We start from the raw sequence: 123,892 nt of genomic DNA, 5'->3' as shown, positions 1-123,892 counted from the left end.
GAACAACAATTTTGTTTAGACTCAAAATTTTGTAATGATATTGTAGCAAAACGACATATACATGAATATTTGTTTATAATCATTTTACAAAACTGTTTGATATACTTATAATATACTGTCGTAAGTTAGTACAAGAGTTGCAATGGCAAACATATGCGATATAAACAAAATCAATTAGAGGAGAGCAGTTACATGTAACTTGCTTATTTGGTCTTATGATTTTAATTCCAAAGAATAAGGACAATATAAATAGTTTGTTGCATCACTTCAAGAAAATATGGTCTTCGCCGAATTATTTGAATTTCAATAATGTTTTAACGTTCGACTTTCTTCTTTTTCTAACTTGTGGTTAAAAGAATATATGTTATTTACTATTTATGCGGATATTTTGAATATAAGAAACAACACTGAATATCTTGGCCGTTAAATAAGATTTACAAATGCATCTTTAGTCGATACAATTCCATTTTTACGGCAAATCATTTAAATAATTAGGATATTGTCAAATATGATTCCTGTTTCCTGTATTTAATTTGTGCGAAACGAATTAATTCAACTCTTCTTTTAAATAAATTGGAAACTAAGCAGTGTTTTATTCATTTAGAAGCTTCACTCTTCTATTTTTTTGGAGACTTTAACATGTGATTATCAAAAAAGAGGATTTTTTTTTACTTTTAGGTCCATTAGATTAATAGATTAATGTAGATTAATAAAAAATATGATATTAATTTTCATAATCTTAGAAAACCTTACACCTATTTATAACATAGAGATGATCTTTGCTGATAAAATCTATAATATTGGCAAAAGAATAACTGATTTTCATTAGATTTGGACATTTTCATATCGAAGTGTGCTTGCTAGCATGTAAATTCCGCCGTCCGTAGGTTCATTTTTATCACAAAGTATGGTACATATATATTGCTTTGTGGGTCCTTAATTCGTGGAAATAGTGTGTTTTGTTACCAAAGATCCAACATAGTGGGTGTTTTCTCTTAGATGTCTCGTGTAAAACATTCTGTTTGTTATTGTAATAATAAAGAAAGCTGCAATCCCCATCACAACTCGAAATCCGACAGAAGAACCAATAATCATAGCAAAATCTGAATCCGAACTCGTTTCCTTTTTGTTTTCTAGAAAAAAGAAGTTGTTTTATCAATTTTAGAATTCAAAGATGATGAGAAATGTATAATACTTGTACTGTTGTTTTCGGATATATATACAAGTTTTAAAAATTTTTGTTGGGGGAGGATTATGGAATCTTGCTTTCCTTGTTCGACCGAAAAACGCGATCAAAGCCATTGGTTTGATGCAATCTCTAGACAAAGGTTTCATTTTCACTGCTACGTTCTCATCATCACAATTCGCAGCGCGATTGAAATTGCAATTGTAGAAAAAAAATCTTTTTAGAAATAAATTTGTTTTAGAAATAGTACAATTAAAGAAGACTTCAAAATTGGGTATTATCATTAAATATATACAATAACTAACAGAAATTATTTGATATGAGCAAATCAGGTGACAATTGGAAAGAAAATTACAAAATGTTTTTAATTCTTCGAACTCCGCCTTATATATTGACGCAGCAGCTGCTTTTTATATTATCTTTATTTGTTCATAGAACTTTTTAGCTATTGAATATGTATGCTTGACTTACCTTTTGCAGTCTAAAGATGCACACAATGAGATGCAGCAAAGGATGAGAACTGCTAGAGAGGGATGATGTTTTATTCCACTAATTTTGCTCTGCCTCTTCCCGTTTTAAGTTTCCTCATTTTATATTTAATTATTATTACGTGTCCTATTCTAAAAGTTATTTTCCTCACAAGTCAAAGTAAATAAATATTGTTTTAAGAGGATTAACTTCACAAAGGAAGAAAATAGATGTGTCTCACATCCTTTTATAATTTCTTATAAAATTGAGAATATCCATTCTTACCTGGAGTAGACATAGTGTTACACATAGTGTTAAATTATGACGACTTGCCGCAAAATAATGTCATTGATATAACATTCCTTCACAAAACTCTTTAACGTAATAAGTTGTGCAAATCAAATTGTTACCTTACACACGTATCAGATGCCTTGCTTTAAGCTTATCTACGTGTAACTTATCTATCGACTAGAAAAAGCATTTATGTGGTTTTTGAAATAAATTTTAAAGCATCTTTACTTTGCGCACATAATCATTTTCATATCCGAAATTTCCCTCAATGCTAACTATAGATCAAATGGTATAAGTACCACTTCGTTCACGACCCAGTCTTTCAGTGTTTAAATTTATCAAAACTATGTTCAATATTATGTTTGGTGTTATTTAAATTTGTGTATCTTTTGCCATATGTTAACAATAACTAACCTATTGAAGATCTGTCCATCTGTCCCACGTGAAATAAAAAGTATGTATATGTAAAGGTGGTTCAAACACCCGATCGCCGATGAAATGAATTGCCGAAAGTACAATAGGACTACGGATGTAGCCGATGACAAAGATATTTTAGACATTCTACCAAAATGTGTAAGGACTACAACTGTACGTGTTATATTACAGACATCAACGAGATACGTCACAGTATTGATACCGAAAAGATATCACCAATCCAACATCTTTATTACAGAATTCATGGAATTTAGAGGACCTCAAACAAAAACTGCGTCCCGATAAACATTTAAAAGATCTTTTTTTTTTATTAAAAATGAATTCTTTCATAATCACATATGATATAGCCTACGTAACATTAAATATTAATATTGTTACAACAATATTCTCTTCCATTATATCGAGTCAAGAAACCAAAGGAAACCAGATGCTGCAATACAACCTGCCGTGCCTTGCCTTAGTAAATGACCTTTAAATGTCAAACTTGTGCAACTTTTAAGCTCAGAAAATATCAGATCAGGAACAATCTTGGAAAGAATATAAAAAATAGTTTAAAATTACGAAATAATTTGTTAGCTTAATTTGAATATTTTGTCTATTCTCCAGCTCAATCTAAATGCTTATATGTATGGGATATGAATTGTAACTACATGAATACTGATTGGATGTAAATCGTTAAGTGAATGAACAAAAAAAATTCCAAGTGTTTTGAAAGAAACATTCAGTTCTATACTACCGGATTCTCCACTCCATGTTGCCTTTGTTTTCTACTCTGTGCATTCGCACATAATATACATGTACTTTGTATAACATACAGTCTTACTATCAATCATACTTCATGTAATGTTCTGTTTTCATCAATTTATATCTTTTTTACATACATGTAAACTAATGTAAATATGGCATATAAAAGTGCATTTATTTGTATGAATCATCAAAAAGTGGAGTAAAGCTTATTAGTTGAAAATTGTGTAATATCAAGTATCTTCCTCGTTTCCATTCACATGCGTGCATTGCAAAACTCATGGTTATGGGGAAACTAATTTTCTCATGGAAGCAATGCAGTATCAATACGTTTGGTTTATTTTTGCAACAAAACAATCCGTAAAAGTTACAACTGCAGAGGATAAGAAAAACAGATTTTATCAAAATGATATTGATATTTAGAATAATATAGTAAAACTAGAGCAAAGCTCGTGGCAAAGCCACGAGTAGGTCTTCCGTTGTTGCTGCGAGATGAAAATTTATCGTGTCATCGTGTCGTGTCATCGTGTCAAACGATTATAATGACTAATGACTAAAATTTCACTTCTGCTTTTGTTATAAAAACGTGCTGTGATTGAAAGCCTGTATAAAGACAGGAAGAAAATGCTTTAGGAAAACTATTTGTCGAACACAGTTTGTGTTATTGTTTTGAAAACTCTTTAAGGCCCTGTCACAGAAAGTTGCGTTCCCAGGGCGTGTTCACAGCGTTGTAAAATTCATGGAATCGCCGTAGGATCGCAAGGAAAATTCAGAAAGGCGTTCTTACAGAGCTCCCAACTACGTTTCCACAAAGTTCTACTTGGCGATTAACTGCCCTTTCGCTGGGTATCCGCCGAGCGCTTATGACGTGCTAGGAGTTTTTACCGCGCATCCACAGCGTGCTCTGCGCGCTGACTGCGTGCACATGCGCTGTTGGAGACTTTACGGCGCTGTCATGGCGACCTTACTCCACTTCTACGGCGTGTTTATCGGAACACAGAGCCACGGCGCGTTCTTTGTGCATGTTCAAAGTGCGCGCCGTCGCATGGCGTTCTAAAATGTTCTAGGCTAGGATATCCCACCGCGGCGAACGAAGATGCCGTTGAGTTGTTACGGCGCTGTAGAAGACTCTAGTTCGTTTACCATGGCGTTTTACATTATTCAATTACGCAGCAGGATCGCTGTGAGGACGCAGCTCCAGTGTGACAGGGGTTTAAACAATGAGAAGTTTAATGGCAAGTTAAATTTTTCAGGGTAGCATGGATTGTTATATATTACATGTACTCATGATTCATGTAAGGAAATGTACGTAAAAACGTGCATAAAAAACACGTAACTTCTGTAAATAAATCTTTCTAATTTTTTTAAGACTATGTGCAAGTTTGAATTTGTTTCGTGCTGTCAAAATTTGGTAAATAGCCAAAATTGATGGCATCTCTGAAAATTTATTCAGGGCTGATATTATTTGATAATACGAGTAGACTTGAACATTTAAAATAATAATCAGCTATCAAAGATCATCGGGAGAATTTATGCATAAGTGAGCGTCTAAGTTTTACTCCTGATATACAGACACCGCTATGTAACGTAAAATTTAATAACATTATTTACAGAAATCAATATTACTTCTCTCTACGATGCAATAATAATTATTCAAAATCCCTATTTTTAAGTCAGTTTTTTCTCCTTTATCGGATCAACAGTTATTTTCTCGGAGAAAGTTTACGTATGTATTTTTTAAAAAAAAGGGAGAAACTTTAATAAAAATAAGCGAAAAATAATGGTGTTACGGTTTTTATTTTCAGTTAATTTAATTAAATGTGACAAAGGCGCATATTCAGTCGGATTTTTGGTAACATGTACATGAAGTAAATTTGATGCAAGTTCCATGTTTGTTTTTTGTGGGCAATATTTGCCTTCTCTATTTATCTTGTATTTTAATAGATTGGGTAATCATTGTTGACCTAAAATTAGTATTCCACTGGCTGTAGCTAACCTTGTAAGTAAATTAGGTTGTATGACATCCTCATACCACACAACTTCAATAAAACTTTTTTTTTTAATCAATTTTCATATAATTAGCAATAAAGAAAATCCCCAAGAACACATGTCCATCTAACTGAAGTGTAACTTTGAGAAGCGCATATATTTTTGGAGGTCGCTATATTATAGTCTGTAAGTTAAGTAACTAATCTGTCCTAACTTGCAATACTTTGATGATTTCTATGGCGACCACCTGCATAGCATAATGTAGTCGTATTTCATAAATTCTTATCTAAAAAAAAATTACATTTGACTTAAAACTTTTAATCATAATATATATTATTCTGTTTATAACTATATATAATAGAAGTTTAGCATGTTCGACATGTTAATTTATTATAGCCACGTTCTCAGATTACGATCTCGCACCTTTAATGTGAAAATGAAAGTCTTGTTGTTTGATAATTGACCACTTTGAAGAAAGCACCCTTCGAACTGCTGATCAGTTACATAACAATTGATGATCTGCAGCCATAAATAAGCTGGGGCTATATATGTTTTCTGAGCTGTTTGCGCTGTTCAAAGTGACATAAGAGTTTCGGTATCACGTGGCGATTGAATTTACGCAATAAAGAAAGTTGAAATTTACAAAGACAGACCGAATAAAAAAAACGGGTGGGAAAGAGAAACACGCCCAGGAGAAAATATTACACATAAGAAGAAGTCACTATCAAATGATTATCGACAGATCTGGAATTTAAAAAAAAAGAGCACATGGCAGCGGGGCGGTGGGAGGGCAACACAGAAATAAGTTCGTTTTCACAATGAAACTAACGACCATGTAGAAACACTACAGAAGTTATTAATATGTGACCGATAGAATCTAAACAAAACTTGTTTCAAAACTCATGTGAATATTCTTTAAAATAATCACCGAATGCCTTAATTCAGGGCATTCTTTTATCGTGTCAGCACCGAACGCAAACATGGCACTTTGATCATAATTTGATTTGATTTTTTAAATTACCTTGTACGCTGTCGTATAAATCAATGATAAATCAACTGTTCGAGTAAAATAAATTTATCTGTTCATCTGAAACCAATAAAATAGTTTAAAACATAATAAAAATAGTTGCGTTCGTACAAAATACCAAACATGCACGCGTGATAAGGTACATGTAGAGGTCACTTGCGCGGGATCTCCTCGGCCATGTGCGAGTGATGATCATTATTTAAAAGTTTTAATATTTGTGTTGTTGTTTTTTTGTTGTTGATTGAAAACATTATTTGTACAGTTTTTGAAACATTTAAGACTTACAAACCAACCATTCAAATATGTCTCACGAGTATTTCCGATTTGGAGTAATATCGCTTTTATCAATTTTCAGAACGACTTTTTAATTTACTCTCCAATGTTTAATTTAACTAAATACAAAATGAACAAACTTTTATAACATAAAATTAAAACAGTGTTCAGTGTATTAACGGCTATATAAACTCAAACACGTTCATATTCATGTAAGTGTGCGGGTGCGAATCTTGTGTATTAGATAACCGTTTACCGCTAGGTAGTGCAGCCGTGGATGATTTCCTCGGCCGCGGGCGAAGGATAGATTACATAAAGGTTTAACGCATACACACGCACAGCTCAGAACCTAGGAAGATTTGAAATGTTTGCAATTTAATGACTAAATTCTATCAAATAGAAATTCTTTTTTTACTTAAAACCCACAATTGATATATGTGTCTGATATTGCATTAGATTGAGAATGGCATTGCTTTTATTAATTAACTGAACGATTTCTGAATTGACACCCTATCGTTTAATCCAATTGAAGAATAAACCTTTATGTGTAATCAACACTGGTCATTCAGAAGTTGGAGTTCTATTCGCTTTTCGCTATTCACTATTCGAATAGTGAATAGAATTCTGTGGTCAGTTCGCTATTCAAATTACCGTAAACATGCTAATAAACGTAAATTCAATATTTAATATAAACTTCCCTTTTTAATTGAAAAAAATAGTTTTATAGTAAATATTATTACTTGCTCACCCAACCTGAACATTGACATAATGAACCCGGCCATTAACAGGCCTAGCTAGCCTGGCGAAAATTGGAAATTTCGTATAATACAATTATAATGGGATATCTTTCGAGGGGCTGGCTAACACCCTGTATCCCATATTTGGGCCTTCATATTTGGTGGGGATGGGGCCCCGGGGAAGCCCAGTCGACCCTCAAAAGGAATTGGGTTTACACGGCCATTAACAGGCCTAGCTAGCCTGGCAAAAATTGGAAATTTCGTATAATACAATTAGAATGGGATATCTTTCGAGGGGCTGGCTAACACCCTGTATCCCATATTTGGGCCTTCATATTTGGTGGGGATGGGGCCCCGGGGAAGCACAGTCGACCCTCAAAAGGAATTGGATTTACACGGCCATTAACAGGCCTAGCTAGCCTGGCGAAAATTGGAAATTTCGTATAATACAATTAGAATGGGATATCTTTCGAGGGGCTGGCTAACACCCTGTATCCCATATTTGGGCCTTCATATTTGGTGGGGATGGGGCCCCGTGGAAGCCCAGTCGACCCTCAAAAGGAATTGGGTTTACACGGCCATTAACAGGCCTAGCTAGCCTGGCGAAAATTGGAAATTTCGTATAATACAATTAGAATGGGATATCTTTCGAGGGGCTGGCTAACACCCTGTATCCCATATTTGGGCCTTCATATTTGGTGGGGATGGGGCCCCGGGGAAACCCTGTCTCTTGTGTTTGTGGGGATTGATAATGAATCGAAAATAAATCATATACACCTTATTTTACTCGTTGCTTTGTATTTTATTTATATGTTTTTTTGTTTCTTTTTTTCTTTGCTGAAATTCGAAATGTTCATTCATATTAAACTTTTAGGTTGAAAAAGAAGAGTTTTTTTTCTCTGTGGAAAAAATGTTAAGCAGATACTGGTCGTATTTCTGTTTTATTTTTCAGCGGATTTTTAAATTTGTTTAAACTGGTTTAAATGTAGGAGAGACAAGGTTTGAAGGTCAGGACTCATTTCAGATATTGCAGAATAAATAATGTACAACTTTTATAAAACATTTACTTAAATAGCCAGGGTCGATCTCAAAAGTTTTTGAAGATTTGTCCCTTATTCGCTGTTTTTGATATACCTATACTCTCCAATCCCCGGCAATTACCATAAACTACGACAGGATTTGCAGCTATAGCCATGTAAATATTCAACAATTGATTTGAAATCATACACGTTCCCTCCCAGTGAGATTTCATGTTCTGACACCCCCCCCCCCCTTTCCATTATAAAATCGAAAGTGAAAATTAAAGTCACAGTTTCGCATCTTAAGTGTCGCATGTCAATAAGATAGACATAAGCTCTTCTATCCACAGAAAAAATGAAATAGATATTCTAGGAATTGATACCCCTCAAATACCAAACCAAACCTCACATTTACCCTTTTGTCTAAAATTTGACAGGGTCTTTCCTGCGAAACCGTCCCATGCCACCTAATATGCTATCCTAATAAACAAAATATCCATTTGTTGACAGGACAGTCGAGCTCGGTTTCAATATTTATAAAAAAAACCGCACAAGACACAGAATTGCTTAATCTTGTTTATTTCTTAATCTCACTATGCATCAGATCCAAAAAGTTTATAAGCGGCAATGCCCCCCATCCCCCACCCCTCCCCAACACCTTAAATATGCATTTTATGTAAAGGAGGCGGTGTGTATATGACATTTAGTCAATTAACATCATATATAATTTTTTATAAGTACCAGAGAAAAACTAACTGTACCTAGAATGGGCAACTATATGCGTATATCTAGAGTGAGGGAGTCGGAGTCCCCCCCCCCCCCCCCCCCGACAAACAAAATTAAAAAAAATTCCAGCCCCTTTCTTTTGGGTTAAGTTTTCTTGATCTAGAAGGCATCCTCTCTCTCTCTCTCTCTCTCCCTCTCTCTCTCTCTCTCTCTCTCTCTCTCTCTCTCTCTCTCATCTTTCTTTAACTAATTAATAAACTGATTATGAAAAGTTAGTCAAATTCACTAAATGACTGTTAATGTACAAAAGTACGTTAGCTAAAAGAAACAGCCAAATCGTCTCCTGTGAGACTTTGAGTCTGGCATCGTCATGATTATTTCGTGCAGTCCGGGATTTTACTAAGGTCGCTGTAGGTTCAGACCAATCGATAAACAGGACGTGTCAATTTCAGTCCTGTCACTTTCAGCCGCTGTAGATTTCGACCAATCGATAAATAGGGCGTGTAGATTTCAGTCTGGCTGTTTCTGTAGAGCTATGAATTAACTATAAGTTTCCGTAAGAAATAGAGGAAATTATGCATGGTAGATGTAAATATATAGAAATGACGCGAATTCTACGGCGAACCGTTCGCGCATTATATTCGTTGTGTTACGCGTTGTCAAGTGTGTTGCAAACGCTGAGGGTATTAGAACGGATTACCAACTGCGTCCAAACCAATCAGATTTCGGTATTTAACATGAACGTATAATAATATGTATTACTACGTGGCGCAGCCAATACCGTTTTTCGGTTGTGCTGTAAGACACGCCCATTTTGTGTCACTCATGTTTTATGAGGTTATTGGGTTTTAGGGTTCAAAATTGATTCGTTATGTTATCACAGACAGACAGTTGAAAATGTAAATATGTTAAAATACATACAAAATTGAAAAAATTCATCAAGTGTTGAAAAATGTATCATTGTCTCTGAAATACAAACTGATCATGAGGCAATGTCCATCAAATACATTCTATGTGAAGGGAAAGCTTTCGTCTCGACAACTACCAGGTTTAATTTCACACTCGTTTTAAGCCTTACTTATTTGGTTGGTAGGTAGTAAGTTCGATTTGGAAAGAAATATATTAGTTACAGATTAATGATATTTAAAACAAAAGAAAGTTTCCCGCGATTCAGCGGTATGAGAGCACAAACGAAGCATTTAATGTTCTGTAAAGAGGGGAACAAGCTTGTTGGAAGTATTTGAATTATTGATATTATTTCCATTCTTTCTCCTACCAATGAGGGTGACCGTCGTTATTTTATTCCTGGTTATCGTTGTGCTTATCAAATGAAAATCATAGACTCCCTTTGGATGGGACACCAGTCCATCGTAGATCAACTTCCAGCCTGAACCGGGACCTAATTTTATCTTTGTGCACTAATACAAATGTAGATAAACTGTCTTGTCCAAGGACACAACAAACAGCAAGTGGCCACACCGGGGCTTGAACCGTCGACCTTTTTATATTTTCATATAATACTCACTTAATATATAATAAATCATATGGCACATGAATCGTTATGAAATAACACACTGTGTGAACTCCAGTATATGTATTGAGAGATAGACCAAGTTAAACAAAGACTCGTATTGATTTAAATATTCGTTGACCTTTGTTTACGGGATTAAAGAACATATTACATAAAATTTTGATTCGTTATTGATTTTATACACTATAAAAATCAAAAACCTGCTACATGCATGCAAATGTTATTACATGTAATACCAATAATTATTAACGTCTGATCCTTTAAGAGAGATAGAGCTGACTATCTAATTTTAAAACCTGTTAAGATGACTGTTGTAATAATTGTATGGTATGAATGTCCTTACACATGTATACATTCATAACAATAACTCCTTCTTAAATGTCCATTGATTTCACCAAGTACTATATTGTGACAAATGAAGATATGGATATGTAGGTCACTTCCTATAATAGTATTTATCATATAGCTATTTACATGATATTTGGGACATCAAGTAACTATCAACAAATATGTCTGTAAGTCATGTAAACCAAATTCTAGTTGATGGGAGACTGGACAGCCGATATTCCAGTTATAACTGTATCATATTTATATCTATTGCCGCCAAGATAGCTAGACCTGTTAATGGACGTGTAAACCCAATTCCTTTTGAGGGTCGACTGAGCTGTCCCGGAGCCCCAATCTCACCAAATATGAAGGTCCAAATATGGGATACAGGGTGTTAGCCAGCCCCTTGAAAGAAATCGTATTTTAACTGTATTATACGAAATATCGCATTTTCGCCAGGCTAGCTAAGCCACTTACTGGCCGTGTAAACCAAATTCCTTTTTACGGTCGACTGGGCTGTCCTGGGGCCCCCGGCGTCCCATCCCCACCAAATATGAAGGTCCACATATGGGATACAGGGTGTTAGCCAGCCCCTTGAAAGAAATCCGATTATAACTGTATTATACGAAATGTCGCATTTTCGCCAGGCTAGCTTAACCTCTTACTGGCCGTGTAAACCAAATTCCTTTTGAAGGTCGACTGGGCTGTCCCGGGGCCCCATCCTCACTGAACATTAAGGTTTACATATGGGATACAGGGTGTTAGCCAGCCCATGGAAAGAAATATACGAAATGTCGTATTTTCGCCAGGCTAGCTTAACCTCTTACTGGCCGTGTAAACCCAATTCCTTTTGACGGTCGACTGGGCTGTCCCGGGGCCCCATCCTCACTAAACATTAAGGTTTACATATGGGATACAGGGTGTTAGCCAGCCCATGGAAAGAAATCGTATTTTATCTGTATTATACGAAATGTCGCATTTTCGCCAGGCTAGCTTAGCCTCTTACTGGCTGTGTGAACCCAATTCTTTTTGAGGGTCGACTGGGCTTTCCTGGGGTCCTATCCTCACCAAATATGAAGGTCCAAATATGGGATACAGGGTGTTAGCTAGCCCATGGAAAGAAATCTGATTATAACGTTAACTGTATTATACGAAATGTCGCATTTTCGCCAGGCTAGCTAAGCCTCTTACTGGCTGTGTAAACCCAATTTCTTTTGCGGGTCGACTAGCCGGTCCCGGGGCCCCATTTTCACTATATATGAAGATCCAAATAGCGGATACAGAGTGTAAGCCGGCTCCTTGAAAAAAATCGTAATTTAACTGTATTATACGAAATGTCGCATTTTCGCCAGGCTAGCTAAGCCTCTTACAAGCTGTGTAAACCCAACTCCTTTTGAGGGTCTACACAGCTGTCCCGGGGCCCCATCTTTATAAAATATGAAAGTCCAAATATTGGATACAGGGTGTTAGCTAGTCCCTTGAAAGAAAGCCCATTATAACTGTATTATACGAAATGTCGAATTTTCGCCAGGCTAGCTAGGCCTGTTAATGGTCGTGTAAACCCAATTCCTTTCGAGGGTCGACTGGACTGTCCCGGGGCCCCATCCTCATAAAATATGAAGGTCCAAATAATGGATACACGGTGTAAGCCAGCCCCTTGAAAGAAATCGTATTTTAACTGTATTATACGAAATGTCGCATTTTCGCCAGGCTAGCTAAGCCTCTTACAAGCTGTGTAAACCCAATTCCTTTTGAAGGTCGACAAACTGTCCCGGGACCCCATCCTCACTAAACATGAAGGTCCAAATATGGGATACAGGGTGTTATCCAGCCCCTTGAAAGAAATCGTATTTTAACTGTATTATACAAAATGTCGCATTTTCGCCAGGCTAGCTTAGCCTCTTAATGGCTGTGTAGACCCAATTCCTTTTGAGGGTCGACTGGGCTGTCCTAAGGTCCCATCCTCACAAAATATGAAGGACCAAATATAGGATGCAGGGTGTTAGCTTGGCCTTAGAAAGAAATCCGATTATAACTGTATTATACGAAATGTCGCATTTTCGCCAGGCTAGATAAGCCTCTTACTCGCTGTGTAAACCCAATTCCCTTTGAGAGTCGACTTGGCTAACCCGCAGCCCCATCCTCACCAAATATGAAGGTCCACATATGGGATACAGGGTGTAAGCCAACCCCTTGAAAGAAATCGTATTTTAACTGTATTATACAAAATGTCGCATTTTCGCCAGGCTACGTAAGCCTCTTACTGGCCGTGTAAACCCAACTCCTTTTGAGGGTCTACTGGGCTGTCCCAGGGTCCCATCCTTGTTAAATATTATGGTCCAGATATTGGATACAGGCTGTGAGCCAGCCTCTTGAAAGAAATCGTATTTTATCTGTATTATACGAAATGTCGCATTTTCGCCAGGCTAGCTAAGCCTCTTACTGGCCGTGTAAACCAAATTCCTTTTGACGGTCGACTGGGCTGTTCCGGGGCCCCCGGTGCCCCATCCACACCAAATATGAAGGTCCACATATGGGATACAGGGTGTGAGCCAGCCCCTTGAAATAAATCCGATTATAACTGTATTATACGAAATGTCGCATTTTTGCCAGGCTAGCTAAGCCTCTTACTCGCTGTGTAAACCCAATTCCTTTTGAGAGTCGACTTGGCTAACCTGCAGCCCCATCCTCACCAAATATGAAGGTCAAAATATGGGATACAGGGTATTAGGTAGCCCCTTGAAAGAAATCCGATTATAGCTGTATTATACGAAATGTCGCATTTCGCCAGGCTAGCTAAGCCTCTTACTGGCTGTGTAAACCCAATTTCTTTTGCGGGTCGGCTAGCTGGTCCCGGGGCCCCAATCTTCTATATATGAAGATCCAAATAGCGGATACAGAGTGTAAGCCGGCGCCTTGAAAAAAAATCGTATTTTAACTGTATTATACGAAATGTCGCATTTTCGCCAGGCTAGCTAAGCCTCTTATAAGCTGTGTAAACCCAATTCCTTTTGAGGGTCTACACAGCTGTCCCGGGGCCCCATCTTCATAAAATATGAAGGTCCAAATATGGTATACAGGGTGTTAGCTAGCCCCTTGAAAGAAAGCCCATTATAACTGTATTATACGGAATGTCGCATTTTCGCCAGGCTATTTAGGCCTGTTAATGGCCGTGTAAACCCAATTCCTTTTGAGGGTCGACTGGGCTGTCCTGGGGCCCCATCCTCATAAAATATGAAGGTCCAAATAATGGATACAGGGTGTAAGCCAGCCCATAGAAAGAAAACGTATTTTAACTGTATTATACGAAATGTCGCATTTTCGCAAGGCTAGCTTAGCCTCTTACTGGCTGTGTAGACCCAATTCCTTTTGAGGGTCAACTGGGCTGCCCTAAGGTCCCATCCTCACCAAATATGAAGGACCAAATATAGGATGCAGGGTGTTAGCTAGCCCCTTGAAAGAAATCCGATTATAACTGTATTATACGAAATGTCGCATTTTTGCCAGGCTAGCTAAGCCTCTTACTCGCTGTGTAAACCCAATTCCTTTTGAGAGTCGACTGGGCTAACCCGCAGCCCCATCCTCACCAAATATGAAGGACCAAATATAGGATGCAGGGTGTAAGCCAGCCCATAGAAAGAAAACGTATTTTAACTGGTATTATACTAAATGTCGCATTTTCGCAAGGTTAGCTTAGCCTCTTACTGGCTGTGTAGACCCAATTCCTTTTGAGGGTCAACTGGGCTGTCCTAAGGTCCCATCCTCACCAAATATGAAGGACCAAATATAGGATGCAGGGTGTTAGCTAGCCCCTTGAAAGAAATCCGATTATAACTGTATTATACGAAATGTCGCATTTTTGCCAGGCTAGCTAAGCCTCTTACTCGCTGTGTAAACCCAATTCCTTTTGAGAGTCGACTGGGCTAACCCGCAGCCCCATCCTCACCAAATATGAAGGACCAAATATAGGATGCAGGGTGTTAGCTAGCCCCTTGAAAGAAATCCGATTATAACTGTATTATACGAAATGTCGCATTTTTGCCAGGCTAGCTAAGCCTCTTACTCGCTGTGTAAACCTAATTCCTTTTGAGAGTCGACTGGGCTAACCCGCAGCCCCATCCTCACCAAATATGAAGGTCAACATATGGGATACAGGGTGTTAGCCAGCCCATGGAAAGAAATCTCTTTGTAACTGTATTATAAGAAATGTAGCCTTTTCGCCAGGCTAGCTAGGGCTGTTTATGGCCGTGTAAACCAAATTGGGGCCCCATTCTCTCTATATATGAAGGCCCAAATATGGGATACAGGGTGTTAGCCAGCCCCTCGAAAGATATCCCATTATAACTGTATTATACGAAATGTCGCATTCTCGCCAGGCTAGCTAACCCTTTTATAAGCTGTGTAAACCCAATTCCTTTTTAGTGTCGACTGGGCTGTCCCGAGGCCCCATCTTCATAAAATATGAAGGCCCAAATATGGGATACAGGGTGTTAGTCAGCCCCTTGAAAGAAATCGTATTTTAACTGTATTATACGAAATGTAGCTTTTTCGCCAGGCTAGCTAGGCCTGTTAATGGCCGTGTAAACCCAATTCCTTTTGAGAGTCGACTGGACTGTCCTGGTACCCCATCCTCACCAAATATGATGGTCCAAAAATTGGATACAGGTGTTAGCCAGCCCATGGAAAGAAATCGTATTTTAGCTGTATTATACGAAATGCTGTATATTCGCCAGGCTAGCTAGGCCTGTTAATGGCCGTGTAAACCCAACTCCTTCTGAGGGTCGACTGGGCTTCCCCGGGGCCCCATCCCCATCAAATATGAAGGCCCAAATATGGGATACAGGGTGTTAGCCAGCCCCTCGAAAGATATCCCATTATAACTGTATTATACGAAATGTCGCATTTTCGCAAGGCTAGCTAAGCCTCTTACTGGCCTTGTTCATTATGTCAATGTTCAGGCTAGGTGAGCAAGTAATAATTTTTACTATAAAACTATTTTTTTCAATTAAAAAGGGAAGTTTATATGAAATTTTGAATTTACGTTTATTAGCATGTTTACGGTAATTTGAATAGCGAACCGACCACAGAATTCTATTCGCTATTCGAATAGTGAATAGCGAAAAGCGATTAGAACTCCAACTTCTGAATGCCTCAAAACTGATAATTCTTCAGTTCGCAGCTAAATTAACTCATATATGAGAGACGCAACTCTCGTGTATTAGATAACCGCTGACCGCTAGGTAGTCCAGCCGCGACCATGGTGACCGATTTTCTCGGCCGTGGGCGAGGGATAGCTTACGTAATAATACACATCTCTGATTCAAGGTGGATTTTAAATGCATGCAGTATGATAACTAAAATGTAATGCATAGAATTTTTTTTCAATAATTATTTTGTGTTTTACTTGAAAGGAAAAAGAATGTTTTGTTTTTCGATTCTCGTCTTTAAGGATTGTGCACTATAAGAACTAAACAACAATGACTTTAACTTCTAAAAAAAAAAAGCATGTGTTCTAATTTTTTTCTCATGAATTAAAGCCTCCTGTATAAATCATCATACTTTCTGTGGTAACTTTTTGCCAGTTTTACGCGCAAAGACTTTCGTTAACTTGCCAAATGAAAGCAGGTACATGTTAACATGTAAAGCTTTTTACACTCATACTACACAAATCACTTACAAAATAACATTGGAACGACCTTTATGAGATCCCAACAAACAACTTTTCCAGCGACAGCAATATCGAAATCCTAACCGTTTTTGAGTTATAAAACAAAATCTTTTGAGGGCTACTGGCCCTTAATTTAAGGGGCCAGCCCTTTTTTATTGGTGTCAAATGAAAGCCCTTAACATTATGCACAACTTTTGTTCTTTATGTATTTAGGAAATATTTCAAACTAAAAAGTTACGAAGCTAAAACATTAGAAACATTTTGCTATTTTTAAAACATAGATTTCGACTGATTAATTCGAATGGAATAATTGGAAGAAACTAAAATCCAAAAATCAGAGGACAATATTCAAAGTGTCAATAATAAAGATTTTTTACTATAAATTATTTGCTACGGACGATTTCTGAGCCTTTGTCTGGAAACTAACGCCCCTAAAATTTTAGAAAAAAGGGAATAACTCAAAACCGGAAGTTGCAATTTCAATTTTTTTTTGTGCTCTAGAAACCTAATTTAATTTACAATATACCGTGAAAATTTGAATGAAATCAAATGACAAACAAAAAAGTTATTGAGGATTTAAAAACGTCTAGAAGAAGAAAAATTATAATGAAGAAGAACCATCAGAATCAGTATAAGGTCTTCCGTTGGAAACGGAAGACCTTAATTAATATAAGGGAAGTGAAATAAGAATGTTGATGTAAAAAAAACATTCAGATCTATTATGGGCACCAAAAACAATTTCATTGGGAGAAGAAAGCGTGCAATTTTATCTTTGGTTGCCCGACAACTGGTACAATAACCGTTATGGCAAACCAGATTGGCGATGAATAATATCCTGAAATATGATGCCTTGGGAGCTTAAAGAATTTGATTAATTTAAATAATGATAAACAAAACATATTTATGATGTAAGTTTTAAAAATTAATTTTAGAAATTAAAGAATTAAAATTTGAAAATAAACTAAAAATGTCTAAAGTAAGTCATCAGTCTGCAGAGAAACCGGTGTATCTCGATGGATCACCGTGGAAATATGACTGTTTGTTTGTATATAGTATAGTATAGCGGTTAACTAATTTTGTGAACCTATGGCGAACGTATTATCTTCCATCTCGATACGACCCGGCGTCCATACCTACTCCACCTCTCAAATGCACTGACACAGTGAAATTAAGATGTGATGAGGTACACTTACATGCTCCGTACAGGACGTATGGGTTGTCCTGCAGTTTAGAAATAGATAAATATAAATGAATAACTAGATTTTGACCCGTGCGTGCACGGGTTGACATAGCATATGATATCGGACATTTACGAAATAGATACATCGACACACCGTATATTGTTGACATTTGCATTACCAAGCTTTAAGCCTACAATAATGCTATTAATTTCATTACATTCTGCTGAGTTGGAATAATTTAATCTGTGACTGCCTCCCATATACCCGTAATGTAGCAGAAAATCGCATAATCGCTCCAAAACGATTTTGGAGAAAATTAATAAAGTTGCATTGAAAATAACAGTCAAATTGTTCATAACAAACCATGTTGAAGCTGTAAATACCTTTCTTCGAAAAGTTTAATTTTATAATTGCAGAATTCAACATTTCTTCAACAACGTTTTTTACACACCATGTTGACAATCAAAACTCCCGGTTTTTTTTTTTTATAGTAAATGCACTGTGTTAGAGTTGTCACCCGTATTTTCTTTGATGAACAGAAAAAAAAATTCTAATGAAAATTTATACGTATTTGTTTTATCGTGTCTGAGTTTATCCATGCAAATGTGATATTGTGGAAACATAAAATAAAGAGCCTCCCGTGATTTACCGTGAATGTAATGCGCATGCACAAAATTGTAAAATTCAAAAAATTCAGATGATTTCCGGAATTTTTTGAGGAATTTTCGTTGATTATTAATTAGCGAAGCTTGATTGAGAAAAAATAAAAACAAATTGGTAATCTTCAAGAACCAATGATGTTTAGAATATATAAAACAAAAGACAGTACTCTTCCGATTAATTGGTATTAAAGCTAAAAAATTCGAGTCTATTATTTTAATTTAGTAGTATAGATGGACCACCAATGTACCAAGTCTAGTGACAGTGGTACTATTTTTTCAGTGGCCGGAAGCATATAATCGAGGTCATGTCAAAAATCAAAATTAAAATCAGAATAAATCATAGTAAAAAATGATGATGAGAATATAAATTAAGAGTTTAACTATAAAATAGGTGATTTACTAAATTGTCTAAAACCTGTATACAACCTGGTATAATTCAAAAAAATTTGCTAAAACCTGTAATCAACCAGCTATGGTTAATTGAATAGGATTTATGATTTTATATTTACATGTATATGATTTTACAATTATATATATAATATAAAAATTATATGAAATAGATTAATGCAAAAAATCGTCATTTTTTTAATGTAGTTACTACCTTTTTCTATTGATTTATCGGGAATCAAACAGCCAAATCTTGCATCTCACATTTCCTTCGAGCAATTCGAACATTCAAATTGACAACCTTTTCCATAACTTGGATATCTGCACGGACTCGAGCAGTTACTTCCGATATATCCGATTTTACATTCTATCAACACAGAGCAGGATAAATCACACGTTTAAAAAAGATACATGTCTGTAATGAATAATTTAATCTACTTTTTATAATAACATTTCCTTAAATCTTTACCATTCTGCATCATTCTTTATTAATCACGATGCTGTTAAGTTTGACTACAATATTACACGTTCAAAAAGGAAATTGTCTACAATATGGAAAGAATTACCATTAGACAAAACTGTGCTTTTCTGCCTTCTTAAATGCTAGTGAAATAACATGTCATTGTTTTGTTCATAGAAGAGGAAGTGTATGAAACTTATAAGGCTTACCCTTTGCAAATGATGTGATGTTGCAGAGCAAATGAAAACAAACAAAGAGCTGGAATATCATTGCAACAAAATGTTATTTGCAGAAAATAGTAATTGGAACCTATCTCAAAATACATGAGTTTCCTTTTTCCGTTTACTGTTAGCACGCCACTAAAATGATTTGATGCTTTAAATACGTATAAGGAAAGACAAAGCTAGTGAGCCATAATAATTTAATATATCTGTTAAGTGTGTGCCTATGACTTTATTTTACAGAAATCGCAAAAATCACAACGGATTATGCCTAATTGTTTACAAATTCCATGTTGAAACATTAGACCATTTCGATTTGTTAAATCGTGAACAGCTATAAATAAAAAAGCAGTATCATTTTTTCAGATTGTTTGTTATACCAACTATTAGTAATTGTATATACGTCGTTTAGAAAAATAATAACCTAGGTGGTACAAATAGCTTATGTTATTAGATTTCATCACATATGTACATTATAGAATACACAGCAAATTACGATTTTTGTATTTAATCTGTGTATGTGTATTTAATCGTAAACTGTATATTTATAGTGTTCGTTATAGCGTTACCTTTACCCAGGTCGTTCAAATACAACGCTCAAACTGCTAATACTCACCATTACAGATGTCAACTACTTGAGCAATACAGTTGAACATAAACGCGGATAATTTAAACAATATATTCCTAGGTTCCTGAAATTAATTGGTAAATTTAGATTTAGTATCAGTGAACGTAAGAGGTCTTAATTCGTCAGAAAAAAGAGATAAAATTTTTTCATGGCTAGAAAATAATAAAACTAATATTACACTTTTACAAGAAACACATTTTATAGAGAAACGTGCTGAATTGTATGATAGAAAATGGAACGGAAAAGCAATACATGCTTTCTCCGACTCCCCCTTTAGCAGAGGCGTTTCCGTTTTGTTCAATAAAGAATGTAATATAGATATATTAAATGTACATAAGTCAAATGATGGAAGAAAACTTCTGGTAAATGCTAAAATAGATGAAACTTTACTTACAATTGTTAACTTATATGCTCCCAATAAAGAAAGTGATAGAATAACATTTTTTAACTCGCTAAATACATTTATTTCGTCCCATACTCCACAAGATAGTAAACTAATCATCGGCGGTGACTTCAATTGCAATCTAAATAAAGAAAATGACAAATCCTGTAAAAAGTTAAGTAAACTAACAAATAAGCTGGACCTAGTCGATGTGTGGCTGAAAAAAAATCCAACGAAAAATGGGTATACATGGTGTGATGCAGAAAATTCCCCGAAGAGTAGAATAGATTACATTTTTGTGCGCAATGATACAATTGATTATGTAAAAAATATTGTTGTTCGAAAATTACCAGGTACTCATAAAAAAAACACGCGGTTAAGTGACCACAGGTTAATAAAATGTAATTTAAATTTTAGTAATTTGGAGAGAGGTAAAGGATACTGGAAATTAAATATCTCGCATCTAGAAAACGAAGACTACAAACGCGGAATCTTAGAATTATTCAAAAACATAGATGACTCATTAGATCCAATATCAAAATGGGAATCCTTTAAAATAAAGGTTCGTGATTATTCCATTAATTACGCAAGACAGTCCAGAAACAATGTAAAATATAGAATAAAATTGATTGAGAAAAGGATAGATGATATAGAAAATTTACCTAGCGGAGATATTGATATGAATGAAAAAAGAAAACTTGAAAAGGAATTAGATTACATGTACGATGAAATAGCTAAAGGGGCGCAGATTAGATCTAAAGCAAAATGGATTAACGAAGGTGAACGAAATACAAAATTCTTTTTAGGTTTGGAAAAGAAACATCAAGCTAACAATACAATATTAGAAATAAAAACCGATAACAAAACTGTAGCAAGTAATGGCGAAATTATAGAGGAAATGTGTCACTTTTATGAAAACTTATATACAAGTAAATCTATTAAAAATGATGATATAAATGCTTATTTAAATGACGTGGAATGTCCAAAACTTAGCAATAGTGAAAAAGAATTTTGCGACTCATTACCTACAATTGATGAATGCGCAGATGCAGTCAATAATTTGAAAAATAACAAATCTCCGGGTTTAGACGGTATACCGGCTGAATTTTATAAATGTTTTTGGAAAACAATTGGACCACTCTTTTATGAAGTTTTACTAAGTATTTTCGATAAACAGGAACTACCCTTTTCGCAGCGGTTAGCTCTTATTACTCTTTTATTTAAGAAAGGGGACAAAAATAGCCTTAAAAATTACAGACCATTAAGTTTAACAAATACCGACTATAAAATTTTAGCTTTTGTCCTTGCCAAAAAATTACAAACAGTTATTGATAAACTGATAAGCAAGGAACAATCAGCATATATAAAAGGCCGCTTTATAGGCATAAATGCAAGATTAATCTTAGACATCTATGAATACTGCATGGAAAACAATAATGAGGGTTTATTGCTATTTTTAGATTTTGAAAAAGCATTCGATTCAATCGAGTGGAATTTCCTTTTTCGAGTTTTAAAACAATTTAATTTTGGGGAAAATTTTATTTCATGGGTCAAAATTCTTTACACAAATCCAATTTTTAGAGTTAAGAACAATGGATGGATTTCTAAAACTTGCAAAATGAAAAGAGGCATAAGACAAGGGTGTCCTATCTCAGCACTTCTATATCTGTTTGTCGCGGAAATATTGGCTTATAAATTAAAACACAATTCAGAAATTCAAGGAATAAATATATCAAACATGGTAGACGATTTAAAAACTATACAACATGCGGATGATGTCACTTTAGCCTTGAAAAATATTTCTTCTTTAAATGTTGCAATAAGGACTGTAGAAGAATTCTGTAAACACGCTGGATCAAAAGTTAATATAAACAAAACGCAGTGTATACTACTTGGTAGTTTAAAAGACAAATATAATAATATTAGCGGCATTGATGTAACCAACGATGCTGTTAGATGTTTGGGTATTTACATTGGACATAACAAAAATCAATGCTATGAACTTAATTGGTTACACTCTTTTCAAAATATGGAAAAACTGTTCGAGTCCTGGAAAAAAAGAAAATTAACTATATTTGGAAAAGCATGCATTGTTAATTCACTAGCTATATCTAAAATAATTTATGTGGGTTCTATTTTACCTATGCCTGACCCTGAGTATATTAAACAACTGAAAAAGAGTATATTTAATTTCATTTGGAATAAAAGAGATAGAATAAAAAGAGATACTGTAATTGGAAGGCAAGAAGATGGCGGTATAGGAGTTGTTGATATTGAGTCGAAGTTTAAGGCCTTGAAAGCTGCATGGTGTAGAATATTGATTGACAAAACATGCATAATTAACAAAATAGTTGATAGTTATCTAAGAATTTTAAATGTAGATATCAATTATGTATTAAACGTATCGGAGACTAATAACTCTAATTTTGAAATAATTGTTAAACTTCCTATTTTTTATAGAGAAGTATTTTGTAGTTTCAATGATTGTAAAAAAACCATTGACATTAATAAATTATCTGATATAAATTTTGCTAAACAACCAATTTGGAACAATATTTTATTTCAATTTGATAATAAAACAATCTGTCATAAAGGATGGATTCAAAGCGGCATATTGTATGTAAAGGATCTTTTTAATGCTAATGGCCAATTCAAAACGCCTCAAGAATTGTCATGTATTCTAAAACAAAAAGCTAACTGGATGTGTGAATATAGAATAGTTAGAAATGCAATATATAAAAAATCACTAACATTTGATATGAAATGTTGTCAATATATACAAAAAGTATCCAATTGTGATTTTCTTTTTATTAATGGTTTACATTGTATTGAAGACAAGAAATGTAAATTTTTTTACGAAAATTTATTGTTCAAAAAATTCAAACCTCCCTGTCACCAGGCATTGTTTAAAAGACTGTTTTCAGTGGGAAAAGAATATTGGAATGACATATACAAAAACAAAGTAAAAGATATATATGACAAACGAATATGTGAATTTAACTACAAAATGCTGAACAATACAGTGTGCTGTAACAGCTTTCTTTTTAAATGCAAGTATAGGTCTTCTGCTTCTTGTAATATGTGTAGCGAAAATGAAGATGTAAAACATTTGATTTTTGAGTGTGAACATGTTAAGATGATATGGTCAACTTTAAGCTTAATTATAGGATTTGATATACAGTGGAAACATGTTATTTTGGGTTTTTATTTTGAGAGAAATACAAAAATACGCTATTTTAATACTATTGTGTCATTCATAGCTTACAAGATATTTAAATATAAAATGTGTTGTAGATCTCAAAAGAAAACAGAGACATATAATGAATTAGTTTTATATTTGAAAAACAATATCAGATACAATATCGATGTACTTGTAAATATGTCAAAAATACAAATGTTTAAAATTAATATTGTGAAATTTGCAGATATGCTGTAATTGTTATAATACATGTAATCATACTCTATGACTAACTATCTTTGCCCGAGATAGTTGGATTATGTTAATGGGCTGATTTGCAATGTGAAATAAAAAAAAAAAAAATTACAGATAAAAAAAAAAAAAAAAAAAAAAAAAAAAAAAAAGTTTGACTACAATATTACACGTTCAAAAAGGAAATTGTCTACAATATGGAAAGAATTACCATTAGACAAAACTGTGCTTTTCTGCCTTCTTAAATGCTAGTGAAATAACATGTCATTGTTTTGTTCATAGAAGAGGAAGTGTATGAAACTTATAAGGCTTACCTTTTGCAAATGATGTGATGTTGCAGAGCAAATGAAAACAAACAAAGAGCTGGAATATCATTGCAACAAAATGTTATTTGCAGAAAATAGTAATTGGAACCTATCTCAAAATACATGAGTTTCCTTTTTCCGTTTACTGTTAGCACGCCACTAAAATGATTTGATGCTTTAAATACGTATAAGGAAAGACAAAGCTAGTGAGCCATAATAATTTAATATATCTGTTAAGTGTGTGCCTATGACTTTATTTTACAGAAATCGCAAAAATCACAACGGATTATGCCTAATTGTTTACAAATTCCATGTTGAAACATTAGACCATTTCGATTTGTTAAATCGTGAACAGCTATAAATAAAAAAGCAGTATCATTTTTTCAGATTGTTTGTTATACCAACTATTAGTAATTGTATATACGTCGTTTAGAAAAATAATAACCTAGGTGGTACAAATAGCTTATGTTATTAGATTTCATCACATATGTACATTATAGAATACACAGCAAATTACGATTTTTGTATTTAATCTGTGTATGTGTATTTAATCGTAAACTGTATATTTATAGTGTTCGTTATAGCGTTACCTTTACCCAGGTCGTTCAAATACAACGCTCAAACTGCTAATACTCACCATTACAGATGTCAACTACTTGAGCAATACAGTTGAACATAAACGCGGATAATTTAAACAATATATTCCTAGGTTCCTGCTATTAATTGCTCATTACTGGTTTTCGAATCTGGTGTTTTGCTTAACGTATTAATAAAATATACCCCTAGATATGAATTTAAAGATAACTGACAAAAAATACCCGCATCTTTTGCAAACTCTTTTTAGTCTTGTTTGACTTAAGGACTTTGAAGGACGGCCCTTGATATGATGGCAAATGATAATCGACAAAACTTATCTCCACCGTCAAAACAACACTTTGAACGACCGAATCATTTTAAAGCAGTTGTCGGTTTCAATAAATATCTGTTATACGAAATCTATCTAGACAATTTTAAAGGTAACATATTTGAACAAAAAAAAAATCTTTTGCTTGGAGATTGATTGGGGATATGAAGTTGGGACATTGCAGCAAAAATATATAATCTGCATAAGCGGGTTAGGTTAATTTGTCCTGCAAAGATCGCTACCTTTATAACCCTCATGAATCACAAAAGAAAGCATTTTTTCATTTTTTTATATTTCCATCTTTTTTAACAAATTAATTAACTGAGTGTTAACTGATTGTTAAAAATAAATTAAATTCACTAAATTATTGTTAATGTACATCAGTCTATTAGGTAAAAGAAACAGTCAAGATCTCTCCTACGGAATTTCGAGGTTTACATCAGTATTAGGCCCTGCAGTCCGCGATATTTCCTAGATCGCTATAGGTTTAGACTAATCATTTTACAGGGTGTGCATATACCAGTCCTGTCCGTTTCAATAGAGCTATGAATTAACCATAAGTTATCTAAGAAATAGGGGGAATCATACTCGGTAGATGTAATTATAATGTGATCAACACACAATACATTCGGGGATGTGTCCGGTCCATTTGATGATGTAAGTAACGTTTGCCATTCATACTAATTGCGCCATAAATACACAATATATCATTTAAACTTTACTGTAAGCCCTGTTTATGATAAATGCAACACATTTCACCAGCAAAAAGACCTTAGAATCAAGAGTTGATGAACATAATTTTTGTTTACAAACATAAATATATTATTGACTTCAAGAAAGAGAAAATATATGTGACTACAGTAGAGCTAAGTACGTTAAAATTAAGATTACATGTATATGCAGTAATACGTTGATACTGCAATACTGCTTACAGCTAAGTTGGTTTTATTTCTATTATCGTAATATTGAATTGTATTGTATTATCTATCTATTAAATGTATATCTATCTCAGTTGAATATATTAGCAAGACAAAAATCACTGTTTATTCCATTTAATGATTATTTACAAACATACAATCATGTACATCTAATAATATGTACAACATTACATTCATAAGTAATACAATGCTTTTGAACAACTCATTACATAATTATCAATACCAGTTTGCTTAAACCAACAATCAATTAAGTAATTTTATATCAACACATCGATTTGACATCATCCTCCACTTTCCGCACTTGTCCTTCAATTTCAACCAACCAATGAGTAAAACATAAAAGCAATTTTCTTTTCTTTTTGTGAGATTTCGAATCAAAGTCATTCTCAGAGGTAAATAAGTCTGTCGACAAAAGATGATCTTCTGATATTTAGGACCCATTGTTGTTTTCTTCTAAACAAATAGGTAATGGCTATAAAAGTAACTAAAAACCCCAATGCCATTACTCCGATGATGACGTAATCAAGTTGAACTGAACCAAAAGATATTTTCTTTGTTGCTTTTGAACCTAAATTTTTCATTAAAAGATGAAACAAATAAAAATATCAAAATGTTATGGTAGTTTAAAAAAGAATTTCTTAGATAAGGCGACATACCATTTGCTTAATTTAAGCACATAATATATGAGTTAACACTGTGACTTTCATAATGGGGATAATTTAGGTTACAATTCTGTGGCATCATTATAATTCGTGGTGGCTTAATTTTCGTGGTATTTGTGGGTAGCCCTCTCCCACAATTAACATCCTCAACAAAACTAATTATTAAAGATTTAGTTTACATACTGAAACTGAAATCCGACGCATTTACGAAATCACATCCCCACGAATCAGCAAAAAAAAACCACAATCAACAAAAATTGCCCCCCATGAAATTAAATGATTCCACAGTATATTGTCCCTAATGAAATTAATTATATCTTTTCTACATATTATCTTTAAGTTGTGTACCCCTTTGAGTTGTTCCATAATTTTTCGGACAACCTAATGTAGAATCGCACAATTCTTGGCTGCAGTACGAACAATCTTGTCCACAATCTCTTCCATAATTCGGATACCTGCATAGACTGGAACAGTTTTTCCCATATGATCCAACGTTACAATCTGTCATGTGACAGAAACATTAAACAACGATACAAAAGGCAAGTTTAGGTGAACATTAAGTTATATTGACTTTGAAAAAATATACTGTCGCAATACAAAAAGCATATGGTTTTATTTCATAAATAAAAACTGACCAACGCATTTGTTTAAAATCTCGTTCCATTGGCAATCTTCAAGACAATTTTCATCCGAGTTCCTTTCAAGAATATTAATTTTTAAATTAAAATCACTTGTGATCGAATATATCAGAAGGTATTTAAAATTTACAACAAATCTACAAGAATTTCATCAAATAACTAATGAAATATAAAGTCAGTTTAAATATTTCTTTTTAAAATCGCTAGCTGTTGTAAACGGAAACAAAATAATTTACTCACTCAGCGTGTGAAACTTACCTTTCGCAGTTCAAAGATGCGCAAAATGTAGTACTGCAATACAAACAGAGGACAACATAAAGCTGATACTTCATTGCGCCGATTTATTCTAATAATACCAATATATATAATATTGTTTAAAGATTTGTTTTGCTTATCTGAGAATGGGTTGGCGGAAAATGTTACAAGGAAAGTTAATACAAGCGGAAGTTAAAAGAGGACATGAAATATAGATGAGGCGGTTGATACTGACTAATTACGTACAAGCTGAATATTTATCTGTGTGAAACCATCAGATACACCATCTCCATCTTCACTGCTCGGTTACATTTGTTTCCTGTTTGTAATATAACGTAATTATATATATATATATATATATGTTATTTGATTCCGTAAATACAAAGTAAGCAAGCACGATAAACTAAAAAGTAGCATCTAATTATGAAATCGAATGCTCAGCTGTATAATATTGGAAGAACTGTACGACAGATACATGTATGTAACTGAAGAACAAATAAAGACGTCAACTGAATTGGCAAGAAATAAATGCATGAATTATTTACATTTAGATGTCACATTTAATGTCCAAATTGTTTCCCATAGTTTTCACCTGTGCATATATTTTAATCCATATCAGGTGTCTATAAATCTTATTTCTGAATCAGTACCTTTACACTCACCCAACTAGAAATGTTTTTAAATACCCGTGATGGTTTTGTAGGTTTGGGCGTAGCAGGCACCTAATAAGGACATGCTTTCTTGTGCTAGAGTTTGTTCATCTTAAAGTAACAGGCGTAGCATCGTTTTTGAAAGTCTGGGGCAAGACTCATATATTCTACTTTATCAAGATAGTAGACTCGAATTTTGGGCTTTAATACCGAGAAATCGGAAAGAGTACTGTCTTTTGTTTTCTATATTTTAAACATTATTGGTACTTGAAGATTACCAATTTGTTTTGTTTTTTCTCATTCAAGCTTTGCTAATCAATAATCAATAAGAATTCCTTTAAAAATCTGGAAATCATGTGGATTTTTCGGATTTTACAATAGCTCGGTGCATTTAATATAAAAAAAAATCCCGAAAATAAATTCGAAGCGAGTAAAAAAAAAGTTTGTGAAAAAGTGTTGAATTCTTAAAAAATATGAATTAAAGTTTTAAATGAAAGGTATTCACAGCCTCAAATCGGTTTGTTATGAATAATTTGACTGTTATTTTCAATGCAGCTTTATTATTTTTTTCCAAAATCGTTTCAGAGCGATTTTTCAATTTTCAGCTACATTACGGGTACAGGTATATGGGAGATATTTTAAATGTGGCGAAGGCCTGTCCCGAGGAACTGTAAAATTATTCTAACTAGGCAGAGTGTAGTGTAACTAAAAACGTTTTCGTTGGCTTAAACCTTGGTTATGTAAATGTCAGCAATACGGTGTATCGATGTATCTATTTCTTAAATGTCCAATATCATACGCAATGTCAACCCGTACACGCACGGGTCAAAGTCTTACAAAAAAATCTTGACAAGCAAACAAAAAAGCAACAACAAAAACCCTCCAAATTCTTCAAAATCCTAATCTGTGGCGTCGTCTATCTATAATTTTAATTTCACACTTCATTTCCTTATTTTCATTCCAATTTTTTACATGCTCCCAAAAAAGTAGAGGGGGGGGGGGGAACTCCAATTTTTTATATGTAAATTTAAGAAAATTTGTTGCTGCAAGAAAAGTGGGGAGGGGGGAGGCCCCCTTGCCCCCCCCCCATGCCACGTGCCTGAGTTAAGTATTTGATATGAGCAAAACCTAACAGGTTCTTCTCCCTTCTGAGGTAAGATAGATTATTGTTAATTTTCAATTGCAATGACAGTCAAGTTCTCTTTTGTGTTTTGTTGACTTGTTTCCTAAAGATGTCGTAAAATTAACATATTTTTTGGAAACATGAAAATTGGCAATGCTCATAGTGTAGACAAGGTAATCGTAGAGTAAAAAAGCTATGAAAGCATTGTAAAAAGTGTGTCAGTAATAATGTGAATTTGGTGTATATGTAATTAGCTTTTTGGGTAATATGTATAGTATGTGTAAAAGGATAAGTACTGTATACATGCAAAACTAAAACTATATAAGTAAAAAAAAAACGAGTAAAAATATGCATGTATAATTTAGTAAATACATGTAAAGTACATGTAAAGTAATGCATTGCAATCCCAATGTTTGATATATACCGTTATGATATGTATACTATTTAAGAGATCCCAGTTTGCAGTATCCCAGTATTACCTAAACAAAGAACTAGTATTCTGGGAATCCATTTTTTCAAGAACAATTGAAACATCCTAATCTTAAATATTCATTCAACTATCCAACAGTACACCAACTTTGGCCTGTCATACTTGGACGGATGGTTGGGGAGCCCAACGAGGCCACCGTTTCGGACAAGCCAATTAGTGACCATTAACATTTTCTTTTATTGTAAAACTGAAAAAAAAAAACTAAACGAATCTACTGTATTAAAATGTAGTTAACATTTAGAGAGGAAATTTGAGTTCCCTTTGAAGAATTGTTCTCTCCAGAGAATAGAAACAGCATTTTAAATAATAACACCTAACAGAAACAAAATATTTATTGCAATTAATAGTGCATGTTGAAATTAAAATAAAAAAAAAACCACAGAAAATAAAGAGCAATTTTAAATAGTTTTAGCTTGACTTGTTTTTCGTGTGGACACATATTACAAGTAACAGTTTTAAACTTTTTAACCAAAATACACCCGTAGGCACGCGTCGGAGAAAAAATTGTATGATCGATGGTTTCAAATTTTTTGCAATTGATTTGGTCATTAAATGTTTCAGGACGTAAACGATAAACTCGAACTAAACAAAGAATTACTAGCCAACATGTGATTTGTTCAATGGTGCTTTAATTGTGACTTCTCATTTATAAAGACTTAATGTAATTATCGACCAGTCATTGATGTTACAGTTGTTCTTCAGGAAACAAAGCAGAAAGTGGTCTGTACAGTGGAATCTTGCAACATAAAAAACGTTATTGAAAATATTTTTAATCAGAAATACAGGCATACCACATGGTTTACAGTAGCGATCTATGTATATGTAATATTGTATAGAACAGAAGGATTGAAAGTGCTGGTAAACACTGTATCACAACACTTTTTGTTTTAGACATATTATGTTGGTGTTACACATTTTGGACAAGTAGATTCTACTTTTTTTTTTTAATTTTGCCTACTTGTGGGGATAACAAGCAAGAGCAATCAGAACATCTATAAATAGATTAACGATAACTTGTTTAACAATCTAAATTTACATTGTGTAAATCACAATATTACATCAAGCTAATAAATATACGAAACCTTGAGCGGATCTAGAAGGCATTACAAAATTATCTGAAATACGCCTTGCACCCATCTGGCAAACATAGATAACCCTCAACGCCTCTCCTAGGAAAAATGTTATGGATCCGCACATGAATATCCTATTATTCTTTGCGAATGCGCAGTCGGATGGACTGATCTCATTTTGATTGTAAATAGATAGTTCCAAAAAATCGGATCTGGTAGTGATAACCGCGATCTAGCAAGCTTCCTTTGCAGGAAAGCACCGTATAGATCCAATTTTGCTTATCTGGAAATGATATGATTAGGCGTGGCGATGGGGTATGTATGTTTCTTTATAGGAAGGTATTGATCAAAAATAATATATTCACACAAGGTACGTGTAGTAAGGTAAGGTAATGTAAGTTTGGTCTTTTATAGTTGACAAATTTTAGTTTGATGCAATTTCTTAAAATAAAAAAAAAATGCAAGTCAGAATTCTTAGCCTAATTATATTGTAATACCAGTTAACTGAGTCAATAAATCGATTTAAAATTTAATACGTGTCTATTGCATTATTTTTTTTCCTATCTAACATACTTTGATATCTCTACCAAAGCACTTGTTCAATACAAATTATAACAGCAAAACGTGAAATATCAATTTGAAATCATATGCAAGAAGTTTACTACAAAGTCTTTTTATATTACATTGTATTGGAGAGTTGATCATGAGAAAAAGTATTAAACTATAAGCTAAATGAAAAAAAGTAGAGATACCTAATAAAACACAAGTAATATCTATAAAATTTGGCATTTAACAAAAGATATACATATTCCTTGGAGTATGCAAATACAATTACAAAATCATAAATCGAACGAAACGTGAATTATCAATTGAAATCATATGCAAAAATGTTACTAAAACTTTTTTTTTTATATTATACTGAACTCGAGAGCTGATCATGAGGAAAAGCATTGAACTAAATGAAAAATAAGAAATAGTGCAGATACAAAATATAACACCTGTTATATCTTATAGAAAAACATACATTAGATAGTCTACAATGTATTTCACATTGGTTTCGAAACACGATCATCATTTTTTACTCATTCAAAAAGTAAAAATTTGGCATTTAAAAAAAGATATACATATTCCTTGGAGTTACATGTTTTCATATCGACGTGAGTCTGCTAGCATGTAGATACTGTTGTCAGTAGATATATCTACATCGCAAATATCAATGCGTTGTTCAGTTGGTCTCCAAAGAGTGCTAGTGATGTGTTCTGAGATGACAGATCCAACGTAATGGGCGTTTAGTTTTATTTGTCTTGAGTGGAATCGTCTGTTTACTAATTCAATGATAAGAAGAGTTGCAATGACCAGTACAGCTGAAACCCCGACGACAATTCCGATAACCATTGGGAGATTTGAATCACCTGGCAATTTCTGATATTCTAAGAAGAGACAAAGAGATTAAGATATGCAAAGGGTAAAAAAATATTATCTTCATTCCCTAGTCTACTAAGCAACACCATCTCATTTTCTTTGGGGAGAGCATTTCATATTTGAAATATATATTGACAGTGTTCGAAGTGATATTTTGGATATGAAGGATGGGAATGTTAGGTCAAATTTTAATATAATCACAAGATCATTTCATGAAATGCTTAAGCCAACAAAACAAAAAATACATCAACCGGCTTTGATGCAGAAATTGTTTTAAAAGTGTAAAGGAGGTTGTTGGTCAAGTTTTACTATGAGAAAATGAGCTTTTCTCATCATTATTGACTTCATCTTAGAATTATGAGATAATGTCGTAATTAATATTCTCTTTTGAAAACATAATAAAAATGCATAACATGGTTCCTCATACACGCCGTTGTTCAAGATGGTATTTATATAATGAAAGAATTAAGTGTACCTTTTTCTTTGTCTAAGTTTACGTTCTGATCATATCTGAATGGATTTGGGGTAACAAGTTATTAATGTGATAAAGTGGATTAGTTTTGATTCGTGATTCCGAAAAATGGAGTAGATATACATGTATATCAGTCTGGATACTATTCACAGTCAAGTTTTAAATATTTTTTCCTGTATCATGCTAGTGCCTCTCTAATTCCCAAGGTGTTAAACATTGAATATGTTTGTTTATGTGCAAAGGTGATGCTGATTTTCTTGTTTTCATTTTACTTGTAGCCGTCCAATAAGTAAGCAGTTTTTACCTGTCTCTGTCCTTTATCTTTAAGAATGGATATTTTTTAATCCATTGTTTTGAAGAATAGAAGGCTACAGTTAACCTTTTGGATTGTTTTTAATTCTAAGAGTATTTTATCTTGAATAAAGGCCAAACACAAAATCCGTTGACAGCATATATTTGTTTACAAACATTTTAGATAAGAATAACTGCATATCTGCAAGGCATACTTAATTATATCGGGTTGTAATAAAAAAAACAAATATTTGTATTGCTTGGTTTATTAAAATTATGTGGTTTTTATTCCAACTTTAGATCACATATTTGTCAATTTTTTACACTGTAGCAAAAGTGAAACAATTATCTAAAAACGTCTTTGTTATTTAAAAGCAACGCAGCTTCGTGATGAAAAACGTTGAAGGCAAGTAAAAAAGACTGTATTGTAGATGTCTTGTTTGTTTTCTTTTTTATTCTAACACAGGGCAAAATACAATCTTTAAGCAAGTCCGTAAAGATGACTTAAAGGTGGCGTAAAGGTGGCTTAAAGAATATACAATCTATAAGCCACCTTTAAGTCACCTTCAAGATGAGCTTTTAGATCCTTTATGTCCAAACTTTCACCTTTAAGTCATCTTTCAGTGGCATTTATACTCCCATTAAACTGTCTTTACACCTTCTTTAAGTTCCCTTTAACTCAAGTTGATCAAACAGAACATATTCATCTTAAATATATAAATTGAATGCAAAAGCTCTTTTATAGGGACGGGAAGGGGTATTCCGAGTGATGACATAATTTTCAAGGAAGGGGGGGGGGGCTGGTGTTCCAGGCGGTTTTAATTGTCGCTCAGTTGAACATCGCATGAAGATTGCTATCATCAACACCGCTCAAATGGACACAGATTGCAATTATAGAATTCTTTATTTTTTTTTTTTTCAAAATTATTGTAGGGGTGAGCGCAGTCTCTGTATCTAAATCTGCGCATGAAATTATATATTAGGTATGTTTGTTTCCTATTATTAATTAACCGGTGAAAGCTCTTATTCTAGATCTGCTAGATCCATGTTAAAGATGAAAAGACTCTCAACTGCCTTTGTTATATCGGGCAGTATATTACTGTTTTGTTTGTCTAGACACAGTTTTCTTCGTTTTTGTAAATCTAATTAGAATCTATTGTTTGTCCACTTAGGAAAACATCTGAAACTAACACAGAATTTACACGATATACACAACAGGTTTGTCGTGTGCCGAGGTGCACGTCAAGGTTTCTATAGGCGTTGAAATCTTAGTATGTACTTGTATACGATAAGTCCAGTAAATGAAAGTTTATTTACAATTGTAATTCATTCTCAAAGTATTATTTCCTAATTCTGGGTTTTAAAAATGTTACGTCTAAAAATTAAAGATACAAGTAAGTAAGAGTGAAATCTAGAGGCTAATTAATTACTGTATTGGTGATCATAAATTGGGGTTAATTATTTAAAAATATGTATAAGGGTACATATGTCACATATATACCCGGCCGGGTACATCATACACTTGCATGTACATGTAAATGTATACATCATTTGCAAATTATTAGTAATTCAGTAATTCACATTCAGTAAATACGCCACCGGTTATTGGTAATATTGTTTGTTATAGAATTTATAGTTTAAAAATCATGTATACAATTAAATATTTAAACATATATCATTTAATCTGTTATTCTAGATCTGTTGTAAATGTATAACAATCAATATTATTAAAATTGCACATGCTGGAACGGCGCCGTGATCATGAAAACTGGGAATTTGCGTAGAACTAATACTATAAGAGGTTCAATGCATTTAAAAAAAATAGTTTCATTTGGTGAACGTATATCAACTTGGTAAAAATTTATTAACTAAGTACTAGTAAGCCTAACAGTTTCCATTCAGGTATAATCTATTTTTTTCACTAAAGACCAAGTACTGTATTTCATTCTACATGCATGCATGTAATTTATAAAGGAATTTTAAGTTTACTTAAAATGCTTTATATATATATTGATTTTACAATTTTTCGCACTACGAGTTATCGCATTTTTAAATGTGTATTATCAAGAAGAAGAGAATGCTCTTTTTGGTCACGTAATGTTGGTGTCATCATTTGACCAATGAAATTAAACGCGGGAATTCTAGCGACTCTCTTTGTTTAAAAAGACGCGCTAATTCACTTTCTTTCAGGACGCCGCACGGGTAATACCTTTGAATAGGGATTCTGTTCCTTCGGACCACTTCATAAAAAAACCACCACCCCCCCCTCCACCTTTCCAGTGTTAAATATTTTATATTATTTTTTTTTATTTTTCATTTTTTTTTTCACCTTTTCTTTTTTCATGCATGTATTTTTTTTTTTAAAGATAATGATGTACCCGGCCGGGTATGTGACATATGAAACCTTATTCATATTTGTATATTATTATTAATCACTATTCGGAAATTAATTATAGTTACATCATATTAAGATCAAATGCATGACTGTGACATAATTCAATTAAAATTCAATTGTACATCTGTTGTAGTGTTACGTAATATAATTTTATATAATTTTACGCAATGTGTTACAATGTTATGTAACAATTAAAGTCATGCAGGTGGCAAAGAGCAACGTATACCAGGTCTTGTTTTGTTTATATACATTGTATTATGTATCGAAAGATGGAGGTGATGGCCATACGTAAAGTAAACTACATAAGTTAAAGCCCTTTCATACGGAAATCAATTATTGATAAATTAGATATAATTGATTGTTACAAACTGAATGGAAGTCAAAATATTTTCAAGTAAAAAATACACACTCATTACATTGATCCAATAGCCACCAATTTATAGGATATAAAAACCACCTATTATATATTAGTTGCCATGGCGCAGAGGGAGTGAGGTGATGCCAGTAAACGAAGGGTCCCGGATGTAATCCTCATCTTTGGCGTTTTTAATTTTTTTTTCATTCTTTTTTCTAGAGCAAAAACCGTTTTGAATACCTTTTCTGTCATAAAGTTAATACATTTTGCTGGTAAATTAAGCACAATATTCAATTAAAAGACTTTTAATGACTTGGCGTAGGATGGCATAAAGGTGGCTTAAAGGTGGCTTTAAAAAGTTTGGACATTAAGGACCTATAAGTTGTCCTTAAAGATGGCTTAAAGGTGCCTTAAAGATAGTCTTTAAGCTGCCTTTAAGCACATTTAAACCATCTTTACGCTTTCTTTAAGCTCCCTTTAAGCCACCTTTAAACACCACATAAAGCTTAAAGGTGGCTTAAAAATCGTCTTTAAGCTTCCATCAAGCACCTTTGAGCCATCTTTAAGGAGAATTTAAAGATAGTCATTCATCCTGTGTAATATAAAATTGCTCATTGTTTGCCTTGTGGAGATATAAAGTATATTTTTGTGTCTTAATAAATAATAATTTCCCAAATGTTTTATTTATAGTCTGCCTCAAGATAATTATGTCGCATATCTATAATAAGACGATTAAAAAAAAATACCTGTGAGAAAAAAGCAATTGAAAACGGACTTTTATCTTCATTAACACTTTATAGTTTTTTACTCACTAAATATCACAGGAACGAAAACTGATTATCTACAGTACCGATCAGACTCAACCTAACAGAAAGTAAACACCAACTTAACCCTGGGATTACTTTCTGGGTTTAGTAGAGTGGACCCAGTGTAAACCACAAGTAAACCCAGAGTGGACACAAAGAGTACACCCCGATCAGAAGTATACCCTGAAAGCAGACGCTACATGTGTATTCGGAATATACAAGGTGCAGGAATCATAGGCAGTAGGATGATAAGATAAAGACGGGTCTGCTTCACACTTCAGTGCATATAGTTGACTCCAAAAGCAATTCTCGAGAAAACCCGAAGTAAACCCCGAGTGGACCCAAATTTACAAATAGTAAACCCAGAGTAAACCACAAAGAAAGAAAGTAAACCCGGGGTTTAGTTGGGGTATACTCTTATGTTAGGTTGGGTCTGATCGGTACTGTATATTATGAAGGGGAATGCATATACATGTATCTCTTCTCTATTTGGAAGTCACTAGGAATACCGTGCTTTATTTTTTAAACGTTTTCGTCCGGATACTTGTATCTCTTTTGGAATGGAAAATCCCCGTGGATTTTTTTTATATTTGCATCCGTATATTGAATCATGACAAGCTAGAGGAAGCGTTTCAAAAGGGAAATATGTACTTAAAATAAACAAAATGTTGAACAATTTAAGAAAATGTGCGGAATAAATACCTTGGAACATACTATAGTACGCTATAGCTCATATGTACCTCTTTCAATTGTCCCGTCCTGCGTCAGACACCCAAAGGTTGAATTACATATTTCCCGGTTACAATGTGAACAATCCTGTTGACAATCTTTCCCATAGTTTGGATACCTGCATTGTCTTGAACAGTTTATTCCATAGAAGCCATCCGGACAATCTATAAAATATTTAAAAAGGACAAACTGATGATCAGTTTTAAAAATACTTTATAATAAGTCAACAACTTAAAGGTTCCGCTAAATATAAAGGATAAAGAACGAGATGAATTTGTTTTGAGAGAACCACTTTATCCTTTACAAATGAGTTGGTGTTAAGGATAAATATAGAAGAGACCTTTTATTTTGATCCATGTCCGAAAACAATTTTTAGGTTTAGAATGAATGACTAAGGGGAGACGACATGCGATCCTTAACCGAGGTCTTTTAAAATCTGCAATAATCATTACATCCAATTTATCAGCTTCTTTCCGTGTTTCTGTGCATCATTTACAAAAAGAGCACTATTTGAATGAAGCAAAAACCAGCGACGGACAAGGGACAAGGGGGTAAAATATGTTTTACGCAAGAATATTCGAGACTGGTTTATTAGTGTAAAACGTGTTTTAAAGTCATCAAACGATCTCACCAAAGAATGAAACGTAGAAATTACAAACAGTGTTCTAAATCAAAAGTCCAAAGGAAAAATAAAGATCAGGAGCAGAGTATAAGCAGAATATAACTAACGTTAAAAATTGTAGAAATAAATTAAGCGATAGCAAAAAAAAATGATATCAGACAGGTAGATTTTGAGTTACAGATTTATTTATGGTAACGTCTTCAGTGTAAAATAAGAAAACTATACTTTAAGAAATGGATTCGCACAAAGATTTGCATTATAGTTTACATTGAACCGATGAAAGATAAAAACAGAAAACTTTCTAGAAAAGTTACAGTTCAAGACAAGCGGACGGATAAAACAAAATAGCAAACCGGAAAACAGATTTTTAAAAAACAATACACATATTGATATTGCTAACTAAAATAAATATAACAATTCTCTCATTTGATACAAGCCCTTCTATTCATTTCAGAAAATTGCCACATTAATACATAAGGACCAAACAATGTGATAATCTCTAATTGAAAAAATATATTATTAATTTTTTTTTAAAGTGTATACATCAACTTTTAAAAGTTCAAATTTTGAGGCAGTCGACAATATTTTTGTGTCGTACTATGATAAGTAACACAAAATAGTTTTAACATTACCATATATTTTTGTTAATGTATCTCTGTATAACGAACATTTAAAACGTAACAATACGATAACAAAGCATTACAAAGAATATACATTTACTGACCAATGCACTTGTCCACCTTGCTCCATTGGCAATCCTCAAGACAGTTTTCTTTTGATTTCCTTTTTGACAATAAAATTAATTGTTTTATATAAATAAAAAAGAACAATCATTGTTTTAAGAAATAAACAGTGTTAACAGTGTATGTAAAATTGATAATACTAGTACTAGCAATAAATTCTAAGAGGGAATAGTTTATTAAAGAAAAGAAGTGCAAAAGCATCTTCTTCGAACCAATCATTGGACACAAAACTTATATATGTGTCATAAATGAATATACAAAGATTAGTTTTTTCCATACGTTTAGGTTTTTCATTTCTAAGAATTTTACCTTTCACAGTTTAAAGACGCACATAACATGGTGCAGCAAAATGTAGTGACTGCGACATACGTCTGGTATTTTGTCCCCTTGTACTGCATGGTTAATACCTTCTGATGTTTCAGAATGTGATTCACATTTCCTTTTTTTTTTGGATTAACTAGGGCATGTTTCAATTTTAGTTTGAAACAAGGAAAAAGAGTTTAACAGTAAAATGATAGAATTACCACAGCTCTCCATTATTAAATGACAGGAACATCGTTCTTGGATGTTATCAGAATATTCTAATGCTAATTTCATCGACTAGAAAAGAACAAGTTGTCATTTAACAATTTTACCGTTTTACTCGGTTAAAAAATACAGTCGGATTTGGTTATATATCTTTCTAGCTTAGCTTCTCAAAGTGACAGACCTAAATAAGCGCAATGGATCTGAGAGTGGCATAGACCATCTGTACTGTGTTGTGACTTTATTGTTGCGCTTTTTTAGAGTTCATCGTATCTCGGGGAACCTTGAATTTAAAGCCTTTATATCAAATTATGATTCTGGTAATAAGCGTTTTAACATTCTTATTGTTCGGATTACAGTCATTATGATTCTCAGATACATAATTAAATGCGTGATGGAAATCAAGCACGTGATATCTACTGAACAACTTTATACATTTATTGTGTAATGATGAGGCTATTATGAAGATTTATTCCCCCAAGAAAAATCATATTTCCCGAGGGCTCTGCCCGAGGGAAATATGATTTTTCTGGGAGTAAAAACTTTCATATTTCCCAAACATTCATGCAATAAAAGTTTTATTATACCTTACAACAAATGATTATACAAAAGAGTCAATCTGTATTAATAGAGAGGTTTAGCAAACAAACGTGTACGCGTACATGTACGTGTAGAAAGTAAAATATGTGCATTACGTCATCAGTTTGTGAAATGACGAATTTCTACACGTATGTATCCGAATGAACATACGTGTAAATTGCAAACTACCAATAAAGTCAAGCTTATGGCCTCTGTTTCCCTGTTGGCTATTTTTTTTTAACAAATATGTTTATTAGTCTTAAGCCTTAATATTTAATGCGAATACTGATATCACCAAACATAATTTTTTTTATTGTCATTGGAGTTTTAATACACGTATCTCTTTCTCCAAAACATGCAATGACTCTGTTATTTTATTCATCTGTAAGTACGTGTAGTTCTAACTTGTAACCTACACGTGCAAGTAAGCGTACCCGTTGGTCTCCTAAACCTCTCAAATTTTTCGACTTGCCGAAATTAATAACGTCGTGATTTTTGGGTTTTTTTTCAGATTGTTTCTCTTTGTGTTCATAAATTTGAATCAAATATAGTAAAATTGATTTTTGCAGCATAAAGAGAACATTTTTGATTTTATCATTTTTGTCAACATGGTATGCTCAAATTGGCTTTTTCATACCTTTTAGATAAGAAAATCCCGAGAAGAAGTGAGACACGACGTTTTTTTCGCCCAGTCACATGACTTTCTAGACCAATCAGATGACGCGTTTTATAGAATAATCATATTGAGGTGTAAGAATATTGAATGTCCTCTTTTATTTCCATGATTTACTTGTAGTCTGATAAATTCCTGAATATGTAACATAACCAATGATAGTGTTTAGTAAATTGAAAAATATACGATTAATTGGAATTTACAAAGTTTGTTGTTATAATCGTATAGTAACATACCAGGTCAACGACGTCACCTAATCACTTAAGAAATATAATCGCACAGTTCACATGTACATACGTTCGGCAAACACTGATGCTTAAGTCATCAGTGGAGTTTCATCTTCTCCAGTCACAGTTTGAAGTCTAATTAGCTTTCCCTCATTTGCTTTAAAAAAGAAGAATATTTTGATGGACTGAATTTTTTAAAAATGCTGTAGTCGTTCTCACTAAATACTATTCAATACGAACCGTTATAACTATAAAGGATACCTCAATGTTTGTCTAGACATTTTAAGAGGTGAAATAAATTGTGATCAGTTAACAGGACATTTTACAACCTTACATTTTGTATTTCAAATACATATAATCTTGTATTGAACAGAAAGATTTTAATAAAAGTGCTGGTTAATACTGCATCAAATCGGACTTGTGGGGCAAAGGCAAAGGCATTTCAGGACTTATATGTACTACAGTAACAATCACTTTTTTACATGTTCCAGTCTAACGTCACATAATTTTTATTCAATAATAACAATAACATATACGGATCTGAAGGAAGGGGTCCGGAACCCCAACAACCCTCCCCTACTGCAAAATTCAAATTGCTTGAATTCACATAATATAACAAACTCAGGCATCACGGATAATCCTTAACCCCCGTCCTTCCCCCCTCCCAAAAAATCTAGATCCAAGCATTGTTCCCCCATTACTCTTTCTGATTGAACTACTTTTTCTTTGACTTAAAACAAATATCCCTAATTTAACAAAACAAAACAATGTATCAAAAGTGCCCTTAGGTAATATTTTATCGCTTGTGTATGTAGCAATAGTTGATTTTTAAAGGATATTCAAAATACCAATGCATCTTCAAATTGTTTAACAGTGTTCTTATGATACACATGATTCCCTTTTTTAGCTGTTATTTTGAAGACGCTTTTGATGCAGCCTTGTAAAGATGATTGATTTATTCTTAACTTGGTTAAGTTTTAGAACGTTCGATGTCACCTTAAAAAAAACAATTTCGCTAATGAACGTTTCAAGTCAAAAGAAATATTTATTTTAATTAAAGAATAGTCTAAGTTTGTTTAAGTTAACATTGATGTCTTTCAACAGGCAAAAATAAACATTTTCTTTTCAGTCAGTTACTATAAAGTTTGTTGACAAGGGTTTTCCACATTTAACAATGTTGCAGGAACTGAAATATATTTACTCGTTTAACAAAGAACATGAAATTCAGGAGAGACATAGTACTCTTTAGAAAAGTCGGAATAAGTGTCTTATTTAAGAATGTTATCTAATTCTAATGTTTGTTGTAGATTTACCTATTCAATATTTAACTTCATAAAATAATTTGTATATTTCAAATTCTGCAATAGCAAAACCGAATCATTACACTGATGGATAGAGTACACATAGGTGTACTAACATCACATTAAAATTTTGTAAATTAAAACGTATACATATAAAGAATAGTAAACAAGCAACTTTATCACATTTTTATTACTTTTTACAATTAAAGTTAAGTTTTCAAAATGAATGTTTTCCCAATTATACATGTATTTAACCTTCTTGATACAACTTATTTCAATCAAACTCTTATTTGAAAAAGAACATGTAAGATAAACACTCGATTACTTTTTTAACCTTCTTCCAAGGAATATGAAAGTCATGGAAACAAATGTGACAAAAAACCCAGACGTTATTAATCCAATAATGACAAAATCAAGGCCGAAGGAGCCTGAAAAGAAACAAAAAATCGGTCAGTTAATGTAGCTCACTACTCTAAGGCTTTTACTTTCAATGAACCTACGTCATAAAATAGCGATTTAGATGTTTTGTTAATCTGCCTGAATGTATCGATTTGGTTAATTATTGCTTAAGTATCGGACTTGTGAACTGCAGATCACGATTTCCACTCAGTATTTGTTTATATTTACTTTTATTCATATTTCATTTTTTAACTCTTGTAAATCTAACGTACATATTTTTAGCCTCTTTGACCTGTTTACTCCTTCTACATCGGGTACTTTATAATTGAGTGATTTTCTGTTTGTTGGGAAACTATTTCAAGGTAAGGACGACCATCATTAAGGAATCATGAATAAGTCATATATCAATACATTGTTTTCGATATAGATTAAATGTACCCTGATGAAATGGTGCATCAGTACTAGTTGTCAAACAGCCGAATGTTGCACTGCACTGAAGACGTTCACAGTGTGAACAATCCTGTTGACAGTTTGTTCCATAATTTGGATACCTGCATGGTCTTGAACAATTAGTTCCATAAAAACCAGTCAGACAGTCTATCATTAAATAAAAAGGTATGTAATCATTAGGATCAATAAGAACGACATATGTAAATAAAAAATATATTGAGATGCAAAACAAGATATTTTATATATATTGTTGATTTTCCTTTAGAATATGTACCCTTATTGCTTTTTATTTTTGGTTGTAATTGATCAAATAAACAACTGTTTTATTCGAGGAATAGGGAATCATTTAGTATTATGAGGGATCAAGCATGGTCGGGAGCGATCGAAGGGCTTAATGATAGATTTGAACATGCTCAACCGTAGTTGATCAATTAATAATATTTTTTAAATGATTCCTTATTACTTATATCGATATACTTTTCAACAAATAATCCAATAAAATATGAAATTGTTGATATTTGTACGTTATTGGGAGTTGATTTTATTCAACTCTTCTATGCAGTTACTCTGGCAAACCGAAAGTGAAACAGTGTTTGGACCTCAGCACAAATCATTGCTGCTGACAAAACTAAGTTCTTGAAAATAAACGATCAATTCGATGTAATGTATGCTAAAGCATTGTTTTTCAAGAAAACTTATTTATAAATACCTTGAAAATAGTCAGATTTTAAATGGTACAAACAATTTAAATATTTTTTGTAGTCGTATGTATTCCTACGCCAGAGTTCAAGATAGTCTCGTTCAACTCGACGCTCGGCTGTCTCCGTAAATCCTTGTCGGACATTTACGGTGTCAGCCGAGCGTTTGGTTGAACGAGATAAGAGTTCAATATTGCTTGCATCCATACATTTTTCGAGAAATATTTCTATTACTGATACATAGCTTGATTGAATTCATCTTATCTTTAAATGTTAATTAACATGATTCATATGGGGGGTTTTCGACATTCTTGTCGAAAAAGTCCAAAAATTCATATTATAAAAATGTGCGTAATTCAAATTAGAAACGTGTCATGCAAAATAACATATCATTGATTTTAAAACAAGTAAACATTGACAAAATCAACTCCCGTCAGTTCTTCAGTACTTTGATTTTTTATTTGTATAGCTATACAAACCCTGCCATCATCATTTTCGATATTGATGAAAGGTATTGAACTATGTGTCAGAAACCTTATTCGTATTGTTATCACAGAAAAAGATCTATACACTGGAATATGTTAATAAACTACCTATTGATAGGCTATATATTATGTTAAACTGACCATGACATTGGTTAAGTTCCTTACTCCATTGGCAATCTTCTCGGCAATGAAATTCAGAAAACCTAGTCAAGAATAAAAACAGATACTGTGGAATCATTTTTATTCGTTGGGATCAATGTTCATGAGTAGCCAAAATTTTCCTGGTTTGAGGGGATGTAATTTCCTTGGTAGTGTAATCGAGACAGGCGATTATGTATAAGTTTGGGAGAATGTAAATTCGTGGGTATTGGTTTCCCACGAACGCCTTGAACATTTGTCCCTCACGAACAATGATGATTTCACTGTAATTAACTTGATACTTTGCAGAGAAATGTATATTCATTTGATGATTATTTATATATATATATATATATATATATATATATATATATATATATATATATATATATATATATATATATATATATATATATATATATATATATATCTCCAAGAAATTGACTATGTTTATTGATCGTGCCTCATTTACATGTCCAGATGCAGATACTATTTCTTTTTCTACATATACATTTTTTCCTAAATATATCATTACAAACTTGTTATTCTTACCTTTCGCAATTTGAAGATGCGTGCAAAGTTGAAATACACAACAGCAAGACTACAACATAATTCTGGAGTCTCATTCTGCTAAATTATATATTTGATCGTTTATGGTCTTGAAACAGCTTTTTTCCGGTTTCTAATTATGAAAACTGGTTTTTTCTCATAGACTTTATCGTTCTCTGATTATATTTAAAGCTGGAAGATTTATACGAAACGGAAATTAAAATCAACTGTGTTCTAAATGCAGCTGATATATCGAACAAATCGATGTAATTCGTTAGTGAATTATATACATGCGGACGGAAAAAGTGGCAAACAGTGTCATGTTTTAATTTTTCATTGAACATCACTGCTAGATGTACAATCGCAGTTAAAACACTATACACGGTATTTTCAATGCATCAACAGTCATGTTTAATCATGAGTTTTTTTTAAAAATCATGCACTTATCAATTTCGTTAAAATGGGACTCAATAACGTATATTACATATAGCTTTTTAAAAAAGACACCAAATAACGCGTCAAAGAATAAAATCATTTTTTCACGAAATCGTAATATTAGGAGAAGTTTGATTGTCTGGGGTTTTTTTTATCTTACATAGTTGGAGTCCAAGATGTTGACTTGTGTCCACTTTTAGTCTACTAAAGAATTATTCCTTAGAGATAAATGAAAACTAATCACAAGACAAACGGTGACGTCATGGTTGCAAATCTATATAACCCTCAAACTATATATTTTATAAATATTTTGACGAAATTGTTAATGTCTTCATCAAAATGGTAGTTTGAAATCATGAAATTTGACTTCTAATAGTTAATTTTGATCGGGCACAGCAATTTTATCCAAACAAATTTTCATACCTAAAAGACATGGCCAATTGTGGCCTGAAACAAGGATACTTATACAGGGTATATATACTATTGGCAAAACATGGCAACTTGAAGGTGATAAATCGTGCAATGATAATAAAACGTTGCAAGATTATATGAGACACGTAAAGCAACTTCTTAGGTTAAAAACACATGCAAAGACATCTGCAATTCATCTTACGACCCTTACAGATCATGCATCATTTTTGTGACTACAAAAACATTTAAAGACGTTTGTACCAATGTCTGTGCGTTGTATTGTGATAATTTGGATTGCATTCGGTTGCGACTGAATAGTGTGCATGTCCACTATTTTAAGGAGACCTGATGCTACCACTAAAGCGCATGCAACGAATGGGAAACATCGTGCAACGTATGCAAGAGCTCGTGCGAAGCTAAAATAATTCACTAGCAAAGTTTTGTTAAGTGTCCGTGTGCCAATTTGAAAGTACCTCAAGTTTATTTTTTAGTATGGTGAACAAATAATGCGCAAGTTTGGTGAAATTCTAAAGGTGAATAAAACAGCGCAAGTCGCAAACCTTACATAAAATATGCTGTGGTAATAGTGAAATAAGTCATTAAATAAATTTTAAAATTTCCTAATACTCGTCTTTATGCCTTTTATTTTCCTCTCAAACTTATACCTTAATAGCGTATTAAAATTGACGTGATGTAATCAAAATAAAATCATAAAAGCAAAACTTGAAATATTTAATAAAATGTAAAATCTAATATACACATGTACAACCTTTAGACAAATATACTTTATACGAGAGCTTGGAAAATTGTTGAACTTAATGAATAATTTTTTTCAAAATGTAAAATTAAAAAAATCTGTAATATTTAGCAAGAAAAAAAGCCTTTACATAATCGAAGATTTATTTCATATTGCTTTCGACATCATTTTTGTACTCATGTAATAATTAGAAATTATATATAACTAGACTCTTGTTGCTATAGCAACAAAAAAGTCTTCCGTTTTGATATACATGTGTCAATTTATCTGTAAGACATTGCTTCTCTCACATAGAAAAAAAGTGGATATGATAATTATTGTGAATGATATATCCAGACGTTACTTATATGTAAAACAACGAGAATGAAACAGAAATCAATTTTTGAATTACTTTCTGTGACGACCGGAAGTTACACCGAACAAAACAAAATAGTGTAAACACATGTACATACATAGGTCTATCACCCCACAAAGTTTGATTGTTCAAGTCGTCACCGTTTTTGTGATCTCTAGGAATCAAGATTTTTTGGTCTCGGGACAGGAAACGGACAAACGGAAGTGTTCGATGAAAATGAAAGTTAGTATTTCTTAACCATTACACAACAGGACTTTACTGGCTATCAATTTGTCTTACATTGTCAAACAAAACCAGTTAAACTCTTAAACAACTTGAATTGTTTCAACTCTTCCGGTGTAGACCGGAAGTGACGGTTGACAAAATAAAAACGATTAAACACATTTTCTATCAAATGTCTATCATCCATGTAAGTTTCGTGTCTTGGTCACTTACATTTTATGAGATCTCGCTGTCATAATATTTGTTTTGAAAAGACTACCTGAGATATTTGAGATATCTCACCGGAAATAATTTTTTTTGTTTATTAATCATCGGATAAATGACATATTAAAGCGTTTATACTTATATTTCAATTCTGTGTTAAACAAATAAAATGCGTAAAAAAATAGTGCCGATAACGACCGGAAGTTACACATTTACAACTATAGGTCTATCATCCCTCAAAGTTTGGAGGTTCAAGTCTTTATGGTTTCTGAGATCTCATTGTCCATAGCTTTTTGTCGCGGGACAGGAAACGGACGACAGGAAGTGAATTTTGACAAAATGAAAAAAACGCCTAGAGATATTACCATTTTCTATCAGTCCTAAAAATTTCAAGAAAATCTAACCATCCATCTCTGAGAAATCTTGTGGACAAAAAAGGGGGGAAAAATAATAATAATAACTAGAGCAAAGCTCGTTGCAAAGCAACGAGTGGGTTTTCCGCTAATGTCGAAAGCAACGCTAGAAGTACGTCTAAGAAGCAGAGTTCTTAATCTAGTAACAAAGAAACCTAAGTACAAAAAAATCGAATGATTCTTGGTACAACTTAACATGATCCGAATGTTTTTAAGTACGACTTAACCAAAAACCCTTAACCATTTCAAGAACGACTTAACAAAAAAAAACCAATGTGTTTAAGTACGACTTAACAAATTTGACTTCATTTTAGGTACAAGTTTACTTTACCTTGAACTAACATCTTTTTTCTTAACCCAGAATGCAAAATTAAAATTTATGTAAAAAATCAATTTTGTTTAAAACATAATTCTGAGCAACTTTTCCTCTTCACTGCTTTTCAAAAGGTTGACCTTTCGTACTGTGTGCTCGTTGCGTCATTAATTGTCAGAAACTTATCGATGTTAAGTTTACTTTACTGTACTTCTGTGAATATTTTCTATGTAAAATTACTATGAACCAGACAACATTGAAATGGTGAACATTTCAAAGGGCCCGCTTATGTTATTTCAGAGAATTCTGCTTTGACCTTGACCTATAACTTGAAATTTTTCCAGCTGGCATAGAACTTTTAATTCAATTTCATTCCCCCTAACATACATTCATTTTTGTTCAATCTGACCAAGATTAAGCATATTTGGAAAATAATCTACTATTTAAAACTAATTTTAAAAAGATCTGCTATGACCTTCACATTGACAGACTTGGTTCAAGGTCACTGCACGCCATTAACCAATAAACTCTGTAAAGGTAAAATATTAGCCAAATAGGGGCTAAAAGGAGAGTATATCTATGCTCTTAAAATATGGATTTTTGTGTGATCTGATATGACCTTGACTCTTCATCTACAAATATCATTCGAGGTCATTGCATATATTTTGAACAAAGGCATCATGTGGGTAAAGTATGAGGCTGAATGGAGCAAAGGGAGAGAAGATATACTCCGGACAAGGATTTTTAAAAATATAATTCTGATATGACCTTCACAGTTTCTTTTCACTGAAAATAGGTTCAAGGTCACTACACACCCTTTCACCCTTTACTCAAAAGCTCTGCTTATGTGAAGTCTGAGCCAAATAGGGGTTAGTAGAAATTATATATGCTCTCAAAAAAGGATTTTTGCATGATCCGATATGATCTTAACCCGTTACCAAGAAATTTCATGCAAGGTCACTGCACATCGTTTAACCATAGAGACACTCTGTGAGTATTAGCCAGATTGGACCAAAGGGAAAAAAGATATGCCCCAGACAAGGATTTTATATATATAATTCTGCTATGACCTTAACCTTATACCTAAAAACATGGTTCAAGGTCACTGCACATCCTTCAACCAAAGGAACCCTGTGGATGAGGTATGAGCCAGATTGGGCCAAATGGAGAGAAGCTATGCTCCTGTCAAGCCATCTCGGATGGACAGACCGACAAATTGATCACTAGAAGGCGCCCGCATAAACATGCCTTTTTATCTAAAATAGTATCCATGCTATCTGCCCATGGTGAATAGTCATCAAAACCATTCATTAGCAGAATTCGATTTCCCTCCTTTTTAAGGTGGTATGGGACATCTGTCGATATTAATGTGGATTAAAGTACTATATAATTGAAAACTTTTCACCGGTTTAGAATTTTCAAATTTTACAATATTTAACCAAAAAATAGCTTTTAAAAATATTTGAAAAGGTAAAAATTGTAAAAACCCCAGCGGGATTCGAACTCATGACTTACAGGTTCCTAGTAAACTCTCTAACCCACTGTGCTAAGGAGTTAGGTGACCATTTTTGAGAAGAAACTACATGTACTTATATAATTACACTTTATTTTATTGTTTATTTCGATAAACAATACGTCACAACATGGAAGTGTCCCATATCACCTTAAACTCGGAACACCTCTGACCTAATAAGATCGCCGCATTAAATACAAAGTTTGATTTAACTCTAATTTGTTTATCATCAAGAAATTCTGCATCGCTGACAAATAAAGTTTTCTTCTGTATAATGAAATACCAATTAACTGACTATTCGGACAATAGCAAGTTTATTGTCCCATTCAACAGCTAGTATTTCCCTTGGCTTTGCCTCATTAAATATTTGCTGTCTTGGGGGACAATAAACTTGCTATTGTCCTCATACCCAGTAAATACTAAATAGGCATATAATATCCCATCCACCTACATTTCATGTTATATAACCTCCCGTTTGTAACCTTCAATTTCACTGTAAAGTCAACATATCTGTCATAGCCGCAAGTTTCACAATTTATTTCTGCTTCTCATGTACTTAAAATTAGGGGCCTTAATATTGCTTACCAATTCCAACAAGAGACATCCCTCTAACTATTGGTAATCATTAAAATTCATTTCATGAATCTACGCAACAATGATAAACCTTCAAGTACAGTCACTCTCAATTTTACAAAAATATTGACGGTACTTTATCCGAAACTGTTCCTTGTATCTTTAATTTAGTACACTAACATTTTTATGAAAAGACGGTTTGTCTTAGAATAAGAAAGCTAATGCAATTCTGAGAAAAAGAATACCACATATTGCCAATTCCATTGAGGTTTAATAAAAATATGGCCATTTAAGTGAACCCACCATTTCCAATTTCCTTTAGTAAACACAGATTTACAGGGTTCTCCATAGTAAAACATCTTTATCTGACCTTTTAGAGGTCAACTTTTGTTCAACCACCTTTAAAAAGAAACCTTATTCAATACAACATATGCCTACATTATATAATCATGATAAAAGCTTCACATCACTTAGAAATACCCTTACATGTATACCCCCCACCCCCTAATCTTTTGATTTTCATAAAAAGTCATGGTTTGAAATGTTTTACCTAATTCTATGAAACATGTGGCAATTTCCTTGAGTCATTTCTCACACATATTTGAAAACAATCATCAATGATTCTAAAATGTGATCTTTATTTGTTTATTGTATGATTTGTACCATTTTAATTAACAAATAGACAGCTGTCCTGCTTGTGATTTCTTGTTTTCATGAAAAAAGAAAGCTAACAATCATATTTAGTGAATATCTAATCTATTCTGATTTCTAGTCTTCTTCTAACCATGCTAAAACAGTAAGTTACAACCTACAAGTTAGACATCTGCCTTAAATTAGAATTAAATTCAAACACACCCAGGTAGCTGGAGACAGAGTTGATTTCAATGAAAAATGTTCAAATTTGACATGTTTTTCTACTTTTTTATGCATATATACCTTAGAAAGGTAGAAATAGGTTGTTTCTTGTTCATTTCAAAAGTAATTATCATAGCAGATGTTATTTCAAAGTCAAATGTACATTTACATATCCTACATGTAATCTTAATGCAGACAATTAAATAGAGGGGGGGGGGGTTCAATTATGTAAACACATCTAAATATCTTTATGAAATAAAAAATAAAGGAAACATAATTGTATACTTTTATTGAAAAACAAATTTTCACAGCAATTATGAATTTCTTTAAACAGCCTTAATTTTGTTTTCATAATTTCTTATCAAACACAAACCACAACATGGCATGATGCTTTCTTCAAATTCCATTATTGTTCATGCATTATCGGATTTAATTTGAATTACCAGTAAATAGTCTGTAGAACACAAGGAATATGCATGTGGATAGAGGTGACAGGTTAATCTCAGGAGCTGACCCACAAGAATCAACAGGTACCGGTAAAAGCCATGTGGTAACAAGAGTCTGTTTTGAGCTGAAATAAATAAAAAAAATAATTAGCTGTGTTTACATACATGTACTAGTAATAGCTGTGTTTACATTAACATATGCATAGTATTTCTGTAAAAAATACACTGACCATGCAGTGTAATAAGTATGACATATCCCAATACATGACATAACATTTAGGCAGTACAAGATCAAAAATTTGCATATCAAGTCATAATATAATATTAAAAAATTTTCATAGGTATAAACACTTATCAAATTGAGAAAGAGAGAGAGTTTGAGAGAGAGAGAGTTTATTACCATACTTGTAGTGCAACAGTCAATATTTCAATTCGTAAATTACAAACGAATATTACCCACCGAGCAGCGTCAAAGTACATGTACTGGTATTAGCTTCTGGTATACCATTTTTTATCAATTCTACTGTGTATTTTTTGTTTGCAAAAAAATTTAGCGAGGGTTTTTGTTTATTTTCTTATAAATTACATGTTTTAAAAACAATACTACGTGTAATAAGCATAAAACATGTATGAGTAAACTTAATGAAGAATTTTTAATAGATTATTTTTCAAAGAATGTGGTACATTACATGTATGTCAATCTTTATAAAACTAGCGTATATTTCGTGCGCCATAAATTGCAAGTTTTTTGTAAATATCATTTACTTGCATGATAGGTATATATGGTCTAACCAAAATTTTCTTCATAAAGCTACAGCTGTATGTACCACATATATGTTTTGTCACAAGTATACATTTTTAAAAAAAATACCCAAATTCCAACAGTTTAAATAAACTCAACTCATTCTCTGATAAGTTCATTGTGTTTTGTGCGTGCATATCTTATTTGTCTGCTGCAACAGGAGCCAATCAGCGGTAAGCTGAATCCACAAAAAGAAAGTTTGTGTTTTAGGAGCGGGTAAATTGTTTATGCGACACTGTCAAGAAAACCACACCAAATAATAACAAGAAACATAAATATTCACTTAAATGTATTCTGTTGTAAAGTAAAGGTTTTTAACACTTATTGCATCTTGCAAAACATGTGATGACCTTAATCATCTGTCATATATCTGATATACATGTATATGTAAAAGATGGGAGAAATAACGACAGAACAAAGTGGGATTCAAACCTGGCCCTCTGAATCTCTAGTCAAGTGCTCTACCAACTGAGCTACATGTATCTGGCACCGGTATTCAAACCAGTCTGACCGTCACATTTCTCCCCCTTAAATGATCTTCACCCTCGAAGATCATCCCTGGCAGGATCGAGTTAACCTGTTAGTTCCAGGGGTTGGTCACAACACCAATATTGTAACAGGATGGGAGAAATAATGAAGGGATTTGAACCTGCATGGGCCCCCTGAATCTCTAGTCAGGTGCTCTACCAACTGAGCTATCTGGCACTGGTATTCAAACCGGTCTGATCGTCACATATATAAAGAATTATTTTAAACAATGTTGTTCAATTAAAAATAACACTCGCAACCTTCAGTTTTTGTCTGTAATTAATCAATATTAGCGTGCGATCAGTTCTCGCCGAGTACCATTTCTCACCAGTGCATTGTTACGTCATTTTATCAACACATAAAATTATATACGAAAATATGATGTAACAGTGCACCAGCGAGAAATGGTCCTCGGCGAGAACTGCTCGCACGCCAGTACTGCCAGTAGTCAGATTAAAAAAAGAGAATAAAAAATTACATTTAAAACATTAACAAGGACAATTTAAGTACACATCATAACTGCTAAATAAGAAAAATTATGTGAACTGGTAGAATGGTAGGCATAGTTCTAACTTGTAACCTACATGTACAAGTACATGTACCGGGTACCCGTTGGTCTGCTATACCTCTTTAATGATACAATGATTGGCATCATAAAGATATTTAAGTCATGTTTTAACTCTGAAGTCTGAAGTATACAATTTTATTTACTTGAAGTTATGTCTACAGGGTATTCATGACTACATTTGGAGTCCTCTGCACAAGAATATATGATATGTTTCTAATTAGACCCTGCTTTGAATTTTGAGTTGAAAATTCACAATCCGTTATTTTTTTAAATAGATAAATTCAGTTACCCTTTCCAGTCCCCCATGAACCTCGCGCGAGTCTAAACACCCATGAAACATGTAAAAATTACACGTTAGTAAACAAACACCCACACCATAACCAGATAACAAAAACATTTAACAGTGTGCACGTACTTACATGTACATCTATACTATATACTAAATTTTAACCAGTTAACAAGAAACTTTAAAAGGAGTAAAAGCCTCACCTTCTTCAGTAACATCCACATAAATCACACACTTTAATGTCCATCTTTTCTCCTTTATTACTCGTAGCTTATCAACGGCTGATCGTCGACAGAAGTGTGGCTGTCAGAATTTCCTCGTAAACGATTCACACGAGAAAAATATCCTCCTTAAACAAATATGTAATATTGTTCCCTGTGCATGTTCATATGTTTCACAGCAAATTGAAAATGCATGTGTACACCGAAAGAATACACAACTACAGCTCTCTCTTTTCTACAATGCCGTTCGTTTACTGTTTACATTCGGCGCGCGCGCGCGGGGGTCACAAACAGGGGCGCCCCGACAAATAGTTGCACATAGAACGTTTAAATAATGTGCACGTGTGTTCATTGAATTCATAAATGATATAGATGAAAAAAATGAAATTGAATCACAACAATTTATCTAAGACGCAACACAACGTAATGCAGTAAATGCCTGGGCCTTAATGTGGCATTTGTTCGCTTGTGTGTCTATGTAGACATATTAACTCGTTCATGTACGATTCTCACATATTTGTTTTATGAAATTTGAAAAAAATATAGGACAGAACTTGTTTAATTTGATACCAAATGACATTATTTAATATAATAACAATAACTAAATTAATTTTTTTTCATAAAATGATAACGATTTTTGCTATCAGAAAAATACGTGTATGAGCTGCTGACCCCTAATTATAGGGGCCAGCCCTTTTTTCTTAATTTTAAATGAAAGCTCTCGTTATTCTAAACAACTTTTGTTCTATATGTATTAACAAAATATTTTTTAGTTTAAAGGTTATAATACAAAAAGCAACAAAATTTCAGCCCCGAAAAAATCTTAAACTTTGGCGACAAATAGCTCTAAAACTAACAAAGAAATTACCAAAATTTTCATGCCAGCAAAATTATAAAATGTTACCGACAATTTCGCCAAATTTCATGCATCTATCATCTGTAGTTCCCGAGATCAACTCTGGACAAAAGACCCCCCAATTTTCAATTAAAGGGCAATAACTCATAACCGGAAGTGAATTTTAAAAATTTGAAAAAAACGTCTAGAGATATTAATATCATCTACATACACTGAAAGTTTCATAGCAATCAGACAAAAAATGTTCGAGAAATCTCGTGCACAAAATTTGCGGGAAAAAAAAAAAAATAATAATAAGAAACAGTAGAATAACAGAAGGGTTTTCCGTTGAAAAACGGAAAACCCTAATAATAAACATTACAATCACTATAAGGTCTTCCGTTGTAACGGAAGACCTTAATAAGGGTTTAACAAAAAAATGCATATTTACAAGTACTAAAATTACATGTTCTCGTATCGCAATGAGCTCGCTAGCATGTATGTGTTGTTGTCAGTAGGTATATTTTCATCGCAAATATCGCTGCGTTGTTCAGGTACTCTACACAGTGTGGTAGTGACGTGTTCTGACACGACAGATCCAACATAAAAGGAATTTTCTCTTATTTGTTTCGAGTAGAATCTTCTGTTTGTAAAAGATATGACAAAGAGGACTGCAATAGCAACTACAACTGAAACCCCGACGAAAACTCCGATAACCATTGGGAGAGTCAAACCTTGTATCATATTCTGTGATTCTGAATAAAAACAGATGGCATATGGATATAAATATTTTGACTTATGTTTAATTTTAGTGCAGTTGCTCATCTTTAGACTGTAGTAACATTTTCTGAAAGATATTAAAGACAAATAGTAATAGGGTATATAAAAAAAACTATAACTGTTTCTTGGTTTATTTGAATTATTTAATTTTTTTATTCAAGCTTGTAAATATGTTAGAAAATTGAAACATTCACAATGATAAAAAAAATCAAAGTCTACGGTAACGGACTACGAGCTTGTGGATATTTTGATATTAGCAAGCAACGTATCGCTTTATTATAAACGTTTAAACAAGTGAAGAAAGAATATATGTTGTTTATCTTTTTTTTCAATTTGAAAAAAAGTTGCTCAATTTTCGCCTTGTGGATGATAAAGTATACCATTTGGTGCTTTTATACTTTTATACATGTTTCATTTGGTATGCTATAACTCATGTGTATATATACCTCTGTCGGTTGTTCCATCCTGTGTCAGACAACCAACAGTAATTGCACATCACCCGGTTACAATGTGAACAGTTCTGTTGACAATTTTTCCCATAGTTTGGATACCTGCATTGTCGTGAACAGTTTATTCCAAAGAAGCCATCTGGACAATCTGTCGAAATAATAAAAATGGCCAATCCTAGGGTCGAGCTAAATATTATATTATGATAAAGTAACATCACACGGGGTTCGCTTTAAAAAAAGGGTAAATAAGACTTCTGTTTTTAGAAAACCTTATAATTCTTTTGAAATGTGTAAGTATTTCGAAGACAAATAGTGCATGGATACTTTTACTGTGGAATCATTTTTATTCGGGCCAATGCTTGCCAAAATTTTTCTAGTTCGTGAGGACGTAATTTCATAGGTAGCAGGTGCAATTTTGCAAACAAATACTAAACAAATGCTTGCACATACATGTACATTCGTTGGGATGTTGATTCGTGTGCAATGGTAACTCACGAATGCTACGAACATTGGTCCCTTATGAACATTGATAATTCCACAGTTTTTGAGTTTTTGACAAAGTATGATCCAGATTTGAGCAGGAGTAGACGACTTAATTATGGTCTAAACAAGAATTCTATTAAAATCTGCTATGGTCATTATATCAGACCTATCCCTTTGCAAAAGATCACTCTGTGAGTGAAGTGAATACCAGGTATGGTTAGAAAAATGGTTTATGCATAAGTATTTGACATTGATTAATGTCACCGAATGTCCTTGAATATCAGTAAAGTTTAGAATTGTAGAAATAATTTATGCAATTTCATTAAAACGAAAAAACACAATACTTCTGGAAATGGTTTTACACTGAGATTTGCTGTGGTCTTTATATATGAAACATATTTTTTTTAAATTGTATTATATACAAGTAATGAATGAGTTGTATTTGATGCATATTGGACCAGTGAGAGATAAAATCAGAACATTTTCAAGACAAGTGACATTTCTTAGACGGTGGAAGGATAAAACAGTATAGGGAATCGGAAGAACAAATCTTTCCAAAACAATACATACGTAAATGGTACTGACTAAGATTTATAAATAAATTCACTCATTAAATCATGCTACCCTTTTGATTATTGTCAATTGACATATCATTTATTTAGAATAAGATTATTACTTATTAGGTTAGTTATTGTCTCACTACGGAAATATATTGGGTTGATCAATCTCATAGATGGCGAGACGAAGCCGGGCCGTCTATGTGATTGATCAACCCAATATATTTCCGTAGTGAGTCAGTAACTAACCTTATAAGTGTTTTGTTTTCCCGAGGACTATCAAGCGACATATTCATTCACATATAGCGGTGATCTACGCAAAGCCATGTACAAGAGGCCTTACATCTCGTCCAATGAAACTCATTTAAACTCTTCAAAATTATCAATACCACCTTTCAAATACGCTTAAAAATCTATGCTTCACCCATTTTACTTACAACGTTTTGTTGCTATTCAATTTTAAACCTCTGTAAAGATTTGAGCAAATTTAAACGCTGCCATTTTGTTCTGCTCCAGACACAACAATGTGACGTCAATATTCAAAGGGCAACTACTCTAATTTAAAAATAATTCCAAAGGGCCACTACTCTAAATATTTTAATGACTTACTGAACACGATTTCTGTGTTAAAAAATATGAAATATCGAGATGAGTAGGTGAGGCGGCGGCCAATGACGGCCATATTGCCTAATATTAATCCTCACAGAACCTACATAGAGATATATGAGGCAATCACGTGCCATGTTTAATCCAATGAAAATGTGACATTTCAGTCTGAGGGAAAACAAAACATGATGATAATCAATGAAAAAGGTATGCAATTGTTTTGTTTTTGTTGATGCAAACAAATAAAAAATAAATGAATGGAAACTTTTGTGCATTTCAAGTTGATACATTATAGAATATGTTGATATTTTAATTTGTATCAATGCCAGAATTGTTCTCTTTAACGATAGGGAAGATTAAATTGGCAGTCAGTGAATTCGTGAAATCTTAATTGTACCACCCTGAGTTTGTTTCCCACTTGCCATACAACCAAATATCACACTGCAAGCTTCCTGACCACACTCTGAACAATCCTGTTGGCAATTTATCCCATAGCTTGGATATCTGCATGATCTCGAACAGTGTCTTCCATAGTAACCAACTGGACAATCTGCCAAGACAAAGAAAATTTATAACAAATTGAATGTCCAAATATAAAACAAACAATATTCAATGTTCATGTACACATTGTAATAAGGAAAACAAACTTATTTAACGTCACTATACAGTTTTGTAATTGTTTCTTTCCATTGTGTACATTGAAAACGTAACAGTGAACAAAAATGAAAAACAACTATATGTCTACTGACCAATGCACTTGTTGTACATCTTTCTCCATTTGCAATCTTCAATACAGTTTTCTTCCGATTTCCTTTTTTGACATTAAGAGCAATTATATGGATTATTTATGAAAATACATATACGTGTAATTCTTTTTTCCTACATCATATTATTTAATATCTAAAAGTTTTACCTTTCGCAGTTTAAAGACGTACATAATGTGGTGCTGCAAATCACAGTGAATGTGAAAGAACTCTGGAACTTCATTTCTCTGTAGTGAATTTCTGATACTTTCTGATGCTTGAGCATGTGATTCACATTTCCTCATGTGTTGAATTATAGCATGTGCAAATTAAAATTTCAAAAGAGTATTTCCTACATGTACCAGTCAAATACCTTCAATCGCTTGACTCGGTCGTTTAATATGAGTGATATAAAGTTAACTTAGATTAAATTATATATTGTTACTAGCACTACATTTTTCGATATTTGAAAGTAAAACTAAAAAAAAAATATTACAGCTTTTATCACATGTTTATCTCAATATACGGTGGATATCACTCATGGTTTATATGTTTATATGTGTTCATACGCCACGTGACGTCATAATTAAACATTACGTAGGTTTCGGCAGTTGGTTTACGTAGAATGAAAAAGTAAATAATTACTTCAGCTGAAAAAAGTTGAGTTGTAAATGTGAATCATTAACTGTTGTTTCATTTATTTTTCATGAAGTCATAAAAAGTGTTCGAAAATGAAATGTTAGATTGTTAAACTTCAAAAAACTTTTTTTTCGAGCGTTAAATTGTTGACGTCTTGCAGTGAATGTGTTGTGTGGCTCACAATTACAATGTTTACAGAAAGAATTGAGATTAACAAAATATGTGTCAAATCATGTGATAAAAAGAATCTCTCATTATTTGTGATGTAATAAGATTTTTATCCAACTCGTTTTGTCCTGTCTATCACACAACTCGTTGGATAAAAATCATATACCATCGCAAATCATTAAAGATCCTATACTTATTACATGGTAATGAATACGATATTAGTTAGTTTAAGCAAATACAAAAATTGAATATAAGCAAGTCTGTTCAAACTTTCATCTGCAACAATGGCATTTGTGAATTCTTCTTCTCATAATATGTAATATTTCATCCATATTTTGGTGTTAATGAGGATATGTGAATGCTTGAAATAATATTATTTGTAGTATCTATAGGCAAGTTAATTTGGTATATGATTATTAGTTTGAAACAGTGAAAATCATTCGATAGTAAAATAATGAAAACATTAATATCGCAGTTCCTCTTCATTAAATGGCGTGTACATTGTTCTTGAGGGTTATCAGACAAATATGATGTTTGATTCGGCATATGCAAATCAGCTAATTAGAGAAGAAAATGTAGACATCAAAAAAAATTATCTGTTATGTTTTGTTAAAAAAAAAAGATTTATGTGTTATTAAATTATCTAAACGAAAAGTTACCTTACCTTCTAATCAAAACCCTTCTGGTTAATAGTCTAATAATAATGAGGCACAATGTCTTGAATACGTCGAATACTTTAAATGTTTTGGAATTTTTTTTTTAATTTTTTTAATTTTGCGCTTGTTTACAGTAAAAACCTTGTAATTTAAAGCATTTATATGAAATGAAAATTATGTTCCGATAATAATTACTTCAACATTTATATTTCTACGATTCAAGACAAGTCATATTAAAACATGTACTCAGTTACATAATGAGAAACGTGATGCAAATATAAGGATATGTCATCTATAGAACAACTCTATATAAGCCCCCTCCCATTTCCGATCAATTGTTTATAGTTTTAATCGTTCAATGACATATCCAAGTAAACTTTGGCACCTCCCCAATAAATTTATAATTTTTCGCGCTGTAACCAGACTACACATACGGACTTTGTGTTTTAACACATTTCCGGTTAACAATGGTATAGGAAACAATGGGTGTTTACGGTTGGCAATTTAATTAGCCATCCCCTATTAACGGCTGCTTCAATGAAAGACTAAAATTGTATGCGTCATATAATGCAATTCTCTTGGGTCACACAAGAATACTGTTGTTGGGTTTTTTATTTAGTTAATGAGTCATGACAAAATTAAGCTTGAATTCTAATATAGGACGTAATTTAAAAGGTTTATGTTTCAAAAAGAGACATGAGCATTACATAACATGTACAAGCATTCTCAAATGTTCTATATTAAATTGAATTTATGATAGTTTATGATGTATGACATTTCATAAAGGCCCTTTCACAACTGGAGCAAAACCAGAAGCTATAAAATATTCATGCAACCGAAAAATTTAGATTTAGATTAACTATACAGTCAGCAAATACAATCTTCCATTGGGTCGCACCTGACTGGCGTTTTTCATACTTATTGTTAGACCATAATTAATCACCTATAATGTAGTTGTCTACTGATTTCTCCGTTTTACCCCATTATAACAAAAAGCACACGGCGGTTGTGACCGGTCTGCAGAGATTGCTCACTCCTCCATAACACCTGATTCTCCTCCTATTTTTAGAGGTCCGTGTTTGCTCTACTCCTGTTATAAAATTTTCGTTTAGACTTTAAATTATTGTACACGTTTCGATATCACTTCTTGTCATGGTCAATTTTTGCCAAAAAATAGCATAAGAAGAAGCTTCGAATGAAATTCACACGATCTAAAACGACTATTATGTGATACAAATGATTAAATCTTGCGATAAATCTCAGGTCTACATGCGATTGTTTTATAATGAATGCGACTGTTAAATAATAATGCGATAGGGTAGCACGAGTGATCAAATGATCGGACGATAGAGTATGCACCGATTGATATGGGCGCTGATATATAAAAGGTATATACATGTATAAACACAGCAGACGGCAAGTAGCTGGGTATTTGATGCAGCAGCATCCATGGTTAACTGTTGTCTGCAACTGAGATGATTAATCATGGTATATATACTTTGGGATAAAAGTATGGCATATTGAAGCTGCATTATAAATCGTGCAATAATAATAAAACGTTGCAATTTACATGACACACGTTAAGCAGCAGTCGCATGGTTGCAAAAAAACCCACACGCATAGACAGTTGCGATTCATCTTACAATCTTAAGAAATCGTGAATCTCTTTTGCAAGTACAAGAAAACGTTGTAAGATGTTCGTATTTATGATCGTGCAGTGCATTCCGATAGGTTGGATCGCATTCAGTCGTAGCTGAAAAGTCTTTATGTCAACTATTATTATTATAGAAGATTCGATGTGATCACTAAAACGCATGCAAAAAATGAAAATCAAATTATCACTCCTTTTCTTTATGTGTGGGATTACACAGTACCGATTTTCAAAGATAATTTTGAAACAATACCAACCGTAATATTTTCTCATAAATGTTAATGCTAATTAATTGAAACACAGCATTTACCATATTGTCTGGACGACAATGGATTACCATTTCAATATATGTCGCTATTTCTTCTATACCAAATATTACGCGCTAAAATTTGGTAATTTAAGTTCGATAATACATGTAGTTGTGTTATCAAAATACTTAAAAAAAATATTTTAAAAGAATTAAATTAAACAGGGAAGGGGTTATTTAACAGTAACAATCTGGATTCTTAAAATTGCTGTACATTGCTGCACTTGACTAAAATTAGTTGAAAGTATACTTGTGGCATTTTTTTAAACGTTCATAACCGACAAGCTTTTTTTAAGAGCCACCTGTTACAACCAGGAAAATATTTGTTTGGTTTCAGGTATATTTATACTATTAAGTTTCTATCAATAAGTCCCAAATGCAATTTCAAGTAGAATTTTGTTACAAAATTCATAAAGAGTTTACAACATTGTTAAATGGATCATTATATCAATTCATTACGACGTAGGACAAGAAGTAATTGCCTGCATGAAAACTTATCAAAGGGTATGATGCAGTCATAAAAATGAATTATATATGTGTATCAATAAATAAGGGATCTTTCATAAATTTTATATAATTAATATATGATGTACTAATAACACATAGAGGAAACGTGATAACTATTATATTAAAGACAATTAATCTTAAAAAAATTTTGTCACTTACTCTCAAGTCTTTTTGTAGCCAATAAGTTGTAAGTTATAACAAATGAATAGAACATAAGAACATACGTGCACTGGAAGATTAAATTTCTCCTCTGTGACAAAATAAAGTCAAATTATTTAGCATCATTATGAAAAATTAAATTTTAGACACATATTTGTTTTGAAACTTTTATTATATGAAATGATTTTAAAAATAGCAAATTGTTTTAGTTTTGCAAAAGCAAAGTTAATAATAACGAAGTCTATGCACAAATGAGGACCAATTCCTTTCATTTTCAAAAGACCGTCTTTTCATTTTGTACACATAAGCAATAATAATGAAAGTAGCAAAAAATCCAAATGCTATTAATCCAATGATGATGTATTTCAGTTTAATGGATTTTTCCTTTGATGTATTATAATCTGAAGAACAAATATTTCTAAGTTAAATAAATCTTGCATATGAAACGTGCTTAAAAATAATATTAGCAATTACCAATATCTTAATTGACTATACCTTGACTAGTTGGAATATCGGATGACATACAACCAAGTTTTGAATTGCACTCGTCTAGGTTACAGTGTGAGCAATCTTGTTGACAATATTTTCCATAATTCGGATATCTGCATGGACTTGAACAGTTTTCTCCATAAAAACCAGTTTCACAGTCTTTTAAGTGAGAGGAAGGATAAACATTAGCCATGAGCATGCATTTTACCAACGATCAAAAAATACGAATATGAACAAAGCAAAATCAAATATCATTTTATATTGTTATAAGTACGTCCTGTTAATCGGTGAAATGAACACATAAGGCTACGAAAATGAATTTTGAAAATTTAACTGACCAATACACTTGTTGAATGCTTCGTTCCACTGGCAGTCTTTATAACATTTCTGTTCTGAAAATCTATTTGAAAAATTAACTTTAACAATGAATTTACGTCACACTTTTAATAAGGTTACTTTATTTATTTCATTAGCAAAACTTATTACGTTTTGTTTTATTATGATTTCACAATCTTTGCAAAAACATTTTTATAAATAGATTTCATATATGGTATAAACACGTATTTGCAAAGACATTGCGATTTTCCAGATATACATTTACACATGTATAATAAGTAGGTAAATAGGTTTGTTCTGAGGTTGTCCTTTCCTGTAAAATTAACAAAAAATGTTATAAAACAATGTAAATCGTTTGGTTTTGAACTTCATATATATGTTATCGGTCAATGGCTTTTATTCTGAATCTTTCAATATTTCGTTTTTCTCGGGAAAATTTGACTAAACTATTTATGACGACATTCCTGTTCTTAAGATTTAAGTCCCAATATCTTCGAATTGTTTTTACATTTTTGTATTTATTTGGCTTACGTTAGCTAGAATGATAGTTATGTGATATGTGATAGGGGAGATCAAGCTCAAATTGACCCAAGATTTAACCAAAAATTAAAAATTAAATTAATTTTGTAAAAACGTAAAAGTTGTTTTCTTTTTAAACGTCGGGGCTTGATTAATTACATACGTCTCATCTCATAAAGATCTTTTAATGTCGAAAAGAAATTTATGTCAATGGTTTTTTAAGACGGGAGAAATATATTTTGTTAAAATATAATTATTTGAACACAATAGAGAACCTGGCAGTATAGAGCAACCAGAGAACTTCACCCCACAAACATTTAAATTACAATCTTTTTATGAATATTTTTGTACAAGCAGCGTACTTATATAAAAAATGTCAATGATATTACAATGGATTCCTGATAGGACCATCTACTTGCCCTATCAACATAGGCGTCGGAACCTGGGGGGCTAGGGGGGTTGCAAAGTTGGACCTAACCGTTAGGCACATAGCAGCATAGAGGGTTTAGCCCCCCCCCCCCCCCCCCCCACTTTTTCTCGTCGGAAATGTAATTGTTCACCTTAAAGGATTGAGACGTTGGAGTAAAAGGCATACTAGCCCCCCCCCCCCCCCTTTCAATTTGCTTCCGACGCCAGTAATCAGGATTATATGTAACACAACTAAAGACGATAACGTGTCAAATTCTTTTAAATAAATTTTATTTTTTTAAAATTAGAATATTATTTTAAATGTAATAACATAGAAATTTTAAATCACATAATGTGAACAAAAAGGAATGAAAAGTAAAACTCCTTTTAATTTTACAAAATTCATAAACAGTTTACAAGTTTCACATCTAATCGTGTTTGAATTTAGAATGTGACCTTTATAAAATCAATGTACTTTCATTTTAATTTGTTGTTTCAGTATATTATGTGATGCATGTACAAATAGTACTTCAATTAAAATACAAGGAAATTAGAACAAAATATCAGAATTATCTCTTTGAATCATCATTACTTCAATTGCCGCCATTTCGTTTCAATTAATTTCCATATCTTTACCAAACATATCACAAAAATATAAATATTTGACACAGTGTAAGAAAGCATTACCTTTCGCAATTAAAAGATGCACAGAATATGGTACAGCAAAACAGAGAAATGGCAAGAGAAAGCTGGTATACCATGACGCTGTTAAACATTTCTGATATTTCTTGTATTTATAACATTTGATAAACATTTCCTCCCTATAATCATAATGACATTCGTCATTTCCACAAATGGTTACATCCAACTGACACCAAATATATGGCGTAAAATATATTATCAAAAGAGGAAGTCAGACATGACTCTCTAGCTGGATCTTTATCTTCAAAAATGTTTAATTCTATCAAATATATACATGTATACCAACATTATTACTCTCTTATCTTGTAAAAGTACATGAAGTAAGAATATCAATTCTTATTACATATGCATATTGATTCAGCAACCATTGGGTTAATCATAAATAACCTGTTCCTTCGTTTAACGTTACTAATGTTGTCTACTTGCTGTGGTCTTGGTCTATACGAGCAATTCATAGCATACATGTATTTTATGTTGACTAAAATTGAATAACCAAAGGACTCATCACAGGTCAATCTTCTTCTACGCGGCCGAATGAAAAAGATCGTGGTATGTGACACCATATGCCGGAAGAGGAGTACAACACGTACAGAATGTATGATACAAAATAATGTAATTTTTTTGGTTTCCTGTGGTAAAGAAAAGAAGTCTCATTAAGAACTGATTATCTAATATTTAATTGCTAGTGCAATAGATCTTCTAGAAATGAACATATCTTATTCTTTTAGCAAATTATTTTTTTCAAAGTCATTTTTTTACTGAATGTACATCGTAGACATCAATTAATAAACTGATTTAAAACACCACTTCTCCTTTACAATTCTCATTTACGTGTATCTATGTTCTTATCTATGTTCTTATATTTTGTTCTCTTTATTATCTTAACTATATGCAAAAATCATGTTCCTACTTTCCATATATCAGTAGTAAGTATACAGTATACAGAATCAAATTTACTCAAGATACATTGTAACTGTAGAATACATGGCCTAACAATAAAAACAGTTCTTTGTACATAAATTAGCCAGTGTTTGTAAATATTTATTTATATTCTAGTACAGAGAACTTTTCATTGACACACACCAAAATTGTAATTATATTTTAACAAAAGTATTGTTGAGTCTATGATATTTGCTTAAATTTTCTGTTATATATCTGTATCATATATCTATATTGTATTGTCTAAGGTATGTTTATGGCGTACAATGACAAACATAGGAGATCTAAACAAAGGCAATTACAGGACAGCGGTTAACTTGCTCATGACTTGGTCTTACTATTCTTATTCCAGAAGAATGAGGACAACATACATACTTTGTGGCTTAGATAATCAAGGCTGTTTCCAATATTTAGGTTTTAGTTTATACCAAATGGATGGACAATTTGGAGACAAGGGAGAGGGTATCTAGTAATCTATTAAACAACGTTGTAATTACATCATGATTTATTTGAATATCATTAGAAATCAATCAGAAAATATTTTTTAGTATTATATTATTAAAAAAATACTCCAAGGCAACTTACAAGAAAATCTGGTTTATTTAATTTTCATAATGTTTACCTTTTTTTTTTTTTTACTTTTTTCCTACCTTGTGATATAGAGAATATGCGTTGTTTATCATTTTTGTGGATATTATGAAAATTCAAAACCGTTTACAATATTAAATATCTAAGACTTCAAAATTGTTTTTACAAGCATCTTTGCTTCGATAAAAATGCATTTGTACAGCAGATCATATAACAAATAAGGAAATTGTCAATGTTTCCTGTTTCCTGTATTTAATCTGTGCAAAAAGCCTCAACCCTCAAAATAGAATAGTTGTTCTAAATTACGAAGCATTTGGAAACTAAGTGTTGTTAGATACATTTAGAAACTTTACTATTTTAAAAGGAAAACATGATTTTTATCTATGGCGAAAGTTTTTGACGTTACTAATGTTATATTTCTTTAGTTACGGGTCCATTTTAACAAGACCTTGGACTTTTGGTAGGACGTAAATGTTTATTTCTTGCATCAAAACAAGGTAAAATAGGCGCTGGTCTAATGATCTATTCATGGAATGCGTAAGTCTTAGCTTAAAAACCAGAAAAAAATTATTGATTTTTACGAGCCATGGCTGAGTGGCCAACAATGAAATAGACAGGCCTACGTTAAATTGCTGTTTCATACAATTACCCACAGTCCAAGCACTTGTTAAAATGATTCTATATATTTTTTTTCATTCTTTATATTTTCATTTTAGTCCAAAGTCCCTCTGAGGAGTTTCGTGGTCATAAACTGTTGACATACTGTATCCTATGTAACACAAAACGTCATTCTTTAAAATTGAAAAATGTTACGAGGGCAATTTTTAGGTTCTGTTCACTATAATTTCAACAGTATTTTGATCAAAGACCCTTTGACAAACAGTACCTCAAACTCCAATTGCATGCTCAATAATAATTTTTGGAGGAAACAAAATAATTTATATCAGCAGGTTTTGCCAAGCAGCGCAATGTGTGACGTAGAAAAAACGTCAGCCGTCGTTGTTAAACCCATCACATCGTTTACGGGAACATTCACGTTCTTTTTCCGAAAATATATTAGAAAATAATATTTTTTGAACATGTACTCAGAGTCTACATTCACTATGCATTTCTAGCTTTGTTTTTAAAAAATTTCCTAAGAAAAAACGATCTTTCGACTTCCAACTTGCCCTGTATTACTTGTTGTATAACATCTTTCTTCCTGAAATGTATCGCTCAGCATTTTGTCATCCTTTTTTATCGGTCGGGGTTTCAATATCATTTGATGTCATTATACTATTATATTATAATTTTATTTACTTTCAAGATAAAGATACTTTCTTAAGATTTTATTCAAGGTCTTTTCAAACTTTTAGTATTTATGGGTGCGCTGCCTCAAACGCTGATGTCGTCATTTTAATACGAGTTCACACTTTAACTTGTCACTAAACGCGATATAAAATCTTTAAACATTTCGTTATAAGCAAAATCCTTTATACATATCCTAATACATGTGATAGAATAATTAACAAATCAAAATCCCTTTTTATTTGAATTTTTATTCGAAAAGTATTCGTCATCGCGATTTTCATTTCTATATGCTGATTTTAACTTTTCATTTTAATATGACATTGCGCCGCGTGTCAAAATTAAGAACAAACATGCTTTCATTTTAGTAATTTAATTTCATACAATATTTGATATCAAAGCATATAACGCAAATTACGTGAACCCTTTGTGGCAGAAGTTTCATCTTTCTGTGTCTTCGTTAAACTGAATAACGCCACTTGTATACGCTATTTTCGGACACACCTCGAATTTCTCTATGAACAAAAACATCATTCATTTGAAAGAGCATCAATATTCTTTTTATTTTAAAAATACTTAATATAATAGTACAAAATAGCAGATATATACCTGGTATAATTACACTGAAGCTCTATTTATAAAACATATACGGAATGAAATCAAATGTAATGCTATATTTAGATATACATTGTAATTCAGTAATATCAGACTGGATAGTTCCATGAACTGAGTAGTTTTAAGACTATGAAGAAAATTATTAAAATGTAAGACTCAAATCTGTATTATTGTTCAGCTTTAAGGTATTTAAAAACCACATAAAAATCGAGCTATTTTCGTTTAGGTAGTATAATGATAATAGGAAATGTTACATTAGTTTTCATTATCTTAGAAAACCTTACTCTTATTTAAAGCATCAAATTGCTCTTTGAATACTTTATCGATAGTATCATCAAAGGAATACATTAAATTTTTTTCAGGCTTGAAGTGTACTTCCTAGCATGTAAATTCCGCCGTCCGTAGGGTCGTTATTATCACAAATTATAGTATATTGCTCTGGGGGTCTATGATTAGTGGAAATAGTGTGTTCTGTTACCACAGACCCAACACAGTGTGCGTTTTCTCTTAAAAATCTCGTGAAAAACCTTCTGTTTGTTATTGTTATAATTAAGAAAGCTTCAATCACCATCACAACTCCAAATCCGACAGAACAACCAATAACCAAAGCAAGATTTGAATCCAAACCTCCTTCTTGCTTTCTAAAAAAAATCCTTGTTTTATCAATTTTAGAATTCAAAGGTGATGAGAAATGTATTATACTTGTACTGTAAATTTCAGATACATGTAATAGTTTTAAAAAGTTCCTTCGGGGGAAGGATTATGGATCCTTGCCTTTCTTGTTCGACCGAAAAACGCGACCAAAGCCATTTGTTTGAAGCAATCCCTAGACGAAGGTTTTATTTGTCACTGATACGTACCCATCATCACCATTCGCAGCGCGACTGAAATTGTGGTTTTTAAATTGCTAATTATTCGTAATTGATTAAATCTCACTGGCTCTTAAAGTGTGTCGTGCAATCGTGGTAATCGTAGAAAATAATTGACCGTCAAAACATTTTCCACTATCAACACGATCATTTTCAACGGTAAATTTTCATTATCATTGTATCCGATTGCATTGTATCGTTTCTGAGCGCTGCATGTCGTATTTAATAATGCTCTCCTAATTGTGATGATCTGAAGCAATCTTAAAAGAGTCAAACAACACACTGCGCTACGATCAGATACGATCTGTTAACATAGCCAGTCGTACGAAAAAGATATATCTGTCGGGGTCAAATCGTAGTTCATCTTCCATCTTGATCGTGTAAAATCATAATCATGATCACGTCCCATCGCAACAGAGCACATTGGCCCATGATTAACGTATTGTAACGTTTACTAACGTATCTGCATGTATTCAAAAGCGGAGAATCATGTCGTGATGTTCGGATCAGATCGAGATTCAATCAGAAATTCTATCTAAAAAAAATTATCAGAACCAATTTTGTCGTATCTAACGGGCAATGAAATTGTGACATATTGCGTCACCTGGAATACGCTTATCTTGACCTTAACTTTTCGACGCTCAACAAAACGCATAAGGTCGTATCGCCTCGCATCACCTCGTACGTAGGTCAATCATTTAAGTGAAGTTCCACGATCAGCTACGAGTTGTCAATCGTAGTGTCAGACGACAAATCGCATGACAGTGAATACCTAGCATCAGGCTTTATTTTCTGTCAAATTGATTTAATTCAATACATTTAATTTATTGTATATCTGCTATTCAGACATAATATCAATTAAGAGTACCTTTGTATATTGTTACATTACTTAAACAGCCAAACGATGCATTGCACACTTCCTGCTCACAGTGGGAGCATTCCTGTTGGCAATCTTTTCCAAAATTTGGATATCTGCATGGACTTGCACAGGATGAATCTCTGCCATTCAGTCAATTGAAAGGTGACTGAAAGGTAACTGAAAAGTTACTGAATGGCATAGCTATGCCATTCAGCCACTTTCCAGACCATTCAGTTATCATTCAGTTGACTGAATGGCAAAGCTTCATCCTGTGTTGAAGAGTTTATTCCGAAAAAGCCAAGCGGACAGTTTGTAAAATTATATTAACAAGAAACGTATTCTTAACAAACTATACAATTGAGGTTCATAATGGGTTGGTTTTTTTAAACTAACTTAACTGTATAGGGTATAGTACTACGTATATGCTCGCACACATGAAAAATGCATTATTTACTACAAACCAATATATCTATTGTCTATCTCACTCCAATGACAATCTTCTTGTCAATTTTCCTTGTCTTTCCTTTTCAGAAATAATATTATTTAAGAAAAAGTATAATTAAAGAAGTTTTCAAAATAGGGTAAATCATTGATATATACATTAGCTAACAGAAATAAGTTAAAATGAGCAAATCAGGTGACATTGGGAAAGACAATCTCAAATTGTATTTAATTCATCGAACTCAGCCTTATATATTGACGCAGCAGCTGCTTTTCTCTAAATACATTATCTTTAATTGTTCATAGAACTATTTAGCTATTGAAAATTTATGCTTGACACATTATGCAGTCTATAGATGAACAAAATAAGATGCAGCAAAGGACGCGAACTGTTAGAGAGGGCTAATGTTTTATTCCACTAATTTTGCACTGCCTCTTCCCGTTTTAAATTTCCTCATTTTATATTCAATTATTATCACTTTTACTTTTACTTACTAGTCGAAGTTAATTAATGTTTTCACAAAGGAAGAAAATAGATGTGTCTCACATCTTTATATAATTTCTTATAAAAGTTTTAATATCCATTCTAACCTGAGGTAGACATAGTGTTACACATAGTGTTACATTATGACGACTTGCCGCAAAAAAAATTCATTGATATAACATTCGTTCACAAAATTCTTTAACGTAATAGGTTTTGCAAATCAAATATTTACTTGTGCACACGTATCAGATGCCTTGTTTTAAGCTTATCTTCGTGTAACTTATCTATCGACTAGCAATGCATTTATGTAGTTTTTGTAATAAGTCACAATATTTAAAGCATCGTTACTTTGCACACGTAATCATTTTCATATCCGAAGTTTTCCTCAATGCTAGCTATAGATGAAATGGCATAAGAAAGAGTTCGTTGACGACCCAGTCTTTTAGTGTTTAAAATCAAAACTAGGTTCAATATTGTAATGGTATGTTTTGTGTTATTTAGATTTGTGTATCTTTTGCAACTAACATATTGAAGCTCCGTCCATCTGTCCCACGTGAAATAAAATGTATGTATATGTAAAGGCGGTTCAAAGCACGCGATCGCCGATGAAATAAGTTGCCGAGAGTACAGTGGCACTACGGATGAAGCCGAAAACAAAGATATTTTAGACATTCTACCAAAATGTGTTAGGGCTACAACTGTACATGTTATATAACAGACATCAACGAGATACGTCACAGTATTGATACCGAAAAGACATCACCAATCTAACATCTTCATTACAGAATCCATGGCATTTAAAGGACCTCAAACAAGAATTGCGTCCCGATAAACATTTAAAAGATCTTATTTTGGAAAATGAACTCTTCCATAATCACATATGATATAGCCTATATAACATTGAATATTAATATTGTTACAACAATATTCTCTTACAGAATATCGAGTCTAGAAACCAAAGGAAACAAAATGCCGCGATACAACCTGCCGTGCCTTGCCTTAGCAAATGACCTTTAATTGTCAAACGTGTGCAACTTTTAAACTCAGAAAATATCAGATCATGAACAATCTTGGAAAGAATTTTAAAAAATAGTTTAAAATTACGAAATAATTTGTTTGCTTAATTTGAGTATTTTGTCTATTCTCCTGCTCAATTTTAATGCTTATATGTATTGAATATGAATTGTATCTATATGAATACTGATTGGAGGTCAATCTTAAAGTGAATAAAGAATGAACAAAAAAAATCAATTTTTTTAAAGAAACATTTAGTTCTATACTACTGGATTCTCCAATACATCGCGGTTTATAAAACGTAAACTCCCCCGAAACCATTTTATGTCGTATAATACAAATAAATATTTTGAATTCATTGCTTATAATCTAATTTTTTTACTCTTCATTGTAGATAAAAACGGGCATTTGATCTTTAAAATGACGTAAAATTGTACAAAATTCAAACATAACGTCACGCGTATTGATACGTTTTTGACGTTAGTCTTACTATGACGTAGGCAACATTCTTTATACGATATAAAATAATGTTTTAGCCAATCAGAAATCGCGTTACAACCGAAATTAAATTATTAAAGAATGAACTAAAAAGAATTCAAATTTTTGAAAGAAACATTTAGTTCTATACTACCAGATTATCCAATACATGTTGCCTTTGTTTACTACTCTGTGCAGTTGGATCGCCGCATTCGCACATTATATACTTGGTATAGCATACAGTCTTACAACCAATCATGTATTGTTCTGTTATCATCAATTTATATCTTTTGTACATACATATAAACTAATGCAAATTAAATGGCATAAAAAAGTGCATTTATCTGTATGAATCATCAAAAAGTGGAGTAAAACTTATTAGTTGAAAATTGTGTAAAATACCAAGTTTCTTCCTCGTTTTCGATACACATGCGTGCATTGCAGAAACACATGGCTATGGGGAAGCTAATTTTCTCATGGATGCAATGCAGTATCAATGCGTTCGGTTTATTCTTCCTTTTTGCTACATAACAATCTGTTAAAGTTACAACTGCAGAGGGTGAGAAAAATGGAGACTTTATAAAAATAATATTGATATTCAAATAATATAGTGAAAATAAAATAAGGGAAGTGAAATAAGAATGTAGATTTAAATAAACACTTAGATCTATTAAAGGCATAATAATTTTTATTAATTGCATTAAGAGCCAACGAAATGGCGATTTCATAGGTTAGTAAATATTTTCTTGGACTAACGCATGGGCTAAAGTTTTTAAATTTTATCAATTTAAAATTATCTCATTTTAAATATTTAATGTAAGTATATTATATGATTTTCTTTAAGAAATATTCTATGTAATAACTTTTAAGAGTTGACGATCTTCTTCTCCCTTTAATCATCCTACACGCAAAGTATTAATTGTCAGTAAATATGATTATTGTTTATTAATAGGTTGTCCGATTGGTTACTATGAAATAAATGGTAAAGTCAATGCAGATACCCAAATGATGGAAGAGATTGCCAACAATATTGCTCTCATTGGGCGAAGAAAGCGTGCAATTTTATCTTTGGTTTCCCGACAACTGGTACAATAACCGCTGTGGCAAACCGAATTGGCGATGAATAATATTCTGAAATATGATGCCTTGGCAGCTAAAAGAAAAACGTTTTCAGACAGCACTTACTGCAAAAAAAAAGAAAATACCGATTGTTGCATAAATTTAATAAAAAAAAAATATAAGGAATTTTGCGGCTAAAAAAATAATACACAAATTATTAGATTTCAAAAAATCATAATTTATTTAAATCTTAATATATTTATAAAGATATGCGTTAGTTATTAAACTCCCCAAAAAATCGCACACACTGGCACTTCAACTTACATGAATATAGCAGTCCGGCCATCCAGGTTTTAATAATCCGATACGAAATACCAAATTTCTATTGTAATTACAAAATCATTATCTTTAACCATTGAATGTTCGACTTAAAATTAGTATATGACAAATGAGCGTCATAATTTTGCATAAATTTATTTATTAAAAAACTTTATTCATCTGTAATTTCTTTTAAAGATATAATACAAGTAGTGCGTCTAACAGAGGTATTTAGTCGAAATGATTTCAGATTTTTGTGTAAAAGGTTCTTTATAAGGGGCATATAAAAAACGTCGCTATTGAACGCAGCATTAACAACAAAAACGCGACGATATCTGTACATATCAAAACATTGGTAAACGAACTTATAAAACCCAGAGAAAAAATAAATGTCACGAGTATCATTATAATGCAACACATCGTTACATGCATGGAGTAATATATAAATCATTCAGTTCTCCAGGATCCAATTGGTTTTCGCATTGATCTTTTTTATTTGTGTTTATCCAATTCAGCAACGTTTTTGCCCTCGGTTCATTCTCAGAGCTACATGACACGGCTTCCATATATTCTGGACTATTTTCGTGATTTAAGGTATTGCTACTTTGACCAATAGCGTCGCCTGCAGTTGTTTGATATCGTTGGGGTTCCTCGTACTCTGTGGTTTGAAATCTGTTGTAGGAGTTCTCGGTTTGGTTTATCTCACCGAGAGCTATAGCTGGTGATGTGTTGCTGATGCTAACTTGCAGAGCTCTGGATATCCAATGACGATGAACACATTTTCCCAAATATGTAGATGTGAGCACTGTAAGTAATGCTAATATTATTATCATCAATTGCCAGTTTATTTTTATCCGATTACCAAGACCTTTATTCAAGTTTTCCCCAACGTTTGTTTTATGATTTTTTTGATTTGTTGAGGTACCTTCGTCTTTAGCTTTACTTGAATGATTTAACTGTTGTTTGGTACTTAGAAAAGTTACACCGGTAACGGTAGTTTCTTTGTCTTCGCCAGTCATTATTCGTGATTCTTAAAAAAAATAAATTCACAAATTTATAAAGACTTGAATTTATTTCTAAGAGACAATTAGCATAAGTAAAATTATGTTCATGTTTTCTGTATAAAAAAACTAAGTTTATTGTGTGTTCTAGTAAGTGTTTCACAAGATACTGTTAGTAAAATGCATGAATCCATAGACTTTAGTGGTAACATGAGTTTTATTTAAAATTCCTTTGAAAAAATTAAAAACAAATTAAATTGATAATAACGTCGTAAATAACACAAACTTAAGTTTGATGATAATCAAGAATCCGTTTTCATGAAAGACACAGCTATTTCTTCACTGTTTCATTCTTTTAAAATATTCTTCAATGTTTTGCACATTTTCTTACAAAGTTCTTCCTTTGAAAACTAACACAAAACTTGAATGCTTACATTCTGGGTTTTTCCTTATCATTTTCCTTGTAAATCTTGCACAGTTAATTTTGACCAATCACAATATTCGATTAATTCCAACTTGTTTTCATAGATTGTCAGATATGACTTGCATTTTAATTGATTTTAAACAATTTTTGATTTTATAAAATCCTTTTTGTGTAAAAAAAAATTTGAACTTATTTATGATATATAAACAGTAGTTCAGGATAGATGAACGATATATAGATTTGAACTTTTTGGTATTTTAGAAAAGCGGCGAAAAGAAACGATCCGCGCAAAAAAGATAACACATTTTGATTCATTTAATTCTTCTTTATAATTCTTTCGTAGTTGTAATAAATACAAATGTTACAAAGAACTATATATGATATTAGTCAAATTTGGCCCCCATAAATCGCTATTTTTAAAGTGATTCATGTACATTAATTTGTTGTGTTATTCTATAAAAGAGTTAACATAAAAAAAAGATTTCACCTTTATATTTGATTTATATGCACTCACTGACAGTATATGACGTCAGAAGTGAAAATATTTTTTTAATTCAATCAAAATCAGTCAAAAATGGACATTTTTTCTATCTTTTTTCGAATAAAAAATATAGAGCGACTTATAAGTATTGGAGAGATACAGCTTTGGTGAAAATGTTTTGTTTATTCAAGCAGTCGCTCAATGTTTTCTTAAAGAAAAACTGCTTAAAACAAGCTGTTTTATGCTAAAAATGCGAAAATGGCGGGAAACAGTAAGTTTAATGACAATAAAATCAAAATGAAAATTCTGAAGAAAAAATTTCAAATTATATTTGTACAAATAAAACAAAGAACTACAGTGAAATGACAATATTTATTTAATTGGGCCATTTTAGGCTCAAACCATATATAGTCCTTTAGAAAACTTTCAAATATAATCGCATAGTTTAGCTTAATAAGGTCTCCGTTATAGCAATGTATGTGATTGTTCTGTTTATTATTATTATTCAGTTCTTCTTGTTATTGCTTTGTTTCTCTTTACCTACTCTTCTATTTTATTATTTTTCTTACAATTTATGTGCAGGCGAGCTCTCGTACACTACTTGACCGATTTTCAAATAAAGGTATACGTTTACTCAGAATGAAAAAAAAGTCCACTGATGATAATGAAAAACCATCTATTGTGTGTTAAAGACCTATCATGGTAGTGCTATTTTTCACTTTCAAAAAAGTAGGTCAATGAGTCTCCTGACACTGAACATTATTTTACAACGATTGATAAACAAGTTCTAAAACTTATATCATCATCTTTTGTTGGCACGTATGTTAGCGCGAGGGGGTCATTATTGTGGGAGGAAGCCGGAGTCCCAAGAGAAAACCCAAAAATATATGAAAATATTTAATCAAGACAATCTGAAAACTGTTTCGTCACTTGCTCGTCAGTCTTCTTGTAGCTAATAAGTTTTACACGTAACATCTTGAAGGGGAATAAAAGGATAAAAGTTCCGTGTGTGAGGGTGTGTTCAAAAAATTAATTTAGCATCATTATGAAAACATTTCTCCCAGAATATGAATTCTTTTTAATTAATAAACCATTTGTTTTGAAACATTCATTTTACGCATGTTTTTGCGGGGTTTTTTAAATATTAAATTGTATTTGTTTTGTGTTTCTGGGGTAAAACTACCAATGCATAGATAATAATAACAAACTCTCTGCACAAATAAGGACCGATTCCTTTAATTGTCAAAAGACCGTCTTCTCATTCTAAACACATAGGCATAATAATAATGAAAGTAGAAAAAACTCAAAATGTTATTAGTCCTATGATGATGTATATTTGTCAAAAGGCTCTTTCCTTTTATGTTCTAGTATTATAATCTAAAAATAAGTTTTTAAAGCAAAACTGTTATAAAATTAAATAAATCTATATATGAAAAGTGCTTAACAATAACATTAGCAATTATCTTTCGTGTACCTCGACTAATGAGTACATCGGATGACAAACAACCCAGTGTTGAATTGCACTTTTCCTGACCACATTCTGAACACTCTTGTTGGCAGTCTTTTCCATAATTGGGATATCTGCATGGAGTTGAACAGTTTATTCCATAAAAGCCAGCTCCACATTCTGTCAAGTGATAGGAGAGAACAACCATTATAGCCATGACCATACATTTTACTGACGATAAATAAATACAGTTATGAACAAAGCTAAATTAAATAGCATTTCATATTTTTTATAAATAAGCCATGTTATCAGGTGAAATGAAAACATACTCCAATGACACGCCATGAAATTATAACAATAAATTTCAACTGACCAATGCACTTCTTGATAATTTTGCTCCACTGGCAGTCCTCATAACACCTCTGTTCTGCAAATCTTTTTAAAAATAAAACTTTGACAATAAATACATGCCGCAGTTTTATTTAGGCTTCCTTACTTATTTCACAGTTTTCAAAAGCTAAACTAATCACAGTTTGCATTCATTATGACTTCATGATTTGTCCAAAACCAAATATCTAAATAGATTTCATTGATATTATAAACACGCTTTTGCAAAGACATTTCAATGTTCAGGATATGCATTTCTAAAAGCTGGGTCAAAAGGCGTGTCCTTTCTTCAAGTAACAATAACAAAAAATGTTACAAAACAATGTTAATCGTTTGCTTTTGAACTTCATATGTATGATATCGGTCAATGTTTTAAATCTGAAACTCTCAATACTTTGTTGGGTTTTTTTCGTTACTGTGGTATGCTACTTGATATATGTACATGCAATGCTTGCAATGAAAAATACTGGGAATTTGAATTAAAATATCAGAATTATCTCTTGCGGTTATTTCGTTTTTGCTTACTTTTTTATATCTTTACCAAGCATATCACAAAATAGTAATATTTGATACAATAAAAAACCATTACCTTTCGCAATTTAAAGATGCACAGAGTAAGATGCAGCAATACAGAAAAATGGAAACAGAAAGCTGGTATACCATGACGCTTCGAAATATTTCTGATATTTTTTGTCCTTGGAACATTTGTCGATCATTTCCTCTTTATAATCGCTACATGTATGTCATTTGTCATTTCCACTAATCTCACTGATATAAGATATATGGTTAGAAATGTAATACCGAAACCGGAAGTCATGTGATTATCGAAATAGATCTTTACTTTGAAAAATGATAAATTCTACAAAATATATGAACCCCACATTTTCACTTCTTATCTTTAGAAAGGTACATGTAGTAAGAATCTCAATTTTTGTTGCATACGCAGATTGAATCAGCAACATTTAAGTCAATTATGAATAACCCGTTCCTTCGTTTTACGTTACTTATTTTATACATACCGTGGCGTTTCTATACGAGCAATTCACAACATTTTTTATGTTGATGAAATTCAATAACCGAAGGACTAATGAACAATATTCTACTATTCGGCCGAGTGAAAGAGGTCGTGGTATGTAACTTTGTATACTCAGAAGAGACGAACAGTATGTATGATACAAAATAAAGTCATTTACAGCTTTCATCTAGCAAAGAAAAGAAATCACCTGAAGACCTAATTAAATAATGGGCTTTATTTTCTTTCCCAAAATAAAACAAGCATCATATTTTGTTCTTTTAACAAAACATTATACCAAAGTCTTTTTTTCTGAATGTACATCTTAGGCCTAGACATCAATTTATAAACTGACTGAAAACACCACTTGTTAATTACAATTAACTTTTACGTATATTTATGTTCTTATGTATAATTTACATTGTTCTGTTTATTATCTTAACTAAAAGAAAAAAAATGTTCCTACTTTTCATCTAACAGTTGTTAGCATACAAGGTTCAGAATAAAATTTACTCAAGGACTGAATGAGTGGAACAATGGCCTTACATAAAAACATAAAATTTTTGTAGAAAAGAAATACTCATTATTTGCAGATATTTATTCATATCGTAAAACAGAGGATATTTGAACAACAAAATCATTTACACATAAAAAGTTTATTCTATTGTTACAATTAGATATTGTTTGATTATATCTATAATATGTTGTTTAAAGTTAGTACAATAGTTGCATGGCAAATGTATAAGATATAAACAAAGGCATTTACTGGGCAGGGGTTAAATTGCTCATTGACTTGGTCTTATGATTTTAATTCCAGCAGAATAAGGACATTATAAATCGTTTGTGGTTTAGATATATGCATATTCAAAAATCCCAGTTATTAGGTCTTAGTTAATCAAAAGTGAGTGGAAATTTTGGAAACAAGAGACATTTAAATTTCCTCGTGATTTTTTGGATATCCATACCGGTATTAAAATTGATTACTATATTCAGTTAAAATTAATAAAAAGATAAATTCAAACTTTGTTGAAAAGCTTTGTAAATGTTAGATTAGTAAATAAACATAATTTTTTTCGGAATAATTTTGATCTTTTCTTTAGATAAAAAAAATGCAAGATGTTTCGAATAGTTGTGTATTAGTTCATCAATATTATGCATCTTTATGCAGACAATCAGTCTGTTTTGCTATGATTTTCAGGGAATCAGCAAAATATATCGAAATAATCTTATATAGTCAAAAATAAGATGTATAATATTAAATATAATTCAGTAGTAGAGTAGATAGTCACATGTATTAAGTAGTAACAAGCCCATTAAGGTGGTATGGGACACTTTCAGATTGTGACGTATTTCCGATCGAAAAAATCAATAAAATCAAGTATAATTCTATTAACATTTTCTTCTCAAAATTAATATCTAACAACATAGTGCAATGGGTTAGAGCGCGAACCATGGATTTCACGTTAAACTGATATGGTGTGCGAACTTGAATCCGTGTTAAAATAGCTTTAAATGCGTGTTCATTCTCTTGCACTGTGATCTTATAAAATTTTCAAAGTAACCTAATAACTAACTCCTATTTTGGGGGGAGTTAAACATCATTTTGCAAATAATATCGTAATATAAGAAAAGTATGAAATCTGGAACATTCAAATAACTGAATGTAAAAACAATATCTAGACGTATATTTCCAATTTTCCAGAAATTAGAAAATGAATGATATAATAGCATTCGAATTGTTAAAAGAAGACAATTCTTGATACAATTTAAAAGTGTAGCTGTCTCTTAAACATAAAAAATCATTTTTAAAAAGGAACGGCTTTGTTAAACACAACATCTTTCAAGTAAGCCTACTCACAAAGAACGTTAAAATAGAGGTGTCTTTAGTTTAGTTTTGTTTTATTTACTTTTAAGTAGACTGATGAAAGAGTATATGGCATTAATTTTCATAATCTTAAAAAACCTAACACCGATTTACAACATAGAAATGGTCTTTGGTGATAGAATCTATAGTATTGTTAGTAAAATTCTCATTAGACTCGTACATTTTCGTATCGAAGTGTACTTGCTAGCATGTAAATTCCGCCGTCTGTAGGTTCATTATTATCGCAAAGTATAGTATATTGCTCTAGGGGTCTATGATTCGTGGAAATAGTGTGTTCTGTTACCACAGATCCAACATAGTGTGCGTTTTCTCTTATATGTCTCGTGTAAAATCTTCTGTTTGTTATTGTAATAATAAAGAAAGCTGCAATCACCATCACAACTCCAAATCCGACAGAAAAACCAATAACCAAAGCAAGATCTGAATCCGGACTCGTTTCCTCCTTGTCCTCTACAAAAAAAGAAAGCTAGTGTATAAGACTTTTTTAAATATAATTAAAAATGTATTGTACTTGCTCTATTGATTTCGGATAGATATACACGTTTTGAAATTTCCTTCAGAGGCGGTGGGGGGGGTTATGAAATCTTGCCTTCTTTGCTAGACTTGAAAACACGGCCGAACCTTTAATTTGACGCAGTCTCTAGACAAAGGTTAATTTGGCCATTTCCATGCTGCGTTCCCACCATAGTGATTCGCAGCGCGATTGAATTTGCGGTCCTCATCGTAGAGTTATTAAATCTCACTGGCTCTTAAGGTACCTCACTACATTCAGACTTATACTTTTTAAGACACTACGTCACAAGATGGCAATTCAAATGCTTTGTTAAACTGATTATGTCGTTCGTTTGGGTTGTATATCGTCGTAGCTCAGAGGTTAAAGTATTGGGCTTCAGAACCGCAGATAATGAGTTCGAATCCAGCTGGAGATTTTGTTCATGTTAACTGAATTAAATTTTTGAGAAAGTTATTTTTCATAAAAAATTGGACATTGTTTTGCTTATTATACTTAACTACTTCTTATTCATTATGATATCTATCATAATCAAGTAATTTTCTGCTGATTTGAGAAAATATTTCACGGTGTAGTGAGCAACCTTAAGGTCTGTCTTGGCAATCATGGTAATCGTAGAAAAAATTTGAATGACAATTCTTTTTTTACTATCAACACGATTATTTTCAATCGTAATTACTTATCATCCTTTCCGATCGCATTGTATCATTACTAAGCGCAACATGTCACATTAAATCGTGCTCTCCTAATCGTGACGAACTGGATCAATGTTGAAAGAGACAAACAACACATTGCGCTGCGTTCGGATAAGATGTGTCAATATGGCCAGTCGCACTAGATAGATACATCTTTCGGGGTCGAATCGTAGCTCAAATCGTGATCATCTTCCATCTGATCGTGAAAAAAATCGCAATAATTTTCACGCCCTATTGCAACAGAGAACGTTGCTTGAGATTAATGTAATGTAACCTATACGAACGCGTCGTGGTCCATTTTGTGATGTTCGATAAGATCAAGATCCAAACAGAACTTTTATCTGTAAAACCTAATCAGAACGTATTTTGTCGTATCTAAACGGGCAATGAGATCGTAACAGATCGCGTCACCTGAAATACGTCTATCGTTGCCTTACCGCATCAACACTTAACAAAGCGCATAAGGACGTATCAAATCGCATCACCTCGTTCCTATGCCAATCAGTTGAGTTAAGTTTCACGATCAGTTACGATTTGTCAGTAGAAGTGTTTGTAAAAACAGATCGCACAACAGTGGAAACCTTGCATCAGTCTTTATTTTCTGTCAAATTGATTCAAATTGCTTACATTATTTATTGCATAAATGCAAATCAGTCAAAATATCAATTTATCGTACCTTTGTAAGTTGTTACATTACTTGTCAAACAGCCAAATGATGCATTGCACACTTCCTTCTCACAATGAGAGCAATCCTGTTGGCAATGTTTCCCAAAATTTGGATATCTGCATGGACTTGAACAGTTTATTCCATAAAAGCCAAGCGGGCAGTCTGTAAAATTATATTAACTAGAAACGTAAACTTACAAAACTATATAGTCTTGAATATTGATGTTCATACTAGTTTTTGTTTTTTTTTACATATAACTTCACTATTTCGATTGTATTACTACGTAAATGCTGGCACACATGAAGAATGTACGATTTACTACAAACCAATGCATGTGTTGTTAATCTCAATCCAATGACAATCTTCTTGGCACCCTTCTTTGGCATTCCTTTTCAGAAATATCAACGGTAAATTGATAAATTATATAAATAAGGAAGATTCAAAATTGACAAAACTTACTGAAAATATACATTACTTACAGAAATGGGAGGAAATCACGGAGGAAATCACCAGAAAATACATTCAACTCTGCTGGTTTATGAAATTCATATTGACACAATAGTTGTATTTTTCTAAATATATTATTTCTATTTGTACAGAGAAATAAAACATTACGAAAATGTATGCTTGACTTACCTCGTGCAGTCTAAAGATGAACATAATGAGACGCAACAAAGGACGAGAACTGCAAGATATAGCTGATAATTCATTCCACTGATTTTGTACTGTCTCTTCCCGTTGAAATGTGCGTTTTAGATTTCCTCATTTTATGATTAACAATAATATATCATCACACGTGTCCTATTCTAAAAGTTATTTCCCCATTAGTCGAAGTAATGTTGTTTTAAGAGGATAAACTTCACAAAGGAAATACATTAATGCATCTCACATCCTTAAATGATATCCTTAATTTCTTTAAAAAATATATAATATCCTGGAAAAGACACACAGTGTTACATTATGACGACTTGGCGCAAAACAATTTCATTGATATAACATTCGTTCACAAGTTTTCTAATGTACAATATAGGCTTTGCAAATCCAATATTCTCCTGAGCACACGTGTCAGATGCTTTGTTTTAGGCTTATTTCCATGTAACGTATCTATCGACTAGCAATGCACATATGCAGTTTTTGAAATAAATCACAATATTTAAGGCATCTTTGCTTTGTATACAAATAATCATTTTCAAATCCGAAGTGTTCCTCAGTGCACACAACAAATCAAGTAAAATCAGTCACTCTTTCAATATTTAAATTGATCAAAGCTATGTTTACATGTAATAGTGTAATTGTATGTTAATATAATACAATTATTTCATGCTTGAGCAGTCGATAGACCCGAATATTTTTCCCGATGTGCAGGGAACAGCTCAGTATGATCTATTAGATCATACTGAGCTGTTCCCTGCACCAAGGGAAAAAAAATTCGGGTCTATTGACTATTCAGGCATTAAATAATTGTTTTATTACCTAATTCCGTTTTTAGTATTTTGTGTTTACAATTATAAATTACAGAAGGTTTTCATACCATGAAGATAAATTTTAAGAACAATAGTAAAATTAACATAATAAAGTTATCTTTTAATCTTGTAGCAATTTCACGTTTTCTAAGATACGTTGCCGGTCAATAGATCGCAGTCTATTGACCGGCGGTCCAATAGATCACAGTCTATTGACCGGCGGTCTAATAGATCGCAGTCTATTGACCGGCGGTCTAATAGATCGCAGTCTATTGACTGGCAGTTTAATAGATCACTTTCAAATCTGAATACACATACAAAATAGACGAAAATATTTAGTTTGTAATAAAACAACAAAATCCCTTTGATTAGGTAATAATACGCTTTATTGCCTAATCAAGGGGATTTTGTTGTTTTATTACAAATTAAATATTTGCGTCTATTTTGAACTGCCGGTCAATAGACTGCGATCTATTGGTTTTAAAGCCTCATAAAAGGTAAAAGACTATTTAAAATCTAATGGGTTGAAGACTCCTCCTTCTTTGTTTAAACTAATATTAAATTGAGATGTTGTAATGCATGCAACAAGTTTGGTGCATGTAAAAGATGAAATAAAAATCTTAGTAATTGCATAATGGCACGAAAACCATCTGCAATACGCCAATTGTAAACCCGGAAATCTAAAAAAGGAATTAGGTTATAAAACAATTATTTAATGCTTGAACAGTCAATAGACCAGAATTTGTTCCCTTGGTGCAGGGAACAGCTCAGTATGACCTATTGCTAGAGGCCAACGGCCGAGGGCAATAGATCATAACGGTCGAGGGCAATAGATCATACTGAGCTGTTCCCTGCACCAAGGGAAAAAATTATGGTCTCTTGACTGCTCAAGCATTAAATAATTGTATAATGTTATGACGATCGTCGACTAAACTTTTCAATTCGTTATACAGAGAAAATTGATTTCAAAACATTCTATTTATTTTTTCTTAAGGCAGTTTTTATAGGCTATGAATGAAAATAACAGTGTTCTTTTCTTGGCAGTTATTCCATTGTTCCTGGTGTTTTTTCAGCGGCTAATAGTTGATATTTGATTTTGTAGATCAATTGATTGTTTTGAATAGCAGTATTTAGGAAGACATGTACTTGAGGAGAACAATATGTGTTACTTCTAATAAATTATTTATTGGATTAGATGATTGAATAATAAAAAAAATCAATAACATTAATGATCATATCAGAGCACTTGTGTTTATAATCATTAATATCATAATATAGAACAGGTCATATTTGATTGTCTTAGATAATATGGAGCTCAATTATAGGTGTAAACTTCGCAGAAAAAAGGAGAGGCTTACTTAAAGACAATTGCTGACAGATATAATGATAAAATACTTTTTCAATTTCATTTAAATCAAATATATTTAGTACATATTATCATAAGTTTTGAAATAGTTTTGAGTTTAAGATACGTTGTATGTGACTAGCATTATTTGATTTGATTTCTCGACTTAATCCCCTGATTTATCGACTAAGCCATCCGAATAAAATTGACATCCTTAGTTAACATTTGCGTTAAATATTTTGTTTTTGTGGTGGTGGTAAATACGGGATAGTATGGTGGTGACATTGCAGAAAAAATACATAACCCGCAGAAATGCAAAGAAAGCATTTTATTGTTTATATATACATCTTTCTTAGCAATGAATAAATTGATCGTAAAAAGTAATAAAATTAACTAAATCACTGATAATGTACATCAGTACGTTAAATAAAAGAAAATTATAACATGTATATAGGTGGTTCAAATCACGGAAATGCCGATTGAATGGGTTGCCGAGAATACAATGACACTACGGATGAATTCGAGGGCGAAAATATTTTGGACATTCTACCAAAATGTGGCACCACAACGGTAAATATGTTGCAAAACAGACATCAAAGAGATACGTGACAGCACTGTATGGTACCGAAAAGACATCAACTATCTAACACCTGCACTACAGAATTCATGGAATTTGAAGGACCTTAAACGAAAACTTCGTCCCGATAAACATCTGAAAGATTTTTTTTATTGGAAATGAACTTCCATAATTAAATATGATATGGCAAATGTAATGTCAAAATTGATACTGTTACATAAAGCCTAACGTTTATTAAATATATTGTTACAACAATATTCTCTTCCATAATGTCGAGTCAAGAAACCAAAGGAAACAAGATGCGCGATACAACCTGCCGTGTCGCAGAAGACGGCCTTCAATGGTCAAATCTATGCGACTATTAAGCTCAGTTAACGCAGGAATTCTTAACAATCTTGAAAAATATACAAATTAATATACATGTATTAATTTACAGCTTAATAAGTTCAACTATCTGATGATTCATTCAGACACATGCACTATTAAATGCCATTTGCAATTTGCATTAGTTTACATGTACAATATTCAGCTAATTAGCTGTACATTGTGTAATATCAAGTTTCTTCCTTGTTTCAATACACATGCATGCATTTTGTTACCATCCTGTGGTGATATTTATAGTTCGTGCATTGCAAATCACATGGCTTACGGAAATTAATTTTATCATGGATGCAATGAAGTATCAATGCGTTCGGTTTATTTTTCTTCTTTGCAACATAACGTTCTGCAAAACGTACAACTGCACAAGGTAAGAAAAGTACAGACTTCAACATGATAATATTAATATATGCTTTTAAAAAAATAGAGAATAATTAAACATTTAAAGAATGAAATAAAATTCGGGAAGTTATCTTATAAGACTTTTAATCTATTATATTATAGGCATCAAAAACAAGAATGTCAGGAAGATTGCATTTGGAGCGAACAGAACAGGAAATGCATGGGTCAGTAAATACGTGCATTTAAACGAAAGGATTAAAGGGGCACGGTCACGGTTTTGGTCAAACCTTATTTTTCTTCTTTTATTGTTTACAAAGCTTCTCTAATGTATTTCTAATGATCAACCAAAATTTGAGAGTCAATCGTCGAGTTTTAAGCAAGTTGCAGAACAATACAAGGCTCTAGACACGTTTTTAGAATTACATTGGTTCAATTTACCGGTAAAAAGATTTTTACGCTGATTTTTCTATCTGCTTATTCGTTTTGAAGATATATAAACAGTTCCTTTTGTCACAATTTTAGGTCTTACCTGGAATTTTTTTTTCAACATTGAAAAGAACCATTTTAACAAGGCCTTTCAGTTTCAGTAGGATGTAACTATGTATTTCTTGCGTCAAAACAAGTTAAAATGACGCTGGTTTCAAGTGAAATATACACCGATTGTGCAGTCTTGGATCATAAGCTAGACATATCGTGTTGATTTTAAAAAGCCATGGCTGAGTGGCCAGCAATGAAATAGACATGCCTACGTCACATTGCTGATTGACACTACTACACAAAGTCCAAGCTTTTGTTAAAATGGTTCTAATGACATTAAAATTGTTAATTGATAGATTGTCCGATTGGTAATTATGGACAAAACTGTTTGCAGACATGCAGATATCCAAATTATGGAATGGATTGCCAACAGGATTGCTCTCATTGTAAGGAAGAAGCGTGCAATCCAATGTTTGGTTGCCCGGCAACTAGTACAACAACGAACATAGGTACAGTACAGCTACATGTAATGGATGGAATAAAAATATGCATAATAGTTACATACAATCTTAATTGTACAGCATGAAGTATGCTATTTGGTTTTTTGGGGGTTTTTTTTTTGGGGGGGGGGGGGGGGTACTGTAATCAGTTGGTATAAGTCTTTGAGTAAAAATTATACTAGAATTACTTTAAAGATATTTTTATGACATACCATAATACTACGTTACTAGAAAAAAATTCTGCTAGCCTTTTGGCAAAAAGATCCTATACAACATGTTTATTTAAAGTAGCCTTTTGAAAAAAAAAATGCATTCATAGGCGAAATTTTCCAAAAACAAAGTATGAAAATTATTATCATTGGTAACAATATGAATCGGTTATATTTTGTGCATATAGCTTATAGTTTTTCTTCAATTTTTTAGGGGAAAAAGAATCCAAGGGTGACCAGCCTGATACAATAAAACTGGACCCCATCGTCATTGGAATAGTGACGTCATCAGGGTTCTTTCTAGTTTTGATTTCCTTCGTCATTGTTACAATTCTGAACAGAAAGCGGTTTGTCCGCAAACTGAGAAAGCGCGTACATTATATAGAGTCTGTGATCGAGGATCTTCATGAAAACGGCACTTTACCAAGGAACCAAATATACACACCTAATAATGATGCTACTTATATTAACCAAAATCAGTAGAAGTAGCTTCCTTAACTGTTGATGGCGGGAAAAACACAAATATTGTTAATTTTGTGAATGCACTCATTTATCATTATTTCTAGATCTCTGTGTTCTTTTTGCCAATGTATAAATGTACAGTTTACATATTCAATGGTAATATATTGAATTGAAAGATTCAAATCATTTGGAAAAAAGAACATTATAAATATATTGTCCATATAATTTACTATCTTTAATGTGATGATTTTGTATCCTAATGTGTGTATGTCCAGGATTTTTGTACAAAATGTCCGAAGACTCTAGATCTTAATCCGTCCCCCACATGAGGTGCTAATTTTCACAATATCAGTACAGGGCTGGCTTTTGGACATGTTTTGATGTATAAATACATTTAGCTTTGATAAAGGCATAACGAATTTTGATAGGTGTTAACAGGGACCTATATACTAGTATATACGTCCCTGGTGTTAATTTGATAGTTACTTTAGTTCAATTTGTGACTTCTAGGTTCAGATGTAAATATATGTAGCTATAGATCTACATAAAGCCAGCAGGTCATAACTCATTTTGAAATTTCACTTTTCGAAAGAAGCTGTCTCACATTCATTGATATAATCCCCTTCCTTTCAAGAAATATCACATTAATGTAGTTAGCAAAGGCTCCAAACTTACAGTGTAGTGGAATACATGTATGATATTATACATATGTACATGTATTTAAACCATTTAGTAAGTATATCATATCAAGTAAAGTAGAAATGGTCTGTCAAATGGATCAAGAGCAGCATGTTTCTGCTGTAGTAATTCTTAGCAATAAATCAAATATGGTGGTAAAATACAGAAAAATAAATTCTGTGGACAGATAGTCTATCAATTATGATATGATGAGTATTCTAAATGTACAGGTGTAACAAAAAATTCTAAAAGTAAAAGATTTTTAAATGTAACTTTATCTGACAATCGTATTTTACTGCATGTATACCAAAAATATTAAGACTGTATACAAAAAATATGATTAAATAAAAACATCAGAAATAAGTAGACTCATATTAAAATTTATTATGTACAATGTATATGTTGATAGAGAACAAACAGATGTTGGTTTTTTTTGGTTTACCTCTTTCAAAATAATTACATTAAAAGTTGAGAAATTAAAAAAAATCAGCATAAATTTAATACAAAAATAAAAACCAATTAAAATCTCTTTTCAAATTCATAGCAGATGTCATACAATTACAATAAATACCTCTGAGCTGAAAGTAATACAGTAAAACTTGTTTAGTACATGTACAAACACAAATATAGCGAAATCTCAGAAATAGAGAAGTTTTTTTAGTTCAGGGTAAAACTCTTAACAAATAATTGCAAAATTTTACTGTTATAAGGAATTCGGATACGGATATAGCAAACTCGTTTTGAGCCCAGTAGAGGTGAATAATGATGAAATTATACACTTTTATAACGAATTTCTTTACAGTTTTAAAAAGTTTGCACTACCATTTAAAATAATGGTTTGAATAAAATTATCTTCTCATAAATTCTTCAATTTACAGTCTCATTATTAAAGGTATCAAAAGAATGTATTTTCATTCTTAAGGCTCAATTAGCAAAATTGAAGTCTGGGGAAAGAAAACATGTATATAGTAAATTCACTCCAGTTATTATTACGATTTCGTTAAACGGATATCATGAATCACGGATATACCGAAGTAAATCCATTGGTCCCTAGGACTTGGCTATAACCGAGTTTAACCATATTGTAAAAGTATTTATCTAATGCTATCTTTGCTATTATCTAGTGGCACAAAGCCAATTAGATCGCAGCTCCTGCCGGGTCAAATCTCAACACAAATGGTATACACGCATCCCACACACACAGTGATGGCTGCTCCAGGGTAAGATGGGGGGGGGTGAACACATTCAAGGTAGGAAGAGTCACAGTGCCAGGGATGTACACAGAAGGCAAAGGGATGAGGTTGAATTTCACTACATGTAAAGAGTACTGTGCTTTGTATGCAAGTCCACAATTTTCTTCAGGGTTTCACTAGCCTTTTTATTTTCCTACAACCAAAAAATTCATAGATCTTTAATAATTATTTTCTAAACTGCATGTATTTGAGTTAAATTGTTTAAATCATAAAAACACACTGAAACTTGAAAGAAAAAAAACAAAGACTCTATCCTTAAATATTTAAAACCTTATTTTCCTAAAAATCAAACCAATCATTCCTAAATACAATATTAGACAAATTATATCATGATCTCTTGTGGCTATTTGGATTACATTTTATAGGAAATGAACATAGTCAATCAGTTTGCACTGAGAATTTGATCCTCTTACCTCGCGCATATATTTAACAGGTGTAGATTCAATGAGGGGCTGAAAGGTTTTTAGAGTGGCAAAGTCCAGATGGATGGAGTCTGTGTAACACATGTACAACACAGCGTTCAGTTTGTGAATGTGACAGTAGGTCAACACTGAAAAAGAGAGAGAGAGAGAGAGAGAGAAACCATTAAAACTGAATAATGTAAAATGCTAGTTCATTTTTCTCAGTTTTATTACCTAATTATCTCATCATAGAAATACATGATAAATAGCATACAAGAATTAATATATATACATCATTGCTTATTCATAGGGGGAAAAAAACCATGAAAATGGTTCACATTTTACAAAGGGAAAAGTTCAAAATGTGGAAATTTATATGAGCTAGAATAAAAATTTTGTAAACTTAAGATCTAAAATTGTATTGTGGAGATTTAATTTCATAATAAGAAAATGTCACTTGGGATCTAATTTCATTGATAAAGGTTCTGAAAGAAGTCAAACATCAAATATTTTTGTGTTTAGAGAATCAAGAGAAAACTAAATTTTCTTCCATAAACCAGTGTTATTTACTTTGGGCAGGGAGGCCAGTTGCGACATTTGGCTGCTCCAGATAGGGAGCCATTGGAGTTCCAAGGAACGAAGCTGTCTTCAAGGCCCTCATAAAAGGCGGGTTCATATCTGACGTTGGGACTTCCGATTTGTATTCACTGGTAAATGTTGACCCAAATATCACAACATGTCCTTCACAGAGATTAAGGCAAGACATCAACTGTGACAAATGAAAGATTTTAGTAAGAAAGGAGCAATGAGTTTTCATTAAATCATGTTATTGTTCAATGTTTTCATACTCCACACAGCTGCAGTCACTACAACATTACATGTAACAATACAGAGTTTTTAAAAATTGCAGTAAAAATATTTGATTCTATATTAATTAAGGGGATTTCTGAAAAACCAGTACATGTGTATGTTTCTTTAGGTGCAAAAGCTGAACAGTGAAATCTACCTACCTGGTTAACAAAAGAATGGGCATACTCTGGCCTTATGTCATAATTACACTCGCAGACCAGAGCACTCGGATAATCACATTTTCTGTAAATGTAGCACGTTTTGTCTGTTGGAGACATTTGACCAAACGTGTTGACATCATCTTCTTTCATGCCACAGAACATAGCCCCAATAATCTCGTAGTTATTGTGTGTTACATAGGTCTGTGTAAAACCTATTCAATATTAACAATACAAAATTGATATATTGAACATACATTTATGACCTAATTAAAAGTAAAAGAGTTTATCATATTTTTTCAGTATCCATACATGTATATATTACCTGATCTGGTATATAATTCAAAAAAAAATTTTTATCTATCATATAGATAAAATGAAACCCAAAAACTTCCATTTTTTTTAAAATCACATGTATATATAAAGACCCCTACCTAACATTTGTTATTAGAGCTTAGCACATGCTAGCTAGTATCAAGTATGTTGAAAAAAAATATGTAGTAAGTTTAGTTACCTGTAGCTGCCGGTCCAACAGCTAACACAAATGCATTCGCCTGGAGTTTCTTATCTTTAGTCAACTCCATTTCTTCCTGGGCTTCCTTTTTCCATTTGATTTTTACATACCTAAATGAATCATCGATTTTTAATTTTCACAAGTTCTAGTATTCAAATTTTAATCAATTAAGAATAGGTACCTTTTTACATGCAACTCTACACTTTTATCACCTGTCTCTTCTTATAGAGAGAGAAGAAATTTGACTATATTTGAAAATGTTATATCATTTTAGTACATATGTATAAGATGACTAACAATATATTCTAAATTTGATTTTATTTTATATATTAAGATATGTATGTGATAGCATATTTAATGACTAACAAAAATGGGGTCAGATATTGGACTTTATAAATAAAGACCTTCGTAATCTAGCTATGCTAAAATATATATCTCTTCAGAATTTCGTAACAACTATTTTAACAAAACGGAAATTAAACTTTTGAAACTACATTGTAATAATATGACCTGGTATAATTTATGAAATAAAGGTGTGGTGAACCAGCCAATCGTACAAAACAAAAAATAATCTGTTGGTTCTGTCTGTTCATTTTTTTTTTTTGTCATACTTATACAGATGTACTGTCTTACAGTTCCTGAAACGTTCTACTTTCCCAAACTGAACGGTGATCAAATGCTGAGCGAATGGTGAGCGCACTCTGAGCAAACGCTGAACGGAATTTGTTGAGCGTTTATAAACGGTGAATGATGAGCGAAAGCAGAGCGCAAATGGAGCGCAAAGTGAATGGTGAATGCACCCTGAACGATATGTGAATGCTTTGTAAACGCAAGATGAATGATTTATTCGGAGTACCTCGGGAGTTATCCTTACATTGTATTTTGTCAGTAATCTGGAAAAAATAACAAATAAACTACATGTACAGGACTGCTACCGTGAAAGTTAACAAAACAATCCTATCCTACATCCTGTATCCTACATCCTATCTTGCAAATAATCTCTATCCTATCATATCCTATACCATGCCATACATATTTAGGAATACCATTTATATTGACGAATAAGAGTAAAATAAAACAGAATTTTAAACAATGATAATATTATCAACGAATCATTGAATAATGTAATAATGAAAATGTCTAATTGATGCATAAAACAAAAAATCTTTAGAATAAAGTAACTTAATTACCTGTGCATCGGAAATATTAAATTGTATGCGGAGTGTTCACAATTATGTAAACAAACAGGTAAGCCTTAATTACATTTTTTTCATTAGATATATGATGTTTCTGATGTGTAACACCTTTACGCATGCGTTCTATTCTCATTTGTTGTGACTCGCAAAGACCGATCCTTTTACTTTGGAATTCCGAATGATAATAAATTAAAACAGACTGAATGATAAGTAAACGCTGAATGAACGGTAAGTGCAATATGAACGCTTTGTGAATGCACAGTGAGCGCATGATGAGCGCTTTGTGAACTGTGAGCGCAATCAGAGTAGAGTGGAGTGGAGAGCGCAAAAGAATGCACGGTGAATGCACACAGAGCGCGGTGAACGCACGGAAAATGGGAAAGTACAGCGTTTCAGGGACTGTAGGTCATAGTGCTGAAATGAAGCAGAGATCAAGTACAGTGTGTGCTATGATTTCAATCCTTTGCATAGGCTTTTCAAGGTGAACAAATTTTTAAAAACACTGTCAAAAACAAGTGTGAGTGTTAATGCTTCTTTTACTCTATACATCCTCCAATTTTTGACCTGCAGAATGTTGAAAAGAATATATTATAGAAAATCTGCAGTTAGATTAGTAAGATCATGACAAGGTTAGGCTAACATAAAGTTTGGCTACCAGTCAAATATAAGGAAGTAATAATAAGAAATAATGATTACTGTATTCAGGATTTTTTCACCCTGTTTAATTTTTTTCCTTCTACACTTGCAAACAGTTTCGCAAGAGAGATTTGAAACACTGGAATTCACCCATACTAAGATACTAAGATTTGCCCACTGACAAAAGGGCAAATGGGGCAAAAAAATAAAGGGGGGGGGGAATATTTCCCTGCATACAGTTTAGTAATTGATAATAACATTAATATCTTTGACAAGTTATATAAAAGATTTATTTGATTTAAAACCAGCATATCATATTGTGATAGTGTTGAATTTCGTAAATATTATTTTATGCATTTTTTATTTCAGTTTTACAAATTAACGTTTATCATTACAATAATAAAATCATTCATATTAAAAAGTTGTGTTATACGTGTTATCCCTTAAAGTTAAAAAATAGCAAATGGTCAGTTCTATATTTAATTCTGGTTGTTGATTGGCTGGGAGAATTTTCCCGCGGTGCGCGGCAGGTAGTTTTCCAGTGAGGGGTAGTTTTTGTCGAGCTCAGGAGAGGTGGACATTATATGTGTTTGTTGTGTATAAATTGTTTATATCATTATCATGTTGTGCATATTATATGGCATACTCTCATTGTATATTTCAGGGTTTTTCATTTTAATACAGAATATATATAATATATGAAAATCCGAACCATCAGTATTGTTATTCTTGGTACAATGCCCAGTAATAACGCTACTTCAATATTTCATAAGAATAACGATCAAGAGATTTATAAATCTTACAATTTATTTTTGCTTAGACATTTACTGTCCATGCATGTGAATAAAATTTAACATATTATACAACAAGATGCATAATTGACTGAGTATTGAGAAGAGATTTGTGATAAGAAATGAAATAAGGAGAGATCTTATAAGAAGTAAGTATACCAGAGATGTATATTCTAAATATGCTATACAAGTCTCTGGCATACTTACATGTATATATGCTTAGGAAAAAAACAAATTACAAAATCAGATTTCAGCAGTTTAGAATGACAATTTTAACTTAAAGTACTTCTATCACTACACCGAGACTTATACTTTTTAAGACACTACGTCACAAGATGGCAATTGAAATGTTTTGTTAAACTGTTTGCATCAATCGATTCAGATGTATATCGTCATAGCTCAGTGGTTAAAGTATCAGACTTGTGAACCGCACATCATGAGTTCGAATCCGCCTGGGGCTTTTGTTCATGTTTACTGAATGAAATTTTTGAAAATATCAATTTTTATCTAAAATTGCACATTTTTGTGCCTATTTGACATATATACTTCTTATCCATCATGCTTTCTATCATAATCAAGTAATTTTCTGCTGATTTGAGAAACTATTTCAAGGTGTAGTGAGGCACCTTAACAGCATTGTTTTTCCTAGAATTTTAAGTCTAATATACTATTGTGAACTATTTTTTCGAAAAAAGAAAAATTTATCAGTTGATGACAGCCAAAAGGATGCAAGTTTTACAACAACTTGACTTGCCAACTGGTAAACAATACTGAGGAAATTCGAATTGCAGCACATGTGAATGTCTACATGTGTTGAATGTTTTACTTTAATTTTTCAGTTTTTGATATCATACTCCATTACTTACGTCTCCAAATTTTCAAAAGATTCGTCGTCGTCATCATCATCGACTGCCCTAGAAATGACTGGCAAAATTTCACCAAAAAAAGTTGCCATCTTCTAATGATCGATGTAAATTTGGTGCTTAACATTGTTTTGTTAATCCGTACTTCAACGAATACACTTTTAAAAAAATAAAAGAGTTTTCTTGAGGGCACTGACATTTTAAATTATACAAAAAAATTAAAAAATGTAATATTCAACATTTTATATATAAAAAACACACAGAATTAGTTTTAAAAATGATTTTAGATTTAAGAATGAAAAGTTGTTGAGTTATCTAATGAAAACTTTCCTAAACGCTCTAATCACCAAGATTGAAATATTTATAAATATACATCACTTCCGGAAATAACAGCAGGTTAAGAAAAAAATCATAACATACAGACAAGAGCTGCGTAAAACTTTGGTCGGGCAAGTCTATTTTCAGAGCAATGTTTAGCTCTGTCAGTAATTGGTTTGGAGTTGTGAACAATAAAGAAGAAGAGGAGAAGGAGAACGCGATAAACGAAGAATCTAAAGAGAAAATAGTCCCGTCATCTGAGAGTGAACAAACAAAAGACTCTAAACCTAAGTCCGACAACTCTTCTGAAACAGGTGGTGGGCAAGAAGAAAAGAAAGAAGAGGAGGAGGATTCATTGGAGAAGACACTAGAGGACGCCTCGGCTGCTGCCATCAACACTGCAAAGCAATGGGGGAGTAAGTCCAATCTCACACTTCTAATTTAACACATCAGGATTATGCAATATCACCCCAACCCCAAATAATACATGAATATCAATTACTTAGGAATGGGAGTAGGGGGGCCTAATTGTTTGTTTCAACTGGTACCTCACACCGTCATTTACTTTGATGGGGGGGGGGGGGGTCATGGTTAATTGTTGATTACATCATGGGTATATTCTTAAAATTAGCATATGTAATTCCCATTTGATATCCATATTTGTCAATTATTATCATTTATCATTTTGTCATTCACAATCAATCCCTTTTTTATAATTCCTTTCTAAGAAGGTATAAATTGTGTTTGTTTACATTAGGTTGTTCACGTTCATTCATGCGTGACGTTTATTGTTGACCAATACATTATCCTGTTTCTACAAGGTTGTGACATCATATATCAGAAATACACGCAATTCAGACATGAAAATCAATGTTTTCAAATATATTTCATAATTTTTAATTGGTAGAATAGTGTTTAACATTATTTGTACTGTTTTTATGTCAAATACACATTGTGTTTAACAACACCATTAACATAACCTAACTCTATCAATACAAATTGCCTCTGGCAGTAAAGAAGCCATGTGCAAAACATTTCATGCAAATCTTTCAACCAGCATTTGCTTGAGAAAGACTGAAGACTTCTCTTACATCTAGGTACATGTAATTGAGATAATGGGGAGGGGGTTCTTGGACGAAATTTTTTTTTTGGAAAGGGGGGGGGGTTGTGACTTGTTTTTATTGGTTCTTTTGTCATCTGATACAACTAATTTCATTTCTAAATTTTGGTAAACATTAAAATTCAATGTTTTTAATTATTACTTACTAATAAAGATATCTGTTATATGATAAATATTTATAAACAAAAATGCAAAATCTATTGACTACTGAGGTTCGTATAATTATTATATACATGTTATGCCTTAGCCTTGACCAGTTTCATCAGATGTGAAGTCAAGTTAATAGATAGTGGGTAAATTCAAGAATACCAGTACATTCATGTATCCTGATCATAATCCTTATTCAAAACCAAACAATTTATGGTACATATTGTTCAGCATTGACATGGCATTGATAAAAAAGAAAACATTTAATATTGAACAAATTACATGTAATGTAATAATTTGTCTGCTTGACCTATTATTTTTGTACATGTTATTATATACTTTGTTCTAAATTAAGGTTTTCAAATTTTTTTTAGGCATAGTTTGTTCTAAAATAAGATCTTAAATTTTATTTTTCAGGTTACTTGTATTCATTTAGTAAAACAGCCGGGAAGACTGTGGTGGAAAAAGCAAAGCAGATTAGTAAAGAGGTGGAAGACAAGGTAATACAATTACGATGTAATTATTAAGTAATGAATACAGAAGGAGCTAGTGGCCATTCTCACATTTTCACTCCCTTCTTACCTAAGCGAATTGACTCCACCTTCTAAGAAATAAAAAAAAATGTCTATCATGTTTTAGAAGCTTGAATTCTCAAAAGTATGCCTTTCCTCGATTGACTCCACCCCAGAAAGATTTTAAAAATGTCTATGACAAGCTTAAGTACTTAAAACCATCTATTTTTCCCTTCATGAATGTTTTGTTGACAATTGGAAAGTGTACGTAAACTTTATTAATGTTCTCTCTAGATTATAAGCATGTAGTGTAAGCAGTTACTGTGCAATGTAATTTGAGCAAATAAAGAGCCAGTTTTAAAACAAGATGTACTGGAGTTTGAGTATTTAGTGCATGAAGTGTCAAACAATAATTTAAGATAGGCTGGTCTGTCTCATCGTTGATTATTCACTTATCAGCTGATAGAAATTAACAACATTTGCACAACTCTAATTGTGCTTTGTAATCAATGCATGTATATTTCATGGTCATCTTCGTCTTGTTTTGATACATATAGTAGATAGCATCAAACCAAAAGTTTACAATCTTTTTAAATTTGTTTTGAAATGCATGAAAAAAAGGGTGAAGTCATAATTGTTCATACTAAATTATTATGATAGTCTACTCCCCATTTAATTCAATTCTTAGAAGTGTTTTCAATTTAGTGGTTTTCTCTGAGCTTTTGTTCACTAGCTATGGAAAGATGAAATCAGAAATTTTTTTTGCTTCTTTCCAATGCATATAAATGAAGTTTTAGATGTCAAGTTTTGATAAAATTATGATTTGTATGAACTTATCTCATACTGATCAAGTGTGGAAATATAAAATTTATCTCAAAATCAAAGAAGCTCATGTGAATAAACGGTACATATATCTCTCAAACAAAAGTCCTGTATTTTTATAGCCTATTTTTCATTTATTATGACTGAATAAAATGGTAGTTTTATTGAATTGATGAAAAGGTGGCACACATGTTCTGCACTCTGCACAAAATAGTTCATACAAAAAACTACATTTATGATTTGTAGAAATGGAATTATTGATGAGAAATGTTATTTTCAGACCTTCCTTGGAGACTTCAGCAAGGAACAGGAGAAGTTTGTGACAGAGAAGAAAGAGAAATCCAAACAGGCCGAGGCAGCAGTGCCTCCATGGGTGGGCTACAACGAGGAGGAGAGCATGAAGGCCCAGATACTGGCACTGTCACAGGTGAGACACTCTCTCTCTCTCTCTCTCTCTCTCTCTCTCTCTCTCTCTCTCTCTCTCTCACACACACACACACACACATATGTGCCACATAGTAAGCAGTTTATGTAATGGCATAAGTATAAAGTTGGTTGCAAAGAGAAATGGCATTGAGAAATGTATAACTGAACAGGTAGCATTAATGATATACATTGTAGGTCGGTTTTGTCTTTACCTTGTAGCATTTATGGTAAATTTTATTAAAATCTTAACTGCCATCAAAAGGACACTGTCATATCAAAAAGCAAAACAATTTTCGCATCTTCAGTGAAAACACAAACAAGTAATTATAGTATTTAACAGCACATCTGTTGCAATATTTGTGTTTGAATCTTCATCAATCTACAGAAAAGCCCCTTGAACAACCACATAACAATGGAATTGTCTCAGGAACTTTTCTTTGTTTTCTTACTACAGGACAAGAGAAATTTCCTGAGAAACCCTCCCGCTGGTGTACAGTTCCAATTTGATTTTGAAAGCATGTTTCCTGTTGCCATGGCAACACTACAGGAAGACGAAAACCTAAATAAAATGAGATTTGAGTTGGTCCCAAAACAGTATGTATTTTTTTCATTATACACATGTTGAATTATTTTACTCAAATTTCATAATTATTTTACAGTGGGTACCTTTGCATGAAAATTAAAATTCCTTTCCTTTAAGGATAAGGGACATTATTCATTTCTGTGACAGAGAATTTCATGAAAATTTGATATCAGTTTAAGTTTCTATATGTACTGATTAAATGCAACCTAGATTTTGGGATTTATTTTTTTGAGGCCATGTCAAAAAAAGATTATCTTCCTTTTAGGAAATAGCCGTGCATCTTGTGAAAGAAAAAAAACTATCCTTAGAAATATTGCAATAGTAAATCAATTGATATTGAAATGCATTTTCTCAAATAGATTTTTCAGGAAAATTTTTGCAAATTGCAATTTTATTTTTCTTATATTAAATAGTTATGCAAACTTTTGTAAAACTTGTATCCCTGTAAAATATTTTTAATAAATATATTTTGTTATGTAAAAGAACAACACGTTCAGCCACTTCATGTAGCAAATTTAGTGTGTTTTGGTGACATTATACATCTAAATACTAGCGATGCAGTGGAATTTAAAATACTTTGATGTCATACTGAGAATACGTGTATTTTGATCTAAATCATCACTCCTTTTATGCCATGCAATTGCAAAAAGGTGTACTCAATTTTGAAAATGTTTGAATAGAGTAAACTGTAATACATCTGTATTACAGTCTTTGTTAGCTTAGCCTCTAAGGAGACAGTAATACATGTATGGTCCATGTTATCATAGCCTCTAAGACAGTAATAGATTAATGTTTCATCAGCTTCTTGGCCTTAAATTTCAATGAAGTTGAAATCAACACACATATATATATATATATATATACATACCTTTAACTTGAATACATTTTTCCATCTTTTTATTTTTTGATGTATATTACACGTGTATGATTAATGAAAATTTTCATCAATTGTTTTCAGAATCAAAGAAGAGGCATTTTGGAGGAATTATTTCTACAGAGTGTCACTCATCAAACAGTCTACACAACTTACATCACTGGCTCAAGAAACAGGTGTGCAAAATAGATACTTGATACATAATTGTAGAAATATATTGAACTCTTTTTGAGACATCCACAGATATGAGATAAAAAGGTTAAAATAAGTGGAGAAACAGTGGCTTGAATTTCCAAGTCACTTCGACATTACAATATACCTAAAATATATATCTTGATACATTAATTTATAAATATATTGAATTCTTTGGAACTCAAGGGGAAAAAACCTTTTGAGGTACATGTATCTAAAGATTTAAGATAAAGAGGTTAAAATAAATGGAGAAACAGTGGTGGGAATGTCCAACTCACTTCGACATTACAATCGTACGAGAGATATTGATGTTTCAAGTGATCAACTCTTTTTTTATCTGGCATTATCATATTCAAAATTTAATAACCTTTTTTTTTTTTTTTAAAAAATGAAAAACAACAATATTTAGTTATCAATTTTATTTTATTTCATTTTAAAATTTTGGTTTATTTTAAAATCAGTTTTGAACATTAAACAAAGACAATTTGATTGATAACAAATTAATTGTTAGGGCTAAAGATTAAAGACTGTTCAGTTATTTTAAAATTGTATCAGTAGATATATTAAAGAAAATACTTTGTCTAAAGTCTTTGTGATGTCATTACAGGAAGTACAGGAGAGAAATCAAGTGATGGATCACGGCAGTCGTCAACAGGAAGTCAAGAGAAAGGTCAGTTTGCACATAGTGGTTACAGTTCATCTCAAGTTTAAATTTTATTGTAGCAGATTTTTGTTAGAGTTATCCATCTTTGACCGTCTCTTTACCACCTTGCTGGAAAGAAAAATCTTCTTCCAAAAAAATTAGACCTCCATACCGGAAGTTATCCATGGATAAATTGTTAGGCAATATTGTAATAATGTGTTATACTATAAGATTTGAATATATGTTTTGGTATTGCTAAAAAATAATCCATGTGTATTAAAGTGTTTTGAAATTTGTCAACTATGAATAGGCAGTCTGGAACAAAGCTGCACTCTCAAATGATCATTTTAAAAAAACTGTACAGACTAAGGTGGTATACTGTTATACAGGGCATTATGACAGCCTGTTGATATAATAATATAAGGTGACAATTTAAAGTGTTGATATGGTTTTAATATTTGAATAAAAATGCAATGCGTTTTGCATTGAATATGCCTTGGAAGATCTCATCTCTAATACATGTTTATTTGGTATTCATGCACGATTTTTTTTAAATGGAATAAACTGTGATACAGTCTAATGCTTTTTACAATTTTGTATTTAAATCAACTAGTTTGTTATCTAAGGCATATTACCTGGTAATATGGACATATTATTATCTAGTAAAGTCTGTCACAGTTTAGGGGTTAGCACTGGCAGAGTATTAAAAAAAAAACTTATTATTGACAAATTCTACGGACAAGTGCGTTCTACAGATATGTACGGTATTATAAGAGGTTGTAGATGAAGTAAATTTTCCCCATCTGAAATTTGGCGTAATTGGTTATTACTTTCAATCAGCACAAGTTCTTGCATACAACTTGACATCTTTATAAAGTCTTATAAAGAGTGTTGATTTTATATTAGCTTTAAATATTCTGTTAAAATATCCTGTCTTCCTTATAAATAAGAACCCAATTGTATCTGGACTTCACAATTCATGCTCTTGTAAATTGTATGACGAGAGATATGTCAAAGCATTTTGTTACATAACAACTTCCTTTGCAAAAGGAAAAAAAAAAACTTTATGTAAGATAATTTTCCCTGAGAGAGAATTATGCAATAAGCATACCTTTGTCTTGATAACAAGCGTTTGTACCTCAGTCGAAGAAAATGTGACAAGCAAAGCCAAGATAATTACTAAGTTGCCAGCCATAAAGAAATGACTCAGCTTTCAGTATTGCTTTGAGAATCCAGTTTTATCCCCAGTGCTCAGATTACTTTTGTGTTTTTAAGAGTTGCATTATGATTAAATGACCTAATTTTAATCTTAAAGTGCAGCAGAACTTGTTTTATAATCTTTGTGTACAGGCTTTCTTCACAGATAAACAAATAACAAAGAAAAAATCTATTAATTTCCATCATAAAAAAAGGTGAGAAAAATCAATTTGGTGTCTTTGGGCGTTTGGCTGTTTGAGTTGGCGTACATTTTGTTGAACTTCGATGCAGTGATATATACAAGAACATAAAGAACCTATCCTTGACATATTTCTGTACCTTCACTGATAATTCTTGCAATTTCAAGGATGTGAGGCTTTACATTTGTTTTGCATACCTGTGCTGACCCATGTCATTCATGATTTCTGAAAGTGAAATGATTTGAAAATGGAGAGAGAGAGAGAGAGAGAGAGAGAGAGAGAGAGAGAGAGAGAGAGAGAGAGAGAGAGAGATTTTGGTTGCTTAAAAGGCACATCAAAGTGAAAGACTGCTAAATATATTATAGGGCATGAATATACATGTATCTTAATAATCTCTTAATTGCTTAAAAATAACATCAGTATGCCACTTTCCTTAATGGTCTTTTTTGACAAGCAATCATAAGTTACAATGTGTTACCAATCTATATGTAACCAGTATAGGGACAAAATTTTATTCATTTGCATTTTGTTTTTCTTTAGATTTCCTAAGAGACCTTGGAGAAACTCTGCCAAGTGTTCTATTTTTTTTTATTTTCGGGAAATAGTTATACATTGTCTTACATTTAGTTTGTGGCTGCGCAATTTAACTTCTTGATAACAAAAAAAATATGAAGAAACATTGTTATATTAAACCATGTGAGGATGACTAACTGTCACATGGGGTCTCAGCAACATGTGTTGCGAATATTGATTTATAGCCAGCATCATATTATACATATCACTGCTCGATATGGTTAACAGAGACCTAATTTTATTTAAAAATAACTATACATATATACATGTAAAATCGAAACTCTGAAACAATTGTATTTTTTTTGGGATGTTCAGGAATTGATGCAAATCTCTCTTTGTCTTTTTTTTTTCATACGAGAAATTTTGCTCTATATTTTTTGCATGTTTATAAAATAATTCTTTGTAAAGGTGTCTGAATATTTTTTTTAAATGATTTTAAAACAAATTAATATTAGATATTAAAAGCTTGCTTAGTAATCTCCATCGATATTTTCATTTTGTAGTAATGTTATGCCTCTATCGTATCTTATAGCCTAATTATACCCCGTTTTGTGTAAATTAAAAACAGCGTCCAATTGATCGAGTAAAATTGGACAAGCAAATAGAGTATTAGTTTAGTAATATGAGATTGGATCATTTGATGCAGAGGCATTAATTGCTATTGCGTTACATGCAGCAGGAAATCGTCTGCTGTCAACTATAGCTATGAGTCATTCCCTTCTGCTGTCGGCTGCATTGTTAGTTTCATCTCACCCGAAATGTGCATCGATCACATGTATAGTCAATTTCATGCGGAAACTAAACGCTGGTGTAAGAGAATATGCAGCGATTATATCACATGGCAACGTTCTGTACTTCAGACGCTCGCCTGGCACTGTTACGTAACCGGTCGCGTTGAGTGACATTTTGAAGTCTCTTCTGATGGCTGACTTTGCATTTTGATTGCATTGGCAAACGCAACAGGTCAATGTTTTAAGTTTGCGGCGTGGCGTTTTTGGCAGTTTATTCAAAACAAAATTGCACTTCGGAAGAACTGCTAGGGCATCTTACACCCACATGTTTTCACTAATTCTTGGCTATAGAATGTAATAATTGAAGTCTGGGAAGAGGTATTTGTAAGGAACATTACCCCGCGTGACGCGTACTGGAATAAAGGTTATGCCTCTTGGTATATATGTGTGGTTCCATTTTCTATAATGCTTCTTTCTTATTACCATGATTTTATCTTCTACGATGAGCTCGTGTACACATATGAAAGAAAATGTTGCGTTTATATTGAACCACTCCCCCCCCCCCCCCCCCCCCCCCCCCGACAAAAAAAGAGTAAATTATACTTATTTGTACTGCAGTACAAAAAAAAAAACGATATACGAGCATTTAGACAAATTGTTCCTCAGCTTCATAAGTTAATTTGCGTTACATGAGTTTATTTGTGTTAAACTGTGTACTCCACTGCATATTTTGAATCCCCAATGTGGGGGATCTAAATCTCTGTGCTGGTATATTCAAGTTATTTGACACTTAACGAAAAAGAGAAGTTGGGATGGGGGCTGTTTTTATCCTGATGCGTTTTGAATTGTTGATCATTTTAAGTATTCCAACAATAATATATGTTGGAGAGCACGAGCGCGAACTGTACTGTGCCATTAATCACGTTCCATTGTTTATTTCCTCTTCTATCTAATCTTTTGTAAGGGTGCCTTCTTTATTGAGTCCATATAGCAGCAAGTGCAACCTTCCTAATTTATGTAGATCTGAATTACCTGTATAAGTATTATGATTTAAAAAAAAATAATGTATCAATTTTTTGAATTGTACATAATAACTTATCGGGGTACATTGTTTATTTGCAGTCACATGTACTTTGTACACTTTCTGTAAAAGATAAAATCTATTATTCATTTTTTTTTTTGGCGTAACAAAGAAAACAAATTTGAGTACAGTTGAAATCAATATTTGACCATCTTTAAAATCGAAAATTTTAATCTTTTTATGCACTTTTAGTTTTTTTTAAGTGTTTATTTACAGTAGCACACACAGAGATCAATACCCAAGGTTTGCTTTTCAAAGCGTGCCAAAAAGAACTTTCGATGGGTCTCCTTTATATGTGCCAAGTAGAAATTTCGAGGGGTTCGATATTAAGGGGGTTGGCCTTGTTACAAAGTTTTGTTTGACAACAGTGATAAAGTTGTAGGTCGCTGTGTTACATTCCTGCTTGTTTACAAATTTTTAAACTCAGTCAGCCGAATAGAGAGTGACCCCATTTAAATCCGAAATGACCCAAATAAAGCAAAGTTATCCATTGTGTGCACGGGTGAAAAATCTAAAGCTCCTTATCCCTCTTAATGCTTGCTTACCCCGTCACCCGACGCCTCACCTTATGAAAAGAGTCACGTAGAGAAAAGGATTTACAATGCACTTCATCATGTATGCGTGGGTTCATGAAATCTTGCCATTTTTTGAGAGAAAATTCATTGATTCTATGCCAGACCTTCTATGACTAGACACTTATTTTACGCATAGATCTACATCTAGAAGAACATTTTTTTTTATTGACAAGTTTGATACCCATATGAGTGCAACGAAGCAATATTTTTCTTCTATATCAATATATGTGTTCAAAAACTGGTTCTTCTTTTAAAAATTATTTTTGGTATTTTTTCACAGACAGTATGTTAGGCAGCCAGACAGCAAGGCCAATTTCCTCTTTGTTTATTGAATATAATAAGCACTGTGCGATTACATAATATTGCTTGTTCAGACACAGATATCTTTTTGTCGCATGCTTAACATGCATTTCTTTTTTGTTCAACCCTGGAAAATTGCCAGATCAATGTGGACTTATTTGTCAGACCTTGAATTCTTACATACATGTTTAACAGCTATTTTTACAAAATAGTGTGTACTCAAGGTCTTTTATTAATAGCAAATTCTATATTTATACAAAGTATTGCGCATATTATCAATTGCTTTGTAATGAGAAATAAAACCACTTGACCTAACTTGTTGACATGCTACCAGAGTGAATCCCGTTTTAGGAGCAATAGCTTCTACTTATACCTTCCATTTATGTAAGCTCTATGGTCTAGTTTTGAATAATCTTCTTTTTTACTCTTTTTTAATAAGGATAAAATGGGACGTTTAATGAATTAATTATCTAAATAAAAGCATTGAAATGAAATTAAAGAATAATAGATTCCCTTTATTTTTGAAAACTAATACAATCACGTTAAAGTGAAAGCAATTTCATTTACCTTAAAAACACTAGCGACAATGCATTTGATAGTTGACTTGAATTCGATTTATATATATTTTTTTAAAATTCGCCAAAAAAAATATTAAGATCAGTTATTTGATACTTGAAATACTTTTGAATCAAAAGTTATATTTATGAAATTGTCTGTTCTCCACAAACATTATGATTTAGTTCTGTTCTTCCAGACTGTTTGTATATCAGTAAATGCAGTGTATGGTTATATTGTATGTTTATATAACATGCACCTTTTGTACCATTTTCATGGTTTTGAGAGAATAAATTAATTTAATTGAATTTCAGACTTGTCAAAGTCGTCAAACCAAGGCGCCAAGGAGGAAGACTTTGCCCCGAGCAGTCCAAATGAGAACGAGTTTGTGAGTGACAGCTTCCAGGCGGACGATATTAGTCAGGAAGATCTGAAGAAGGAGATGCAGATGCTCGGGGTGGATGACAACAAAGCCGAGACCAAAACAGAGAAAGACGAGGGTAGGTCAACCCCCGGGGGAGGCTTGTTGCTTGGTCCAGGGTCGTGTTGCTGAATCTTCTGTGTTATTTTGGGGAATTGGTTTCTTGTTTATTGATAGTCTTGAAACTTGGATTTGCCATATTCTGTAACAAAAATAAAAACATTTGATGTTTCCACATAAAATAAAATCAGCAGAGAAGTAAGTAGTTAAATATTATACACAGAATTTTAGGGTTTTGAAATTCAGGTGATAAAGCCTTATACTCTTCTCGATTATTTCTTTACATCAATTAGTTTTCTCAGTAAGTTGCTACAGTTTCCTTTCTCTTTTTCAAATATTTATATATGAAAATGTGCATTCACGTCATTTCAAAATGGAGAGCAAAAATATATACGCAATGTTCTTTATAAGATGATTAGTTATCGCATTGAAAAATTCATGTTTTTGTAGTTTATCCGTTAAAAAAACATGATCTGATAGGTACTGAAAAGGGCCAATATACAATGTTGGGTGTAGAAATGAAATGATAAAACCAAACTATATCCTGATGATTTTTTTTAAAACTTTGTTGCAAGAACCAGGTATTCATAACGGATATAGACATGTAAAATATGTTTAGTTGAGAAGCGTAGCTTAGAATTCACTTGAAGATGTATAAATCATTAGATGAAGATGACATCTTAGTATGTAATATTAAATAAGTCTGCATTTTAACTGTCATAATCGATTTCACTATTCAGTTAACTTGTTATTATCAGTTTTCTCTTTATATTTTCTAATACTGCTAGGTCTATGCACTCGTGAGGCGTTTGCTCACATCTTATCTGATTTTAATATCTTCCTTAATGACGACTTTTATAGACTCTTTTTTTAAAGATCTTTATAAAAATCGCCGAAAAGCTAATTATAAAATTTTAAATGTTTTTTTTACTCTGTAGTGATTTTAATGTCTTTCTCCATGCATCATCGTTTTTTGCCTGTTCATGTCCTTGAAAAGCCTGAATTTTGTTGCCTGCATGCTTTACAAATCCCTAAGCTATTAAGATTATCGTATGAATAGTAAAAAACGCTTTATGAGGGGTCCTGATAAAGTTCATTTTTTCCATTTTTTTTTAATTTTAAGGGGAGGAGAGTTGTCGTAAACCCTATGAACGGAACTACTGGAGAGTTTGTTATGAGAACGATCTAAACCCCAGTAAGAACCACGTGACCATTCATAAACATACTTCCGGTGAAGGATAATGCATGCAGCTTTGTATCCTTGCTTGCTTGATCATGTTCATGTAGTTTTTTTGTCTTTTTTTTTTATCTTTTTTTTTTTTGGTAGTTTGCAAATTAACAACATTAATACACATATCATTTATTTTTTAATCGCTTCGAGAATTGTTAAAAAATCATATATTATCCTTGGTAAGCTAAGAAATCTTTAAATGAGAACGTTATACATTGGCAGCTGTTAAGGGTGTATAACGCACATATATATTTACAGCAATTTTTAATTTTACTAAACACTGCCATATAAATAAAGTTTTAATTTAATTTGATGAACTGTCGTACGATAACGATAGTTAACAGCTGCAGACGGCAACTAACTGTATTTAGAAACACTATCACATAAGAGAATCGACGATTTATAAAAAAGTAATGGCTTGTTGTACTAAGCATTTGTGTACTCAAAATCCTATAGACCAATTCAAAAGCTACTTGTGTATATTAGTATATTTATTGCTCATCTATAGGTGTTGTGTGGAACCTCTACTATTTTTCTAATACACGTACATCTAAATTTCACTTTATCTATTTACTTTTTACACTATTGTAGTACATGCTATGGCTTTAAGTATCATATTGACTAACGTTCATATATATATATGTAGCAGGACTGTCACGTGATGGGATATTTCTTTATTTTTCAGACACTGAGGGGATTCCACAATGGGAGAAAGAGCTACAGCAGGAACTACAAGATTACGAAATGGTCGACGATAATGTTGATGACGCTGATATCGAGAACGAGATTCTACAACAGTTAGAGGAGGAGGAAACGGACGCCAAGTGATGAAAACACCAGTTTATGTGGCTTTTGGGGGACCAGTTTATCTGCAACAGATAAAACTAATATTCTCTGGATATACATGTACATTTATAACATATGTCAAAGCTCTGAAATATTCTGCATATGGATACATAATCTTCTATGGAAATCATTTTAGAAGAGGATAGAAATATACATAAAGTTATTCCTGGTTTTTTTTTTCATTCATTATGCTATTTGTTATGAAAGTGTTATTTCTATGCTTTCATTGGTGAATGACTCTAAATAATGTAGTGTGTTGAATTCGATTATTATTACCATGAATTGGAAATAATTGCTCTGATTTGTTACCTGTACAGATATTTATTTGTAAATTTTTGTTAAATAAAACTAATGCTAACAAAACCTTTTTTACTGTATGTCAGAAAGAAGATTGACGTATATTCTTTGTGATATATTGCATGAATATACATATGCGGTTATTCTCCACCTGTATTATAGAAAGTATCCCAGTATGCACATTCTTTCCAGAAGCCAACTGTGTGAAGAATTAGGTTAATGTTTGTACTTTTATCAGGGAAACAGCAGCCCCGCTTTTTGTTTTTAGATATTCAATTATATCTCTTAAGAGCCTTGTCCTAGAAATAAAATATACTCGAAGTCTAAACCTCATACATGATGAAACGTATGATTTCAAGGTTTAACGATGCCTCTCGGGTAGTGGAAAATTGTGAGACAAAAACAAATTATTAATAACTATTAAACACTGACTCGAAGAATCAATATTTTGCGTTTTAACTAGAGCTGTACTCAGGCAATGAAAAGTTTAATTGGTTTTTAAGAAAAGAACGCATTATGATTAGTAAACAGGCTAATTTATTAGCAATTTGCTTAAATTTCACACACTTCACGCTAGAAGTACAATATCAGAACCGAATAAAGAGCATCCGGTGGCGGGAGAGGTTTTTCTGGTTTTCATAAACATTTTAAGAGCAATTTGTTAAATTTCCAATTAGTTGTTGTCAATATGGCTCACAAAGTTTTCCAGGAAATTTTTGATTTGATATAGTACTAAATTCACGGTAAAAGTGGTTTCACTTAATTTTACCAAGGTTAAAGCTATGTCATTCAGTCAACACAACAAATATGGCCGATACTCGAAGTGACTGAATGGCATAGCTCTGCATATCGGTCTCCTTTCCAGAGATTTCTAAATGAATAGCGAATTACCCTAGCTGATCTGATATGTTTATGATACAATGTACTGATAGAGAGCAATACAATATTTTGCCCTTTAATATTTTTGGTTCATTGCTAGCCCACACAAAGTCGCGTAATCAAAGATAAAATCGTCTAACCATCGAACATCAATGAAATCGGGTCATTGGATATAGTTCTCCGCCGTTAATTATAAGATATGGGTTACACTGAGTGCTCTCTTCACATGTACAGGGATCCATTGTTTGGTTTTAAAGATATTCTAAGACTGATTATTTTTTTGGAGAAATGGGATTCTTTGAAGATTTTTTAAACTATTATTATATAATAGAAACATCTGATTCCCTCATAATGTAATCGACGATTGGTTACATGTCTACCAAATTAGCGAAATTTCAAAATATGTTGTACTACACCCAAATCGTCTTTGTGTCTCGGCAATGTACCCTAGATGGATATGATGCAAAACGTCGTACTTCCGCAGATTTATAGTCTTTTGAATACCCAAAAGAAAATAAAACAATATAATATCTTTAGAGACCCATGCTCACACGTGGCTCTTTTTCTAGCTCTTTCACCGTGACATAAATAGACATATTGTATTTCAGCTTTATGGCATGTATTTAGATTGCCTTCACGGATAATGATTTTTATTAAGCAATTTAAGGTTAACTATTTTTGCGCGAGGTTCAAGTGGTTCAAAACTTCCGCTCTCAGTTCCCCGGATGTTGTTTTATGCTTGATGCACATTAATAGTGATATTTTATACAGTTTTAGGTACGTTTGTTAAAATCTTTTTTGGGGATTTTGCATGTCTTGATCGTACAATTTCTAAACAAAGACTAGGTCAATATGATAATATGATTTTTGGGCACTTCTACTTTTGGTTTGGTCACATGTTATAGATATTAAAGCTGAATCGTAATAGTACAAACTAGTCCAAGGTTATCTACAAATGTAGATAGTATACTAGTATAAACGTTCATTATACTTTGCTAAACGTCTATCATAATACAATCCATTCGACGTTTTACAATAATCCATTACTTGTATTAATCTTTAAAGATGTAGACATCCACGATGGACACTGTTCACCAGTTTACGTGCCGAGAATTTGATGATGTCTCAGCTCTATCTACATTACATTTCTCATACATTGTCCAAAACCTGATACCGCTTTCTGTGTTAGATAGAAATAAAATAGCTGAATTTGACAAAGCATTAGAAGAGAATCAAGAAGTCGGCATGTTTGAAGACATCATCCCTGTTGCAGTGGGCAGCACCTCAGAAGGTCTCAACATGCCAAACTTTATCGAAATAACTGATACAGGCTCCAGATCTTTGGATTTGTCCGACCTCGACATCTTGCAAGTGCTGAATCAGTACACAATTACATTTAATGAATCGGAGAAGCCATTGTTGAGATACACAAATGGTATCAAGGAACTTTTTCCTTGGGAGTTCTTCGCGTTGGCAGAAACAAATGGTATTCACCCAGGTTACGTCAGGCTCAACCGATCAAATACCACTCTGTTTGACGAATATCAAGATCGAGAGATGCTCTTGCTGAGGTTTAGAATGGATCATTTCGAAAGAAATTCAAGGGAATTTGTAGACATGATAGAAGTAAATGGTCCGGCCTTGACAATACCGGTGTCCTTTTCTGACAGAAAAATGAACGGAAAACCTTTACCTTTAGACAAAGTACTCGCTATGCCATGTCAAGAGTGGCCTCCAACGGCAAACTCTTTCAAAGAAAGGTTCAAAGATAATGACTGGATTCAAAAAGGTCTGCTGAAAAAGATTATTGAATGTGGCTGCCATATTGTTCCCGTTCACCACAGATTAGCTATTGAAACAAGATGTAAAGAAGAATGGAGAATATCATTTGCGACATCTGAGCGGCTCATTGCCAGGGAAGCTCTCACGGATTTTCAGAGACAAGCATACATTGCTATTAAAATTATCTACCATCAGAAATTAAAGAAATTAGATCTGTTGTCGTCATACCACATGAAAACAGTCTTCTTTTTTGCTTGTGAAAGGATAAATACAAAGTCTTGGAGAGAAAACATGGGAACTTGTATGTTGTATTTTTTTGATGTTTTGATTGAATGTGTTAGGAAAGGAAACATTCCTAGCTTTTTTATTCCTGAAAACAATCTAATTGACTATTTAACAGAAGAAGAACTAACAATTCTGGAAAAGGAAGTGACTGACATTAGAACAAAACCACTTGATCAATTAATGGCATTTTTTGACAATAAATATTTAGAAGAGATAGGGGTAAAATTAGATTATAGAGATATATTTTCTCCTGTGATTTCTGACATGGAATTCTATTGTGAACTTCGTAATTTCGATCTGTCTCTAAAGGAGGTTCTCAGACCATGTTCTATAAGGATAATGGTAAACTATATAGAAAGTGGCAATTACAAGGAGGCAATTATGACCGCAAAGCATGTTCATTTTCTAAATAGAAAATGTGCTTCGGAGAAGGAAGCGCTGGCCAAATTTGTCTTGTCTGCAGCCCTCGAAATTGAAAATAGGGCAATAGTATTGGATTTTTTCATGTACCTGATAGAAAAGTTTGAAGAGGAAGACGCCTTTGATTGCTGCAAAAGTTACCTTAGATACTTGGAGCAACAAGAAATGAACAAATCTTACTGTTGTGTGATGTAATTCATATGATTTGATTAATATTTTAGATTGAAAAGTATTATTATAACATCACTCTGTATCAAACACGTAATACAATTACATTCTTCGGGTTAAGCTCATTCTACTGCAAGCCTACTGTAAGTCTCTTGTCACCATTTGTCCGTCTGTCTATCCTTTTGTATTTTTTTCTGGAGCCATTAGTTGGTCGATTTCAACCAATCTTGACACAGAGAATTAACTTATCTTTTTAAAACTTTTTTTTTTCAAAATGTGAATATCGGACGAGTTTCTATATTAAAATCAAAGCGTTATAAAGTACTTTAAATTGTACCTTAGGAGATCCAGTCTTCTCCCGACCTTCAGTAAATTCAAAGTTCTAAATCAAAAATATAAATTTATAAATCTTTGTAATGACTACCAAACACAGTTAGTGAAATCCATGTATCTATGCAATTATTCTAATATTCTGTGTATCCTAAATGGTCCAGACCATGACCCCACGACTGGCAATGGTGCCTTTGGAAATCTGCAACGTTCAACGTATGAATCCCTACGAATCTTTCAGACTATTCATCTCAAGATCTACAATACTTCATTTTGCGATAAATTATTGGAAGCATTCTAATAAAGGATAGATTCTTCGTCTGCAAATCGTGACACCTTAAACAGTATTTGGGGCCCTGAGATGGGTAGATATAAGGAATAAAGAAAAATATCTAAAAACTTTTTTTTACTTAAAGAAGTGAAATGATACCCTTGATAAAATGATTATTCGAGGGTCAATCCTCAGAAATATAGCAACCCATTTTTTTTTCAGGAAAGTTATAACTTACATATTCGTGCACGTCTATTTATTTCAAATCATTTCATCAAAGGGTATTTTAGTTACCCGATCTCAAAAGCATCTTGTCTTTAACCAAGGATTACGTGAAGTCAAAAACATGACACCACACCAAAACGACGTATTTTAGCGCCTTTTTGATACCATATCTACATTTTAAACTTTCTACCTGTATATATGGATTAAACTATATACTACAACTCCTTGTTTAAAAAGTTCGTTCTTAGATGCATTTTATAGTGATTTTTCTTTTGTTCACAGTAGTTTAACATTATTCATCATATTACATTAATATTACTAACTTTTATGACAATATCTACTGCCAATTCATTATCTTCTTATGTTCTGTTTGGCGTCCAAAATACAATATCTACAACTTTTGATATGGTTGTGTTTAGATAGGTTGCTCCTTGACGTCTGGGAATGCAATATGTTTTAGTCAATTTCAGTAAAGGCTATCAATCTTCTGTAAAATGATTTTTGTTAAAGGAGATAATATGTTCTAATATAATTTGGTATATAGAATATAATTACCATAATCAGTTTGAGGTTTAAAGTTTATTTGGTTTATGGTCCAATCTGTGGTAAAATTACTTTTACAATGTATGGTTTCTTGTTTGTATGACAAAACACTTTGACGTACTTTGTTACTCGATATTTTTCGCAAATTTAATTTTTGCAGTATTAAATTTTAGATAACTATAAAAATATAAATATTCATTTTTTGGTTATTTTAACTCGATTGACTTAATTGCTGAATTATATCTATCAAATTTAGCGGCACTTTGACGTAAAGAACAAAAACTATGGCAACAGTCTTTATTATATTTGACTGAACCTCGGAGAAGCACCCTGATATTGCTATTTATTTGAAAGGTGACACTACACTGTAACTAACTGGGTACAATTAAGGGTACATAGTTGAACGCATTATTTAAAAAAAGACACATCTTTCAAATTCTGCTTCTCAAGACCTTTGACCCTATAGATTAGAATATTTTTACATATATAGTTCAGAATCTTAATTGACCAATCGTGATTCAGGGTAGTTAATGAGCAACAGGGTCAGTGCATGGGAATGTATAGGGAAAAATCTTAAGATTGTCAATGCTTAGATTTGTGATAAAACCATGCATCTTGAACAATAAGTCCATGCATTTAAAACGGTATACAAGTCGTTCTATCAATCACTCTCTTTTATATATACCGATTTCAAACAGTTGGTTATATAGATTATGAAAATTATCTATCTGCACGATGTTTTCTCCAAGGACGGTACACGTGATTAAACCAAGTATAAATATTGATCTACATCGCCTTTTGTCACTGTATGAAAACTATATGTATAATACATAACTCGGGCTACTTTGCTATTAAAAATTACAATAAATGTAACCAAATCAGCTAACTATATACGGTGTTTTGACAAATGAACTATGACTTAATTGTTAAGGTTCTACCTAATTGCGCTTCGCTCTTAAGTAACACGTTTTGAAAAGAAAAAAATAATACTTGATTTTATTGTTTCTTTCGTTTGAAAGTAGATGTGTACGTCACAATATGGAGGTGTCCCATACCACCTTTTATATTACCGTGAACCGTTTTGTCACTATGTAATTCTTCCTTTATATTGTTTAGTCTTGTATATCGTAATTCATATGGACAATAACAAAGTTTTTTAAAAACCGAGGAGTTTTTTTCTTGCAAAACAAGAGAAATATGAGAGTACAAGGAATAGATTAATTATTTTATCTACAGATATATAACTAGTTCATTAATAATAATTTGACGAGAACCAATGTTTCGTGTATACCAGTATTTGTACTGCGACAGACGATGCATATGCATTAACGTATCAAGCTCACAATGTCTTTGAATGGAAGGCAACCGAAACTGTTGGCAATTTTTGTGTACAAGGTTTGCTAAACATTTGATATTTTTGTGCTTTTTGACAATTCATAGACGTTTAAACAGGCGGGAAATTGAAAGAAAATTACATTTTTTTTTATTTTAGCGACGTGAAATATATCAACATTTCACTCATATGACATCAAAATTAATTCAGCCTTAAAGCAATTTTAATGAAATGTAATTAATAAAATTTAAATATTTTGCAAAGTTAAAGTGGTTTAAAACTTCCGCTCTCAGATTTCCCGACATGTTTTCCTCTTGTTGTACATCTAAGGTGATAATTTTAACCAGTTTGAGGTACGTTTCATAATCTCCATCCTAAACAATATATTTTATTTTATCATTCCATTTTTATATCAGAACTGAAAGTTTTGTGTTGTTAAATATCTGAGGTTATACTTACGATCAGTCATATGTACATGTACTACATCTTCATGTACAATGTAGCCGTCATGTCTATCATTCGATTTCTTCTTACTTTCAAGATTATCAGGGGATGCATATGAAGTTTCTACTATAACACATACACATCGATATCACAATACAATTCAGTAGACAGTTTTTTCTACCAAATGCAATACTTGTATTGATTTATGAAGGAGTAAGCAACAATGATGGGCACTAACATGCAGTTCATACCAACAGAATCAGATGATGCATCTGGCCTTTCAATGTTACATTTTTCATACATAATTCAAAACATAATACCGCTTTCTGTGGTGGATGGACACAAAATTGTTGAATTCGACAAAGCTTTTGAAGAGAAACAGGAGGTCAGCGCGTATGAAGACATCACCCCTGTTGCAGTTGGTAGCACCTCAGAAGGTCTTAACATGCCAGACTTGGTTGAAGTAACCGATGAAGGTTCGCGATCTTTGCAGTTGTCAGACTTAGACATCTTGCAAGTGATGAATCAGTTCACTATTACATTTGATGAATCGAAAAGGCAGCAATTGATGATCACTTATGATGTTAGAGAACTTTTTCCTTGGGATTTTTTCGCATTAGCAGAGACAAATAATATTCACCCAGGATACGCCCGGCTTTACCGACCTAAATCCTCTCTATCCGATGTATACCACGACCGAGAGATGTCTTTGATGAATTTTGCATTGCATCATACAGACAGGGAGGAATATGTTGGCATGATTCAAATAAATGGTCCAGCATTGACCATACCAGTGTCCGCTTCTGACAGACGTATAAACGGAAAATCTTTACCATTAGACAAAGTACTCGCTTTGCCATGTCAAGAGTGGCCTCCAACAGCAAACTCTTTCAAAGAAAGATTTAAAACAAATAATTGGCCATGGCTTAAAGGAGATCTGATGAAAAGGATCATCGAAGGAGGCTGTCATATTGTCCCCGTTCATCACAGAGCAGTTGTTGGTGATAAACGGAGAGATGAATGGAGAATATCATTTGCGACATCTGAGCGGCTCATTGCTAGGGAAGCTTTGACGGATTTTCAGAAGCAAGCGTACATTGCTATCAAAGTTCTCTACCACCATAAATTAAAGAAATTAGAATTGTTGTCGTCATATCACATGAAAACGGTCTTTTTTCATGTGTGTGAAAGGATACATGCGACGCATTGGAGAGATAATATGGGATCATGTATCTTATACTTTTTGGATATCTTGATAAAATGTGTTAGTAAAGGTAACATTCCTAGCTTTTTCATCCCTGAAAACAATCTAATTGATTATTTGACTGACGAAGAACTTACCACTCTAGAGGTGGAATTGACTGAGATTCGATCTAAACCACTCGATCAATTATTGGCATTTTTTGCCCATAAATATGTAGAGGAAATTGGTGTAAAATTAGATTATACATCTATATTTTCTCCTGTGATTTATGACATGGATTTCTATTGTGAACTTCGTAATTTTGATCTCACTCTAAAGGAGGTACTAAGACCATGTTCTATAAGTATTATGGTAAAATATATAAAGAGTGAAAATTACAAGGAAGCAGTAAGAACTGCAAAACATGTTCATCTTTTGTCAAGAAAATGTACTTCGGAAAAGGAAACGTTGGCCAAACTTGTCCTGTCTGCTGTCGTTGAAATCGAAGACAGTAAAGCAGAAAGGTGTTTTTTGAATTATGTGACTTGTCAACTCAAAGAGGATGAGAGTTTTGATTGCTGCAAAAGTTACTTAAAACACTTGGAGCAACAACCAATGACAGCGGACAAAACTTACTGTTGTGTGATGTAAACCAGTCAATGGTGCAATGTTTTTCTTTTAATTCTTCTATTTACTTGTAATATCACACGTTACAAAAAGATGTTTAATCTTTTAATCATATACCTGAAAATAATATTGATATGTAATTTTTGTATGAAATTGATATTCAGATTTTTCTGTTGATAAGCACGAACGTTTTAAGAATTATCAATATCATGTTGTTAACAAGGCTTGACAGATTTATAGTAGCGTTGTTAGTAATTTGATGCTAATAATGTGCGTATCAAAACATTAAATGTCATGCTCTGCATCGCTTTCTCATTGCACCATTACTTACTGTAATTATGCAATTTGGATCAATTCGAGCATTAAAATGTGAGTTTCTTTACAAAATGTTACCATAAAAAGTTAAGATGTATGCGACAAAACGTTAGATCGTGAAACTATTGATTGGTATAAAACCAGCACCGTAACAAAATGATTTTTTAAAAATAAATCCATTAAGCTTTCACACTCTTTTGACTTATATGACATCATCTGTACGTTTAATTTAGAAATATGTTTTCCAACAATGAGGAAGATTCAGCTTTGTGGAGATAGCACTTGTATTTAAAACAGTCATATCATTAAATTAGTCTAAATTTTAGCATTGTACCTAATATTTAAAAACTGTAAACATCCCCAACTTGAAAAATCCATGTATGTGAACTGTACACAAGATTCCATGTTTTATGTGTTTCTTACGCCAACGACTAAAACAACATTTTATTTATACATGTTTTTTTTATAAAGTTAATGTGAAACTTAACTGTACATGATATATTTAATATGACTTTTATGAAAAATTTGTTTATCTAGTTGTATAATTATAAATGATGGGTAAACTAAAATAAAAATTTCACCCCCCCCCAAAAAAAAAATTATATCATTTTCTTAGAATTTTGATTTTATCTATTGTATTGAATACTAGAAGGTTACAGATATATTTTTTATTTCCATTTTTGTAATGTTGATAACTTTTACTGAACATAGGTTTTAAATCAAAACAAGGAATTATACATCGATATCTAATTCATAAAGTATGTTTTTGATGTAACATTTGTCGAGAAAAAAGGAAAACCACATGAATGCACGGTGATCCTTTCATTTCGAAATAGGTGTATTCAGATTATGTCGTTGAATGGAGGGCGTTTTTATTTTTGCTCAAAAACATATCTCACAAGAACAAATTAGCATCAATTTGATGTCCTTTGCATCTTAATGTGAATTCACAATGCTTTAAATTCTACAAAATACAAATGAACTTTATTTAAGAGCCACAGGTAAATTAAGGAAAAGGAGGCGACAGTAATAAACACATACGAAAGAAGGAAAATTTGACATAATTTTATCAAATAGTAACATTTTAACAATTTCAGATCGCAAATATCAAAACTAATCTTTTTCTTAACTTTTGGTAAACATAACAAATAACTATAAGAATGTAGACATCTTGCTATTGTTTTTCCATATTTTTTTTTTCGAAATGGGCTGTTTTAAACCATTGTCAATAAACAAAAGCATATCCTATACTGGTAACGACAAATATACATAATAGTGATTGTAATACCCGTACCTTTCAAGTTGATGTCATACATTTTCATTTGTGTGTATATATATATATATATATATATATATATATATATATATATATATATATATATATATATATATATATATATATATATATATATCCTTCAAGTCATTTAAATGGCGCTAAAATGTCCAATCCGTATGACGCAAAAACTCATTAAAGTACACAATGACATGTGTTTATAACTTGTTCAGATAAATAGAGCTTCATAAATAATATAAGAAGGACATTTTGCTACATGTTTGTGATAGAATTTGCATAGGAATTGATCAATCATTCTCAGAAGTTTCCTGGAATACAAAACAACCAAAATTAGGTTCATTCATTTGGATTACATTTTGTCTTATATAAAAACACTTCTACTGTGTATAGTGTTTTTGCTCCATTTGCTTTTATGCATTAAAAACATATTGATTAATGATTCCGTTGCTTTATCAAAATTTAGAGTTACCTTCACTGCACCACTACCATATATATATCTAGCATGTTAAATCTACCAGGTGTGTTAAAATTGTTTTTAATCATATGTAAATTTATTAATACTTAAACCAAAAACAATTAAGGTGATATATTTACATATATTCTTTTTTTTATTATTTTCCTTTAACTAACATTTTCTTAAATCAAGGTGTGGTCTGTATTGTATTGAATTATTATATCTATTAACTCTTTTTCATTTTTATCAGTTACATTTTGTTAAATCAAGGTGTGGTCTGTATAGTATTACATTTAAATTAAGATTTTTCACTTAGAGTTTAGACTTCTTTAAATAAGTATTTTTGCTTTTTAGTTCACATATTTAATAAAAATATGAGAAAAAAAACGTTTATATTAAAACGTCTATATTGTTGACTTACAAAGAGAAAAGCTTTATCCACCTGTCTTATATAAAGACCAAATAAAGTTTGAGGGCAATGGCGTATCTTATTAATCTGTCAGTGAACATTTTACATGCATACATACGTTATCATTCGAGATTACTTAAAGTCGTGTATTTTATTCTACCTTTTCAGTGAGGCGCATTCGCATATTTATACACTGTCATTTTTTGGCATTTATGTCGACCTACTTCTTACAGTGGTATTGCCCAACATATCTTCATGGTCATTGTTATTTTCAGTCTCATAAAATGCACGTATGTTTTAAACATGGTTACAATCATAGTTAATGGTACATGTTAAACCTTGTGGTGTCTTAAGTAATCTTTGAACCACATTCAGTTCAAAATTTATTTAATCAACTGGGCAATGCCACTTTGCTCAATAGCATTTTCTTTCATTTTTATTTTTGGTACATGTATTTTGTCAAAGTTCATCAAAGATCAATTTACGTACCTGCGATTTTAACATGTACAGCGCATTCTTTGAATATAAAAGTTTCAACGGCCTATGTATACTTCTTGTTGTTTGACCAAAAAATATGAATTATTCTTCTCTTTTTTAAATTACTTATAAAGCGTAAGAATGTAAATGTAATTTAGCAAGGTAAAGCTGGAACATTTTTCCTAATGTTTGGAACCATATAAGTTTCATAATCACTACACGCAGTCAATTAAGGTATTTCGACTCATTTTTTACCTCTTTGTTCAAAATATGTAAATAATTTGTCTAACTGATAGTTGGTTTTTTTTATTTTCATCATTTTTTATCTGCATCAAGCAAACTTCAATAAATACAGTGTATATGCAAAAAGGTTAATTTCGTATAACAGTTTGTGATAGGCTCAATGATCTAAATGCAATAAACCAGATTTTCCCTCTGTTCTTTGTCAACTTCATTGTGAAAATTTGCTCTTAATATTACAGTGTTTATCGTTTAACAATGTAGTGTACGTAATTTAAAACAATTTTGAAGGTACTAATAGTTGTATATGCTTTTGCACACATTAGTCTTAGTGTAATTTTAATTTTTTTCTGCTATAAATGACAGCACTATTTGTATACCCCACTTTAATAGGTATATTTTTTACCATTGAACTTCCTTTTTATTCTCATATATCAAGTTCGAGGTCACATATGGTGACGTTAATACCACTGCAGTGATCGGACAGGGAAAAACAAGTACAAGGCTGTGTCAGACAGACAGTTCGTGTCTCTCAAGTGTTAATGTTTCCTTGTCTTGTTAAAAACATATCTCAAGAAGCTTCCGGTTAAATAATAAGATCTATCTTACACAGATAGATATTCCTCATTTGGTATAATGCATAATAGTTTTATTCAATAAGTATTCATTGTCAGAAAACACATCGGCCACAGTTCCATTATAATACGTCCTTGGTCATAATCATGCTCGAGAACCATTTGAACAAGGACTTGGACTTTCAGTAAGCTGTAACTATTTATTTCTTGCGTCAAAACAAGTTAAAATGACGCTGGTTTGAAGCGAAATATACACCGATTGCGTAGTCTTTGCTCAAAAGCCAGACAAATCAGAGCCATGACTGAGTAGCCAGCAATGAAATAGACCTACGTCACATTGCCGATTGACACAACTACCCAAAGTCCAAGGTCTTGTTAAAATGGTTCTATTAGAAATGAAACGTCATACATTTAAACACAATTTGTTTTCCTGTAGTTGTGTCAGATCTTCTTTGCAGTGATTATGTAAAGTAGTCCAAGTAGTTCATACTTCTAAGCTTTCTTTATTCTAGAATAGCATGAATTAGCGAAACAACTCTGAGTTATATTTATGCAATATTTTCTACATCCTTTTCCCTAGCTGTTAGTCTCTATGTATCGATATGTGTGTGACAAGGGTGTGTGTGTGTGTGTGTGGGGGGGGGGGGGGGGGTATATGTTTTGAAGCACTAACTTTACACTAGAGAGTGTACAAATGACAAATTACCAAAAAGTGTGAGAGCTTAATGGTATGTACGAATTTTATGGTCAAGTATTCTTGTCTTAAAAACATCCTGTCTAGTAATTGACCCAGTTCTCAAATATTCCAATTTCGTTTTCCTTTGCAAATAAAACAACTTTTAAGTTCCAGAATTATAGTCAAGTATCAATAAATGTGTCATTATCAATGCATTGTTAACAGTATTCATTTAGTAACGTTTTTATACTTATAGTTAAACAAGCTTAACACAATGTAAATGTGTATTCTATATCTTATTATTTTAGAATAAAAACCAGTCATGTCAAATTCAAATATATACCGATATATACCATGTAAAACAAAGACTACATGTAAAAATATGTCGATAACCTTTAACATGTCTTGCGACAGAAAACACGCATCTTGTTCAAGGGTGAAGGCTCTTATGTGTGGTATCACTATGAGGAAATAAACTTGTTTACGCACTTGAGTCAATTGGAAATACTCAACTGTGCCGCTTATCACGTATTCTATCGTGTGAGCAGAAATTCTCCAGAAAGCTTGTGTATCTGTGGAGGTAATAAGATATACATGCAGTTTGTTTTGTTTTGCAATAGATTCGGCAATCATACATTCCCAAATATGGCGATGGCAATGTAGCGTGCATTACAACATACTGAATTAAAGTTTTATCGTTATATGTCTCATTCATACATCATATTTCTACGTTGTGAGGACGGAGAAAACAAAACAAAGTTTTTCCTCACAATTGTACATGTAGTATTTGTCATTAAGTAAACTAAGGCGTTAAGAGTTGAAAGGGCAATGTCAAACAGTTCAGGTACGTTCATGGAGCCATGTCTATTAGCACGTAACATCTGCAAGTATCCTAATTTTAATAGGTGCGAAAGGTCATTAAGATTACTCTGTATAAAAATTGTGCCGGCTGCGTAGTTAGTGACAAAATCCTGCTTAAAAAGATATTGGTCGTCTAGAATATTCGGTAAAATAGGGTGTAGAATTTGCTGTTTTTGTGGTTACAGTAAAAAAAACCAGTATAAATTATTGATCAGAGCTTTCTTTGTCTATCATCATTTTTATCTTCCATTATATGAGAGTACATATGACATTGTGCAGTGTTAAACATGCAATATTCAGACTCGAGATTAACTGATAGTTTGTTCTGCTTTGTTTTACTCGGCAATACATCTTGGTAAATCAATAGTAATATGTGGTTGAGTTAGATCTATACAATTAATATCAGTTCATCTATTCAATTGCCAAAGTTTTCTGCTACAAAACTCTAAACCTACCAGCTTGCACGAATGATATGGGGGAAAAAACACAACTTTTACATTTTGCTATCTGATTCTGAATATATTGGTTTTTCAGCGTTTTGTTTTTAACAAAAGATTGTATTTAGAGATTGAATTTCCGAACTTAAAAGTCCGTTAATGTTTAATTTTAATTTTCGATTTGAGCTAAACGTTGATTTTTTTTTTTTGTTTATCTAACATTAATAATTAACAAAGTAAATTGATACAGAGAGTTTCAGCATTTTTCAAGGCGATATTCCAAACATGGTTGAATAAACTTTAATTTGAGCCCCACCTCAAAACTAAATGGATTGATTACAAACTTAATGAGTTTCTTCCTTCTACCATGCAAACTCAAAGGTTATTATATCAGGAATTATCCTCCAAATTCCCATAATATTATGCCATACGTGATTAGTTTTGGATTTTGCCGATTCCATATCACTAATGGTCAAAATTCACACCCACTAATAATATGAAAAGAAAACGCAAGTATGTCGTTAACCATTGACGATAATTTTTTTTTTTATTGTTTTTGTTGATGGACTTTCACCATAGGTGATACAATTTTATGTATGAACTAGTGCCGTTTTGAACGCATGCAATTTGGATGCCTCTTTGTCCAATTTAAAGAGTATTGCATATATTATTCAAAAATAGATAATTCCAAGTATGTACATCGTTGACCAATAGTGATATACATGTATTTTATATATTGCATAAAACCAAGTGTTTGGTCGGATTTTGCATTGATTTTGCCTGGTAGAGAGACTTCAACCATAACTGTAACAATTATGTGTGAAAAATAGCACTGTTTTGATAGAA

The 123,892-nt window shown here is 32.4% G+C and overlaps 11 protein-coding genes and 1 pseudogene across 13 annotated transcripts; 4 read left to right on the top strand and 8 right to left on the bottom strand.

Annotated features, from left to right (window-relative positions):
* Positions 1 to 936: 936 nt before the first annotated feature.
* Positions 937 to 27,551, bottom strand: LOC128182695 (uncharacterized). The gene is made up of 4 exons (XM_052851413.1): positions 27,478 to 27,551; positions 27,217 to 27,278; positions 26,930 to 27,082; positions 937 to 1,133 (listed from the first exon to the last, which is right to left on the bottom strand). Exons 1-4 carry the CDS (start codon positions 27,549 to 27,551, stop codon positions 937 to 939), a joined length of 486 nt encoding a protein of 161 aa, XP_052707373.1.
* A 4,188-nt stretch (positions 27,552 to 31,739) lies between these two features.
* LOC128182845 (uncharacterized) lies at positions 31,740 to 39,041 on the bottom strand. The gene is made up of 4 exons (XM_052851602.1): positions 38,952 to 39,041; positions 38,624 to 38,682; positions 37,289 to 37,441; positions 31,740 to 32,237 (listed from the first exon to the last, which is right to left on the bottom strand). Exons 1-4 carry the CDS (start codon positions 39,038 to 39,040, stop codon positions 31,945 to 31,947), a joined length of 594 nt encoding a protein of 197 aa, XP_052707562.1. The 5' UTR covers position 39,041; the 3' UTR covers positions 31,740 to 31,944.
* A 3,221-nt stretch (positions 39,042 to 42,262) lies between these two features.
* Positions 42,263 to 44,743, bottom strand: LOC128182844 (uncharacterized). The gene is made up of 4 exons (XM_052851599.1): positions 44,670 to 44,743; positions 44,121 to 44,182; positions 42,785 to 42,943; positions 42,263 to 42,375 (listed from the first exon to the last, which is right to left on the bottom strand). The coding sequence occupies exons 1-4, from the start codon at positions 44,741 to 44,743 to the stop codon at positions 42,269 to 42,271; spliced, it is 402 nt and encodes a 133-aa protein (XP_052707559.1). The 3' UTR covers positions 42,263 to 42,268.
* Positions 44,744 to 54,865: 10,122 nt separating this feature from the next.
* On the bottom strand, positions 54,866 to 58,307 carry LOC128182842 (cell death abnormality protein 1-like; annotated as a pseudogene).
* Positions 58,308 to 62,240: 3,933 nt separating this feature from the next.
* Positions 62,241 to 65,126, bottom strand: LOC128182843 (uncharacterized). The gene is made up of 4 exons (XM_052851598.1): positions 64,548 to 65,126; positions 62,936 to 62,997; positions 62,604 to 62,756; positions 62,241 to 62,509 (listed from the first exon to the last, which is right to left on the bottom strand). Exons 1-4 carry the CDS (start codon positions 64,634 to 64,636, stop codon positions 62,334 to 62,336), a joined length of 480 nt encoding a protein of 159 aa, XP_052707558.1. The 5' UTR covers positions 64,637 to 65,126; the 3' UTR covers positions 62,241 to 62,333.
* An 8,642-nt stretch (positions 65,127 to 73,768) lies between these two features.
* On the bottom strand, positions 73,769 to 78,213 carry LOC128182838 (uncharacterized). Its single transcript, XM_052851593.1, has 4 exons — positions 77,842 to 78,213; positions 77,239 to 77,300; positions 76,893 to 77,045; positions 73,769 to 74,542 (listed from the first exon to the last, which is right to left on the bottom strand). Exons 1-4 carry the CDS (start codon positions 77,955 to 77,957, stop codon positions 73,935 to 73,937), a joined length of 939 nt encoding a protein of 312 aa, XP_052707553.1. The 5' UTR covers positions 77,958 to 78,213; the 3' UTR covers positions 73,769 to 73,934.
* A 380-nt stretch (positions 78,214 to 78,593) lies between these two features.
* Positions 78,594 to 83,002, bottom strand: LOC128182839 (uncharacterized). Its single transcript, XM_052851595.1, has 4 exons — positions 82,659 to 83,002; positions 82,349 to 82,410; positions 82,032 to 82,184; positions 78,594 to 80,599 (listed from the first exon to the last, which is right to left on the bottom strand). The coding sequence occupies exons 1-4, from the start codon at positions 82,730 to 82,732 to the stop codon at positions 80,298 to 80,300; spliced, it is 591 nt and encodes a 196-aa protein (XP_052707555.1). The 5' UTR covers positions 82,733 to 83,002; the 3' UTR covers positions 78,594 to 80,297.
* Positions 83,003 to 85,933: 2,931 nt separating this feature from the next.
* Positions 85,934 to 88,649, top strand: LOC128184238 (uncharacterized). The gene is made up of 4 exons (XM_052853633.1): positions 85,934 to 86,155; positions 86,290 to 86,351; positions 86,961 to 87,152; positions 87,528 to 88,649. The coding sequence occupies exons 1-4, from the start codon at positions 85,989 to 85,991 to the stop codon at positions 87,794 to 87,796; spliced, it is 690 nt and encodes a 229-aa protein (XP_052709593.1). The 5' UTR covers positions 85,934 to 85,988; the 3' UTR covers positions 87,797 to 88,649.
* A 168-nt stretch (positions 88,650 to 88,817) lies between these two features.
* On the bottom strand, positions 88,818 to 95,271 carry LOC128184237 (proteasome assembly chaperone 1-like). Its single transcript, XM_052853632.1, has 6 exons — positions 95,118 to 95,271; positions 91,629 to 91,738; positions 91,118 to 91,329; positions 90,678 to 90,876; positions 90,120 to 90,256; positions 88,818 to 89,839 (listed from the first exon to the last, which is right to left on the bottom strand). The coding sequence occupies exons 1-6, from the start codon at positions 95,204 to 95,206 to the stop codon at positions 89,765 to 89,767; spliced, it is 822 nt and encodes a 273-aa protein (XP_052709592.1). The 5' UTR covers positions 95,207 to 95,271; the 3' UTR covers positions 88,818 to 89,764.
* A 209-nt stretch (positions 95,272 to 95,480) lies between these two features.
* Positions 95,481 to 108,884, top strand: LOC128184236 (synapse-associated protein 1-like). Of its 2 annotated transcripts, XM_052853630.1 has the most exons (9): positions 95,481 to 95,848; positions 97,117 to 97,199; positions 98,314 to 98,460; positions 98,914 to 99,053; positions 100,001 to 100,092; positions 100,716 to 100,778; positions 106,278 to 106,463; positions 107,568 to 107,639; positions 108,361 to 108,884. In XM_052853630.1, exons 1-9 carry the CDS (start codon positions 95,584 to 95,586, stop codon positions 108,501 to 108,503), a joined length of 1,191 nt encoding a protein of 396 aa, XP_052709590.1. In that variant the 5' UTR covers positions 95,481 to 95,583; the 3' UTR covers positions 108,504 to 108,884. The 2 variants fall into 2 exon arrangements, with proteins under 2 accessions (XP_052709590.1, XP_052709591.1); XM_052853631.1 differs by lacking the exon at positions 107,568 to 107,639.
* Positions 108,885 to 110,367: 1,483 nt separating this feature from the next.
* LOC128186317 (uncharacterized) lies at positions 110,368 to 113,919 on the top strand. 2 transcript variants are annotated; one of them, XM_052856115.1, is made up of 2 exons: positions 110,368 to 110,474; positions 110,763 to 113,919. In XM_052856115.1, the coding sequence occupies exon 2, from the start codon at positions 110,778 to 110,780 to the stop codon at positions 112,377 to 112,379; it is 1,602 nt and encodes a 533-aa protein (XP_052712075.1). In that variant the 5' UTR covers positions 110,368 to 110,474; positions 110,763 to 110,777; the 3' UTR covers positions 112,380 to 113,919. The 2 variants fall into 2 exon arrangements, with proteins under 2 accessions (XP_052712075.1, XP_052712076.1); XM_052856116.1 differs by having other exon boundaries at positions 110,418 to 110,474; positions 110,769 to 113,919.
* Positions 113,920 to 115,122: 1,203 nt separating this feature from the next.
* On the top strand, positions 115,123 to 118,204 carry LOC128184826 (uncharacterized). The gene is made up of 2 exons (XM_052854429.1): positions 115,123 to 115,407; positions 115,596 to 118,204. Exon 2 carries the CDS (start codon positions 115,722 to 115,724, stop codon positions 117,330 to 117,332), a length of 1,611 nt encoding a protein of 536 aa, XP_052710389.1. The 5' UTR covers positions 115,123 to 115,407; positions 115,596 to 115,721; the 3' UTR covers positions 117,333 to 118,204.
* Positions 118,205 to 123,892: the final 5,688 nt, after the last annotated feature.

This window comes from Crassostrea angulata, chromosome 5 (assembly GCF_025612915.1).
Source record: "Crassostrea angulata isolate pt1a10 chromosome 5, ASM2561291v2, whole genome shotgun sequence".
In the NCBI taxonomy this organism is placed as follows: Eukaryota; Metazoa; Mollusca; class Bivalvia; order Ostreida; family Ostreidae; genus Magallana; species Magallana angulata.
The sequence above is the reverse complement of the archived record's forward strand: the minus strand, read 5'-3'. Positions and strand labels throughout refer to the sequence as shown.

Excerpts from the sequence above, each read along its gene's own strand:
- LOC128182695 (XM_052851413.1), bottom strand. The coding sequence starts at position 27,551 with ATGAAGTATCAGCTTTATGTTGTCCTCTGTTTGTATTGCAGTACTACA. Across the intron at positions 27,279-27,477 it reads GCATCTTTGAACTGCGAAAG|GAACTCGGATGAAAATTGTC; the intron begins GTAAGTTTCACA and ends TATTCTTGAAAG. Across the intron at positions 1,134-26,929 it reads TTATGGAACAACTCAAAGGG|AAAACAAAAAGGAAACGAGT; the intron begins GTACACAACTTA and ends TCTTTTTTCTAG.
- LOC128182845 (XM_052851602.1), bottom strand. The coding sequence starts at position 39,040 with ATGCAGTACAAGGGGACAAAATACCAGACGTATGTCGCAGTCACTACA. Across the intron at positions 37,442-38,623 it reads CAAGGTGGACAAGTGCATTG|ATTGTCCGGATGGCTTCTAT; the intron begins GTCAGTAAATGT and ends AATATTTTATAG. Across the intron at positions 32,238-37,288 it reads GGACGGGACAATTGAAAGAG|AATATCAGAAATTGCCAGGT; the intron begins GTACATATGAGC and ends GTCTCTTCTTAG.
- LOC128182844 (XM_052851599.1), bottom strand. The coding sequence starts at position 44,743 with ATGAGACTCCAGAATTATGTTGTAGTCTTGCTGTTGTGTATTTCAACT. Across the intron at positions 44,183-44,669 it reads GCATCTTCAAATTGCGAAAG|GTTTTCTGAATTTCATTGCC; the intron begins GTAAGAATAACA and ends ATTCTTGACTAG. Across the intron at positions 42,944-44,120 it reads GGAACTTAACCAATGTCATG|ACTGTCTGACTGGTTTTTAT; the intron begins GTCAGTTTAACA and ends ATTTAATGATAG.
- LOC128182843 (XM_052851598.1), bottom strand. The coding sequence starts at position 64,636 with ATGTTTAACAGCGTCATGGTATACCAGCTTTCTCTTGCCATTTCTCTG. Across the intron at positions 62,757-62,935 it reads AGCATTCAACAAGTGTATTG|ACTGTGAAACTGGTTTTTAT; the intron begins GTCAGTTAAATT and ends CTCACTTAAAAG. Across the intron at positions 62,510-62,603 it reads CGATATTCCAACTAGTCAAG|ATTATAATACATCAAAGGAA; the intron begins GTATAGTCAATT and ends TTTGTTCTTCAG.
- LOC128182838 (XM_052851593.1), bottom strand. The coding sequence starts at position 77,957 with ATGTTCCAAGGACAAAAAATATCAGAAATATTTCGAAGCGTCATGGTA. Across the intron at positions 77,301-77,841 it reads GCATCTTTAAATTGCGAAAG|ATTTGCAGAACAGAGGTGTT; the intron begins GTAATGGTTTTT and ends ATTTTTAAAAAG. Across the intron at positions 77,046-77,238 it reads AATTATCAAGAAGTGCATTG|AATGTGGAGCTGGCTTTTAT; the intron begins GTCAGTTGAAAT and ends ATCACTTGACAG.
- LOC128182839 (XM_052851595.1), bottom strand. The coding sequence starts at position 82,732 with ATGAATTATCAGCTATATCTTGCAGTTCTCGTCCTTTGTTGCGTCTCA. Across the intron at positions 82,185-82,348 it reads GATTAACAACACATGCATTG|ACTGCCCGCTTGGCTTTTAT; the intron begins GTTTGTAGTAAA and ends ATAATTTTACAG. Across the intron at positions 80,600-82,031 it reads TAATGTAACAACTTACAAAG|AGGACAAGGAGGAAACGAGT; the intron begins GTACGATAAATT and ends CTTTTTTTGTAG.
- LOC128184238 (XM_052853633.1), top strand. The coding sequence starts at position 85,989 with ATGCATGCATTTTGTTACCATCCTGTGGTGATATTTATAGTTCGTGCA. Across the intron at positions 86,156-86,289 it reads AAAACGTACAACTGCACAAG|GCATCAAAAACAAGAATGTC; the intron begins GTAAGAAAAGTA and ends ATTATATTATAG. Across the intron at positions 86,352-86,960 it reads ACAGAACAGGAAATGCATGG|ATTGTCCGATTGGTAATTAT; the intron begins GTCAGTAAATAC and ends GTTAATTGATAG.
- LOC128184237 (XM_052853632.1), bottom strand. The coding sequence starts at position 95,206 with ATGGCAACTTTTTTTGGTGAAATTTTGCCAGTCATTTCTAGGGCAGTC. Across the intron at positions 91,739-95,117 it reads TCTTTTGAAAATTTGGAGAC|GTATGTAAAAATCAAATGGA; the intron begins GTAAGTAATGGA and ends TGATTCATTTAG. Across the intron at positions 90,257-90,677 it reads AACTGGCCTCCCTGCCCAAA|TGTTGACCTACTGTCACATT; the intron begins GTAAATAACACT and ends TCTCTTTTTCAG.
- LOC128184236 (XM_052853630.1), top strand. The coding sequence starts at position 95,584 with ATGTTTAGCTCTGTCAGTAATTGGTTTGGAGTTGTGAACAATAAAGAA. Across the intron at positions 99,054-100,000 it reads TTTGAGTTGGTCCCAAAACA|AATCAAAGAAGAGGCATTTT; the intron begins GTATGTATTTTT and ends AATTGTTTTCAG. Across the intron at positions 106,464-107,567 it reads CAAAACAGAGAAAGACGAGG|GGGAGGAGAGTTGTCGTAAA; the intron begins GTAGGTCAACCC and ends TTTAATTTTAAG.
- LOC128186317 (XM_052856115.1), top strand. The coding sequence starts at position 110,778 with ATGGACACTGTTCACCAGTTTACGTGCCGAGAATTTGATGATGTCTCA.
- LOC128184826 (XM_052854429.1), top strand. The coding sequence starts at position 115,722 with ATGATGGGCACTAACATGCAGTTCATACCAACAGAATCAGATGATGCA.